Source organism: Rhododendron vialii, chromosome 1a, assembly GCF_030253575.1.
Source record: "Rhododendron vialii isolate Sample 1 chromosome 1a, ASM3025357v1".
NCBI classification, from domain to species: domain Eukaryota; kingdom Viridiplantae; phylum Streptophyta; class Magnoliopsida; order Ericales; family Ericaceae; genus Rhododendron; species Rhododendron vialii.
The window spans coordinates 44,314,829-44,455,711 of NC_080557.1; the positions used below are offsets into that span (position 1 = coordinate 44,314,829).

Consider the following 140,883-nt stretch of genomic DNA (forward strand, 5'->3'; position numbering starts at 1 on the left):
TTTTTTAAGCACACTTTACTAACTTTAGCAATCTTTTGATTTTAATTATTACATTGTGGATGCTCTAATTCATGACTCGCTATTCAAGTTTGTTCCAGCATTGACGGGAATGGCCATGTTTCCGCTAGCAAAAAGCGGAAAATTTTATGAGTTTTTTTCATCTTGTTCACACTAATTAATGAGTTTTTGTATTTTATCATCTTGTTCACATTAACAAAAAAGTTGTTAACAACAACAAAAAAAAATTGCTACAGTGGCTCTACTCACAAACTCATCTACAACTTATTTACTGCCGAAAACACCTTGATATTTTTTACCAACTTATTCAATACCGAAAACACCTAACAACTTGATTGCTGCAAATTTTTTCTCAAAACTTATTCTTCAATGGAAACGCCCCTAAGCCATATGCGGATGGCGACCAGGGAAAAAAGGAATATTTGGTGCAAATCGGTTAAAAACCTATGAAACTCAGTCCCCGTCACGCATAACTCTTCTCATTCATGGGTGATGGGTAAAAAATATATTGCACTCAGACCTCGGAGGAATTGTTTCATAGGGTCCCGAAACAGTGCAAACATCATTGTCTCGGCCGCGAATCATAACTCTGCGATCTCCAATGACTAGGACTCGAAATCGATCTCTCATCTTCTCAATCAAAATTACTGACTCCTCTATAATGGAGTAGAACAAGTTAGCTACTAAATTAGTACAATTGGACCAAGTCTACAACATTTAAAAGGACTTACTGCAATTGCTCGGTATGCAGACGTGGATCTTCACAAGAAAACATAATATTGCTGGCCATTGATGCCCTCGTCGGCATCGCATTAACCAAGTCAAGCCAAGGCATAACAGAACAACCACGAACAGTATCAACACCCTATGTAATTATCCTTCCTGGTGCAAATTCATCAATCAATCACATCGCTATCGCGTGTGAACACCATTACATCTGTGACATGTTATATTTGGTCTACACGGCGGTGATAATGTTTGGTTAGTCTTGGTATGCAATGTGCTAATGTTTGGTTAGTTTCCAGTCAAGTCTCGTCATCTCATGAGCTAATCGCACTGTCAATTAAGCAAACGCAAAACATTTGGCTTTAGGTGAGATTTGACTCGGGCACCGGAGACTCGACCACGTGAGGTGAGGCCACCAAAGACGTAACTCTGATACCATGTTAGATTTCTTGGAGAGAATTCCAACCTAAAACCAATTAGCTATAGGTGGAGTAACATCTAAATTTTATTAATCAAGTTTGAGTGGCTTAAATGAGCGGTATGGGATAAAGTCTGACAAGCTGGGATCTCGAAACAGTGCATGCAACATCTTTAGTCTTGGCCTTGAGTCAAAATTCTGCAATCACGAATGACTTGGACTCTACATCTCATCTTCTTAATCAAACGTACAAGTTACAACTCCTCTATAATGGAGGGTCTGCATTCAGTACCTCTGGTCTGTTGTATCATTGGTACGCTCCTCTATAATGGAGGGTGTGAAGGCCCAGGCCCACTTACGCAAAAATAAGCCAAGTTTGTCTTTGTTCAAATTTTTTCACAACAAAGCATGACGAGTTTTTATGTTTTGAAAGCTTTGCATAATGGTTTATCGTTAATGCTCAATGGACGATCCAGATTTTAACTGTCCCGTCAAGTCCAAATTAAGAACTGCAAAGGATTAAATTCCTTAAACTTCAATTTACACACAAAAATCTCACTCTATATATAGAAGTACATATATGAGGCCTCACCAATGGTAAAGTAAAAATGTGGATATGAAAGATAGTAGTACAATGATTACAAAATGTGGAACAGTAAGATAGTAGTACAATGATTACAAAATGTGGAACAGTATCGACACCCTATGTAATTATCTAACTCACCCTCAATGAATGAAATGAAATAGCCATTTATTCTTTGCCACTCGAAGGGTGTTGTTCAAAATGTAGTATTTTATGATATAGAATTGGTGATGATCTAACTACATTTGTCATGTCATCATTGTCATGAAAGACTCAGGACTTCAAAGATCAGAGTTTGAATTTGTCAATAATCAAATGCATACTATGTAGTAGTAAAATTTTAGCCATTGGCATCTTGAACATAAAATCTATTTTAATTCTTGAAATTTGAAAACTAAACAACTTTTTCTAATGGGTGATCATACACCTAAGTATTTTCCATCTTAGCAATCATGATTTCTTTAGAGTTAAGCCCACCACTTTAAATCTCCCAAAATTTTCTTCCCCAGTTGCCTGTGTTCAGTCCTGTACGTATGTGGCCTTGACAAATGCCTTTCTAGAAGGGTATATTTTGGATTTTTATTTCTCACTTCTTTGCCAATTTGGTAGCCCTTAAGCCTGGCCTCCCCGTTCTCCATTGCCTCCCAACTAATGCTTGTTTTTCATCATTTTCTTTTTCCAGTTTCTATTTTATTTCAAGAATTTACGTTCGCACCAAACATGTTATCTTGTTCAAAATTCCGAAAGACAAAGTATACGTAAACCATGTTTTCTATCTTTCGTTGCCAAATTAAGAACTCGTGTACGAAAGGCTGTAAATATAAGGGTCATGGCCGCTGCAAAGCCCTTGTGAATAATGAACATAATCTTTATTATATCGACTAATAGAATCTTTTGGTATACATTTTGTGACCTTATAAATAATCTATATATTTTTTGATTTTGTGGCCTTATAAATATTCTGATCAAATAATCAACAATGTTGTTCTGGACCTTCTGGTCAAGTGGTTATATATAGCTGATGTTCAAAGGATCACTACAGTCCAAAATGGGATTAGAAATTTTAAAGAAGTTGTTTTCAGCACGAGGAAATTCTTGCCATGGGACCAACGAGTCCTATATTTTTTGTCCGATCTTCTCTGTCCCGAAAATTCACGTGCCTCTGTGCCGAGGGGTTTTTGGAACTGTTAGATTGTGTGATTTTTTTTTTTTTATGTTGTAACTTCAACAGCTAGAAAATCCGTCGGCACAAAGGCACTGGGGTTTATCCTGCCTCCATATCCGGACACAAATGTATTTAGAACAGTTCGATATACGCGAGTAAGAAAGTCGTGTGCATCGGACGACTTCACACACGTATCTATAACACAAGTCGACACATTAAGTCTTGTTAGACTTTCTGAATAGTGGGAGGAGAGCCACGACTCGTTCAAATATACTCCACTAGCAGAGATGCGTCATGCTCGCAATAAAATTTCCAGTCTCCGTTCTTTAAATTCGACCTTGACATGCACCAGATACAAATTGTAAAACCATCTCTTTCAGAAAATCATACTATCACGTTTGGTCTGCTTCAGCAATAGTTCACTCGCCACGTGCAATGCGCATCCCTCTAAACTTAGCTTTGTTCACTCGGGTTCTCACTTCTCCATCTTTCTCTCAGCAAGGTTCTCGGTAAATTCTATCTTCAATTATTATCCAATCTCTCTATCTATCTCTCTTCACTCATTATCCCAAACACCTTCCTCAAAATCTACCCGTTCCGTTTTCAAGTTTTCAAATACTTAAATGCTTAATTAGCCTCTGGCAACCCCTTCAAAAGCCACAACCACAAGATCTCCCATCACTTCCCTCAACCTCTGTTTTTTGTTTTCGGTTGGAAAAGCATGGAAACAAAACGTGCGGATCGGGTCTGACAACGTTTGAATTCCATGATGTTCAATTATTCTTGCTATAAAAAATTGGTTTAGGGTTCACTATAGCATGTTTGTAACCCATCAAGTCTCCCTTGTTGCTATGGGCGGTAGTTGGTGCTGTTGCAATTTTTCCTAAAGAGAGTAATTGCCCATGGGGGGGGGGGGGGGGGGTTGTGTTTATTTGGTCAATTTTGCATGCTATTGTAGTATTGTGTCCAAAGTCCCTACGAAACCTTTTCCATCAACCTGAAAAACAAGGTCGGACCCTTGTGTCCCCTTTCCAAACCCGTTCATACCCCTGGGGGGGGGGGGGGGGGGGGGGTGCAATTTTTCCTAAAGAGAGTAATTGCCCATGGGTGGGTGGGGGTTGTGTTTATTTGGTCAATTTTGCATGCTATTGTAGTATTGTGTCCAAAGTCCCTACGAAACCTTTTCCATCAACCTGAAAAACAAGGTCGGACCCTTGTGTCCCCTTTCCAAACCCGTTCATACCCCTGGGGGGGGGTTTATTTGGTCAATTTTGCATGCTATTGTAGTATTGTGTCCAAAGTCCCTACGAAACCTTTTCCATCAACCTGAAAAACCCCTTGTGTCCCCTTTCCAAACCCGTTCATACATATCTTCTCTTGGTGTTTACGCCACACGCACACACACAAAAAAAAATTCAAGAAACTTAAAATGAGTGAGAACCCCACTCATGTTCACCGACTTTGTACATGTAGAATTTTTGGATTCAGTACCTCGGGTCCCTTTAAAATTTTGCTTTTGTTAATTTCACTTTGCTTGGCTGACCTTAATTAGCTACATTTTAGCTATACATGCACACACCTCACCCATGAGTCATGGCTTGCCCGTGTGAGGTACCACCCAAACCACATAACATTTCCCCCCATCACAACTATCAAATGGGTGTTGTTGATCTATTCATAAAAAAAAATATCTTTAATTTTGGATTGGAATTGTTGGGAGTTCGTCCGATGCATCGACCCACTACGTGCTCAAGACCTAATTTGTATGGGAGTAACAACAAAGAGTCCACCACATTATTTGGGCTCAATATACATTGAATGACCCATATCCACTTAAAAGACTAAGCCTTGTAAGTGGCGAGCCATCTAATTGTATATTAAGGTCCAACTCTTTTTCTGTTTATCTGATGTGGGACTCAACGTTCACACATGTTCTAACAGGAATATTACATTAATGTTGATGCCCCCACTATGATAATTTTCTAGACTCCGTAAATTTGGGACAAGATCACCCCAAGATGAATTCATCTCTCAAGATCACTCCAAACTCGATTAATTGGGTGGATTCCGCTCAGGCTCATAACATTGGTCCAAACTGTTTATCTCGCAAACATTACAGAAAAGAAAATTTCTTGTCTTGCTAAAAATAAGCTCGATGGGCATCAATAGATGTGTGATAATTGTTTTTTTATTTAATAAAAACAGACAGCTCAATTTCTAAATGTGTTTAACCATTCATTTTTATTATTCGAAAAAGACTCAAATACACATGTGTACAGGTTATACCGATCAATTTGATTTTGTGTGATCATATTTTTCTCAGCGGCGTCGACTAGATCAAAGATGAATGTTGCAAGTCTCGGGTAAGATAGACCCACAAAGCTGAGTTTGGAGTGGTCTTGAGAGATTGGATTCATTATTGATTTAGAAACTACTAAACCCAGCGTTATATACGAGAAATTTTTCGGTGCCGGAGTGCACGTGGGTATATCCACGTGGTATCCGTTTGGCACATTCGGGCCGTCCAATACAGGTGTGGAAGGCTCGGATTGAAACCCTCTCTCGCTTCTCACCTCAACACTTTCTCTCTCATTTTTCTCTCTCTAAATTTGAGCAGTCAAAAAACGCAATGGACGGCCCGGATGCGCCGAGCGGACGTGGCCCACCCGGCACTGAAAATTTTTCCATTATGTACCGTACTTGTTTATGTTTTATTGTTGTTGTTTTTCGTCGTTATATATACAGTGCTTGTTCTCTTCTTTCAACTTCAGAAGTTCAAAAGTTATCATCCAACTTCTACTTTAGCTCGGTGGTGAAAGAAAAAGCTTCCTACGAATCCGGCATAATAATTGAAGTTCCACTGATAATTTAAGCTGTGTTAGGCTAAATAAGTCAAGTGGTTTATTTTTTTTTGTCTTTATTCAAAAAAAATTCGCATTTGTTAGTTTTTCGTCTATTTTTTGGAGATTATTACTTTACCATGATGAGAAGAATCTAAAATGTAAAAAATTACAATTGAAACTTAATTTTTTTGAATAAAAACAAAAATAAGCCAATTTTTTTGTCTTTATTAAAAAAAATAGATTTCGATTGTAATTTTTTACTTTTTAGATTCCTCTTGTCATGAAGAAGCAATAATTCTCATAAAAATTGACAAAAAAACTAAAAAATACAAAAAAAAAATTGAATAAGGACCAAAAAATATGCCAAGTGACTTATTTAGCCGAACAACCCCTTAGCTCACAAATGTCTTCGGTCGTTATGTAATTTAGCTTATTCTACCTATAAACTGACAGTGACAAGTGTAGGTTGATCACCTTCGAGCTTAGGAGAGAGCATGCTCTTAAGCGTCAAGCACTTGATCACCAGGACAATCCCGTGGGTTAATGCATGCACTTTGTTGTTTATTCTCTTTGATCAGTGAAAGCCAATTCTTTGTCAGAATAGCTAGATTAGCACATTAAAAGAGGGATTGAATACCTGATCTCCTTTCTCGTTACACCTGAGTGCACCCATAATGCCGTTGAGTGGAACGCGTCTCCGCTAATTCACTTTTCAGTTTACAACATGTAATACGTCTTCTAGAAGATTGACAGAGAATTTTGAAAAACTGTCCGATTATTCACCTACTTATTACTACTCCACTAGATAGTGGAGTTCACTCGTTCAAATGAAACCATATATGCCATTTTCTTAATGGTTTATCGATTTTCACATTTTTTTTCTTTTAATCACACTTTCCTTTTTTATCCACTTGTGTTTCGAATTTGCAATATTAACCTTTTATTTGTATACTCTTTTAAACTTGGAGGGACTAATATTATAAATTCACATCACAAAAAACAAAAAGGAAGTATGGTTAAAAGAGAGAGAGAGAGAGAGAGAGAAGGGTGAAAATCACTACCCATCTTAATTTTCTTTTCAGAAATTGATTTTAACACTCCACTTTAGCAATTGTCACTCCACTTTTTTGTTTTTTTCCTATTTGAAATCACAATAATACCCTTTTATGTATGAGAAAGTGGATGAACACTAACAAAGAATAATTTGATAATTTCATATAGGATAAAGACAGAAAATTGGAGTGCCAATTGCTGAATGAAGAGCACCAAAATCACTCTCCTTTTCAAAACCAATGTATCTATCTATACTATATACTAAGCATGTATGACATGCAACATCCTCTCCTTCTTTTTAAGGGCGGAAAAAAAAAAATCCTACCAAAATCCGATTCAGTTTTCAACTATTTTTTTTGGGTAGTGATTTTGTCACACCCTTTTTTGATAATGCCACACCCTGCAAATGTATTTTTTGGTGCAAAAATACACTTACAGGATGTGACACTAACAAAAAATGGTGTGACAAAATCATTTCCTTTTTTTTGCATCTCGTTTTCTTTGTCAACCTTTTTTCCCTCAACGATTCCTTTATGAATTTGGATCAACAGGTCCTTGTTTCCGAACCCATACGCACCCCTGCCCCTACGGCCTACGTTGGCGAAATCCTACGTTTTCCGGCAAAAAAACAAACCAAATCGTACGTTGGGGACTATCCGGAGTCGGAGACTATGTTTTGCTTTGAGTCTCCACACTCGACCTTCTTTCTGCATACGGTATTTTATTAGTTTTCTCTTCGATTATTACTCTCATAGTCTCATTATGTATCTCTTTTCTTTTTTCAAAATGATAACAGGTGATATTATAGATTCAAGAAACAGTATATTAACTCCATTCCTAAATAAAGGATCAAGAAACCACGTAGGAGGATACTCGGTCCAACGACTATACCCAACTCCATTTAAACCCACTACTCCAAACAAATGGAGTACTACAGAAAACAATCAAAAACACCACACAGGGGTGATAAAAGCCCCACAAACGGGGAGAATCCCACACAGGGACACCGAAGAAGAGAACCAAAAAAAAAAGGAAAAAATCGGTAACGGAACCGGACGGGATCCGCCGTACTGAAGCAGACTTCGTTCATCCACCAACCTAGATCTCCCACTTGCGCGGAGGAGGACGCCTCCAGCGACCACGATCTGCAAGGCACTACCTCCAACAGCCATCAGATTATACGGCGAAAGAGGCAGATGGTAGTTGGAGAAGAGGAGGATAGGGGTGAAGGTGGAAGGAGAGAAAACCTTTGAAATCTAAAATCGGGAGATAAAAAAACCCTACAAGGAGGAGTAATCCCTCCCCTCCCGTTACCCATTGGGGGGTAAAACTCTCGTGGGAGGGAGAGGGAAAAGAGGCTCATTATCTATCTATCTTCACTCAATGTTTCAAAAACTTTTACTCCCTCCATCCAGATTTAATAGTCCTTTTTTGGAGTTTGTGTCAATTTTCAATCGATTATATCTTCTAATTTATTATAGATTCAAAGATATAACCCATTTTTTAGCCGGTTAAAATAGAATTAGAAATAATTAAATCCAGACGGAAGGAGTACTATAAAAGCCCAAATCAAACAAATCCAGTTTCTGGTCACAAAGTTAACTTTTTCCACAAAAGGCAAGTCAAAACTTGGGGCGTTCGTTGTTGGTTATCTATCTCATCTCAGTTGGCTGTAACTGGTGCACCAAACATACTAGTTACTACTACTTCTTCTACCACAAGAAGTTCTTCTTTTTCGTCCAACAACATTCATACCCATTCCGGAAAGGCTAAAAGGCTTTGCGTCTATGCATCATTTCAATTTTATCGAATGTCCACGAAGGAACAAAGGCTTTTGCGTCTTTGATCCCAAAAAAATCTGTAAATTAAAGGTCTCAAATTTTATAAAGTCTTAGTATAATAGGAACTAAAATAATGAGCCCATTCAATTAAAAAAACTAACCCGATTATAAATAAACCATAAGACCCCAATAATCTGGCAATTGATTTTTACACACTCCTTTCTTTAAAATCACACTCATTTTTGTCCTTTTATGAAGTGAATTTATGAAATAAACTTTTTATTCGTATATTACTTCATATTTAGGAGGTAAATTGTACATTCACATTACAAGAAGACAAAAAGAGAGTGTGGTTGTAAAAAAGAAGGGTGTGGAAATCACTTTCCATGATTTTTTGTTTAACATAATCATTGGAATGGGGATGCTGCTGAGCACCCCATTCCCGTTCTACACTGTATAGAGCAATTGATTCAGTCGTTCATCTCGTCACGGATGACTCGGATTGAATCCGAGCACATACAATTCTGAACCGTTCATTGCTCAGTTACCAACGATTGCCGAAATAAACGGTCGGATCAACCGCTCTACACGCACTCCTTAGGATGCTGCCGACAGAATCTCCCATTCCTCACTACCCATAGTTATTCCCTACTCCCTAGGAAAGGGTCTATCGTCAACATCGATCAACGGTACGTCATAGTTTGAAATTACTGTAAGATCTTGACCCTGAAAATTTAAGGCCCCAAACGACCCGCAAGGCTGCAACGCATGGCAATTTCGGAAGTTGGCTAAAGTTGACCCAATACATCCACAATATTATACTATTTTATGTTGAAAATGACACGTGTGTTGATCCATGTGTTTTGCATTTGACGTTGTAGAGCATTGTTTAATAGTACTAGTGTATCGAGATTTTGAGGAGATTTTTAATTGGGCAAAAAAGAGAGACGTGTGTGTTCTACCAACTAAAATAAATATTATAATATTTTTTAAATAATTATTTATTTTTAAAATTAAATGTTATATATTGTGACGGAGTGTTAATGGCAGGGGCTTAAATTTGAGGGTTTTGTTATTACAAGTGTTCAATTAAAATAAACTTAAGTTCATGTGTCTATGTGATATTTGGGTGAAAATTCAGGTGTCATTTTGAAATTTTCCCTTTCAAGAATGAAAAGTATGTTTACACCGACAAAGTAGGCACAAATTGATGTAGAACAAAAATGGAGAGTTTTTGTATTTTATTTTCTTTGTTTTAGAATAAGATTTTGGTTAGGAATATTTCCATTTAGGTTAGAATTATTAACTTTCCGTATTCGGTTTAATTTTGATTTTTGCCTTTATTAAAATTCTTGGTCTACAAGAATTAAGATTTTATTTTAATTAATTAGGAAATATGTTTTATTTAATGCCAATTGTTTTGGCATGATTTATTATTTCTTTTACAGTAGGATTTCTAGGGTTAGGGTCTTATAAAAAGGGTTGTAACCTATTCAATTATTGAACTTTTATAGCTTTTGATTAATAATATTACAGAGATTTTCTCTTTCTTTCTTGTGCGCAAGATTTGCTCGTTGCGACGAGTTGTTTATCTCGTTTGGATTAGTACGCTAACTAGTCTCTTCGTGAATTCCGCTGCGTCAAGTGGTATCAGAGCAAGGCTTTACCTGGCTCGATGGCACCAAACAAAGTTGAAGACACACCCATTGACGTTCGTCGTGGTGAAGTATTTAACAGGACTCGCACCAAGGGATTTGCCCATGGTCAATCTGTTAAACGCAAAGTTGATAGGAACCGCGTTGAGGGATTTGCCCGCAACCAACCTATTAATCAAAACGTCTCCAGAAGATATTCTTATTATCAACTTGATAGTGAGGATGAATCTGAAGACGAGTTATTTGAGGATTATTATGGATATCAGTCGAAAAAGCGACATTCAAGATTTGAAGGGTTTTACCGCACAGATGACGACTTTTCAACTTTTCAGGTACAACCAATAATTCCTAGTTTTAAAGGGTATTGCCATCCTGAGAATTTAATTTATTGGTTTCGTAAAGTTGATAAGTTTCTTGAGTATATGGAAATTCCGGAAGAAAAGGAAGTTAGATACGTGACTTGTAAATTACAAGGCTATGCTTCTAGATGGTGGAAGCAATTGCAATATAATCGGGAGCGCCAGTATAAACAACCAGTCAAGACATGGCTCAGGATGAGACGATTGATGAGTGATAGATTTCTTCAATCGCATCATGGTCAGATGTTATATGAAGAGTATCGAAGAAATCTTGAGTCCAAGCGATTGTCCCGAGATAATCTTGAGTTGTCTTATTCTTTTTCAAGTAATAAAAATTATACCGTTGCGGCTACTGAAAACTCGAGGGACACATCACTGAAACTGTTGGGTTCGGGTCACTCAAAGCGTCAACAAACCGATAAAAATCTTTCAATCTCAGATTCATCACGTTCCAGCTATTATGATGGATATGAGATCGTAGAAGAGGAAGGAGATCGAGTTGAACTAGAGGAGGTGATATTTGTTGAGCCCAACATCGAAGAAACAGTGGAGGTCGATGTTGAATGCAATCATTATGGGTACAATAAAACTGATGATAAAGAGAAAGTTGACCTTTATATTAGCAAAAAAGAGGAATGCAAGATTGAAGTTCATGATCAAGATGAAATTGGCATCAATACTTGTGTGCAAGAGAATATTGAAATTATTTCAGATGAGGCTGCGGAGGACCAAAATAATATTGCATTGGAGGCTTGTGCTTTTGGGCTTGATGAATCACCCGCAATAGAGTTGACTACAACACTACAAGAAAATATGGCTGTTGCTGAAATCCGATTTTCTAACAAAGAAGTGCCAACCAACTCTATAATAAATCAAAGTCTAGAGAATCAGCAACTTCAGCATAAGGTTCTAGTTGATTTTCTTGGAGTGCAGCAATTTAATTGGGTTCTCAACATTCATCTAGTGAATTTTGTCAACAAGTTAAAACATGCTGAGAAACAATCTTTGCAAATACACTTTTTCTTGAAGTTTTATTTCAAGTTAAGGAAGGAGTTGAAGTATTCTAAGTATCTGTTTCTTTGGCATGGAAGATGGCAGATTCCTAACGAGAACTCGAGGTCGAGTTCTTCTTTTGAAGAAAAGGAGACTGATGTAGGACAAAAATGGAGAGTTTTTGTATTTTATTTTCTTTGTTTTAGAATAAGATTTTGGTTAGGAATATTTCCATTTAGGTTAGAATTATTAACTTTCCGTATTCGGTTTAATTTTGATTTTTGCCTTTATTAAAATTCTTGGTCTACAAGAATTAAGATTTTATTTTAATTAATTAGGAAATATGTTTTATTTAATGCCAATTGTTTTGGCATGATTTATTATTTCTTTTACAGTAGGATTTCTAGGGTTAGGGTCTTATAAAAAGGGTTGTAACCTATTCAATTATTAAACTTTTATAGCTTTTGATTAATAATATTACAGAGATTTTCTCTTTCTTTCTTGTGCGCAAGATTTGCTCGTTGCGACGAGTTGTTTATCTCGTTTGGATTAGTACGCTAACTAGTCTCTTCGTGAATTCCGCTGCGTCACAAATCATGCATAGATTTAATGTGGGTTCACCTCGGGTTCTGCATAAATGGTCTGAACTGCAGTTCGCCCTACGAATTTTGAAAAAGTCATTACCGATATCTGATTTAGATGATTTTTTACATGAATCCATAAACATAAAAATAAAAATGAGGGGTTTGGATCGTCTTTCTGAGAACCGGGAATTGAAGGACCCCGAAAAATGGTAATGGCCAGTTTTTTTCTCTTTGGTTTGACGTTAAGGGGTGCCTAGGCCAGCTTATCGCACCTTGACTATTCTCCTCCCAGGTCCGATCGAACACAGTGCATCAACATCGGGACTAAGAAATTCACAAGAGATTTTTCTCTTGCGACATGGCCCAAAAAAAATTGCCAAATTTTAAACTCAAAATATCTGAAATTACAGCTCATCTATCTTGCCACTTAAGCCACCCTTCGGGTTTTGTTTATCTATCAGTCAAATGCAGTGGGAGGTCCATTTCAGGTTTGACTCACGAATATAAGCTAAGTCATCCTATGCTCAGTGTCCACACTGAATAATAGCTAGCTCGGAACAATTTTGTTGCAGTGAGCGATTATTGACCGAAATGGTCTCAACAATTTTAAAGGGTGTCACAAACAAATACAGTTAAGCGGCACATCCATGCCTAACTCTATTATTATGTGGTCGCTATCATAATTAACCGGCCTGGTCGATTCTTGGGGTCTAATGGTAAGAAACTAATTTTTTAGTCCTGAGTGGATGGTATGCCCTGTAACTGGACCCGGGAGGAAATTACTGGTTGTTTGCGAAAAAATTATTCTAACAGATTTTTAGATTCTAACTTCTAAAAATAATTTTAGAATGCTTGCCAGAAATTCTACAAAATTGATGTTTAGAATCTACAGATTCTGAGAACTGAAAAAGAGAGAAATTCTCAAAATTCCAAAAGCTGAGTTTGAGTAGCTTTTGATATTCTGTAACATAAATTCTCGAAAAAGAAATAAAATTCTCATAATCTCGTACCTGCAACAAACATGTTACTCATATTCCACTAAAATCCAGAATCTAAAATTTGTATCCAGCTATCGCAAACAAACCCTTAGTTTAGGACCTCAAGTGTAGACACCCCGTCGAACCCAATAGCTAGCCAGTGGGCTTTGAACGGTTGCCAACTACAATGGGTCTAAAATAAATAAATGAACAAAAATTATGAAAAAACCGACATAAATGGGTCGAGTTTAAACGTAATATATATAGCATCAATTCATATAACTATTGATGAATGAAATTATTTTTGTCTATAAAAAAAAATAGCATGATTCATTTTACATTTGTTCATATAATCATACTAGCGCATGTCCGTGCCTTCAGGCACGGCGCAATGTATTCTGAACCCAATCTAATTGTTAGGAATGCCTTGTATTCTTAGTCCCACATTGGTTAATTATGTTGTTCCTGTTTTTGTAGCCTATTATAAATATGGCTTTGGGGGGAACTTCTAAAGTATCTTTTGGGCTTTCATATTGTGGTCTTTCTAGAGTTACGGATTATAGCCGGCTCTTTGTATCTCTTCTTCACATTGGTTAGTGAATCTTCTCTCTCCTCGCCCGTAGACGTACCCATCTTGGGGAACCATGTATATCTTGTGTTTTTGTGATTTCTTGTTTAGTTTTCAATTTCTCGTTATTAGCTTGAATTCATAGTGTTCGTTACAACAAACTGGTATCAGAGCCTTAGGTTGCAAAAACTAGGGTTTCGTTTCCGATTATGGCTATGGCGGCTAAATTCGAGATTGCGAAGTTTGATAGGCAGAGCAGCAGTTTCAGTCTTTGGAGAGTAAAGATGAAGGCTCTGTTAACCCAACAAGGATTGCACAAGGCTTTGTTAGGCAAGACTAGTTCTGGAATCAAAAAGGAAGATTGGGATGATACGGATGCCAAAGCTCTGAGTTCTATTCAGTTGAGTCTGGCAGATGACGTTCTTCGCGAGGTGGAAGAAGAAACTTCAGCAGTAGGAATTTGGCTGAAGTTGGAAGACATATATATGACGAAGTCGCTCACCAACAGGTTATATCTCAAACAACGTCTTTATACGTTTCATATGCGAGAAGGTATACCTGTTAAAGATCATTTAGACGAATTCAACCGTATTATTATGGATCTGAAAAATATTGATAGTAAAATTGAGGATGAGGACCAAGCCCTAATTTTGCTATGTACTTTACCACTTTCGTATGAGCACTTTGTTACAACTCTATTGTATGGCAAAGACACGATATCCATGGAGGATGTTAAGGCCAGCCTATATTCGAAAGAATTGAGGAAAAAAGTGTCAGGTAAGGGTGATGCACATGCGGAGAGTTTGTTTGTTAGGGGAAGAACAACAGAAAGGGTGGAGCCAAGTAATAGGGGAAGATCCAGATCATCAGGTAAGAAGAAGGGAAAGTGCAATTATTGCAAGAAACCCGGGCACTGGAAAAGTGACTGTTTAAAACTCAAGGAGAAGGAAAAAGAAGACCAGAAAGGGGGTAAAGTAATTGCTGGAATTGCTGAAAGTTCAGATGAGTCAGATAATGTGTTATCAGTTACAGAGGGCGATTCTCGCTCTAATACCGAGTGGGTTCTAGATTCTGGATGTTCATACCATATGTGTCCGCATAGAGAGTGGTTTTCTACTTATGAGGCAGTCAATGGTGGTACAGTTTTGATGGGCAACAACATGGCCTGTAAGACTGTTGGTTCAGGAACGATTCAGCTTAGGATGCATGACGGTATTGTTAGGACTTTATCTGAGGTTCGACATGTTCCGGATTTGAAGAAAAATCTTATATCCCTGGGTGCTCTTGATTCTCATGGTTGCAAATTCCTCGGTGAATGTGGAGTTTTGAAAGTGTCAAGGGGTGCATTAGTACTGATGAAGGGTCAGAAGCGTGGTAACCTCTATACACTCCAGGGCAGTACAGTTATAGGTGCTGCAGCAACGGTTGCTTCATCCAAGGTTTCAGATTCAAACTTGACTCGTTTGTGGCATATGCGCCTTGGGCATATGAGCGAGAGGGGGATGACAGTTTTGAGCAAACAGGGTTTGCTATGTGGCCAGAAAATTGAGAAGCTGGATTTCTGTGAGCATTGTGTCTACGGCAAGCAGTGCAGGGTAAAATTCAGCACAGCTGTTCATCACACCAAAGGCATGGTGGATTATTTTCACTCGGATCTTTGGGGTCCCGCAAAGATAACTTCTAAATGTGGTTTTCGATATTTTATGAGTATTATCGATGATTTCTCTCGTAAAGTTTGGGTGTATATGTTGAAACATAAGAGTGACGCCTTTAATACATTCAAACAGTTTAAATATGGCTTTTGGGGGAACTTCTATAGTATCCATTTCACAGCCTCCCAATGTGCCTTTCCTGAACGCCCCATATAACGACTAACGACACTAACTGCATGTGAAATATCAGGACGAGTACATACCATAGCGTACACAAGGCTCCCAACTGCCCACGAATATGGAACCTGAGACATATACTTCTCCTCATCCTCCGACTGTGGTGACAACTCAGCTGAAAGTCGAAAGTGTGCTGCCAAAGGGGTACTGACTGGCTTCGAGTTCTGCATGGCAAAGCGCTCAAGCACTTTAAGAACATAAGACTTTTGATTCAAAAATAATTTGTCAGCTACTCGATCTCTGCAAATCTCCATACCCAAAATACGTTTTGCCGCACCCAAATCTTTCATCTCAAATTCACCACCTAACTGTTGTTTCAACCTGTTGATTTCTGACACACTCTTGGCAGCAATAAGCATATCATCAACATGCAACAATAGGTAAACAAATGAACCATCTGGAAGTTTTCGAAAATACACACAACTGTCATACTCACTTCTTGAATATGACTGGCTTAGCATAAATGTATCAAACCGCTTATACGACTGCCTAGGGGATTGTTTGAGGCCATACAAAGACCTACGAAGTAAACAAAAGTGATCCTCCTTACCAGAAACAACAAATCCCTCAGGCTGACGCATATAAATCTGTTCCTCAAGCTCGCCATGCAAAAACGCAGTTTTGACATCAAGTTGCTCTAACTCAAGATCATAACATGCAACAATAGCAAGTAAAGTGCGAATGGAACTATGTTTTACAACTGGTGAAAATACCTCATTGTAGTCAACACCTTCCTTCTGGCTGTATCCTTTCGCCACTAGCCGAGCTTTAAACCGAGTGTCTTCTACCTCTGGAATACCTGGTTTGCGCTTGAAGACCCATTTGCACCCAACAATCCTCTTCCCTTTCAGCGGTTCTACTAACTCCCATGTCTGATTCTTTTGAAGAGACTCAATCTCCTCATTCATAGCAACAAACCACTGTGCAGACTCAGCACTCAAAACAGCTTCTGTATAGCTTGAAGGCTCCTCATACTCAACTGTTTCAGCAACTGATAAAGCATAGGCCACCATCTCAGAATAAGCCGAATAGCTTTCAGGAGGCCGAATCTCCCTCCTTGGCCTATCTTTAGCAATAGTGCGTGGTTGCTCAACTAATGCATCAACCTTTGTGTCTGAACTCTTGAACTCCTCTCCAATTGGCTTCTCAATGTGCTTCTTCCCTGAGTCGGAAGATTCACCCAAAAACTCCACCTGCTTTGGAACACTATGTTCCTGAACTGTATCATCAACCTGCTTAGACCCCTTAATCAGATAATTTTCATCAAAAGTCACATCCCTATTGATCAAAAACTTCAAATCATTAGAGCACCATAACCTGTACCCTTTGACACCTGCTGCATAACCCAAGAAAATACACTTCTTGGCCCGTGGCTCCAGTTTACCTTCATTCACATGAGCGTAAGCTGGACACCCAAAAACACGCAACACAGAATAATCAGCCGGATGACCTGACCATACCTCAAACGGAGTCTTACACTCAATAGCAGTCGACGGAGACTTGTTCACCAAATAGCATGTTGTGGAAACGGCTTCAGCCCAAAATTCTTTGCCCAATCCAGAATTGGACAACATACAACGTGCCTTCTTCAAAAGAGTCCTGTTCATTCGTTCAGCCACACCATTCTGCTGAGGGGTTTTTCTCACAGTGTGATGCCTCACAATGCCCTCATCACTGCAGAACCTATCAAACTCGCCAAGACAAAACTCCATACCATTATCAGTTCTCAAACGTTTTATTTTCTTACCAGTCTGATTCTCAATCAAAGTTTTAAACTGTTTGAATGTATTAAAGGCACATTGGGAGGCTGTGAAATGGATACTACGGTATTTGTGCGGAACTGCAGGTGTTGGTTTATTATTTGGGGTTGCCAATTCTGGTGATCATGCTGTTGGTTATGTTGATTCGGATTTTGTCGGTGACCACGATAAGAGGAGATCTCTAACAGGTTATGTTTTTACTTTGTCCGGAAGTGCCATTAGTTAGAAAGCTACTTTACAGGCTACAGTCGCGCTGTCTACAACAGAAGCGGAGTATATGGCCATTGCTGAAGCTATGAAGGAGGCATTGTGGATGAGAGGTTTGCTTTCTGAGCTTGGTCTTGCATAGGGTGTGAGCTCAGTATTTTGTGATTCGCAGAGTGCTATACATTTGACTAAAAATCTAATGTATCATGAGAGGACCAAGCATATTGAGGCCAGGTATCATTTCGTTCGGGATATCATCTCACAGAAGCAAGTTGAGGTGAAGAAAGTGGGCACGGCAGATAACCCAGCAGATATGTTGACTAAACCGGTTCCGGTTGCCAAGTTCAAGCATTGCTTGGGCTTGCTTGGTATTTGGAGTTGATCGCCTCTCGGGGGCATTTGGCGAGTGAGAGGTTAGAAGGGGATAGCTATATTTGGTGATTTGGTTCAGTGGAATTCAAGTCAAGGTGAAGAATTGTTAGGAATGCCTTGTATTCTTAGTCCCACATTGGTTAATTATGTTGTTCCTGTTTTTGTAGCCTATTATAAATATGGCATTTGGGGGAACTTCTAAAGTATCTTTTGGGCTTTCATATTGTGGCCTTTCTAGAGTTACGGATTATAGCCGGCTCTTTGTATTTCTTCTTCACATTGGTTAGTGAATCCTCTCTCTCCTCGCCCGTGGACGTACCCATCTTGAGGAACCACGTATATCTTGTGTCTTTGTGATTTCTTGTTTAGTTTTCAATTTCTCGTTATTAGCTTGCATTCATAGCGTTCATTACAACATACATGACTACCCTTCTCGATTATTAACCACCTCTACCAGTGAACCCGACTTCTCCGGAAAGAAACTAAGGCTAAGTTTTCCTACGGGACTAAGGCCGAGTTTTCCCTTGTAGCCCCATAGGGAAACTGAGCTTAATACTTTCTAATCAATCAAGCAGTGATTCATCTCACACCCATGTACAATATAATTCGCCCAACAACCAAAGATAAGGAGAAAAAATGACAACTCGACCAACTCAACAGAAAACACACGGGTAAGGAAATTGTATTTTAGTAATCTTGCCATTTGTGCATTAGACTACTACCTGCAAACACACACGCACACAAAAAAAGAAAACCAATAAGTAAGCATCTTTCTTTAAACAAATATGATTCTAGAGTAAAAATCAACAAAGCATAAACCATTTTATCTAGCAAATTGTCAGTCCTAACCAATGACCTTCCCTACTATGACAACCCAGGTTAACCTAACTCCACTAACATAAAAAAATAATAATACTAACTTTAATTTACTTAGCCAATTAGATGCAGCAATGCTATAGCTTGGAGTAGAACCAAGCTAATTGTCATAGACTCGTTGAAGAAATGCAAATGCAACCTGTTCCATTTCCTTTTAAAGTTTCACTGCACATCGTTAGCCTGTTAGAACTTCCAACCCATGGAAGCTTAGTCATGAATATACCATCTTCCAAGAAAAATACCCAAATGTGAACAAAATTGAAGAAAATAAAAAAGGAAAACAACCAAACGTGTCGAGTACTCTCTGTAACTCCGTGAAAGTGGGCGGTGGAGCCCCCAAGATTAGTTAACCGGACAAATTGTATATGGGGGAGGAACTGGATTTCCAATCTAACGGCTGAAAATACATATTATATAGATATACTCTCGCTAAATGGCCCATGCAGAATTTTAAAGATCAAGTCCGACCCCAAGTAAAAATAACTGGCCCAATGATATAACACATACTCACACGTACATATTCGACTCTTTCAGTCACAGGATGCATATTAATTTCTCCATCTAGATATAACAAAGGAAGATACTATATCGACAAATATACTTTTGGAATGGAAAGCAATCATAAAACGTTAATTCAATAGTATAGGACGTATTCATGTCGCATCACTTTAGTATTCATAGATCATAGTTTCTGATATCCAAATTCATAGTTCTTCATGCTTACCATTCGTTGGGTCAATTTTCACATTTTGCTTTTCAACCGCTGCTTGAGCATCTTCATGTGACTCGACTCTTTCAAACATTGGAGACATTAATTTCTCCAACTAAATAGAAACAAAGGAGAATATTTAATTTTTTTATATCGGCTATTATCCAAATTCATAGGCAGGAAAATAAAATTTCATTTCAAACCCATTTTTTATTCATGTCGTCAAAATATTTCAATTATTTACCTTGTCAAAGCAAGACCACCAAACCTTCAAGTTAACTGGTGAACTACTATTATAAAATGATAATAGAAATAGTTACTTTTTCATATTTTTTATTGAAACAACTGGAAAAAAAATCATGTGCACCTATGTTCACAAACCATGCGGTCAAAATTCTTACCATGTGGTGCTCTGTCATTCAAGTTTATCTCCCTCAGTACTTGAGCGGTACGCTTCCTCGGTTGAACTTGAACATGCACTCCTATTAAAAAATACTTCATGTTAAATAAGACTTGATTAAAAATAAGTATTGGGTGGTGGATATTAGTACCTTCACGAATAAGTTTTTTGTTGTGTACGACTCCTAATCTAACACGGCGTACTTCTTTGGATGTTTTAGTATCGGTGTGACATATTGATAGTTTTCAAAAATCGATTGCATCGGAAAATATTAGGATTAACATTCTCACTATTCATCATGTGAACGGGACACCAAAAAAACGAAGATACTTACCCAAAAAAAACAAATGAAGAAGAATGGAACTGGAAATAGCAGCGTCGCCGCGGAATAAAGTAAAACCAACTAACCTAAAATTGTTGGTAGCGGTGGCGTCGGGTAAGTATCTTCGAAATGATGGGAACTACCAGCAGCATGCTTCCCAAGATGGGAACTATCTTCGAAATGAGGAGCGCTATGATCTCCAAATGCATTAACACAAAGCTTAGCAGCGGCGTCGGGTAATTAGGAAATGATTGGTATCTTCAAAATGGTTGGTAATTACTAATTAGGAAATGATCATTTACCAACCTAAAGTTGATTTGGTAAATCAAATTTAATGCAATTGAATCTTTCCTTTATTTTGTAATTAATTCGAAAGTTTTCCTAATGAATCTTTAATTCGAAAGTTTTCCTTTATTCTCTTTTTTTATTTCGGGTGTTTTGTTTATGAATGTAACAAAACTGTGCATAGCAGCGGCGTCGGGTAAATAGGAAATTATTATATTTCCTAAAGTTGATTTGGTAAATCAAATTTAATGTAAGAGCAGTGCCACCGTTCCCGACGATAAAGGGATCCCGATTAGATCCTGACGCCCCGCCGAGCCCACTCCTGCCACCGGACGGCCGATCTGAGCAACATATATATATACAAAACCATTGAGTGTTTGGATCGTGCACCTACACACATCAGATGCCGTTGATTCTCGCATAGGTCCACTTGTTTTTTTTTTATAGAATTTTTGGACCGCTCAGATCGACCGTCTGGTGGCCGAAGTGAGCCCGGTGGGGCGTCGGGATCCGATCGAGATCCCTTGGTCGGGAACCGTAGACTTTTCGTTAATGTAATTGAATCTTTCATTTATTTTGCTAATGAATCTTTCCTTCTTCTTCTTCTTTTTTTTTTATTCGGTATCAAATTTAATGTAAGAATAGTGCTACAGTTCCCGACGACCAAGGGATCCCAATCGGATCCCAACGCCCCGCTGGGCCCACTTCGGCCAGTGGACGGCCAATCCGAGCAACATATATATATACACACACACACAAAACCATTGAGTGTTTGGATCGTGCACCTACACATATCGGATGCCGTTGATTCTCGCGTAGGCCCATTTGTTTTTTTTTATAGAATTTTTGGACCGTTTGGATTGGCCGTTCGGTGGCCGGAGTGAGCCCGACGGGGCGTCGGGATCAGATCGAGATCCCATGGTCGGGAACCGTAGACTTTTCGTTAATGTAATTGAATCTTTCCTTTATTTTGCTAATGAATCTTTCCTTCTTCTTCTTTTTTTTTTTTAAATTCGGTATTGAATGTGATTGAATTGAATGTGTTGGCATTTTCTAATGAGTCTTTCCTTTTTTTCTGTAATTCGAAAGCGTAAAAGGATTTTGGTTAAAAGGATAACTTCAAAAGCATTTAAAAAGATTTTCAATCTAACGGCTGAAAATATGTACCATCCAATGGTGGAAAATATAAACCACCCTCTTATATTATATAGATTTGTTCGGAACGACGAAATTTGATTTTTGGAAAATTTTTAATTTTGCATCTCAGATGGGCAACCATTGTGGACCAAGAAATATCGCCTCAGAAAAAGCGATAAGTATGGGATGGCTGCCTGGCTCGTCTCTCGATATATGCAAGTCCACAAAAGCGTATTGTTAAATGTTATATAAGAGGGCAAATAGTATGTTCCAAACTAGGGGCGTAGATGATTCAGATTGGTCCGGTTCTCTAAAAAAATCAGTAACCGGATTATTTCAAACGATTCTAGAAAATTAGAAATCAGAATCTAACCAATATATGCATGGAACCTAATCAAAACTAAACCACAAGACCAGTCCGATTTTGGTCCGGTTCCGATCCTATCTAATAAACATCCAAACACTTATTCACAAAATATAAACTAATAAAATTCAAAAAATAGAAAAATAATCTGCTGGAATAGGAAAGGATTGAAGAAAATAAAAGCTTTTCTAACAAATGAGATTTTATCTCTAAATAAATTAAGTTTAGCAAGGAAAAAATCAACCTACCAAATTCAAATATATATTTAATTACACACATATTTATTTCTATATTAATCTTAGTTTTAAACGGTCCGGTTCAATTCTAACAACGGTTTATTAATTGAGAACCAGTAACCGAACCAAAATTAACGATTCTTATTTTTTTGAAACCATAACGTGACTGTAGAACCGTAAAATCGGACCAAATAGGATGATTCGGACCGATTTTACGATTTGGACGGTTTTCTTCAATATCCCTATTTCAAAGCATATGGAACGCAAGCAAATTTTGCAGTTTTTTTTAATTGTTCAATTACATTGAGCACGCGTACGTACAGTACTTGTCAAAGCATTCAAACTCTCTCTCAATTCAACTACTAGAGTTTTGTTCTGTTCAAAAAAACTAGTACTAGAGTTTTGTCAATCTAATTGGAGTAATAATAAAAATAGAATTTGGTCAAGATTTATTCTCCACCGTAACGAACAAAAAAAAAAAAAGGATTATTCCAAGTTTGTTGAGTAATCATAAAAAGGCTTGTTCGTTTTGGATTTTAAAGGAAGTTTGAGTGGGAAAAGATAGAAAATGTATTAGAGATCATACGCCGAAATTTTAAAGAACCCAATCGAAAAAGCCCATAGTGACTACTTATCAAAGAAGGAATATCAAAATAGAAATCTAAGTACAAGAGCGCAAGTAAACCAACTGGGGTTAGAACTCAGTTGATTAAAACTCTTGCATCTCACTAGGAGGTCAGAAACTTGAATCTGTCCACTTCCGTGTGAGTTTGTTTTCTTCCTTTCGTATTTGTCGAAATTATTTCTCTCCTTTTTATGGGACTTGTAATTGGGTATGGCTTAATGGCTTATCGTGAATGTGGAACTGTGTGAAATTGTCTCTCTCCGGAGTGCAAAGTGTACTTTACCCCATAAAGGGCAGCGACCTGACCTCACCCAATAATGCGGGCTGCCCTACTACTGGAGAGTGGGAGCCCTTCTCCCAGGATAAATTTTTGTGTGCCGGATTGGTGGTCCAAAAATATGTTAGGCGATTCAAATTAAAATACTCTCTCCTCTTGTTCCACCATTCTTTTTTCTTTTTTTCTCTCCAAATCCGAATTATCTAAAATCGAAATGGATGATTTGAATGCGCCGAGTGAACATCACCTGTTACCCACCCGACATTGAAAAATCTCCACTTCCCCAGGGACCAAAAAAAAAAAAAACTACCAAAAGCCGCCGTATACTTTTTCCTTTCCCTTTGCATTCTCCAACAAACTTTGTCTAACGAAAAATAGACAGTAATGATAGAAAAAAACAAGAGACTCTCAGTAATTAATTAGAAAAAACAGTCTTTGTAATAATGATAAAAAATTAGAACAAATAGACTCCAATAATGGTTTTTAAAAAAAAATAAACAGACTAAAGTCGTATCCTCAAATATAATACGATGTACTATCTCAAGCACAATGACGAAACTACCCCTCCAAACAACTATATAAGGAGTGCAGAGACATGCACACTCCACAACCTCAAGTCTCCAAAGGGAAACAAACGTCTAGGGAGAGAAAGTAGGAGAGAGAGAGAGGTTGTACAACGTTGGCCAAAATGGAGATCCTCACGGTGGTGAAGCTTTCCTTTTCCATAGCTTTGGTGGGTTTCGCGGCGGTGTTTCTGCGGTTGTACAAGTCGCTGGTGGCGGAGCCGGGGCGGCTCAGATCCAAGCTGAGGAATCAAGGGATCAGCGGGCCGCCGCCGAGTTTTTTGCTCGGGAATATCGGAGAGATCAAGAAAGCCAGAACTACAACTCCCGAGGAGCCGATCGAAGGCAACGAAAACTTCGTCCCTCCGACCACCCACGACTGCGCCACCGCTCTGTTTCCTTTCTTTAAGAAATGGAGGAATCTTTACGGTACTATTTACTAGTACTTCTTCACTTCTTCCATCCCATGCCAAAATGTTTCTTCCTCGGTTTTATTTTTTATTTTTTCAAATGAACTTTTATTCTTCAAAATAATATGAATTAAATCATCCATCCAATTCGCTGAAATTCGTCTTCCATGGATTAATCCATATCGGGAAGCCCCGCAATAGGAATTTTTGGTTGCCGTTGGTACTCCATTTCTGCAGCGGTTCAGGAAGAGCGCGTGAAGGGGGGCATGTTTCGTTAATAAGAACAAGGAAGTGATTTTATAAATTCCTATTTTAACTGATAATACTTTTATATATAATTAAACTTATTTGATAGATCTCAATAAATTTTATAAAGTATTATGAATTAAGTAGAATACATAAGCAATTTAAAACAACACGAACACTTCAATTCTAAAAGTGTTTTTTTTTTTTTTGGGAGGGTTTAAACAAACACGATACCACCAGTTTTAATTTTCTTAATCTTTTTGGTCATAATAAATTGGACGACAGACTATTAATCTGACCCATCAATTATGGGCCTGTTTGGAACCTATGGAAAGTGGAAGAAAAGAAAGGAAAATAAAAAAATTTCCTTAGGAGTTGTTTGGTTCCTATATAAGGGAAAGGAAAAGAAAATAGAAAGGAAAAAGAAAGGAAAGCTCTGGAGTATAGAGTATAGTATACGGCCGAGGAAAATGGAATAAATGCCTAATTTGAACAAGAGAACCATTTTCTTTCCATTTTCCTCTTAAAGACAAATAAGAGAAAACCATTTTCTTTCCTAATTTCTTTTCATCTTTCTACAATCAAACAAGAGAAAAGAATTTAATTTCTTCACATTTTCCCTCTCTTTTATTTTCCTTTCCTTTCCTTTCCACAAGCTCCAAACAGAGCCTATGCTTTCGTGACTTTAATCGTTAACTTTAAGTCAAGTTGCCAACTTTGATCGTTTTCTCGTTTTCTTATCCATCTGTGTGATTTGAGAAGATCCATTTCCTTTCTCATAACAAAAAACTAGGGGGAAAAAAAAAAAACGGAAAATTTCTAGGAAACTCCCTCCCTTTGAGAGAGTTTATCATGTCGGGCCGAAGGCTATCGGGGGGTAGAATTGAAAAGTCTAGTGATCAAGAATTAAACCAAAGAAAGCGAAAGAAAAATCAACACGTGTACGCTTACCCATTGGTCATTGTTAAGCAGTGAAGATGGGTTTTTTTTTTGGTAAGTAGTTTGATCATAAGTCAATTGGCCGTGAACTTATCCGTTCTGCTCGGTCACGGTACTGGCTCATGACCTTGCTCGTAAGGGCATGGAAGGGGATCTCGTGACTTTGTGGCCCGCAAAAGGAGAGGGGTTGAACCCTTCTTTTTTCTTTTGCATTATCAAACTGAGAATTTTTTTTATTGGCGAAAGTCTGTGTTGTCAGAAGTCTCTCTCTCCAGGCACCTAACTGCACTCCTGATGTTGTTGAGGCAAAAGACCTCCTGGCGTTATCAGACTGAGAATTAAACAAAGATTAATATTACTGCTAAACTGATTCCCTACTTTTTATTCATTGACAGGTCAAGTATTCATGTTTTCTCTGGGAAACATACAGATCCTGCATGTGAACCAACCTGATATGGTGAGAGAGATAACCACATGCACTTCATTGGATCTGGGTAAGCCTTCTTACCAACAAAAGGAGCGTGGTGCTTTGCTTGGTCAAGGCATTTTAACTTCAAATGGCACTATTTGGGCTCACCAGAGGAAAATTCTTGCTCCTGAGCTGTACATGGAGAAAGTAAAGGTACTGAAAATTTCAAGTCCTATTGTCATAATTGTCAAATGATACATGCACGTTGATTTGAAAACAATAGCTCGATATTCGATATTTCTTTATACGTAATTTTATTGAAATAGTGTAAGTTTCGACAAACTGGGAACGAGAAAATTTTGTACGATTTTGAAGAATAATCAGACTGCAACCAACCAGAACTAACATTTACTGGCGTCTCTATTTTGGAGTAACAAAATAAAGATCTGTCACATCATGCATTCTCTATTTTTTTCGGGTTATGTATCTATATGTTTTTATTAATTCATGTATCTTTCTGCAGGGAATGATGAACCTAATAACAGAGTCTGCAGATACAATGCTAGACTCATGGAAGAGTAGAATCGAGAGTGGAGGTGGAATTGCAGACATAAAAATCGACCAGGACATGAGAAGTTTCTCCGGAGATGTGATCTCCAGGGCTTGTTTTGGGAGCAACTTTTCCAAGGGAGAAGAGATTTTCAAGAGACTCAGAGCCCTTCAAGAATCTGCTTCCAAGAAAGTTTTGTCTTCTGGAATCCCCTTCATGAGGTACTACTATAAATTCAAAATGATTTTTATTTTTATTTTTTTCCAGCTTTGTTTCCCCTTCAAAATAATAATAATAATTGTGATTTAGCCCTCTGAAATTGAACTTTATTAATCATAATCTCTCCAAACTCGAATCAATTTTATGTCATTATTTGAGGAAATTTCTTCAGTGACGAAATACGATAAGTCATCTGATCTTCCACAACTCTCATATACGAAAACCCTAACGCATCGCCAAAAGTACACGGTTCTTCAATTTACATTTTACAGGGGTATTTTCGTATCGATTTGGGACACAAAAAAATAAATTTGTTTGTTTCTTTACGTGACAGGCACATTCCCACAAAGCACAACAGGGAATCATGGGCACTAGAGAAGGACGTCCGAACACTGATCCTACAAGTGGTGAAGGAGAGGACACAAGCCGGGTACGAGAAAGACCTCTTGCAAATGGTGCTTGAAGGTGCTAGAAACAGCGACTTGAGCCAAGACGCGATCGACCGGTTCATCGTTGATAACTGCAAGAACATTTACTTGGCCGGGTACGAGACCACTGCTGTCTCTGCCACGTGGTGCCTCATGTTGTTGGCTGCGAATCCCGAGTGGCAAGAGCGGGTTCGGGCTGAGGTTGTCGAAGTCTGCAAGGGCCAGATTCCGGATTCCGACATGGTTCGGAAGATGAAGCAGGTATAGATATATTTGGATTGATTTCAAAAAATAATTACTTATTTTAGTTAGTAAAACACACCCTAACTCTAATTTTTTACTTCGATTTGCAGCTGTCCATGGTGATCAACGAGTCGTTGCGCCTCTATCCTCCGGTGGCCGTGATATCGCGGGAGGCCCTAGTTGACATGAAATTCGGCAACATCCAAGTCCCCAAGGGCGTCAACCTGTGGACCTTGGTGGTGACCCTGCACACCGACCCGGAAATATGGGGACCCGATGCCCTCAAGTTCAAACCGGACCGGTTCGCCAACGGCATCACCGGCGCGTGCAAGTTGCCCCACTTGTACATGCCGTTCGGGGTCGGCCCCCGCGTGTGTCTTGGGCAGAACTTGGCCATGGTTGAACTGAAGGTGCTGATTGCTCTCATTGTGTCCAACTTCTCCTTCTCCCTCTCCCCCAAGTACGTCCACTCGCCGGCTCTCAATCTGGTCATCGAGCCCGGTCACGGAGTTAATCTGCTGGTGAAGAAGTTGTGAAGAAATTTGCGAAAACTACGACTAAGACTGTCTCGATCGTTTTGCTCTTTGTACTCTGTTAACCATATCTGGTTTACTGTTTACGAGTAGAGAAGCCTTTGCTTTTGAATGTATACGCCTAATACTGTTTTGTCTTGCCTTGAAACGGTGTACATTATTCACAAGTTAAATAAAAGGGTTCAAAGGTTTTTGTTAGTGGAAACACCCCGTTATTAGACCGTTTGTTTCCATTTACTCATTTCTTGTTGTTTGGTTGGGCGAAAACAGCGTAAAATGTTTTTCTAAGTAAAACATTTTGCCCTATATGACTGAAAATATCTTCCTTTCAAATTACCCGTAAGTCATTTTACGCCTGCTTTCTCTCTCACTTTCTTCACCCTACACTTTTGGAAATTAAACTCTGGAGAGGTTATTAACCTTGAATGAAGTGTATAGGCGGAGATCATTGGCTATCTTCCCCTTCCTTCCTTATCTTTTCTTATCATATTTCTCATGTTATGTTTGTGTACCAAATACTGAAAAATACTTTACACGAAAATTATTTGTTCCAAAATCATTTTACAAAATAAAATATTTTACGTCGAAACAAACGGAACCTAAACTATATCTCTGAGATGAAAATATCCAGGGGATCGGCTCACCTCAAGACTTCTATTTTTCAAATCCCACAAAACTTCAATCTTTTTGGCTCTACTGTGAACCCACGGTGGCGATTGATCAAAACTGTTCATACCGAACACTTTGAAGAAAATGATACCTGCGAAAAAAATCAGTGTAAAGTCCCACATCAGAACTTCAAGGGAAAATAATTAAAATGTTACCATATTAGATAACACCGACCAGCCACTATTAACCTGATATTAACTTTTTAAGTCGTGCAATTAGACTTAAGGGTTAGCAGGTCAACTACGTGAGTCGTTACAATCAACTCGAATGTCAGTGAGCTGAACGTAAGCCAAGGGAGGACCCCAACAATACCCATTTCCGTCTTGGCACAAACCGGCCGGCGCCAATATCTCTCAAACCCCTTTGATTTTTATTTATTTATTTATTTTTTTGAATAGATCATAAGAGATACATAAGATCAGAGCAAATCTTTACATAACACCGAATCTAAATCGGGCGGAATACAACTCATATGAAAAAGAATTTTTCTATGAAGACACCTCGACGCAATTCAATGAGCCGCTGAGTTATTTTTTCTATTGGTCCACACAAAACTCTATTGCTTTGCACCTGCCCATCTTTTAATATCCTTTACTGTTGTAGAAATCTGCCAACCCACCTGAGCCTTCGGATCATTGATGCTGTCGATAAGATTTTTGCAATCTGATTCGAAAATTACAGCAGAAACATCCATCGCTAAAGCTACAGCACATGCAATCCTTAATGCCCATGCTTCAATAGCCAATGCTGAACTGCTCTTTACACGACCACAACGCCAAAATTGAGCTAATCCACCACTATCCCTGACAATAATGCCAAAGGCAGCATAGCTGCGGGAAGATTGATACGCTCCATCACAATTAATTTTAAGAACACCAGGGGGGGGGGGGTTCCACCTACCCACTGGTGCAGCAACCGTAGGAGAATTCCTCACCTTTGCAAAAGTAGCCTGCAGGTAGTCAACGTTCGCCATATTTGCCTTGAAAATCACCTCTTCAGGATTTAGGACTTTTCCACTTAATACACCCCTTTGATAAGCTTCCTCAATTTGAACAGATTAACGACAGAGTCAACATTGCCCACCATTCAACAGGCCAGGTGACTGTTTTTTCCAAGTAGGTCAGTGTTGCAATCACTGTGTTAGCTAAGCCTACCTACCACTACCACTATTTCGTCTTTACGTGTGGGGCTCTGAGAAGACACTTGAAAAAGGAAACACACCACATGAGGCAAGATCCGATCTTCGGTGTCGAAGGATTTTTCGGCCGTTGAATTTAAAGTATTAAAAAAATCACACAATTCAACGGTCAAAAAATTTCTCGGCACAGACGCACACGAGTTTTCCGAACAGATGAGGTCTGACCCAAAACACACATAAGAAAATAAGAAAACCTTGTCTTCGAGGTAGCTTCACTACTGTCTTTACGTGAACCTTTTCTCTTCTTTTTTTCAGGTGGAAACTTAAAAGTAAAAGTCGTCCCTTCCAATTGGTCCCATTGGAAATTAATTAAAGTCTAGTCTTCATGGCGACCGAGCTGTTAGTCCAATTCCAACAACGAACAGAATGGGGCTTTGCTAATCCATATGTAGAAAGAAATTCCTGAATCTCTGATTGATTGGTTTAAATACTGGACTTCACTGCGTTAAAACCGGACTTGTTCAGTTTTTTCCTTTCTCACCAATCGTCAAAGAGGATCAAATCGAGGTTCTAAATACCATACTGTCTAGAATGCCAATTTTTCGACTAGTACAGCAGCTACCGGTAGTAAGATATCGGATACCGTTTCCGATTTGTTACTATTGGTGTTCTTTCCCACATCGAAGAATTTAATATAGCATATGCATCTATCAAAAGAAAAATAAATTAAAAAGCAGTCTTGTATTAATTAATTGATATTGACCGGTACTAGCAGATATTGACCGATACAGAAAGAGAAAAATAAATGGTAGCAGCGTAACAATAGCGGGAGTATAGAATTACACGTAGCGAGTTTCGAGCGTAGCGGCCGTAAATTTTTAGCGCAAGTGATCGAAGTTGTGACTAGTGAGGTGTGTATATCCTCGAACCGCACAAAAAATGGATTACAAGGCAATTGGTCAACAAGCATGCAAATTTTGGTATCACTTGCATATGAAGTGTAACAACATTGGATGAACAAAAATCCGATACGTAGGGGCGTTCCCATGTGCAAGTGTGCAACTTAACCGTTCTGGTTGAATTCTAAGGATCTTTCATTTGAGAATAAATTCTTTACACCGCCGGTGTAAACATTTGTTTCCTCCAAATCAATTGCATTGCGCCACGTCGCCATATTTTATTAATTGGGACCACTATTTTTCACGTGTCGCAATGCAATTGATTTGGAGGAAATAAATGTTTACACCGGCGGTGTAAAGAATTTATTCGCCTTTCATTTACCTGATCGCTACAAAACAAAACCTTTTTTGAACTCTTGAAACGGAACAAAAGAAATTTTTAGAGGTTAAATATTAAGGTGGTTAAATGAAAATGAGTCATAGTTGAAGGGGATTTAATGTAATTTTCCCTAAAAATAAATTATATGCCTCTCGTGGAAATGCTTTTCCCATGCGTGGGATTATCCATTTTTTAATGAATCCTTAGTAATGGAATTTGGATCCTCGTCTGCATTCACAGATTGCCTCATTTATTTCTGCCGCACAGCCCAAAAAGTGATCCGACAAAAGTCCTCGTTGGTTTTGAAATTTTATTTATAAGTAATGAGTGCAGAAAAAAATAAAATAATAATTGACAATAAAGATATAAAATGATTGAAAAGAAATATAAAGAAAAATAAAAATAATAATTAAAAATAATAATAATAAATAGTATAATTCAAAATAAAAAAATCCTTAAACGAACAGAGTCTAGTCCGATATAGAAACGTGACACAATCTTTTTAATGCTTTGCAGAGCGTGTAAAAGACAAATTAAAGGTGGAAAATTCCAAAAAAGTGGCCAAAGCATGTTATAATGCTTCCCTGTCACTTGGCATGGGTTTGCCAACATTATAGTCGCTCATTGCGGCCTTGTTTTGCCAAAAGCTGATTTTAACCCCAATCTTCTAAACTCATACGAGTATCTACCGAATTGGGAGAGGTGCTGTCAGTTGTGCACACTCGGACCGTTAATCTCGGCAATTAATGGTTGATATATATTTTTTAATTTTGGCCGGTCATAAATGACTTTCATGGTAAAAGTTTTTTTTTTAATTTGGACCATTGATTGCCGAAATCAATGGTTCCAGATGCACACAACATGGTGTTCTACACCGTTGCACAACATCTGTAACGCCTCGAATTTTGGGTACGTTAAATAAACATTTTATTGATAGAATCAAATGGAGTCTGGCTCTTATTACATCATAATTCTCATAAGAGTACTTTTAAACAAACAAGGAGGGAACTAGGGTTCCTAACTACTGCTCCGCTTCCTCCTCCATCCGGGCTAGCTCTTCGGCTCCAAAGGCCTCCAAGGTGTAAAGTTCACCCTGTTCAACTACAAAGTCTGACACATTATACCAGCGTCGCCACCGATATAATATGCCAGGGTCACCAAAAAGGCAACACCGTGAGCTACGAAAGCTCAATAGAAAAATTCTTACCCGCTAACCCATAACTTACAAACAACAGGTTATACTAAAACATCGATTTCCACATGATACGTGTATACACAGCTACAAAAGACAATATCAATAACACATCCGCAATCGTTATATAACTATCGTTGGTGTCCAAGATTCTTCGAGTTTCTCCTACGCAACTCATCGTAGACCGTGTCTCCATTTTCCGTTTCTCAAAAACCAAATCAAAAATTCCCAAAATCCGTTTGTTTAACACACCCAACCTCGGTTCCGCCGTTTCGGGTTCCCGAGTATCCTCACAATGGTTTCGCCGTCCCGGGTTCCCATTGGCACACAAAACTTGCATTGGCTCCTCTCCGCGGATAACCAAGCCATATTACCAATGAGGCTACCACGTCCGGCCGCATTGACAATCTTCACAATGGGCTACCAAGTCCGGCCACATTGTGGTTTTCACAATCCACGCAATGGGCTACCAAGTCCGGCCATATTACGAGTTTTCATACACACAACGGGCTACCAAGTCCGGCCACGTTGCAGTTTTCACAATCCACGGGATGGGCTACCACGTCCGGCCACATCGCGGGTTTTCATATACACAATGGACTACCAAGTCCGGCCACATTGCGGTTTCAAAACACATCTCATCATTATCCACACCCTAGGTGTCATATTTCTACTTTCTCGATTCTCGTGTTTCGTTACATGCAAAGACTCCGCGGTAAGACAAAAATAAGCATGAATCATTCTAACAAGATCATCCAATTCTATATTACTTATCACGCTTAATCACCACTTATAGCATAACGCCACATGTACGGACGCCCTTGAAGTGTATCACTTATGCTTTATTCAAAGCACAACGCCACATGTACGGATGCCTTTGGAGTGAAATCACTTATGCTTTATCACACCACAAATAATACAAGCAATTCATATACGCATTAATCATCTTAAAGATCAAAATACAAATACTTATAAACAACGATAAGTTCTATCAATTTAAAACAACAACGTTATACTTGAGTAAGTAAATAGGAAGTAAGTAAGGATTTTCTTACCGTTCTTCTAGGCGGTAGTAACGGCTTACGGACGGTAATCGGCGGTCGGACGGAGTAACTTCCTACGGTATGCTTCCGGTAGCTTCAAAAGAGAAAGATTTCTCTCAAAACCTAATCTTGACTAACACTACTCTACTTTATGGATCGAAGGGTGGTCGAGTGGCGGCTTAGGTTGAGTTTCTTGAAGAACTCAAGAACACTCAAGAACAAAGTAAGAACAAAAGAAAGAACAAAAAAAGAACACAATTTTTCTAGAGAGAGAAGTTGCTAGGTGAAGGTATGTGTTGAAATGCTTGGAATGGCTTGCTATTTATAGGCCAAGGCATGCCCTCTTCCTCTCTCCCAAGGCCGGCCCCCCTCTCTCTCTCTCTCTCCCTCAAATTTTGACACATGGCAAGCAATCTTGAAAGATCAAGGTCTAAATCCTAGGCTTGCATGGCTAAGATTTGTCCTTGAATGGATTATAGAAGATTTGGAGACAATGGTACAAGATTTTATTTTAAACAAAGCATAGAAGTACAATGGAGAGTTATGTTTGGTTAGGAAGAAGATTTACCCAAGGATTTAAAAGATGTAGGAAAGATCATGGAAGATCAAGGAAGGTACAACCAATCTTCTTCTTCTTCTCCTCTCTCTCTCTCTCTCTCTCTCTCTCTCTCCCCCCTAGTACACACACACACACACACACACACACACACACACATATATATATATATAAACAAGAAGAATAAGTAAAAAGTACCAAAGTACTAGATTTACCAAATCAAATACCCAATAAAGAATTTCAATAAGGCACATGTTCGATTTAAATAAATAAACTAGTGTACTAATGTACTCTAGGAATATCAACTCCCTATTAAACTAATCCAATTGAGTACAAAACCCCAATAGAAAATAATAAAAGAGTACTTTTAAGAATCTTAGGCCTTAAAGGCTACTAAGGCTAATAAATACTTTCATAATAAAATATTATATACTTTATCACATGGGGTTTAAGAAAAAGACTAATTTAATAAACCCATGTACTTGTTGGAAAGATTAAGCCTTTTACCCAATGGATAATAAATTCTTTAACTTTTATTGTCCAATGGACAAAAGTTAAAAGGAAACTTTTATATAATCAAAGTCCTTTAAAGCATGTGACAAAAGCCCTATATTTAAATATAGGTGTGGTACCAAGTACCTCAATTAAATAAAAAGGCTAGGATTCTCCCCATTAGTTTATAATAGAGTACAAGTACTAGTTTAATCAATAAAGTACTTTAGAAATCTAGGGTTTAGATATACCCCAATAGTTTAATGCATAAAATCACATGAAAAATCCATACTTGATTATTTTAAACAAACTTTGTACTTTGTTGGAAGATTTGGGCTATTACCCAATGGATAATAATTTCCCTAGCATGTAAAGACCAATGGATAAAAGAAATACAAGTACTTTTATGCTTAAAATAAGATTTGAAAAAACTATATGTACTTTTAGTCAAAAGCTTATTGTCCAATGGACAAAAAAATTACCCTAGCATTATGAACCAATGGGTAAAGGCAAAAGTTTCAAAAGGTCCAAAAGGTTTATCTAGTAATTAGGTGAGTTGGTTGCTCGATTCCTCCAACTAGTCGGTTAGAAACCAACTAAATTGATCAAGTAGGGTTTCTAGTCGAGAGTTAAACAATGACCAAAATTTAACTACAACGAAAATTAACAAGAATCATATAGTCACTCAAGAGAAAATAAGTAATTCAAATAAAATTCAAATATTGAACGAAATTTTTATTGACCAAAATTCAGGGGCGTTACAGCATCATCCCTATTATGGGTAGACAGTACTGCTTATTATAATTTGATCGCTGAAGATGGTTTGTTCTCTTGGGATCTCAAAATATCTATTCTTCTTTCTATGCACGGTCTCAAGTAAATTTATCTCTATTGATTACTCTAATTCTTCTATCTATTTTTTTTTCACTCATTACCTGAAAACCCTTGCTCAAAACTCATAGTATCAAAACAAACACGTTGTTTTAATACTTACACTGAAATGTAAAATTTGTACCGAGAAGGGTTAAAATGTATTTCATTTTATAGATGTTTCCGTGATTGGTTTGAACTTTGCGTATAGGGGATTGCTTTGATGACCAACTTACACGCACCTCTATTAATTGCTGAAAGACCAGTCACACCTTCTACTAACAAGGGGTCTTACTTAAAGCTGAAACAAAACTGTGTATAAACTGGATTCAAAAGCGATTACGAAATAAACAAATTAACCCTCTTACAAATCATGCATGTATGGCATTTTCTCATAAGGCAAAAATACCCTCTTACACGTTTTAATAATTACACTGAAATATAAAATTTGTACCGAGAAGGGTTAAAATGTATTTCATTTTATAGATGTTTCCGTGATTGGTTTGAACTTTGCATATATGGGATTGTTTTGATGATCAACTTACACGCGCACCTTGATTAATTCCTGAAAGACCAGTCACACTGTCTACTAACGAGGGGTCTTACTTAAAGCTGAAACAAAACTGTGTATAAACTGGATTCAAAAGCGATTACGAAATAAACAAGTTAACCCTCTTACAAATCATGCATGTATGGCATTTTCTCAGAGGCAAAAATACCCTCTTACACGTTGTTTTAATACTTACACTGAAATGTAAAATTTGTACCGAGAAGGGTTAAAATGTATTTCATTTTATAGATGTTTCCGTGATTGGTTTGAACTTTGCATATAGGGGATTGCTTTGATGACCAACTTACACGCACGTCGATTAATTCCTGAAAAACCAGTCACACCGTCTACTAACGAGGGGTCTTATTTAAAGCTGGAACAAAACTGTGTATAAACTGGATTCAAAAGCGATTACGAAATAAACAAGTTAACCCTCTTACAAATCATGCATGTATGACATTTTCTCAAAAGGCAAAAATGCCCTCTTACACGTTGTTTTAATACTTACACTAAAATGTAAAATTTAATTTGTACCGAGAAGGGCTAAAATGTATGTCATTTTATAGATGTTTCCGTGATTGGTTTGAACTTTGCATATATGGGATTGCTTTGATGACCAATTTACACGCACCTCGATTAATTCCTGAAAAACCAGTCACACCATCTACTAACGAGGGGTCTTATTTAAAGTTGAAACAAAATATTGTATAAACTGAATTAAGAAGCGATTACGAAATAAACAAGTTTAACCCTCTTACAAGTCATGCATGTATGGCATTTTCTCAGAAGGCAAAAATATCCTGGTATTGTTGTGGGGATGAGGTGGAAGTAAGTGAGACTCTCGACCTGATGACCCAACCTCGGTGCCCTAACCACTAGTTTGTTTGGCTGCTGTATGTGAGAGTCTCACAGTGAGATCAATGTCACGGTCTATTAAAAAGAGCTTGAAGTCGAGGCAAAAACTCGTATGAATTGATCAGATATGAAAATGAGTAGCACGAGCTTAGTTGGAGTCGAGGCAAAAACTCGTATGAATTGACCCAACATGAAAATGGGTAGCACACAAGTGAGAGTGAAATCTCAAACTAAAGACTTCTTGAAGCTCCCAATTGTCAATTAACAACCGAGACCAAAGGTTTTGTAATCCTCTGTAGTATTTGGTTTGTCTGTCTTCAAGTGAAACAGAGAACTAGTCATACAGCTCCTGAACTAAAGCTCTGGATCACTGTGCATGTCTGCAGTTCCTTATTTAAATTGAGTTCACGTTGTATCTTTTGCCTTCGGTATTTTTTATCAGAACTTATTTTTTGTAAATTTGTTGGGATTAATCGTTTGTCTTGACGAGAGGAATCAGAAAATAAAACATAAGTTCAACAAAAATTCAGGATAGACGAACAAAATACCGAAACGAAAAATACAGAAACTATTAGCGCGAACTCATGTTTTCTTGAAAACATGTGGTCATCTACACTTCCTGCTTGGCAAAGGACCAGACATTTTACTCATGGTTTTTCAGGGAATTGAAGTACAGCATGATCGAAGATTTACATTGCTTGAGTGAACTCAGATCAAGATATCTATTTTATGAGCTTCAACTACAAGAGCATTGAAGACAAAAAGCAATTCAAACTCATCATAACCAACCTTTAAAAGCTTCATCTACAAAGATTTAACGCTTAAAAAGCAATTCTAAATTCTCATTAGTCCGGAGTCCTCGGTAATCAGGCCGTGTGCGTCTAGTGTTCACTTCTTAACATCCGCAAACTCAATCTAAGGTGGATCGACCTTCAAGCATTACCCTCGTCAAGTTTACGTTACATCATATCCCAGAAAAATTCATATTCGTAAGAGAAAAACCAAGAAAGGGTAACGATCACGCATTATGCTTTGCAGAACCTGGTGGCAAGAAGGTTTCCCACCAGCCACTCTCATATTTTGGATACGGCGCCACCCATTTTTCTGGCTTCTCAAAATCTAGATCGACAGGATTATATGCCAATGCTTCTGCCAGGCTATCTGCTTCGAAGCTTTCTACTAGAACTCTATCCAGCCTTAACTTCATGAACCTGGTCCCTTCGGGGACATCCGATAAAATTGGAACTTCATGAACCTGTTCAGCCACATAATCATGCATCAACTTTCGTGCTTGCTAAAATAAGGTTACATACATTTAATCCTTTGTTTTGATCCTCGTGATCTTTTCCCTTCACAAATATCTCCATAAATCAATGATCTATACACAGCCAATGGATTCAGTTAAGTAAACTGGGACACTAGAAGCCTCTTTGCAAGAGTAAGTGATATAACGTCTTAAGTTTACAAGTGCATCTTTTTTCTTTTCAATAAGATGAACAGAGATGTGTATTCTCACAATCAGGAAACACAACAGGCATCTCACAAGGGTAAAACACACCACAGACCCCAGAAGAAGACAGACGAAGAAGAATTAGTGGATGCAATGGTCGATGAACTTTTCCTGAAATACCATAGTTTGTCTATATTTTAGCTACAATGCCCTTGCCCAGATTGCTTAACAGATGTTTGGTACATTTTCATTTTCCTTAGATACATTTTTTGCCTACTTTACGTGCTTTTAGTAAAATAAACAATAAGAAGTTAATCCGATACCGTTTCCTTTTTTTTACTATTAGTGTTATTTCCCACATCAAAGAATTTAATATATATAGCATATGCATCTATGAAAAGAAAAATAAATTTAAAAGCAATCCGGTATTAATTAACTAGTACTAACCGGTACCAGCCGGTATTGACCGATACAGAAAGAGAAAAATAAATGGTAGTAGCATAACAATAGCGGGAGTATAGAATTACACGTAGTGAGTTTCCAGTGTAGCGGCTGTAAATTTTTAGCGCAAGTGATCGTAGTCGTGACTAGTGAGGTGTACATGCATGTATATCCTCGAACCGCACAAAAAATGGATTACAAGGCAATTGGTCAACAAGCATGCAAATTTTGGTATCACTTGCATATGAAGTGTAACAACATCGAATGAACAAAAATAAGGATCTTTCATTCTTACCCGATCGCTACAAAACAAAACCTTTTTTGAACTCTTGAAACGGACCAAAAGAAATTTTTAGAGGTTATAAACATTAAGGTGGTTAAATGAAAATGAGTCATGGTTGAAGAGGGTTTAATGTAATTTTCACTAAAAATAAAGGGTGCCGCTATTCGCAACCCTTTATTTATTTTCTCCTATAGCCCACTACATTTCGGTAAATAGTTGTTGAAAATCATACATAACATTTCGGTAAATAGCTGGTGAAAACAAAATTATATGAAGTAACTACATGTCGAAAATATGTTCAATTTTCGGTAAACAACTGCGGAACATACATTTTCGGTAAAAAACTGTTGAAAAAAATATTGTATTTTGGTAATTGGATGCTGAAAATATATCTCAATATCGGTAACTAACTGTCGAGTACAATTGAAAATTTTTAACAGGCTATGAGAGAAAATAAAGAGCTGCAAATAGTAGCTCCCAAAATAAATTATAGTAGTGCCTCTCGTGGGAATGCTTTTCCCATGCGTGGGATTATCGATTTTTTTAAATGAATCCTAAAGTAATGGAATTTAGATACTCGTCTGCATTCACAGATTGCCTCATTTTATTTCTGCGGCACAGCCCAAAAAGTGTTCCGACAATATGTGATTTAATTAGTCCGAGATAGAAACGTGACACAATGTTTTTTCATTGCTTTCCAAAGCATGAAAAGGACAAAATAATGAACCTGGGTAGGTGTTATGCACACTCGGACTGTTGATTTAGGTCCGTTGATTGTCGAAATTAACGGTTCGGATGCGCACAATATTGTGCTGTGCACCCCTGCACAGCATCATTCTTACTATGGGTAGATGGTACTACTTATTATAATTTCATCTCTCTGTGTTCACGGTCTTTCTCTCTATTGATTACTCTAATCCTTGTATCTATTTATCTTCGCTCATTACCTAAAAACCCTCATTCAAAACTCACATCAAAACAACCATGTTTTCTAAATACACCGAAATGTACTAAAATTTGTACCAAGAAGGGTTAAAATGTATTTTACAGATGTTTCCATGATTGGTTTGAACTTTGCATACAGGGGATTGTTTCTATGACCAGTTTACACGTGGTTCGATTAATTATTGAAAGACCAGTCCCATCATCTACTAAGGAGGGATCTCATTTCAAGTCAAAACAAAGCTCTATATAAACTGAATTCATAAGAGATTACAAAAGAAACAAACCCTCTAAGGCTGGAAGCAACTACCAATGAGAGACACTTTGAGCATAACCCATCTCATAGCTTATCTTCTTCTTCTTATTTTTTTTTTCCCTCTTTTTTACGAACAAGATCAACCAGTGATATTAATACAAAAATAAAGTATAACGAAAACAGCAAAACAAAATACTACAACAACAACAACAAAACAAAAATAAAGAAAAGCCGCGTGAAACCAGACGCCGGAGCCAGACCCATCATCTCATAGCTTATCTTGAGCCCATTAACGTAGCAAGTAAGGGATTGGCTTTATCGTTCCGATCAAAAATAAAAAAAACAAGAGGTGTTTATCACCCAGTTACCACCGCCAGCAAAAAGTTCTTTAGAATTTCGGGATTAGCCAAAATCCGCTGTAATCGGCCCAGACACCCGATTATTTTAAAAAATATATCTTGAACCCTTTTTTCCCGAACTCATCTTGTAGCCATTTCAAACGTCAGTTTCTGGAAATAGTCAGTGGGCATTCGATTAAGGAATAGCTCAAATCAAGAACCCCACAACTTAATCGATTAATTCTAGGCCTTCGTCTTTTGTGACGTGACAGTAGATTCACTGACAAATCATGCATGTATAGCATTTCCTCAGAAGGCAAAAATATCCTGGCATTGTTGTGGGGATGAGGTGGAAGTAAGTGAGACTCTCGACCTGATGACCCAACCTCGGTGCCCTAACCACCAGTTTGGTTTGGCTGCGGTAAGTGAGACCAATGTTATGTCACGGTCCATTAACAAGAGCTTACTTGAAGTCGAGGCAAAAACTCATATAAATTGACCCGACATGGAAATTGGTAGCACGCGAGTGAGAGTGGAATCTCAAACTAAAGACTTCTTGAAGCTCCCAATCGTCAGTTGACTACCGAGAGCAAAGGTTTTGTAATCCTCTGTAGTATTTGGTTTGTCTGTCTTCAATTGAAACAGAGAACTAGTCAGAAAAGCTCTGGATCACTATGCAGAGCTCACGTTACATCTTTTGCCTTGGTATTTTTGACTAAAACTTACTTTTCATATTTTTGTTGAGATTAATCATTTGTCTTTACGAGAGGAATAGGAAAATAAAACATGAGTTCAACAAAAATTCAGAAAAGACGAACAAAATACAAAAACTATTAGCGCGAACTCATGTTTTCTTGAAAACATGTGGTCATCTCCACTTCCTGCTCGGCAAAGGACCAGACATTTTACTCTTGGTTTTTCAGGGAAAGTAAAGTATGGTCGAAGATTTACATTGCTTGAGTTAACTCAGATCAAGATATCTATTTTATGAGCTTCAACTACAAGAGCATTCAAGACAAAAATCAATTCCAACTCATCATAACCAACTTTTAAAAGCTTCATCAACAAAGATTCAACGCTTAAAAAGCAATTCTAAATTCTCATTAGTCCGCATAATCTCCTCAGTAATCTGGTTGTGTGCTTCTAGTATTCACTTCTTAACAACCGCTTACTCAATCTAAGGTGGATTGACCTTTACGCATTACCCTCGTCAAGTTTACATTACATCCCAGAAAATTCATCTTCGTAAGAGAAAAACCAAGAAAGGATAACAATCACGCATTATGCTTTGCAGAACATGGTGGCAAGAAGGTTTCCCACCAGCCACTCTCATATTTTGGATACGGTGCCACCCATTTTTCTGGCTTCTCAAAATCTAGATCGACAGGATTAGATGCCAATGCTTCTGCCAGACTATCTGCTTCGAAGCTTTCTGATAGAACTCTATCCAGCCTTAACTTCATGAACCTGTGCAGCCACATAATCATGCATCAACTTTCATGCTTGCTAAAATAAGGTTAAATACATTTAAGCCTTTGCTTTGATCCTCGTATCTTTTCCCTTCTCAAATATCTCCATAAATTCATGATCTAAACACAGCCAATGGATTCAGTTAAGTAAACTAGGACACTAGATCTTTGCAAGAGAAAGGGGTACAACGTCTAAGTTAACAAGTGCATCATCTTTTTTCTTTTCAACAAGACGAACAGAGATGTGTATTCTCACAATCAGGAAACACAACAGGCATTTCATAAGAGTAAAACACACCACAGACCCCGGAAGTAGACAGACGAAGAAGATTTAGTGGGTGCAATGCTCGATTAACTTTTCCTGAAATACCATAGTTTGTCTTTGTTAGCTACAATGCACTTGCCCAAACTGCTTAACAGATGTTTGGTACATTTTCATTTTCCTTGTTTACATTTTTTGCCTACTTTACATGCTTTTAGTAAAATAACCAATAAGAAGTTAAAATAACCCAACGTTTTTTATTCTTATATAAAAAATTAAATAATCGTAAAATTGTTTGGGATTTAGTATTGTTTTCCAAAAAAAAAAAATCAGGAACAGTGACACGCACTTTTCATTTTGTTTTACAGGATATGAGAGAATGAAAACAGAAACCGGAAAACAAAACCCAACATGCACTTTTCAATTTTCCTGGTCATCTGACTATGGGCCAATGCAGTCTATAGTGCCATACCCAGAATTTTTAAAAATCATCAAAATTTGTTTATACGGGAAGCAGACCCTTAACCTGCTAGTCCAACACGGGCAAAATATGAGGGAATCTGGGGAAATAGAGAATGAATAAACAACAAACTGAAGGGGAGTACTTACGTGATCCATGTACCATTGGTTGAAACAAGAGCAACAGCAGGTCTCTTCAGTCGCCCGGCAATTTTGGGAAATTTTTCCAGGAACTTGGGTTCAATCACAAGCCAGAAGTCCTGCTCTTTGTTTCGCTCTCCATAAAGTCGAAGCCGCTCAAACAACTGCTCCTGGAAGTGCTCCTCTTCATCCAGCATGAACTTTGCATTTGCTACCACAAAATAGTACTTGGTGCTCGTCTGTTGCTGCATCTCAAGACAAGCAAGGCACGTCAATTTGGCAATTCAGTAAACAATATATACATGAGAATTTTCATTTGTGCGCATGATACACTGCCTTCCAGAGGGCCCACGCACACTCTACAAGCTGAATGGTTCTACTTATATACTCAATAAGTTAGTTGACATCCCTTTCTAGAAGCGACATATTTTTAGTGTCATCAAGGCCTGGCCCAAAGAGGATAATATTGTTATGAACCTATGGTTTAGATGATTGATTGATATCAGAGCAGGACCTGCATTACATTGTCAGGGTCAAGTGGTATGAGCCATCTCTAAAGTCTGTACAAACCACCCTTGAGTCCCCCAAGTAGAAAAAAGTGTTGCATATAACTGAGGTCACAGCCGTCTTGGCAAAGCCGTTTATGAAAGCCTCGAGAGTTGAGACCCCAGTCTTAAAGGTGATATTAGTGTTATGATTCTGGTGGTGATATTATGAATTAGAGCAAGTCAGATGGGAAGATTTGGGCCACATTTTTTAGTTCTTTATTTTTGCACTCGATAACTACCAAGGGAAATGCTACTGACAACCCACGTTATCGCCAAAAACCACGACAGGCACAAGAAAATGCTCGAAATGGTTGAATTATGCTTTGACATGTGTAAAAGTGATTGGGAATGTGTAAAGAGCTAAGAAGCATGCCATTTCTATGGAGGAGCAGTGGGCATGTCAAGCACTAACACTCTTCGTACTCTCCACTCTCCGCGGAGGAGCAGTAGCGTGTCAAGCACTAACACTCTTCATACTCTCCACTCTCCGCATGTCCAACACTTCTGTCACAGGTGTCCTAATTAGAGACCTAGATCATATTATCAGACACTTCACTGACACTTCTGGAACTATTCATCTAATGTGACAAATCAACTCAGAATAACAATGTTCTGCATTCCATGGAATGCAATTTGTCCACTCTATATTTAGTTTGAAATATCTATAAGATGCATATCCACATGTCCATTTCAATATTTAGCAATCATTTCAAATCCTATAAAATGCATTTTTTATGTGAATGATATGTGAGTGACATACGATACCTAATTGTCCACTATTTTGTTGCATATCCACTGCTACCTTTAAAACAGCTTCATACGATGGAGCTTTAATTTGTAAAAACACTTTGAAAGAACCAGGTGTCTTTTCTTGCATATCCTGCATATTTCATTTAAACATCAACATGACAGCTCCTCCGTATCACATCATGTGTTTGTTTGTGTGCTATTTTCCTCCCATTACCAATGTTTAACATCTACAATGTGGCATTCATGAGAAGTGGATCAAACTGGAAATCAAGTTACACAGGAAACACAAACATTCATCCGCCTCACAGCATCAACAACTCGACGTAATATCCTGCCAACGGATGTCAATGAAACCAAATGGGTAATCAAAAAATTAAGCACATGTTTGGCTATTCAATCGTCATCACAATACAACTACTCAATCAACGTATATTACTGCTAAATTGGTCATTCAACTAGAAGTAATATCAGCAAATGAAAGGAAAATTTTTTTTCCGGTAAATGAAAGGGTAATTCATAACACTAATAGTCTAATAATACCATGAGAACTATAGAGAAAGCGGGATTTAAAAAACTGACCTTTTCGGCAGGGCCGGAGGAATCGACGGCGGCAACAGCTGTCTTGACGGAGGTTTCTGTTTCCCAGCTGCCGCCGCCGCCCGTGGCGGTGGTGGTGGAGATAATCCTCGGTTTGAGCAAATTTTGTGGCGATGAGGACCATAATGACACCGGTTGGGTTCGCTGGAGGCGCATTCGGCTGGTGTTTGTGGGCGAAATTACTCCCAAGGCGGCTAACGAGGTCGAATTTAGGGTTGCTGCTGAAGTTAACATTGCTACCCGTAGTAGAGAAAAGCAGTTGAAATTCTATTCCCCGGATTATACACGGCTTTGTTCAATGGCCGAGCCTCCTCGGGTGGTGAAGATAATGGGAAACGGATAGGATAGTGTCAGCAGATGGAAGTAGCGATACCCAAGACAGAGATGATTCTCTCTCTCTCTTAACTCTCCCTTCTCCCTCTCTCTATATTTTCTCGCTCAAGTCTAGACGACGAGAGTGGCACCAGAGGGAATCCGGAAACTGAACCACCAACCTTATCTATGGTTTTCTCTCTCCTTTATCTCATCAATGGTTAAATCCACTTTTCAGTTCGGGGGAAAATACTTTATAGGTACCATAATTTTGTCGAAATTATACCAACCTCCCCAACAGTTAGAAACTTTAGAACAAACAACTTTGGTTACTACATCTACATGCATAATTCGGTACACAACTGTGTCCGGAACCATTGATGCACATAAACCATATGCATCTAATAGTACCGGACATGGTTGTGTTCCTAGATTTTTGGGGCAGAAATTAGGAGTACAATAGAACAAATTAAATAGCATTGGGTTTGCCAATTTGGAACTGTAAACGAACTGAACTGCTTATAAGCAATTGTCAGCTCGACTAGTATAGTGATTGAGCAAAGCTCAAGTTTCTTTTAAAGCTCACGAAGTAAACGAGCCGAACTTAATACTTTAAAGCTCAACATCAATTCGAATCCGCTGGGGTCAGAGTCTCAACTCGAAAAAAGCTCGACTTGTTTACAAAATCAACCGAGCTCTACGCCAATTTTTTGACTCGTTTGCGACCCGTTTTACGGGTCACCCGCCACGAAAAGTACTCCTATCAAACGTAATGGTAAAGGCCTTGAAGGTGCTCGTGCCCTCTCTCTCCTCCTCCGCCTTCAGGAGCTTCAATTCACTCTGCTCCTCCGCTACCCTCCGCCACATCGCCGCCGCCGCAGTCACCAGCAACAACAAGTCCGCCTTGAATCATCATTCAGTCATCGCCAGAGCTTCGTCTACGTACACACGGTCCAAGGTAAGCACGCATCGAACAACTTCGGTTTCTTTCACCTCCTTTTGGGAAATTGTATCGATTTCCGTTGTATTGAGCATGGAAATGAACAGATGGAATCGGAGCATTATACGTTTGGACCGTACAAAATCTCTTTCAAGGAAGTGTTCTACTCCACTGATCTATCGTACGCCATGGTCAACCTCCGCCCTGTTTTGCCTGGTAAACCCTACTTACCTATACACAAAAACACATACTAAATCACTCTTTTTTTCTTTTTTTTTATTACATCTCTTATGATCGTACCTTTCGTTGACATTCCCGTAACCTTGCAAGTGGAGTGGTTGGCAACATGCACTCCCGTGCATTTGACTAGGATTCAAACCTTACTTACTTGGTTTTGGCCGAGCAAAAAAAACATTCCCGCGACCTTTTAGGGTTTTGCTATGCTATAATGGTTCTCTGTGAACATATATTTTGTATTGCGCTTTACGGTTTAAATTTGTAGTTTGACCTGTCAACTAGATGTATTCTAGTGTCATGTATGTATACAGTTCGGTGTGCAGGCCGCAGGGTAATATTTTAGGTACTCAAAAAAAAGTTCACACAGTAGTCCTCTATAGTCTCTGGAACTTATGAATGATTTGAACACTAGGATATCGAGAATGAAAACGAAAGGATAATCAATGTGAAGTTCATTTATATTTTTCTATGACCAACTTGTATCTGTGACTCATTTGATTTCAAGGCATATAGAGCAATTGTATTGTGTTATTACCTTCTTCTGTGTTCTAATTTTTATAATTATAGGTGTTGAGTCTGTACATTCAACTTAGTTGTCATTAAGTTTTTTGATGCATCTTTGATGTAGTGTAGCTGTTAACTTTTTCACTCATTTATTTGGGATAAGACATATTCCCTTGTTTTTTATTGTTTTCATTCATTTGTTTCAGTGATCTATTTAGTTGGGTTTAATTAATTTCTATTTTCTTCTGCAGGTCATATCCTTTTTTGGCTACATTTTAGAGTTGGATAGTTGGATGTTTGGTGGAAGTGACTTACTGAGGTCATTTGCGCGCACGCACACACATGTTTTTACTTCTGCATGAGCAAACAAGAAATAAAAGAAGTATTATCTGAAATAAGTTAAATACTATGTTTTCTTCTGATCCTTTGTCAAAGGCTTGCTTGCAAGATTGATGCTATGTAATGTATGTATTGATGGGCTCTTCAAATTCACTGCACCACAGTGAGTTCAAGTAGGTGTTTAAAGGGCGCATATCTGTTTACAATAGGAAATGCGCAAATGACATGACTTAGTGCTCAGGAAGTGATTATTGTGTTTGTATAATAGTAAATGTTGACTGCAATATGGCACCAAGGTAGTCAGAGCGTAAACTTTATTTTCTATACAGTTGATTCCCGGATGGAGTTATTCCAGCAATTTTGGGACTTTCATAGAATCCTTTGAGTGGAGTTTGATGTGTTACATTTGGTCTTTTGTTTCTTCCCCAAATAATCCATATGGGCAGCACCCCATTGGTACATATTTCTGGAGTATGTTTACTTATCCAGTTATCCCCCTTTTTTTGGGGATATGGTAGTAAGTACTTTTTCCAATTCTTCCCTGCATTAAGCATATAATGAAAGTTGAACTTGTTTGCGGTATGTGGGCATATGTATTAGCACTGTGCACTTTCATTCTGGTGGTCGTCATATTTTTACCTGTCTCTGACGTTCTGCTTAAGCCGTTGATTGAATACATTAGACGCAAAGATATGGCCTTAATCCATTTATGGATATTTTCAACTTTGAGCGGTTGGTTGACTTGACATTCTTTACATGTGCTTGTCTGCCCAAGGCGTGAAGTGAAGCGCTTTGCTGATCTCACTGCTGAGGAGACTAGTGATCTATGGCTTACTGCGCAGAAGATTGGTAAACGACTGGAGCAACACCACAAAGCATCGTCACTAACGTTTACTATCCAAGTAAGATGGTTGCAATTTACTATTTCAAAATGTTTAGCGAGTCTTTTTATTCGTCTCTTTGCTGTTTCTTTTTTTTTTTTTTTTTTTCTGTAAGCTCTTTGCTGTTTCTTGGATCTGTTGTTTTGAAGATGTGGTTTTTCCTCCCGAGCTTATTTTCCTCGATTAGGATATTAGAACTACAAACAAGAGGTTCTGTTACCTTCCTTCACCTCTCCCCTCCTTCCCTGCTAGTGGCAGTGTGACATAATTGCCTTTTTTGAACCAAAGCATGGCTTGAACATGACAAACAAAATTCAGATGTCCTGATTGAAAATTGTATTTGACCTATTGAGCTGTCTTAATTGTAAAGTTGCCCATGCGAAATTGTTCCTCATGCAAATGACTGTTCAGGCATATAGCTGCATCAGGATGGAACCATTTTGATTTCAAATGTAGTCAAATGGACCACTTTAGGTGATTTACAGCACTAATGTTACTCTTTACGAAGCAGATAGTCTTTTTTTTTTTGGTACTTCAGAAGTTGAAGCAGATAGTCTTTGCTTTATTGAGATAGTGTCATTTTGGGTACACTATTGGTTTTAGATAGTTTTTTCCTTGTGTTATGTTTATGCGATTACTTTGTCTTGAAAGTTAGAATTGTGAGTTATTTTCTATCATTTTACTTAGAGACTGCAATATCAGATTAACAAATTAGCAAATTTACTGTTGTTTAACCGACCACATGGCTTGTTTGGTATTGTGGTAAAATCTGTCTATCAAGATTGAAAATCAAAAGTGTGAGTGATCGGTTTCATATGATGCCGGAGGTTATGCCCCTAGGTTGACAGGGCCAACCTTGGCCGTTGGCTTTTGGAAATTAAGATGTGTCTGGGATTGAGAAGTCTATGGTATCATGTCTGAGTAGTCATCTTATTCTTATTACATCCTGCTCATTGGCCCTAGAATTCATATGCAAACTTCTTTATCATATTACCGTCTTCCCTTTCAAAGACTTCATATATGATTCAGAAATGGGAGCCATCGCCATGTGAAAATATATGAAAAACTAAAGGTTTCAAGGTTAGCATCTACATGCACATTGCTTGTGGCTTTTGCCTCCCTGTGATGAAACTGCCCTCAACTCAAGATTGGTAGGGAACTTTAAAAGGTAGTATGTTCATAGGTTATTGCCCTAGTAAATCCAATAATTTGGAAACTGTTATCCAGTTTGTGCTGCACCACAGCTGATCGCCATTGACCTGAATAACTGGCGCTGCATTATTTGTTTGCTTTGGAGTTCACTAACAAAGAGAATGCGGATTTTGGGGTCTCCTCTGGATATTTGAATTGATTCGTTTCATTTTTAGTTGTTGGTTACTGCAACTGCTGCTGCCATTTCTTCAATCCTGTATGATTTATGTCATATTGGTCTTAACTTCTTGATTTTTGCTGGCATCTTAGGATGGTCCCCAGGCTGGACAATCCGTCCCTCATGTTCATATCCATATACTTCCTCGTAAAGGTGGAGACTTTCAGGAAAATGATGAGATCTACGATGCTGTAAGACCTAATGCTTCCTTCAATTCTTGCATATCGGATAGTTTTCCGTGAACTGGAAATTCTTAAAAAAATTGACTTGATTGTCTGGCTTTTATTCACGATGTAGATTGATGGTAAGGAGAAGGAACTAAAGCAGAATCTTGACTTGGATAAGGAAAGGAAAGACAGGAGCTTCGAGGAGATGGCTGAAGAGGCAGAAGAATATAGAAGGCTTCTCTCATAGATATCTTAGTGTTGATTGGCGATGCGAAATGTAATTGACCGATGCATGTTGGCTAACACTATTGTTTAAATGATTATAATGATCCGATCAGATGCAATATATGCATCGCCGGAACATGACCTGCATCCGGGCGTTATTATTAATTGAAAATTTCTATTTTCTTTTCTTAAAAATATTACGGTGCAGTTGAATCTAAATTTCTGCTTGAATTAGTATGGGGAATGTAGATTCTTTGGACGACACTTTCTTTAGGATGTCATGCACGTTTTGCCAATGTTTTGAACATCTTGTTAACAAATTCCCACGGGCTGGATACCCAAAGTTAGATCCCTTTGACATAGCAGTAAACGTTGGATCAAAGATGATATTGGATGCACTGTAGCAATGCGTTAGCGGAATTAATTTTTGACAAGCAATGTTTTCTTGAAAGTTGACATCGTTTTGATAATGTTTTCTGGGAAGTTCACTACATAATGTTTTCTGGGAAGTTCACTACATCTCTCTCTCTCTCTCTCTCTCTCTCTCTCAGGCAGTGCAATGACGACGTCAATAGATGGTATTCAACAGTAAGTAAATTACTCAGTAACAGAGTTTCCCATTGCCAAATCGCATATAGTTCCCAGTTTAACATTTCATGAGAGTCTGTACTCAATTGAACACATTTCACGGATCAAGTAAGATTGTCATATCTCGGTCAGAGTAAAATTTTAACCTATGAATACTGGCCCATCTCCCAGTTCAGTAAAGTATAGTTCATGGATGGAAGTTTGAAACGCGGTGTTAGGATGCCAGTGGATGGTCCGAAACATATATTTGGCCCCCTCAGATAATAGGAGGGGGGTTGGGTGATGATGACTATACGGTAAAACTTAGGTTATATTTGGATCAATGATTTGGAAAAGGAAAAGACAAGTGAGACAGAAAAGTTTAAGATCTAACAGCTCACAAAGGTTAGATCTGCAACTTTTCCTTTCCCTCTTCTAAATACTTGATCCAAGTACAGCCTTAACGAAAATGTCAAAAAACAAGAACTTTCGTTCCAAAACCTAATGTAACGCATCTTCCGGATCCAATTCCACCCCTATCCTTTGTTTCACAAAGGCAGTGTGATGATCTAGGGGACACTTGCACTTCTTCCGTAACTCAATGAACCTGTTGACATCAAAATTCTGCCTCTTGATGAGCTTCCTCTGACGAGACAGAAAAAGCCTCTTCATGAAGTCTTGGTAAGTAGGGTCTCTTGACGTAAACATGAAATAGGCATAACCTATGACTATGCCGGTGGTGGTGGTGAAAAATGCAATAGGCTCCATAATATCCCACGAGAATTCCCAAAATGTCAGGCGGAAGAAGAGGCCAACCTGTACGATGGCTAACCCTAGCCCTGACCACAGGATACGTCTGACCTGCTTATGTGCCAGCATGTCAATTTTTTCTTTACTCTCCTGAAGCTGCCGCAGCTCGTCCCTCATGGGGTCATCATCAGGTGTGAGAGCAAGGGGCACTGCTCTTCTAACCAGATCCACCACCTGAATATGTTAAAGGAAAGAGAGAATGGAGATCAATTCAAGTATAACTGAAATAGAATGGCAAAACTGAAACTTCCTAGAATACAATCTATGTTGTAAGCCTCACGGCCCTCACTCAAATGCCAATTGACATCAGGTCAATAGCTCAAGATGACCAACAGAGCAAAGGAAATTCAAGTAGTTGAAATACTGATTGAACCACAGTACCACACCATCTATTGGCAAATATTTTATTTCAAGAGCCTAAGAGGTACAGATATCAGACAACAGATGGAGAGAGTAATTGTGGAAAGAGTAAAGCTACAAGAAGAAGTTGGATGGAAGAGGGAAAATAATCACATAATAATAAATTGGTAAGTAATTGAATATGGTAGTACAGAAATGGCATGTAGGGATGAGGAGTTATAACTGAAACAATGAAAGTCATTGTGCGAAATATACAGGTTCAGATACACCAATGATATTTTTCAGTCTGCTCTATCAATGGTACATGGTTTAAGCTCGTGTCATCATGTATTTGCTCACTACATGACTCACACTCCTAGTTATCTTCCCCTGAACTAGATGAAACAAATGGGGATTCTACGATTTGCTCTAAGCTTTTCTTGAATGGAGAAAAAGATAAGCAAGCAGTAGTCAGCTGCTCCATTACACATCATGTCTTGGTAGAACATCAATTTATATCACCGGAAAACCAACACAGATACAATATTACTATATTAGTGACTCAGCACATAGACAACAGCAAGAGCCTTATTTCACTACTCACTAGATTCATGTTAGGTAATACAGTTCTTCACCATCAAACCAATAGTACATGCAACAATATCCAATTCGGAAGCCAATCATCAAGTAACATTCATTATATTGACGTGATCATATGTCAATCCTTTGATAACGTTACAACTTCAAAATACAATCCACTAATCAATATGATGCAATGCATTCCAAAAACATCAAATTGAAACGAACTAAGCCAATACTATCGCTATGTATTCAAATCTACAAAGAAGCTTTGATGGTTCCATGGGGAAAAAAAAAAATTTAAAAATCAGTGAGTATCAAAAGAAAGCAACTCAGAAAATGCAGGATGAGCATGTCCAAAGTGTGCACCTAATAGAGAAAGGTTGATAAGATCTGCACTTCCTAATTTTGATTAGCTTCATTGAATTTTTATCATTAGATTTTCTTCTCTCTTTCTTTTGGTAACTACCATTAGATTTTCTTTATCCAGTTAGCTTCATTGAACTATTAACCTAAATTGTTAGGCAAGCATCCTTGTTCTCAAAACTAGAGCAGGAGAAAGAGCCTGTCATCAGTTATTTTCACCTTTTAGGCAATAAATGGTTCAATTGAATGAAGCTCAAACATGAATGGTCGTTTCCTTAGAATGCTCATTTCGATTTCTAAACAAAAGAATTTACATTATAAATGGAATCATCATCCACGTATCGAGATGAATGTCCATTCCATTGGGAGGCCAAGGAATGATTGATTTACAAATTCATTCCACCCAAACCAAACAAGATCTTAAGATTAACAGGAGAAATAGTAGAGGGGTACAGATAAAAAGCGGGAATCACCTTCCCTCTGCAGCCCCAAACAAAGACAAAGACCCCACAAATCCCAGATACATTCCCTGACTTCCTCAACTTTTCCCACTAAACACGAAAATTCCCCAACAAGCTCTCTCACTCACACACACACAAACACACAGACCAAAAAAAAGAAAAAAGAAGAAGCTAAGTTTTAATGATATAACAACCACCAAAAATTCACTGATAAGTACAGGTGCAAGATAGGCCGAGAGAACATGAAAAGGAAAGAGATCCAAGAGTTGTTCTTTTTCCAAAGGCACTCAACTGTTCTCGATATGTTCGTATAAAATAAGCTGTTTAAGATGAAAGAAGAGGTTGGACGCTCAAATCTCTTGGAGGCATAATTTTTTTTTTTTTTTTTTATCAGCCTCTACAAGGCATAATATTGAGAATACTCATTGAATGAGCAATTCAACAAGAGAGCTATGAACATCGAAATGCCGCTGAAAAGTCCACACACACACGGATGAATTTACCTTATCGGGATGAAGATAGACCTTATCTCTGAACAAAAGCACAACCCCAGCCTCATCCAGAATCCTCGCAAACGCCACCGCCTCGTCCCTCGATTTCGCAACCCCCAAGCTCTCGCACGCCTCCAGAAGCTCCGAATAGCAAATCACCTCCTTCCCCTCCGTCCCCAACAACTTCATCTTCAACGCCTCCACATTCACCAGTCTCATCAGCTTCTTCGCCTCCCCGTACGATATCCCCTCCTCTCCTCCTCCCCCTCCGCCTCCGCCTCCTCCACCGCCGGACGAGAATGGCGCCGCCGATTTGGCGGCGGAAAGGCAACCACAGGCTCCGAACGGAGTCCTGAACCCTAACGGCGGCTTCGGCCTGTAACGGACCGCAGCGGCCATGCTCTGCTTCAACAAAATACTACACGATGATCTCCACATCGTTGCAACTCCACCAACTCCCGTATCTATGTTTTGTGTGTGTATGTATTTGTGTGTTAGAATGCGTTTTCTCCCTCTATGTTTAGGACCATAACCTAGCCATTAACTGTCTTTGAGCGCCTCAGATCTCGTTTCCGTTGGAGAGAGAGATAGAGAGAGAGAGAGAGAGTTATGGGGTTGGGGAGAGAGAGAGAGTTATGGGGTGGGGCGAAAAAACAGGGCGGACCAAGAACAACAAAAAGGGCTATTGCTGCCATTGTTTATGTACTACTAGTACTGTTTAAACGGACACACGGGGTTTCCACAAAATAGACCGCGTAATGGGCCGCCAACCGTCACCATTCTGTGAGAATACCACGGAAACGGGCCCTGCCTGAAGATCGAAGAGCCGGACCGGGGGATGCGCCAGCAGCATTTTCTGCCGAGCGGATGCGAAGCGGCCGAGCGGGCCGTACACCTTAGTACGGATAACTCGGATCGAATCTGAGAACATACAAATTTGAGCTGTCCGTTGCTCAGTTAGGATTCGAGCCGTCGATTGCCGAGATGATTAGCCGCTCATTGCTTTGCTGGATGCCCCATTGCTTTCTCTGCTATGAGACACCAATGTATACTGCGTTTTGTGGGACCCACTTCGGAGTCCTGTACAAATGATCTGGGCCGTTCAATTTTTTATAAGAAAATTTTTCATGCTCCTTGCAGAAAATCAGCTTATCGGGATATCAGTAAACGCCTGTCGGTTTTTCCTCAATTTTATGTCATCAAATTGGCGCGTATAATCGATTAAGCCTTTACCGATATTTGACAGAGCTGATTTTTTTACAGCGATCCTTACAAAAATGTTTTAAACAAATAATGCGGCTCCAATTAAGACTCCGAAGTGAGTCCCATGAAATGCGGTTTACATGCGGTGTATATAATTCATCGGTCTTAGTTTATTTGTTCAATTTGGGAATCTAGTTTATTAAAGACACATAATAATAATAACAACAATTTAAAAAGTAGAACCTTTCCCAAATGTTCTTCAATTCAAATTGTACTTAACACTTCAAATCAATAAAAATGTAAGATGATATTTTTGTAGGACTTTTTTAGATTTAAAATAAAATGGACAAGTAATTTGGGACATTGAAAAGTTAAGACATGAACAAACCAAATAAGACGAAAGGAGTAATTTTCGAGGCCCTTTTTTTTATTTTGATATCCGTGGTAAAAGTTTAAAAAAAATTGTGCATAATTGACTACTTTGGTTATACTAGTGATTTTCAAAGAGAATTTTCCCAAGTTGAAATTCAGTAACTCTTAATTTCGCTCATTGGATCCGGCTCCTCTCTAATCCATATTTTGGACTAGAGAAAACAATCCTCATCGGAACCGTTCATTGGTACATTCTATGGTTCAAATTTTCTCATACGCTTTGACCGGTAAAAACACACTCTTACCGGTAAAAGAGTAAAAAATACATTCAAGCCGTCGATTGCAGCAAATGAACATCCCGACGAGGATTGTTTCCTCAGGTCCAAAACATGAACCAGAGAGGATTCATTCTCTAGCTCAATAATATCACAAGAAAGGGCATCACTTAATATTTTAGGTCTAGGCCCCTAAGAAAGAAAGGGCCTCACAATAAAAGTTAGGACCGCACCGCCCTGCGTGTGCTATGAGTTGTAAAATAGGGCAAATTTGTTACTAGTCTTCATCATCATCATGTAGAGTAAAATAGGTAACCTAGAGGCTAGAGAAGAGGAAGCTTCCCTCTGGGCATGTGAAGCTGTTCCAAATATATAACTACTCCTACCTTTTGCGGGATTAGTTTCCTTTTCGAAATGGCAACCAAATTGATTTTGTAGTAGTAAAATTGCATTTTAAGGTAAAGACGTACGGCTGTTAATGAGCCCAGTTGGGTTGAATGATGGACACCCTTTGCTTCAGTTTCATTTTAATTCCTGAAAATGTTATCAAATGTAGTATAATTTACTGTATTTATCTATTGAACTCGAAAAACATTAATAGAGTCAATTACAAGTTAGTATAAGTTTGTACAGTAAGTTTATTGAACCGAGTTCGAACCGAGCTAAGAAATCAACGAGCTTTTTACGCATGCTTTGACTTTGTTTGTTTACTTAACAAGTGAATCTAGGATGAACTTTCAATAATCGAAGCAAAAATCGAGAGCATAATTCATTGTTCACCAGGTAGTAGGCGAGGACACAAGGCCCTGATTGTGCCTTCAATTTAGGTCTTGTCCCGAACTTTTGAACCGTTCACTATTTAGAGCTAGACATGAACGACCCCATAAATCAATCAAGTGGCTGATTGAAGCTAACAATCTTGTTGTGGGCTCTTTAAATTGAATTTGTTGTTATTTTACTGAAGAAAAAACATGATATGTATACTGGGTTCTGTTCGATTTACTTGATTTTTTACGGAGTTATTGTATGCATCTAGGTCTACAAGTGAACAACTGGCCCTGTGAAGGTACCTTCCTCGGCTGATTTTTGTAAATCTTGTAGGTGAGGACAGAGTGCCCTGCAACGGCACAACAGGCTCCTGTGCCTTGGATTCAAGTCTCATTCCGAGCTCAAAAATATAATTTGAACTGTTAAGTGTTCAGAACTAGAGAAGAAGAACGACCCCGTAAACAAATAAGTCAATCGGGCATCAATAGCTTACTCATCAAATCAAATTATTAAGTTCGATTGACTTAATTTCCATGGGTATGATGTACGCATCAATGTCTACAAATGAGTGGCTTGGATCACATTTTTTAGCTATGACACAAGTAGGATGCCTAGACTTTATGAAAAGTTTGGTAGAAAAACTTTTTGAGGGTAAAACGTTAAAAACACAAAAGAGATCTATAAATTGAAGAAGCTGATTTAATTTTCAAAATGTTCCTAACACCTCCACTGATGCTGGTAAAACCCGTCACCAATCCATAAGCCAAATTTATGAATAAACCATCCAGGAAGGCACCTTCACAAAACAGCTTAATTTATGAATAAAGATAATTTTTAAATTTATCCTTTTTGGGGGTAAAATTTTTAAATACTCACAGTCCTTCCAAGAAAGGCATTTCAGGCAGCAGTACCTTTTACCAAGGGACATTCAATGTATCATGCCAAATGAAAAGGACCTCAAAGCATATTCATAGACATTACATCAAGAAAACCAATATTATTATTATTATTATTATTATTATTATAGTACTAAAGGGCAATATATATCTTTAAGGGTATAGACCCAATCATACCATTCAAGTTGGTGCCAAGCAAATTCAACCACCACATGACTAGGTACCACAAAAGGTAGGGCAAATGACCATTTCTCTCTTCACAAGAATTTGGCAGTGTTCTCATATAGTATGAGAGAAGACCTGGGAAACTAAAAGGGTCATTTATAACTATAATATGAACACTAGATGAAATGCATGGCCATCCTTTACTATAGCTACCACCTATCTTGTTTCGCCACACTACCTTTCGATCATTGCAATATTCTTCTGAAAACACCCTAAAACAAATGGTAATGGAGATGTACAATGAGCATCATAGGACTGGACAAGAGTTAATCCTTACTCGCGGTGTCTCGCCTTCGAGACAGTTTTCACCAAACCTTTGGTGATTTTCCAAAACCAAAACAGATTCATCACTGCCAGCATGGGAGGCACTACAAGCAAGCTGTAAAAGCCTAGGGGAAACACTTCCTTTACCTGAAGAAAAAAAAAATTACAACGAAACAAAGTCAATAATCGGTTCCCCGAGATACAAGTCTATCATCTTAGGCATTGTAGTAACGATACTTGCTACAACTGAATCTAACAGTTTAGTTATATATGCTGTCCTCCACAGACGACTCTCATTTGACCTCTAGGAAGAAAACTCTGAATTTAAGATGTTTTTCAAGCTTACATCCCCTAATCTGATGTTTGGATCTTGAATTCATCTAAGGGAAAAGAAATTACCACTGCGTACGTGCTATATATGGGTTAACTACTCAATAAGGGATTTCTATTGACAAATATAAAGTCATTTTCTTCTATTTTTCCCAACTGAACCAAAGAAGACAAGATTTCATCATTTTTTCCTATCTCACACCCGTTCCATTTTACTTTCCCTCCAAAATCCATGAACTGAAAGGATTTAATCAGCTCAAAAGTAAGTACTAAATGATTCACAAGTTCTCAGGGTATGCTTCTGCACCTCATGGTTCAAAAATCAAGATTCTACCCATAAGTCATGGTCAAAAAAAAATTACATGATGACATCTTTTGGATGACGTAAACGTTTATTGGAAAAACTAGCATCTTACAACATTTTATGTTTGTCACTCGTTTTTTGTAGTGGCCATCAATTTACCTGATAAAAATGGGTATACATGTGGTAAAAGAAGAAGATAAACAAAAGGATCCTCGCAACCTGAAAGCATCAGAAACTTGTCAGTTACCAACTAACCTAATATCATAGAAGCAGAGGAACAGTCATGTATAAACCACATGCCGTATCAGTTTTATTTAATGAATTCAACAACATAGTCAACGCACTACAAGCCTCCAGCTGAATGGAAAGTCTCTCTTTGAAGTTGAAACTTGTTGCAGTTGGTTCAAAAACAGGCAGCAAACAACAAACATTCTTCATAAGAACAACCAAACTCCTAAAGAGTCTAGCATGTATCCTCTTTCCTATTAAACGTATCACAGTTTTCAAAAACATGCCACAAACTATGAACAGTCTTCGTTAGTATTGCCGACAGCCTAAAGAGTTTACTTCACTAGCATGAATTGTCCTTCTTATTACACCTATCCTCTTTCCAACTATAACTAATTTCATACACGTAAAATTCCTTCAAATATAATTACATAAGGGGTTCAAAGCAGCCACTTTAAATTAGATAATATGACTACAAACATTTACTAGAACTAAACATATCAGTTTTTATGTCCTCATCAATTTACGTCCATTCAGATACCTCTGCGATCAGACAAGCTAAGCCAAGCCTCCTCAACAGATAAGGAATTTCGTCAGCAATTGAGATATTTTTTCGGATAGGGGAAAAATAATTCCAAATCAAGTACAAGGCCAAATTTGAGTTCAATACATATCTTTAAGTATATATTCTGAGTTAATATTTAATAAAAGTAATATCTTCAAGTATCCCATTTATATTATTTTTATTGTAGTTACAACAAGAAGGATGGACAAGTGTGGGAACTTCAGATCTGCCTCAATTTGGTTTTGAATTGAAGTTTCCCAAACCCTACCAGTGGGTGAGTATAGGCAGGCTCTGTCTCCATTTGTTAGCATTTCAGCATGCGACAGTATTCAACATTTAGCAAATACAAGTACAAAGAACCAAGAGTTTGAGGTTCAGTAGACATTACCAACCACATCAGGAACAATGCAACACCATTGAACGTGTAAAGTTTAGAATTCTTCTGACCAGCAACATCCAAATACCTGCATATGTACTCACAGCAATGAGCCAAGATTGTCAACAAAAGGTAAAATAGAGGAACCTCTATCATGTTCACTTACCATCTTAAATTGATGAAGGGAGTTGTGCTCTCGGTAAAGAGAACCATTAGTATATAAACCTGTGCTTGGCCGCTTACAAGGGAGAGGAAGATTGAGAACATAGATAGTCCATGGTGTAAAACCTATTACAAAATACAAACATAGTTCAGCAACCAGATAGTCACCCATTCCAAAACCATGGACACCAAAGTACTAAACCCCCAAACATGTAAGCAGCAAGGATATGCTATTTACTAGATTTCAATAGAAAAAACACGGATAGAAGTCAGTAAAACAATATCTTAACAGCAAACAGGATATCTCCGTAGTTCTGTACTTACGAACTCCAAACCACCCAAAGCTGGGAATTGCCAAACTATCATCGCCAGGTCTGATAAAAAATAGCCAAGGGATATCTGTAAACAATAAAGACAAGAGTCCATGAGGGATAGTATAGAAAAAGGATATAAAACAACCAAGACACTTGGTTATATCCTTCATTCCAGATTCATAGTTCCAATAGGAACAGAGCTTGGGTAGTTGACTGATGCACATTGTTCTAAGATCAAGATCCAATAGAGTTTTACATAGCAATAGAAAGTTAAAACTATCCAGTTTCGACAAGAATGATCAATAAATATCCCTTATATAGAACCAAGAGAAACAATGCTATTGTACCCTCCTTTCGAGCTTTTGCTATTCCCTTGTGTTTGTTTCGTTACGCTATAACAAATCACTTGTTACCATATGATACCACACACACATCAGTGCTTGCCAATAGTTAAACACCCAAGAGAAATAGGTCTAACTAATCTAACTATCCAAAGTCCTTTAATAGTAAGTGCCAGGATAATGTTGGTGGACTAAAAGAAAATCAACGATCTTATAATTAGTTCTTATTATAAAGTATAAACAATCAAAACATCTTTTGCTTCTCACTCAGCCGAAAGTAATTTCACAGTGGCTTCTGCAACAACATACCCCCAATGTGGTATCCGATAAAGTACACCTTCTATCGACAATTAGCTCGGCACGAGAACCCTCATCAAACAGATCTGACAACAGGAGGAGATAGAGAGAAGCAACTGCCACAACAAGGGCATGGAATGTAGAGAAACCCCTGAACAAAAAGAGCCGCTAGCATTTGAGTTGGCAAAACCACCGAAACATCTATGAACAATGATATCCTACAAAGTTGAATCAACATAGGAAAGCACATCACCTGTTATTCCATTCAATTCTTTCCGCATCGTTGAGTTTGGCATATCCATTAAAGAACAAAGGGCTAACTATACCTGTTAATTTGTAAACCTTCAAAAAGCAACATTCACCCTCTTTAAAAGGTATCAAAGTTGCTAAACAAAAGTATCATGCATTCCCATATTCATTCCCAGGGAATATACTTAAGTAAATAAACTAACCTCTGGAAGCAGAAACAAATATGGATAAAATGGCAAACATTCAATAAATGAAAAGACCTGATAAACTTGCTTTGCTGAACTTTTGCATGAAGCATATCTCCTTACAAAACGCTAATCAAAATGGGATGCGTTCCATATACAAGAGAATTTACCAAATGATACTTGGCACTTGCCAGCAATTCTTAAGATCGCTTAGCAAGTAAGAACATTATGCTCTGCATTCTCAGTCTGATTTTATTTTAGCAAACACCAAACTATTGAAAAATAACAAATTCCCAAAACTTTGTCCCTTTTCACAAACAAGGGAACAAAAATTCCCGGTCTCTTCCGTAATCTGTTTCTGCTTCCGTGCCTCCAATCATCACATTTTCCTTCTTTTCTACTAATCACTCTTATCATAACTCATAATTCATGCTGCAGCATCTATGTCAACAAAGAAAGCCAAGGTTCAACTTGAAAATATATCACCAAACAGATACCGACGTGAAAAATTCAACCCCTAAGAGCAGTAACACGCAATATGGGACCAGATTAAGCGAAAAACACTTACGGTTTGGCACATAAGAATGCCGGCAAAGACGGACAACAACCAGTTGAATTCTTTGCCCGGACTTTCATAGTGAAACGGAAAACTCGGCATAACGATTTCCATCAACAACTATCTCAGACCAAACTGCACAATAAGGTCACAAAGTTGAAAATCCGAGAAATCACCCAACAGACGAAGTAGGCAAGACGGTCAAAATCATCTATATACATACATATGCACAATGTTATCTACATGAATATATACGTATAGGTATGTATTGTGTACGTATAGAGGGGGACACTTTACCTTTTTCTGTGAAGAGAATCGGAACGACGAAAGACGACGGAATTCAGAGAGGAGACAGTAACGGCGGCAGCGAGGGGGTGTGGTTTTATTGCGGAGCAGAGAGGGAGAAGAAGGAACGAAATTGCGAGGTGAAGAATCTCCAGAGGGTTCTAGAATTGGACATGGCAATAGAGACGAATGGGAAGCAGAAGAAACGGGATTCGATTCTAGAGAGAGAGAGAGAGAGAGAGAGAGAGAAGGGTTTTCTGTTTTTTGAAAAAAAACAATTCTTTGTTTTTCCTGGATGGTTTTTGGATTCTTTTTTTTGGCGTCGGGAGAGTTTGGGACCCACCTCTGAGGCTGGCTAATGAACAAGTGGAGTAATAAAAAACAATTTAACTATTTTCGTTCTTTCGTCCATTTATTAAAATTAATTTAATTATTATCATTAGTATGTAGTCTTAGTGGAAACGCACCTTAGGACGGTTGATTTGTGAGTTTGCTCCCCACATAACTGATTAGGGTTCGATTATTGTGGTCAGACAGTAAGAAAGTAATTTATTGTGAACTCCTTAGTTCCGGTGTAGATAGCTTGTCTTTGATTGGACCGAATAGGAGATTAATCGAGGTGTGACTAAGCTGGCCCGAACACTCCTGACAAAAGAAAAAACAATACGTACAACAATTACATAAATGATAAATACATGTGGTCGCACACACTGATTGTATAGTGTTTGAGATCACCCCACATTTTATGCACGTGTTTGTATAAGGGTGCATTTTGAATACGGTTCTAGACTTTTTACAATTGAATCAAACTTTTCAACCGTCCAGTATTTTATTGTAAGAGACGATCTCTGACCGTCTCCAATTACAGTCGTCCAACAAGATCTAAAAATTCGAAGCCCTCCAGAAGTAGTACCTTGAAATTTGTGATCGTCGAGATGAAACAGTAATCCAAATTTGTAGAATTGCATGAAAGTCGACCAATCGGGTCCAATCTAATTATGGACGGACGTTATAGTTTGGCTTGGTAGGTGGGTTTAATTGAAGGGAAAACTGTTACTCCAAGTTAAATTTGGTTCAACTTTAATGTAGTTGGAGTAATTTTGAGATATTTAAAGGTGTGTTTAAAACTTAATGAGAAGAATAAAGAAAAATGAGGCTTATTTTCTATGAAAGAAAATACTTGTTTTTCCTGTTGAATTGTACGAGAGAACAGAAAAGGTAAAGCGAAAATTAAACTAATAAAGAAAATACTAAAGCATAACAATAATGCCACAAATAGGGGCTACCGGCCCTCTCCGACTATTTATCTTTTCCACATGTGTCGGGCCGACACACATGTAAAAAATGAGTGATCGGTAAGAATTTACGTAACATTAAAGTATTCAAGGCAAAAGACCAGAAAATGGAGTAAAGTTTGACTTTCTGTCGGACTCTCTCTGGCTAAAAACCAAACCAAGGACGATAGCAAAATTTTGGAAAACTTTTCTTCCCCTTCTTTTGTACTATCTTTCCTTTGAGGTCAAGATGCCATTGATTTTTGTGGAGGAAAATAAGGCAACAATCCGTTTCAAGACGACATTTTACTGGGAATGAAGAAGAGCAATAAGGAGCCCATTTTAATCCCAAAAGATCTTGAGCAACCGATACAAACACACTTTTAAAACATATTAGTAAATTCGGATACAATTGAGTTTGAAACCATTAGATACACATCGATTCACGAACATCTAAAGATTTTGGACACAGTATTATTCGAAGTTGTGTTTAAAAAAGTGATTCTAAACTTTTTGTCTCTCCAGAATCCGAAGGCGACAACGTTGGTTTGTGGAAGACATCATTCGTTCCTTAGAGACTTTGGATTAGACTAGTTTATTTCATATGAAAGTGTCGTTTAATCTCAAGTTTAAGCTACCAACTCTCTCTTTTTTCATACTCCATTTATTATCCATAGCTTTTGTTCATCCTTGCAAGAAATACTTCTTATAATAACCCACTCGATTTTTTTATTGTACGGAATGGGGATCCTGTTGATCTCAAAGGTCAGCATGTGTGCTGTCTCCAAAAAACGCCGACGTTTTGGTGCAATCATTTTATGTCATGTTTGGTACCCATTAAATGGGCGAAAAATTAATGGTGTTGGGATTTTTGTGAGACCCATTACAGGTCCTACAAAAATAATTCAAACCGCAAGTTATTCTTCAAATATTTTTTTATGAACTCTTGAAAAAAATTAGCATAATCCGATATTGGTAAGAACCGTTTCACAATTCGTAAGATCTTTCAGAAACCTATGAATTCTGAAACAGCTCTTACCGATATTAGATTGAGCTAAATTTTTTTGGGACACACACAAAGGTCAGCAAGATCCTCCAGTCCAGAAGAATCATAGTTTGTAGCAATAGAACACGCCACCCACAATTACCAATTATTAAGCAAAGTAAGAATATGCGCTCACGCAAACTCTTTGTTGGCTTAATCAAATAGGAATCAAATGAACTAGATGTCTAGATGGTATAAACGAGCTAAACGAATCAAGTAGGAGTATTAAATTGGTCAAACGTAGTAATTAAGCTTGAATATATTAAGCTTAGATTGTTTATCAAGTACGCCGATCTCTATTTATTAAAGGAAAATTCTAAAATTGAGCTGACAATAATAAATATGTGAATGTGTATTAAAAGGTGTATAAAGTATACAAGAATGCGTGTTTTTCTAGTCTTTTAGTGTATTTATCGTCAGCCCAGTGGGCTGACAATAGCAAGACCGTTTATTAAAAGCTCAACAAGTCAAACCGTAAGTTGATCAAGCTGTTGTTCGAAACTCTATCTGTTCATGCAACAAACTGATCGGTGCAAGCTTTTAACAAACAAACACAAGTTCAAACTCAAATAGCTTGATTCGTTCATCACCCCTGCCATTAGGGTTAAACAACTACAAGAACACCATGTTATCCCCAAGTTACGGACGGCCGACATAGGAAGAAATCTCTCGTTTCCGGTGGCCTTTTAGTGCTTATTATTCACCTCTTTCCATGTGCTGATTCTGGCATCATAATGCAGCAGCATAGGAGGCAAATCATCAAACATAGTATAAGGAAGAACAACAATTCATACCAAATCAAGTGGTAGTTGGCTAACCTCACAAAACAGGGCAAATTATTAAACATCTTTTTTCCATCACTAATGGCATGTCATATATGGTATTTATGTCAAAATAAGCCTCCTGTTAATGCAACCACGACAGATTATAACATACTCCACTTCCATTATGGCAAATTCTACAGCTCTAAAGGAAAAAATGAATAGAAACTCCAAACTGCAAAATCGACGAGTAGGGATGCTACAACTGCCACAGCAGCGCAAATAATGGCAACTCCGGATAAAAAGGTACAAAACTGGTTCTTTGATCTGTATCAGAAAGGGAAAAAAAAACAATAAACAAAATACCCCCGACTAAATGCAGAGTTTCTTGCATGGGTGAGCTCAAATGAAACCGAGGACAGCATCCGAGGCTTTTATACTATTCTCCTACAGCCAATCCAACCCCGAATTTGTAGTCTTTCTTCCGGTGATCTATCTGCAAGGCGAAATTCAGAAAACTTGCTAAGAAAACTCCGAAGTACAATCACCAGAATACCAAAAACTTCTGCTATCAATATCTCTGTGACTTTTACGAGGAATGCATTTTGCACAAATTATCTATATGCAAGAGTAAACACCATTTAACGAACCAATCTAGCGGACCAAGCATCCCTTCATGTAGACTAGCATCACTAGCTGAGGAGTGCAATTTTGTTCAAAAGGAGGAGGTGAACATTACCCTCCCTCTTATTGGTTGAAATGGTGTGAGTCCCACCCGTGCAATACACTTTTTGGTAAGCATGACATCACTTTGTGGTGGGATCCACACCATTTCAACCAATAGGAAAGAAGGTAATGTTCACCCTCTTTAAGTGGAGGGTGAACAAAACTCAACTCCCAGCTGAGCCATTATTTCTATTTATTTACCGAATACTGGAATACACAATCATGTAGTAACATCCATCCACAAATCTCCCATTGAAGAACCCTGAGTTCCCAAGAATCCGCATTGTATTTCCCACTTTTAAATATATAACCAGGACAATCTCCTTTCTAGATCATTGAATTTTTTTTTTCTTTTTTTTTTTTTTTTTGATAAGCAATCAAATGTATAGAAGAGCATAAACTGATTAAAGAGGATGCAAACGCATGTACAAGAGTGAGATTTAGCCAGTACATATGAAAAGCCCAACAACAAAGGGCTAGGCTAGGCTAGCTCAAAAGCTGAAAAACGAAAAAGCAAAAAACTACTAGAAATCAACCATGAAGGGAACCAACAATTTGATCCAACCTAGGAGATATGGACCATATTTTTCCAGCAGTACAGGATAGACCAAAAAAACTCCTCAATAAGGATTCTTTGGCTCCTTGGAAATTCCTATTACGCTCTCTCTAAATTAACCACATTAAACAGAAAGGAGCTAACAATCATGTCTAGTTGCAAGTGGAGTGGTAGCCAAGTGGTAGGCACAATGTACTATCGTGCATTTGAAGGGGTTCAAAGTTCAAACCTCACTACCTACTATACTAACAATGTTCGACTTTTTGCCGAGGGAAAAAAAAAAACATGTCTAGTCAATTGAAATGATTTAGGCGTAATAGGAAAGATGACCACCACCTCCACCCATGAACCCTGCCTGAACCTTGTTGGGGGCCCCGGAAGTGAGGCAGAAAATTAGAAAGAAACAGTCAGTGGGCACATAGGATTCTTACCTCTGCAGAAAGAATGAAGTTGAGACCCATACTCAATCGCTCCTCCAGAAAAGTGGACGTGCAGCCATTGGAGTCAACCTTCCCCCTAAGACGGCACTGTAACACACACGAAGTAAGTAAGAAGATAACAAGTCAGAACTGTTTGCTTCACCTCAAACTTTACACTGGGTATGCAAATCCAGCTGGATGTCATCAGCACAGGGGCGCGGATCTCAGACAGGGAACAGTCGAGGCGACAAAAGTAGTTAGGAGAAGAAGATGACGGAACTTTTGAGTTGGCTCTGACTGAATACACTAATTGTCATTTATGTACAAACTGTAATGTGGTAAATTAATTTTTTACATGTAGACTACTACACAGGTAACTATGTGGCACGGACGGTAGCAATACGCCATAGCAGAAGTTACCTGTCGCAATATATAATCATAACCAAAGCTTGCTATGGCTTCTTTTGACAAGTAGTTGTACGTGAAGTCTGATGCCAGAGATACCTGCATGGAGAAAAGCTGTTGGAAATGTGATATGATAACTAACCACTAGAAACCATAGGAATACCTCAACTGCCTTACCTTCTCAGACACCTTTTGAACATAGCTTAGAGCAACCACTCCAGTGCTGGCAACTTGCCCGGTAGCTACCTGCACGCGGAAATTGAATTTGGTTCCATCACATTAGGGCACACTCGTTTAAAGTAAATCAAAATCCTTTTTCTTTCCCCATGTCCATCATAATCAGCCATATATGAATGATTACTCCCCCTCCTAACCAACACTCCGACTGTTGGGAAAGATACGAAAGAGAGGAGGGATAACCAAAAGCCATCTCTTACTTTTTTAGAGCAATGCAAGCAAATAGATAAAATAAATACTCCCTCCGTCCCAAATTGTTTGTCCGGTCCGCAAAACGGAGACTCAAAAATAATGCATTTCTCTCAAGAAAAAATTCAAATTTTTTTCATAAATTAAAAGAACTCATCGATATCTTGTAAATTATTAAAAAATTAATTAATTTTTTTAGCAAAAATTATATTATTTTTACGCCCTTGTTTTGCGGACCGGACAAACATTATGGGACGGAGGGAGTATATTTCATGAAACATCAACAAAAAATTCAGAGAATACTACTTGAACTAACAGCAGATTATATCAGGTTAGGCACCAACTTTTACCAGAGGGTAAAGAGCCCAACAAACAAAATGAAATGAACATGATATACAGGCACTTCCAGCATAATTAAAACACAGAGTTTCTCGAGAAGAATGACCACAGGTGCATTACATTGTCCACTAACAAAAGACTCGTTGAGACTTTTGTAGGCAAAGCAAAACTTGCTGTTCTGTTATCGTAGAAACACTACTTCTATTCCTCAAGACCTTTAACAAATACAAATAAATATCCATTGATGGTACTGCAGGACAGGTTTGGGAGTACTGTCCTAAAATGAGACCAAATCTAATACAGGGCAGTGGTACATTGGGGAAGCAGCAAACAGCAATGGGCAGATACATCTACTTTTGAGACCAAAATTTTCATGTCGAATTTCCAGATCTATACATGTAACAAAATCGGTGAAACTCCAAGAACGGGAAAAAAAAAAGGGGGGGGGGGGGGTTTGGGGACTGTTCCTGAGGGTGATGAACAGTACCTAAGAATGGTGACAATGCTGGTTTTGGGTTTACTGCAAGTAGGAACCATGTTCTTACAAAGTAGACCCTGTGATCCACAACATTTCGGATCATACTAGGGACTTGTCTAACACAAGCCCGTTACAAGGTCTTGGGCAGTAAGTCAACCCCAAAAGCTGTAGCTCTTGAAGTAAGGGCGCCCTCAAGCTTACATACTACCCAATACATTACTTACATACCCATGCAGAGTGGGATTTCGCTTCACATAGCCGACATCCCATGTTCATAAGATGGAAGCTCTAGAGTTCGAAGGAAGAAAATAGACATGTAGGTTTCCCCGCTTGTCTACATCAGTTAGATGTAACTGCTCAAAATGCTGAGGATATTTTCATTGGCCCGCCCTAGCCCTTTTTTTTCTTCTGAATTAGGGCTTTTAGAATTACTTTTTTTTTCCGTATATTGTTTGGTAAGGGTGCAAGTTTTTGGCTCCTCAAAATACCAAGGAAAGAGATTGATGCAGCATGTCCTGCTGGATTGGGATTTGTGGCACGTGCTATCCTACTGGCTACTACCACTATTATTATTTATTCCCAATTACCCACAAATGCACATACGAGATAAGGGAAAAGTAAACAGAAAGGACTTCAAATGGCATGCTAGCCAGGCAGTAGGGCTGGATTACCATCTTATCTGTGTTGTATCGAGCTGCATAACCAATTCCAGACTTCCGATACTGACCAGCCCAGAATACTTCACCACCCAAAGACAAATGTGGGGTGACACTCTGCAAAGAAACAAACCAAAAAAAATAAAAAAACATTATTAAGATGAACTCAAGTCTACAGAACAATGACACCAGCTTCCCATTCTGAAAGTAAACTTGGGAGAAAGATGTGGAACGGGGGGGGGGGGGGGGGGGGGGGGGGGGGGGGGGGGTGTGGTGGAAGTAAGAAGAAACCATGCATTAGCCTAAAAAAATTTATGATAAGATGTCAACAGGGATTGCATTCGAGCAAGGATTGCAAAAAACACATCAATCTTGAAAGCCAAACGATGCCTATCACCAAAACAGCATTATAATCATAGCAGATAAATAAGGCCTGAAAATATATTTTGAAATGCAGATAGCATGCAGCAGAAATATCAGTCATTCTCATGTACCATTTTTCTTGTTGCCTAAAATAACTCCAAATGCTCCAATAGGTTAATGTCGACTACCACATATGAGAAGAATTCAAACATATTGCAGTACCGTTTGCCCACCAGCTTCATAGCCAAACATGCACACTAAATAATGACAATATATACAAGAAAGACCTTTAGAGCAGGGGAAGATGAAAGATCACAACAGTATGAGAATAATCTTCCAATATCTTCATCCCAACACTATAGTTTGAGGAAGCCCTATTAAAACTAAGTAGTCTTTGTTGTCTAGCTCTTCATCTTATGCTTCATTTGTTGGAACAGAAGACAACATTTCTGATCTCTATTTAATTATTTCCATTTTATATTGGCAGTGGCAGGATTGGAATTTGGAAATAACATGTTGAATAGATTAGAAGCATGCTGTAGTAATACTTCACTGAACTTGGGCTCCAACAAAGAACCTACATCCATATACAAGCTTGAACATCCTTCAGTCATACCACAAATAGTTGAGGCCGGGAAAAGCCAAATCATATTCCAAAAACTGTGTTTCCTTCGTACACGGATGGAAATTAATTCATGGTAAATCGAATGAATCGCTACATGCCTACATCCATCACCAGTCGGCCAGCTTTGAGAGAGAGAGGGGAGGGGGGAGAGAGAGAGAGTGGAACTGATTTGTACCTGTATATAATTGGCTCCAAATAAGGCACCGTTACCTAGTTGAAACTGAGTCCTATAGTCTTTACCCTATATGGATGAAAATGAATCAATTAGCAACAGCACCACAACCAAAAGAACCAAAACATGCTCAACAACGAAGAAGAGTTCCCCTGATAAGTAACAACACGGCAGAAGATTAGAAACAATATGGGACATACAACATGCCTACGCATGTAAAGGCACAAACAAGTAATCAAAAACTTGTTAACAAGTAGAAGCAATTGACCTTGTAATCAAAATTGGCCATGCCGTGTGACATATGCGGCTCGTTTGAAAGCTGGAAAAGAAACACAAAATGGTCACTCCGATAGCTTACGAAGACACAATAATCCCTTAGCACAAAAACCCAAAAATAGAGGAAAGCATCCAACATGTGGCGGTTTATTACTTGAGCATTGGCCTTCAGAATAAGATTTTCAGACAAATCACACTTCACTCTGGCATTCAGCCTCCCATCTGTCATTATTCTACCAAAAAGCATCAACTGCAGCCAACGTCAATTGCTCCAGGGTTAGATTGAATTCCTTAAGAATCAATCAACAATAATGCAGCAATATCAGTTGCATACCTTCGGGTCTATAAAGTTAGCACCGAACTCATAGTGAGAGGTGGGAATCTTAATGACCTCACCAGATTGAGAAGGAACTTCAGTAGGTCCCATTAACACACTAATGAGATTTGGATCAGCATGTAAAGAGGAATTAAAAAGGGTGGAGTAGCCAATAAACCACAAAGGAAAGTTTGAAAAAAATACACCTAACAAATAAAATGGAAATGCAGATCCACCTGTGACTGAGTGAAAACTTCTGATTGAGTCCTTTGGTAAAATCAAAGCGCAGCCCCTCGAATATTTCAGGCTTTAAGGACACTGCAAAACCAATTCATAAGAGAATAAACATCCACATATAAGGAATGGAAAACCCCTCATTCCCTCTTCCAACAAGATATTCTCTTATTAGTTAATTCACTGTAGTAATTGATAGTCATGACTCATGAGTATGAGACTACAACTGCACTTATTCAAGCTAAGAGAAGCCATTTACCTAGAAAAAACAAGAAGTCTGCTGAAGATTATGATGATATGATCTATTTCACTAAGCAACGCAATACTTCCAATTACGTCACTCTCTCTGTAATAAATGCAATCTCAACTCTCGCTTTTCACTTTGGAAGTGCGTTTCTTAGATCAGAAAGCAAAAACAATAGCAACTTTCCCTTTTTTTCATCTAGCTTTAAATTTGAGCATCAATATTATCTGGCATATCATATCTCATTTCATCTCGTAAAGCATCTCCACTCCTTACTTAAATGTTCACTCAACAGTCACTGGCAGCTCCATGTGTTGATGTGGGTGTTCAAGTGAACACCCTGAAACGACAACTTAAGTTGAGAAATTTAATTTTAGGCTTTGTTTGAACACTCAGTCATATAGAACGAACACACATCAATTCAGGTGATTCATAATTTCATAATTGAACACCTAATACATTAGCCCAAAACAAGGTATAGACTCTTAATGATAAAATTAGACAAATAGAGAAAAATTAATCTATTGATATCGGTATCGTTTTTCTGGCTTCTCTCTAAACGACAATCGATGCTATATCACCAAAAATAAGAACATATGCTCAAAAAGATCTGTGTAAACATATTCACCACAATTCTTCAAAAGAATGTTAGCAAATCTATCTGCAAGTTTATTCTTTTTTGGCTCAAAATATAAAAACGTGTTGAGGAAAATCTTATATATTTTTTTATCTTTTAATCGCGCTACTCAGACTAATATATGAATTTTGAGTATATATTACTAGTTGGTAGAGCTAGTAGAGTTAAGGTAATTATTGAACACCCTATTCAAAATTCCTAGTGCCGCCTCAACTAAAAAAAAAAGCTTTGACAAAGAAACACATAACACATATCTCCACTCATTGATCCAAATGTATATTCAAATGACATTTTACCCAAATCAATGGAAACAATCTTTCCCTCAAAATTTTCAAGGCCAGTTGGTGGCTAGCAAATTTGCCCCTATGCTGCCATTCATGAAGCATTTACTCATATCAACAAATGTGTCTTTTCCATTAGTGTGCTAGAGCCTAGAGCTCTCAAACTTCTACTCATATTGAATAAGAAATTGAGTTACGAGCTGGATTGTCTTACCATAATCTATAACCTCATATTCTAATTACGATACGTATAATACAACATAATGCATTAGGGGGGCCACTGTCTCATTGGTACTGAAAGCATATATTGCCCAAGGTTAGGAGTGTCTCCAGTACTCCCCCGCCCATGCCCCCAATGATTGGGGACTAGATGGGTTCTATCATTATATTGTTTTTTGTATAGTACAGTGTAATGCATGAATTACAGTAAGAAAACATAAAGCAGACATCCTTCTCGACCTTTCCATTCCAACCAGGGATTTGAATCCCATACCGTATCGCCCTGTACCAGCCGACACGTACTGTTTTAGAGCAAATCCAGTACCCTAGATCTGTTCTACCATTTCGGCTCACACCTACCGCCCGGTAACGAACTATTTTTAATTCTAAATAAATGCATACATGATGTTCAATTTTTTTTTTCATGTGGACCCATTAAACTAATTGCAATAAATCTGAAAGGGTACCCAGTATGTCAAACGTACTTGTACCGTACAAGAAGGGAAAACCAATACTCTAGCAGTCTAGCTGGTTACTGGTGCGGTAATGAGGACCATGATTCCAACTACCTACCATTAAATATAACCGAACAAGACTACGAAATAAGGAATCAAATACAGTAAACGAAATGGCTACAATCAGACAATACTAACTCATGGCTTCGCGGTGGATTTCTTCGTAGGGAATAGGGCAAGGCAGGTTCAGGTAATCAACTATCTCCGGCTGGATCACGGTCGGTTTCGCCGGTGGCATTGCGGCGGCTGGAGGCACGGCGGTGGCCATTCGTTCGGTTTTCCTTCGTTTCTAGGGTTCGGGACAACAACAGAGATCGAAGTTCGAAATCGAAGAACGAGGAGAAAGGGGAGGAAAGAAGAAATTGGTCTAGTGGGTCTTTGGGAGTTGGGAGCAGAATTGGAGAGAGAGAGAGAGAGAGAGAGGCCAAAACCCTCTCAGAATATCTAAACCCCTAGGGCCGGTTGACGAGTTAACTTTTTAACCAAGTCGTGAATTATAGGAGTAGTAGTACTGATATTAAAAAAATAAAATAAAAAAGCCTCTAGACTCCTTTGTTTTTTTTCCCATTTTTGGTTTGTGTATTTTGTATTTTTTTTTTAAATTTTGTTAGATTCACGTCATATTTATTCAAATTAATTATCCATCTCGATGGGAGGAGGATAAAAAGTAAAAAATTATTATCAAAAGCAAAAAAAAAATCACTAAACTTGAAAAAAATACTCCAAAATAGTTGTGGTTTTTTTTTGTTTAAAGCATTGTTTTATATGAAATTTTTTTCAACATTTTTTTTACACTCTTCTAATTCCTCGAATCAAAGCGAACGATTAGTTCCAAAAATTACAACGAAAAAGCTCAAAAACCAGTCTTAAGCACACAAGAAAATACGTATTCCTATGTACTTTTAATACAAATTCACTGATTCACACACTTCTTATTGTCAATCCTTTGGGCTGATTTTACAATTTTTGTAAACCCTTTAAATTCCCGTTTATACAAACTAATAATTCATAAAATAAAAAATAAAAAAACAATGTAAAACTAACAAATGTGAAAAAATAGACTAGAGACAAAAAGTAATCCGACATTTTTTTCGAGAATTTTTTGATTCGATTGTCAAGGGGTTCAGATCAACTCACGTGTACTTCAATTAATTTCATGCCCTCAATCCTCCAAGGCACGCTGTTGAGAATTCTGATTACCAAGGAACAAGTCTTAGGAGGAAATTGGGTGAAAAACTACGGATGCAGATGGCTTAAAGGGCACCATTCAGGTTCCGTTCCGGAAACCAAAATAAGTCCTTATTTTTTAAGAAGGTAATTTCAAGCTCAAAAATTATGATCTTATTGAAATCTAAAAATATGCAATATGAATCTTGTTTGGAAGATCTTGATGAGATCTTTTATACGATACAAAAAAATTTGAAAAATTATTTTTCATTTACTTTATTTTTGAGTTTGAAAATGTGAAATAAGCTGCTTATTTTTTAAGAAGGTTTCTGAAACGGGACCTCAGTATCCACGGGTCTCTTGTATCTTTCCAAGGCAACCAAAGAAAATAGAGTTATTTTCAAGAACACCGCTTCAACTATCGTTTTGTCAACATGACCCCTTCATGTTTAGAACTCATCAATCTTACCTCTTAATTTATCAAAACTCATCAACTACACCCCTCCCCTTATTTCAGTTAAAAACTTTGACGAAAACAAACAAAGACTAAGTTACCATTGGTCTTAGAAAGAAAAAGGGTTTGGGACATAAAAATTAAAAAAACACACGCCTCATCTCCATCTCCACACTCCAAAGTCCAAACCCAGATTTCAACAAATAACATTAAAAAAAAAAAATCAAACAGAGCATGAGGGTTCCAAAGGCAATGTTGCCATCAACCAGACCACCGGAGATGAGACCTCGAGAGAACTCCTCGGAGCCAGGCGACGACAGGTTCCGCCCCCATGGCAACTGGTTGAACCGCTCGGTGCTAGTTGACTTGCCAACCACGGGGAGCTCATGGTCGTTCGATTGGAAGATCTCGAGGCTCGTCGTGGAGCTGAAAGACAGATCCATGGCACCGGCCATCGTGCTCTTCTCTTTCCTTTTCTCTTTTCTTTCTCTTTCTCAGTTCTAATTTTCCTTTTCAGCTCCATATTTCCAATAAGCAGGTGCAAAGCAACACCGTCGCAGGCCTCCAAGTGGCTGGCGGTGTGTACTTGGGGCTTTTTAGTGCCCACCGAGCTAGGGTTTTTTTTATGTGATTCACACCAAATGGTTTACAGCTTGCGAGGAGGATACCAAGGAGAAGGGGTGCGGGCCTTTCTTATTTTTACCGGAGGAATGAGGGTGGGGCTGGGAAGAAGAATAAGATGGGTGGGGCAATGGAAGTAGGGGTGGCTGGTTTGGAAGGGTTTGGTGGGTTTCTATTTTTCTGGGTAGGAAAATGGGGAGATGGAGACGGGAGAGAACAATGAGAGAGGGCAGTAGATGAATTTTCCGCCCAAGGCAAGGGCATTTTAGGCTCAAATTTTGTTTTTCCATCCAACTTAGGTTAAAAGGTTAACATTTCTTAATAGAATTGGACGGAAGGGGTGTAGTTATGAGTTTTGATAGATGAGGAGGTGAGATTGATGACATGAGGAGGTCATGTTGACAAAACGTGATAATTGAAGAGTTGTCCTTGAAAATAACCCAAGAAAATACTAGCAGTGAACACAAATGAGGGAAAGGTGGAAACAGAACTAAAGGGAAAAAAGCATGTCCACACCTTCTTGCTTCTTATCACCTTTCTTCACTGTATTGTCACCTTCACAAGTTCACGACGACGCCCTAACGGGATTTCGGAAAATGAAATTCACTTAATTAGACAATCTGAATGACATCACTAATGAAGTACTGCGTCAAATTTTTCCGTTTTGATCCATAGCAGTCGAAGAGTTTCCTATCGCAGCCAATGTACTTCAGGGCTCGTGTGAATGCATTCATATCAGGATGAACCTTCAGGAAACTTCACAGCCTCAAACACAGCTGAAAAATCGAGATCTCCCAAACCCATGCTTCTGGCTTTCTTGAATGCCTGCATGCAGTCAACGTCCAGCATTAGTAATTCAGGGGCTGTTAAATTCAATTTAGATGGATTAATACCTCCCAGTAATTTAAAGTTGTACCAAAGGTTGTTGACATTAAAGAATTTACGAAACATTTAGAGGGTTTTTTCAAGTAAAAACTTGAAAAAGTTGGCCCAGAATGTAATAATTTTGATCGTAATTAACAATCATTCAAATTTAAACAGGTGGGACACAAAAGATCAACATGAGAGGTGCACATACACCACAAATATTTCTCGTTTTGCCAATCAAAAATAATAATTTGTCTCCGTGTTTCAAAATCTAGGTTGGCAGAACAAGTTAATATTTTAGTCTCCACCCCGACGACAGGGACTAGCTTTCGCTAAATTTACCTGAAGCCATACAATTTCCACTTTAACAATTTGCGTCTGCTTAGGAAAGAAGGGGAAAAGGAACAACTACCACCTACCCTCCAAATCAAGCTGCAGTGGATTCTCAACATAACCTCCATAGGAAGTTCATATTGACTTCTGGTATTCCAATAGTGCAGACCATAAACATTTTTCTCTCATGAGAATATGGTCTCATACATGGTTACGGAGGGACAAACAGCCTTACCTCATTGGAAGCAGCTGCCACTGGCATTGACACTGAGTTTTCATCACCAAGAGCAAGAGCCAATCTCATATCCTTCTGCTGATGTTTCAGAGGAAATGCAGGCGAGTAATTCTTCTGGATCATAGTAGGTCCTTTCATTTTGAACATGGGGTTCGAAATTGCACCCAGATCCTGCCAGAAAGCAAGACATCTAGAGTTAGGTACCCAAAAAAGGAAACAGAAGTCCGAAAAAAATATTGTTTTGTCTCACCAACACATCAAGAAGAGTTTGGGAGCTAAGTCCACTTTTGTCAGCCAGTATGAGTCCTTCAGAAAATGCATTCATCATACTGCAAAGGAGGAAACATGATTGTAATTGAAAAACTCCATGCTGTACACCGGCACCTTCCTAATTTCTGTCGAAATAGTGTGTGATTCTTGTATGAACTTGCTATGTATACTTCCTTGTGGACATCATTAAGATGCGGGTCTATGTACTCTGCCCTGCACATAAATAGCTTGCTATATGCAATTCTTGCATCCATGCTTATAATACCAATTAATTCCTCGTGGAAATTTTTGCTCTGCCATTGATATTACCAATCAGTTGTTTTAGTTGAAGCTAATCACTGGTCTCAGATTTTCCCCAGTCCAGATCAGATGTGGCTGAGTGTCAATATATTTAGACCATGATTATTACCTCCCCATAATCATGTTGACCACAAGTTTCATTTTTGCTCCATTTCCGACCTTCCCCAAGAAAAAAGATTTCTTCCCCATGACATCGAAAGCAGGAAGTGCTTCCTCGTACAAGGTCTGCAATTATAAAGAAATTGAATGGTTGAGTGATAATAGGACAACAAATACGATACTTTTGAATTCTAAGATTTGTGCTTGGGATAGTCTCTTTGCTATCATTATAAGCCTTATCTGACACTCACCCTTTCATTTGACAATTGCAGTCTCACTAGCATAACAACACGAAAAAAGTATGGCTGTGCTTAGGCTTCCTATAAACAAGAATAAAAGAGCCAGACAACTTAATGGTAGGAATAATCCTCGAAACAACGCAACTTTGGACCTTTACTAATTAGTGTCCATAAAGTTTACCTTCTCTCCTGCAGCGAGGATTACTAGTTGACCATCTTCAGCAGGCTTTTTGCTACCTGAAACTGGAGCTTCAAGGAAATAACCACCCTTTGATGTAATTGCCTGGATATATCAAAAGCAAGCGTGGCACTACTCCTTTAGAACATGGTAATTTCTCTAGGTAAATAAAGAAGTTACTCTCAACAAATCTACAGATTGCTTTTTTGAAAAATGAAGGAGAATTCCTCGGAGTCTTGTTCATCTATGGATGGACATTGTGTATTTGTTCACGCTCTTAACAAAAAATTTTGTTTTACATGGTGTTTTCAAATTATCAATGCATCTAGAACAACATGCAACGGCTTTTCTTTTCATCTCTTCATTTAAAAACAAGTTGTTTGGGTGTGTCTGCAGGTGTTGTGGGGAATTATTGGTGACAGAGGAGACACAGATAACTCCAATCGTATAATTAGAATTGTTCAAAGAAGAAAAACATAACTACACAGGGATCAAAAGTTTTTCCAAGAAAGGGTTCTGCCATAGAGTAACATGTTATGTCTCTCTAGCTCTCTTTCTCTTACTCCAACTCATTAGCTAGTGAAAGAAAGAGGTGAAATGAAAACAAAGTGGTAGCCCTGGCACGAATCAAACCTCACTAATTTTCGTAGAAGTGTCAGAGTCGACAGTTGACATGTCAATGTACCCTTTTCCAGGGCAAATTTGCTCCAGAGCGCCGTCTTTGTCGAAAACAACCTAGGCAATACAAAAATACCTGAGTTGGAATAGTTAGAATAATAGTTCTACAAGCACAAACTTGATTAAACTAACCGAAAGAGCTGCAGAAGGATCAGACAACATCGCAATTGTGTACTTGCACTTCTTGACTACTGCTGCAGGGGTTTCTGCCACTGATGCCCCATGCTCCACCAGCTCATCACACTGCAGTAAAAAAAAATCTTGTGTTGAACAGTTGAGCAGCATTCAAATAAGTGGTAACCTCTTTTAAGTTCATCAGAACATCCATCGGGATCCAAAAGTGAATAGACCCATTTCTCTTTGAATATTTTTTAGTATTTAACTTCGAAAGTTCCTTTAAACATTTAACTGGGCAAGAAAAAAATGATTTTGAAATGGGTACTAATCATATTCTGTGTCTCATAGCTAATTTTTATAATTCCATGTGTAATTCAATTCTTTCAATTGTCACTAATTTTTGTCGAACCTCCTGAAAGTAGCAAGCATACGTCAAATTTTGGGAAGAAGGTGACCGGATATCTAGTGAACCGACTTATTTGGGTCCATGACATTGCAAAGTAGAAACATCATCAAACGCAATTTGACTCTTTGAAAGCAAGTACACGAGACTGAAGCATATCAGTACTGGCTGTGAGGAAGAAAGCAATTACTAAAACAGAAACACAACCATGTAGAAGAGAGCATTGTGGCCACAGCATATCGAACAAGTGATTTAAGAGATGACATACAGGCAAACCACCAACAAATTTATAGAGATTCAATGATCACCTTTCAGTAAATAAGTTATCAAGTTTATCTGTTCAAGTAAAAGAGTAATTCAGTACAGAATTCGAGTGGTTTCATTGCACAATCATATCCATCAGGTTACCTAATGCATGAATGATACATATTTCTGACAAACAAATCAGACCTGAAAATTTTCTACCTTCGAGGGACTACTAGTAGAGAATTCAGATGCTCTGGTTGGCTATTGGCCGTAAGAACTTTAGATTGGAATCATCTATACCTTATCTATTTGATTATAGGTTCTTTTCATAACCGATATTTGCAGCAACAAGCTAGGTTTAGGACCCATGTGATTGGCTAGATAAGTCGGAAGGCTTACATATCCGCTGGACTACGACCAGGAAAGTTGTAGAAGGAATTTCCGCCATCTCGTATACAAAGAATACAACCAAGCTAACTGGTATAAAGCCTGACCTTGCTAATCCTCTCCCTCTCGGTTCAATGGGATTACTCATCCTATTTGATTATCTACTCCCTCGTGTTAGTGTGGGCAATCAAACATAACCTTGGAACTAAGAAATAGACAATTACTATATCATATCAAAAGGCAAAATTTCGAGATTAATCTTTTAGATTCGTGCTCAATTTCCCTCTCAGCCCAATAGGTTTCATCGGCTATATAGCATCAAAGTCAAATGGAAAATAAGTACGCAAAAACACAAACACAAACACAAACACAAACACAAACACATGAATACGTACATCTCGATGCAAATCATAAAGCCGGGGAGAGAGAGTACCCTAGAAAGAGTGCGGTTCCACACAGTGACCTTAAAGCCATGGCGAAGCAAGTTCATAGACATGGCCTTGCCCATTATTCCCAACCCTAAAAACCCAACCTCCCCCTCCATTTTCCCCCCCCTCTCTCTCTCTCTCTCTCTGTGTTCAATTTCAATGCGGGCACCCCAAATCCTCTGCTCCACTACAGTGTCCTCTAAATTATCCCCCGAATCTATCAATAAACTAGTGTTTAGTGCAATGCACAAACCCAAATGGGCCAAATCCTTTTCTATGGAGTATTTTTATACCACAGATTTAGGCTCTGTTCTAGAAATTTTTTTAAAAAATAAGTACTTATTTTGAAATTTTTCAAAAAAAAAATAAGAAGGGTTGTTCCAGAAAACTCAAATAAGCAGCTTATTTCACATTTTCAAACTCAAAAATAATGTAAATAAAAAATAATTTTTTAATTTTTTTTGCACCGTATTAAAAATCTCAATGAGATCTATCAAATAAGATCCATATTGATAGGAAAATTATTTGCGTAAACACATGATTTTTTAGCTTAAAATTGCCTTAACCAAAAAATAAGTATTTACTTCTTATTTTGTGGAACAAGCCTTATTATTGAACAAAAAATAAAAACTTATTCAAGTTCTGGAACGGGGCCTTATAATTGCAACTTCTTTTTCAACCTGACCTGTTGCGTGAGATGGGCTCAAGAAATTTATATTAAACGTTTGTCCTCCACACCCCTCCATAAGAATATAAGATGACATATTCGTATTTCACGGAAATTAAATAGGGATAAATATTTTAAACTTGTGGCTACTGGAGGGTTTATTCGATCATTTATTTTAAGGTTTCAAAATTGACAACGTGAACTAGTCCGGACTACCAAATATAGGTCCCGTTCCAGAAACCTTCTTAAAAAATAAGCAGCTTATTTCACATTTTTAAACTCAAAAATAATGTAAATAAAAAATAATTTTTTAATTTTTTTTACACCATATTAAAGATCTTGATGAGATATATTAAACAAGATCCATATTGGTAGGAAAATTATTTGTGTAAACACATTATTTTTGAGCTTGAAATTGCCTTCTTAAAAAATAAGTACTTGTTTTACGTTCCGGAACGGAGCCATAGTATTTTCCATGATGAAGATTGATAGAGTACATGAAACAATTCCATAAAAAGAAAATGAACGTCGGAACCGACCATTTTATTTTCAAAAATGCTACTTGCACAACCGTTGTGTTGGTTGTGTGTGTAATTCTGACCGTCCAGATGTATTTGGACGGTCTAGATTTAAAAAAAACTCTTCCATGGATAAGTTTAACTTTTATGAGGAAGAGTTTGAGCGAATCCTGACCATTCATTACAGCCATGGATGGCTAGAGATTGATTGTGTGTTGTGTTTTACACAACCGTTGTTTGTGTAGCACTTTTGTTTTATTTTCATGGAGATTTAAGATTTTCATGGAAAGTGTCATGTACTGTAACATTGTCGTTCCGGGATTATTGATCACACATGATCACACCATTAGTGTGTGATCTTGGATGGGTAATTTGGATAGACCGATGGGCCTATTCCACCCACTCGTTTCCTCGATTCGGAAACATCAGCCAATTTCTCTGACTTTTTTATACTGCTTTATTTCCCTAGCTGGGCGACCGACGTCGTTATATCATGGAGTAATCTGAGAAAAATAAACCAAATCTAAAAGGGAAAGTTTTCAATACATATTCTAGAAAATAATTTCTAAATCAGATTCGTCACAAACACCCTAACATTTATCGTTGTGATATGGGAAAGTACTCGGTACACTCTCATTAACGAATTTTCGTGGCTCATTTTACGAATTTTTTTGGCTCGTTTGTGGTTTTTATTTCATGAATTTTATTGGTTATTGTTATGAATTTTTACAGTAGTGTTTATCAGTTTATGAATTCTTGGGGTGTCGCTTTTGAATTTTGTAGTTAAAACGACGGAATGTGCACACTAATTTTAAGGGTTGTTTACCTAATGGTCCTAACCTTCTCCTCTTTTTGTTCCGATTTTATAAGGGGGAAAAATATGAGTACGTACATTCATGTACATGCATCACATCACATACAAACAAATTGAAAATTTGAGCACTTCATTTTTTTACAAGGTTCATATATCATAATTTTGCGAGGCATTTTTAGATACTAACACAAACATATTTTTTTAAAAAGATTGAGTTCTTTATATATAATTTAGACTATTTATATATTAAAAATATGTTTAAAAATTAAGCGCTCTAATTTTTAATCCGTGTAAAACGGTGTGAACATCTTATTTTTCTGATCATTTTATCCTAAAGGATCATAATTAACTTTTATCTTCAAGGCTATCATAATCAAATATCTGCTCTAAAGGATCCCAAATAAAAAAATAGATTTTTAATTATGATAGCCCTAGAGATAAAAATTAATCATGACTCTTTAGAATAATATGATCAGAAAAATAAGATCTTCATACCAATCCAAACAGATTGAAAATTCGAGCACTTAATTTTTTAAGAAGGTTTATATACTAAAAAATATGGTTAAAAAAATTAAGTGCTCTAATTTTTAATCTTTTGAAACCGGTGCGAAAATCTTATTTTTCTGATCATTTGATCCTAAAGAGTCATAGTTAATTTTTATTTCTAAGGCTCTCATAATCAAGTATCTGGTCTACAGGGTCCCAAACAGGCTTTACATGGCATTTTCCGTCCAAATTCATAATTTCTGTTATCTATTGGACTAAATAGGAAACGGTATGATAGTTGAGGGGATGAAATCGTCAAATTGATAGTTTAGAGAGAAAAAATGTGAATAGTTTAGGGGATAAAAAGGGGAAAAAAAACTCCATTTACAAAAATGAAGCAAATTGGATGTTTTAAATGCATTTACCAATATCGAATTGAGTTTTTTTTTTTATAGAGAACCTAAACAAATTATTTTGCACGAAAATAAGCGGCTCCGATCATTTCTTTGGGATCAAGACGAATCCAAAACCCGCATGTACATGGATGTATTACCTATAGCAATTAGCAAAGCTGAATTTTAGGGTGAGTTCTCCTAAACTTTAAAAAAAATTAAGTTGTTTTGTCCTTATTTGATTTTTTTTTTCCATTTGTTAGTTTTGCACCCAATTTTTGTGGATTATTGATTCGTCTTGACGAGAGGAATCGGAAAAGTAAATTTTTTTTCCCTTTTACCCAAATATTTTGAGAAATAACCACTTTTTAGCAAAATAAGTTGATATTTTGCTAAAAAATGGTTATTTTTCCAAAATCCTTGGGTAAAAGTATTTTTTTTTTCCCGATTCCCCTCGTCAAGACGAATTAATAATTCACAAAAGTTTTACGCAAAACTAACAAATGCGAACAAAATTCAAATAAGGACAAAACCAACTCAAATTTTTTTAAGCTTAGGATTTAAGGGGTGTTGACGCTAATTTTATCAAGGGGTGAACAACTCGAATGCAATATGGATGGAGATAAGATTTGAACCATTGAATTACCAAACAGACGGTATCCAAACCGCGCATCACGGTGCTGAACCCCCAATCCGAATGAGGTTCTGAGTTAGTTGCATAGAAAGCAACAATGACCGAATTTTTCAACACGGTGCAGGTAAGTAGTATACTCGTATCATTTAATGCACGAGGATAGGAAACCTTTTTGGTTTATGAGATTATCTTCCTACCTAGAATAGTTAAAGTATAATTTAAGTCTTTCTAATCTAAGAAAAAAAAATCTAACTAACTTTATAGCATCCAAAAAAAGGGAAATAAACGTCCAGTGTTAACTGTTTAACTACTCTGAACGTTTTAATAGGAGTACTCCATTACAAGAGGAAGCGGATCCTCTTTCTCTCCCCGCCTGTCCGACTCCTTCACGACGTCGTTTTGGACGGAAAATACGGCAACAAAATAACTTTACGATCATTTACTCCGTATTTGATTCTACGTCGTGAGGAAGTCGGACAGACAGAGTGGGACAGAGGATCCGTTGCCATTACGAGAAGCGTAATCGTCATTATCTGGTCCTTGAACAAAATATAACAAGAAAAATAATTTAGTACACACCCCGCCCTTCTTACGAATTTTTGGGACTCGTTTTATTTTGGGTATACGTCTGTACGGTACATCGTTTACGAATTTTGTGGCTACTTTTACGAAATTTTGTGGTGGTGTTTATAAATTTCGTTGTAAAAGAGATTGTGCAATGTCAAAGAAAAGACTCAATGTTATGAATTTATTGGGTTTTGTTTACGAATTTTTGTCGTGTTGCTAATGCATTTTTTTTTTTATGGCCCAACATAGAAGACGAATTTGTTGGTCTTTGATGACAACATTTTTGTGGTGATTTACGGATTTTTCTGCCTCAAAATACAAAAGTATTCACTGCAAAGTAAATTTTTATTGGTGTTTACCCTAACCTTGTCCGGTGAGATCATGACATTTATTGTCTTGTTTGGTTCACAACTTGGGAAAAAAAATTAACTCAAAAAATATTCATTATTTCTATTTTCAATTATTATTCTTATTTTTCTTCCATTTCTTCAATCATTATTCTCATATCTTTCTTTATTCATTACTCTTATTTTCAATTATTACCTTAATTTCTCTATCTACTCGTTACCTAAAAATCAAACTCAAAATTTGTTAAAATATCATCTAAACAAAGCATTAATATCTTTTAACTAGGAGTATGACAGATGTTAGAGTATCTCCATTGTAATAAACAATTGCGTGTGGATAAGTAAATTTAACAATAATACTCAAAAAATACTCCACATTAATAATAAGCAATGTTACAAGTCTTTTAGCAAAGTAACCAAATTCCACATATTTCATAACCAAACTTAACAACTTTTACCAATAACCAAACTCAAAACTTTGGAGAATGGCAAGAGGGTAATTTCACATATCAACTCACTTAAATAATTGCTAAAACTCAAAAACACCCTATATTGGAATTGTCTCATCAAGACAAATAATTTGATGTGATCGAGTGCGTGATTGGAACTCGTTTGTGATTGGACAAATGTACATTGTGTATTGTGAATTTTTTTTTTATTATGGATGCAAAAATAACCAATGTGGAAGTAGAGGTTGTTAAGTTTGATTATAAATTAAATGGATAATCAAATGCTGACGCGATATGTTTTAATTATTATTGCGTATGCTCTTTGTAATATATTTCCTAGAGTATACTAGTGCGGAGTATTATATTTTCCGTGGGACAGCGTTGCATATAATAATAAATTTCCATGGAAAGATTAAAGCAGCTTATTAATGCTTTCTGACAAAATAAATTAGAGCCCGTTCCAGAACACGAAAAAAGTTTTTATTTTTTAAGAAGGCAATTTCAAGCTCAAATATTATGGACTTATTGAAATTTAAAAATATGCAATATAGATCTTGTTTGAAAGAACTCATCGAGATCTTTTATACGATGCAAAAAAAAATTGAAATTTTTTTTTTCATTTACATTATTTTTGAGTTTGAAAATGTGAAATAAGCTGCTTATTTTTTAAGAAGGTTTCTGGAACGGGGCCTTAATGTTTTACTAGTTGGTTATGTAGGCCCCAGTAGTTTCAAATTTCTACAGAACCCTCCCCTGCGGTTTACACGTTTGAGACGTGAAGGATGGAATTGCCCACCTGTATTATCGTCAACAAAATTGCTATGGGTTACTGGGTACACCATTTGGTGTACACCAAATGTACACTGCCTTCTATAGAATTCACTTAGAGATCTCATCTAAATGATCGGAGCCGCTCAACTTTTTCAAAATATTTTTTTAAGTATCCTTGTAAAAAATAAACTCCATTGGATATCGGTAAATGCTTGATCGATTCTACGCCTGATTTGTTGATAGAAAATTGGGCGTAGAATTGATCAAGTCTTTACCGATATCTAACGGAGCTGAATTTTTACACCACTACTTAAAAAAATGTTTTAAAAATATTGAGCGGATCTGATCATTTGTGTGGGACCCTTAAGTGGATCCCATAGAAGGAGGTGTACACTTGATGTACACAAAATGGTGTACCCATAGCAGGTTACAAGCTGAAGCAAATACCATTGTCCAAAAAATTTGCTTTTTCATTAACAGGGAAAGGCATTCTAAAATTTTTGGTCATGTCGGTCGGTAAGTCGGTCATTCTCTGCGGTGGGTATATCGACATGAGATAATTGACATTTATGTCGTCTTGACGGCCAATGACAGGGGTGTATGCGGGTCGGGTTTGGCCCTGAACCCGACTAACATCATTTTTGGCTCCGAACCTGAATTAAACAAGTAGTAAGAACCGTCTGCGAGCTCGAATTTTTAACGTCGGGTCGGGTCCGGCCAAAACCGAACTAATCTATGTGAATTGGTCGGGTCGGGTAAAAAACACAGCACCCCGAACCGAAATCTAACTTTTAACAGAAAATGAACCAGTACCCGACCGAACCACATGTTCGGCCTTGCCCGAGACCCTTCGGGTCAGGTCGGGTTACAGGTTTTTTGCACACCTTTAACCAATGACATATTTTGATAATTAATACCCGTCAAAGACATTTTCAGCGTTAATAAATGTTCTTAGATTTTCATTGGTGGATATTAATTATCTAAAAAAGTCAAGGGCCGTTATTTTCCCTAGTAATAAATACCTTTCGTCAAATAATGTACTATTATATTTTGCGTGGGAGTGCGTTGCATATAATAATTTCCCATATATAGAAGGTTAAAGCAGCTTATTAATGTATTTATGACAAAATTAATGTTTTACGTGTCGGGAACGTGTGGTGTACGCTAAGCAAAATACGTTTAAGGGGAAAATGCATTTACTCCAATGAGATTTCACTAGTTGGTTATGTAGGCCCCAGTAGTTTCAAATTTCTACAGAACCCTCCCCTGCAGTTTACATGTTTGATGCGTGAAGGATGGAATTGCCCACTTGTATTATAGTCAAAATAGGAACATGCCATAATTGGTGCTATATAGTAGATACCTCCATGCTACCTACAATTGACTCATTAGCATCTCCGAACATGACTTTAAATCCAAACTGAAGTAGAAATAGTAACTTTTGACGTTTTCGCTTAGATCCAATTATGATGCCGATGGAGTGTCAAATCCATCGAGGATTTGGTTGCATACCATTTGTTTCACAATTTGACTGCTCGTGCTATATCTACTTTTGGCCTGGTGGAAGTAAAAAGAGAGAGGGTATTTTGATACGTTAAGTACGTGGAATTCGACATCAACGCTTGAGATAAAGGTTTTGTTTGTATCAAATGTTAGAGATGTCTCAAACATTTTCCAAAGGCTGATGTGATAATTTGATAGTTGCTTGACTACCATCATAATTGTCATCACAATTTAACAACCACTTCTTGTTATGCTGAATCTATTGTCCATAAAGTATTTATTAGTATTTTTATTTAACCTACAATTCAGCCAAATACAAACTACCATTAGAAAGCACTAAAACGAAATTAATAAAAACACAAAAACACTTGCACACCACTATCATCGCCGCCCCATCTGCCATTGCAAATCACTCATTACCTAGTTCAATACTATTACGATATAAGCAAAAACACCTTTTTCTTTCAAAATACTTATTGTCTAGTCGTCAAATCATTCACACTGGGTTCTGAAAAAGACACTGGCTGGGTAGAATCTTGCATGTTTTTCATACTGAAGAGGTCTATCTACCTAACCCCCAAAACTCAGAGGAGATTATTGTAATTTACCCATTCTGAACCCACGTATTCCAAAAATAAAACTTCAAATTCTTATTTATCCTTCTGTCTCTCCCAGTCCCCTGTTCCCCTGTACAAGGGGTTGTCTACCTGCCACATTTAAAAATTTGTAATTATATCTCTCTCTCTCTCTGCCACATTTAAAAATTTGTAAATTCTCTCTCTCTCTCTCTCTCTCTCTCTCTCTCTCTCTCTCTCTCTCCTGTCCTTCACCATTGCCGTTGATTCAGCTGCCAGTTGATTTTATCTTTCCTTTGTTCTCTTGCCATTGTTTCTCTCTCCTCTCCAGCTTTTTAGTTGAAAAGAAGGTACACAACATGCTTCTGAATATATTCAAGCACTAGTAAAACGCATAAAACTGACATTGAGAGAAAAAAAGATACGCATGCCTCCTTTCATATATTCCCTAAATTCCGTTCAAAGAGAATCTGAAGTGGCGTGAGATTGACAGGAGACACGCCCAAATTTTAGTCGGGTGGGTAGGTGTTAGAAGATAGAGAGTTGTAATAGAAGTGGTGGGTATAGGATTGAATTTTTTACCTTTTTTGGTGGGGATAGAAAATTTGAATGGCCGGCGGCGGGGAAGGCGAATCGACGACCACTTTGGAGTTCACTCCCACGTGGGTTGTTGCCTGTGTCTGCACTCTCATTGTCGGCATTTCCCTCGCCGTCGAACGCGCGATTCACTACACCGGCAAGGCATGCTCTCTTTCTCTCTCTCTCTCTAAACAAACATAAATATATATACATGTGCAGTTCTTTCTATCTCTTATCTCGTACCCATCTGATAATGAACATAGATTATTGCAGTATCTGAAGAAGAAGAGCCAAAAATCCCTCTTCGAAGCTCTCCAGAAAGTTAAAGAAGGTGCCATTCCCTTCTGAATTCTCCCCCCCCGCCCCCCCCACCCCTCTTTTTCAGGCCTTTTGGTGAGATTTTTGTACTTTTCTTTCCATTTCTCGCTTAAGTGCAAAAATGGTGAGATTTGTCGAGAAATTATTTTTATGCTTCTCTCCGAAGATCCTAAATGAGTTCTTTGGCAAGAATATCTCTCCCTTTGGATGGAGAGGTTTCATGAGAAGAAGAAAGGAAAGGGTTATAGTTTCTTGTGAAATCACTCATTTGGATTGAGCATTTTGGTGAGAAATGGAGAGAAAGAAATAAAAAAATAAAAAATAAAAAAACTTTTTTGATCCGCCCTTTCCCGTTTCTCACCAAATCTCACCATTTTTGGTGAGAATGGTGAGATTTGGTGAGAAAGGCTCCCCTTTCCCATCCTTTCTCACCATCATAGGGGAAACTTGTTTTGTTTCCCTTATCAAATCCCTCAATCCAAAGGGGCTGTTCGTTTCATTAAGTTTAGGGGATCCATCTTTGCTGGTTTTTGACGGAGTCATATATCTGCTTATAATCACGTGCATTTGCTTTTGTTCAATGTCTAATTAGCTTTGGTGATGTATGGATGGATGTGTGAATGGTTGCAGAGTTGATGCTTTTAGGGTTCATATCGCTACTTCTGACTGTATTCCAAAACCCTATAACCAAGATATGTGTAAACGAGGGGGTAATCCTTCACCTCCTTCCTTGTAAGTTGTCATCATCAGAATCAGAAAGCAAAGGGGAACCTTTTTCTAACAGTACCGAAATAACTTCCCATATTGGACGTTTGCTCGCGGAAGGATCGCAAGTGACTGGTTACTGTGCTGCTAAGGTGACCCAACTACCTTTCATCGTCCGTAAATGCGTACATGCGATGAATGTTAAAATTCATTTGTTTATGTAGTCCAAAGAACCTGCACAATAACACATATTCTGGTTTTATGGGAGCCATCATTGAGGGTTTCCATTTATAGATATCCATATCTGTAGTTTCTGCATATTTGCTTGTTTAATCTGTCTGTAGCAGTATATCTCCATGTCTGTACATATCAGTAGCAGTATAACCATTTATGGAAGCCATCATTTATGGTTTTCATATATAGATATCCATAATTGTAGCAGTATATCTCCATGTCTGTGCATAGTTGCTTTTTTAGTCTGTCTGTAGCTGTTTTTATCTGGGTAAAATTTACATCTGGTTGCCCTAATCACTGACAGATAAGGGTAAAAACGATTTAAGCAAAAAAAAATTGTATTTTCATTACTGTGGATTGCAAAGCTCAATACGCATTTGTAGGGCTTCAGAGAACTGTATTTATGTACGAGGCCTCCTTTGAATTCGCATTGACTGTAGCAATATATATATTTCATGTGCTGCAAATTTTAGGAATGTCATGATCTGTTGGAAGTGGGTTAACCTAATTGTTGGGGCCAAAGACACAACATGCGATTGGTGTTGGCAGTGTTGATGAGGAATTGTAGCAATATATATCATGTGCTGCAAATTTTAGGAATGTCATGATCTGTTTGGAAGTAGGTTAACGTAATTGTTGGGGCCAAAGTCAGCATGTAATTGGTGGTTGATGAGGAATGGTGCAGGAGGTGATTATGCTTGCTTTCGTTGCCTTTTCTTTTCCTTTGTTTGGCTTCTTTTTTTTTTTTTTGTGTGTGTGTGCTTGTTTTGGGGGGTGGAAGTAAATTTCCCAATCATGCCATGTCTTGAACCTAAAAACCATGGAAATTGACAATAACACAAAATTTAAAAGATGAAAACTTGTGAAGGTCAATCTTAAAGTTATACATGCAGAATTTTAGGGCGAATAATTAAATTTTGTGCTCATTTCTAAAAGGTTTTGTGACAATGTACTCAAAACACTTTCTTTTCTTGGTGATAAATTTTTTAGTTTGTGTGATCTAACTGTGCTTCATTTTCGTGCCCCCTCTACTCTGAATTCCTGAATCTGCCACTGCTGGTGGTGTTGTGTGGTGGTGAATGTTGATGGATCCTTCCAGAAAGATACAAAATTGAATTTGCGGAGTCAACATTGAATGGATTGTGTTGGGGAAGATCTTGCTGTTTGGCAGTTGAATAGAATTGTTAGAGGCGTGTCCAATAGTATTCCTAAAGCATTGTAGCGCATGTCTAGTTTTCTTTTTAATTGTATCATTCAGAGAGTAACGAGGAGCACATCGCTCATGTAGTACATGTAAGAAGTCTGTCAGGTGCCCTTGTCTGATTATAATTATTTTGCTCAAAGCCTTTAGTATTTAGTAACACCAGTTTGAATCTTGTATTGTCAGTGATGGTGTTGACAAGTCTTAATAGACTCTTGACTGCATGTCTACTAAGGTGCTAGAGTTGATGTGAAGCTGTGTAGCGAAGATGAGAACATTAGATTATAGCAATAGCTGGCACATGTAAGGTTGAAATCCTTGGAATGTTTACAAGTTTTGTGTTCGAAAATTATTCATTGATGTTCAACCTTCCCTCTGCAGCCTTTTCAGGCCTACTTTCTAATTCACTGCAATTTTGAATCATTACATTCCCATGTCCCAGCATCCTTTTTTGCATTTTTGTTTAACTGCATCAACCTTTTACCATGTGAGTTACAATGGGTAGTGGTATGCAATATCAGAAGAAAGCAATGACGTATCTTTTGGCCAATTAAACTACGTCTGATATAAACGTAGACCGAAAGGAAATGAATATGTTCTTTCCAAAGAATTCTCACATTCCCCAGGAATTGACTATTCCTGTGGTCAATTCCTGCTTTTAGGGGGTGGTTTGCTGCTTGCAGGGAAAGTGGGATGAGTCAGGGCTATCGGAAACTGGCTTGCGTTATCGTCTTAGATGCTTTGCTGACAGAGAATTATCCCTATTGTGTTGATGTCACAAATAGTTCTGACCTCATACCTAATACCTATGATGTGGATTGTGTTGGAACATGTTTATGGAGTATATTTTGTACTACACTACTTGGTGTTTTGTTCCACCATAAGTTGATTAAGTTCTTATTCAGACTGTTATCTTTGTTGCACATGAAGATCCTCAAGTTTAATTATTAAATTTGCATCCTTTTCTTTTGTTTTTCGTCCTACAGAATAAGGTCCAATTGGTGTCTGTTGAAGCATTGCATCATTTACATATATTTATCTTCGTGCTAGCCATTGTCCATGTCACCTTCAATGCTCTCACAGTTGTATTTGGAGGCGCAAAGGTGAGTATGTTATTTCTTTTTTCTTTTTTCCCAAGCTATGTTTGGTTATGACTTATCTACTTTTTTAAGCTTCTGCTGTAACTTTTTTGTTCATCATGACATAGATCCGTGAATGGAAACATTGGGAAGACTCCATTGCAAAAGAAAATTATGAAACAGAAAAAGGTGAGAGTTATCGTCCCGTTAAAGCTTACCTTAATTTACTTTTTCTCTGACCATTTTCATGAATTAGTAAGCCCATGCTATGCAAGTATGCAGTTAACATTATATTTGCTTTTCTCTTAAGAGTATGTCACTAAATGTTCAACATAATCAACATGGATTATAGATCAATGTAAGATAACCTAATTTAGCAATATAAGGTCTAGGTTTACAGATTCAAGTTGAAAACTTTTGGTAGTTATTTTGCTTCTGCTGTTGTTTTTAGAATTGTGGAAGAAATAAACCGTGAGAAAAGGAGGAAAGAAAATAAAAGGGAGTGAGTCATGATTTTGGCATAAGACAGTGAAGGTAGCCGATTGTTTGGAGTTTAACTGCTTTCATCCTGTGCCATATGTAAAACTTACTACCATCTTGTGCATAATACTTCTAATCTGCGCCCTTTATTGTGCAGTTTTGGGACCAAAGATCACTCATGTCCATCAACATGACTTCATCAAGGGTCGCTTTTGGGGTATTGGCAAAAATTCAGCTTTTTTGGGCTGGCTGGTAAGTTCTTACCTTCTCGTTCTATGATCGGTCGTCCACTTCGCAAAAAATTGTACTCCGTATCATTGTTTGACATCACTGCAGACCCTGTATCCCACAATTGCTTATAGTATGTTCGGTTTGAGAGATAGATACAGAAAATTTATTGCGGAGCGTGTGCAGGGGTTTTGAGACTCAAACCGGTTCCTCCTAATGTATTGGTTTCTCCTTTATACTTATTTTCTTAAATGGTAGAAGTTCAACGTGATATGACACATCCTGAGTTGGTTGAGGCTTGAACTCCACATGCAGTTAAGTTTTTTCTTTCAGTGTCTGGTCTAAAGGAATTAACGGGTTACACTTCAGCTGGTAACCCATCACCATACTCAGAAATTCCAGTTTTCCCCCAAGATTGATGAAGGTGGAAGTTGATCCTTGGATTGAACTACAGAGAGATGTACAGTGTGACTGACACCAATGAGGGAAAGACTTTCATTCACCAGCCTTTCTTACTGAGGCTTGTAGAGTCTAAATATAATTTTTTTTTGGTAAAAGAGATTTTATTACCAAAAAAGGAGACAAGATACAAAGGGAAACAAAGGGGCATACCCCTGACTACATCACAAAAAGCAGACCCAAACTACACAAAAAAAAAAAAAAAAAAAACAGAAACCTGGGCTATATGATCAAAGCAAAATTTTCCCAGAAATATTTCAGGCTTTACAAAGGTCTCGATTAACACTATTGCTGCCCTCTTTTTGCCAAGAACAGACTCTATACCGAACATCAAGAACAAGCTGCTCCATAGTGCCTTCAAGATTAGGGTGTTTGTTGCCAAAAATGCACTCATTCCTAGCCTTCCATATATAATACACAGAACCAGCCATGGCTAACTTGTACAGCGCTGAAGGAAAACCCTTTATCTTCAGATGATGGATTGCCCAGGCTATCTCCTGATCCCACTCTACTGGACCCGACGAACTCTCAAAGTTTTCAAGGATTCGGGACCAAATTTGGGATGAGAATGAACAAGTGAAGAATAAGTGCCCATGAGACTCAGCCACACTACCACACAGTACACACATAGGATCCACTACCAATCTCCAGGATAGGAGTCTATCCTTAGTTGAAAGCCTGCCCCAACATACTAGCCACATAATGAGAGCCCATCTGGGTATGTTTTGTTTGAACCAAACAATTGAAGCCCAAGGCACCTTTGGACTGGGAGTTCTCAGAGCCTCCCTAGCAGATTTGACAGAATATGTACCAGTAGAAGCAGAAACCCAAACTACAGATCCTCAATTGAGATGTTAGGCCTCAAGGTATGGGGAGTACTCCCCATGATCTGCATTATAGCCCTATTACGTTGCCTAGGCCAATGCCAATCCTCATTATGAATGATTGATGAAACTTTTGCAAGGAGGGAACTCCCAACATTCCTTACAATAGCCTCCCCAAACACCTTATAAAGAGGACTCTGTATGCCAGTTGTCCAACCAAAGAAAAGTTTTTCTCCCATTGCCAACCACGTACCTGATAAGATGAACAGGTCAGCATTGACCGTTTGTTGATGTTTTACAAAATTACGACCGTATGGTTTATATTTGCATGCTGAAACATGTAAAGATTCACTTGATATTCTGAACCATGTAAGTCGAGAAATGACAATGAATTTTGTCTTCAAAAAAGAAAAGGTTGGCATGGCATTATCTTTGCCCACAAGTTCAGAGCTGGGATAGAACTTCCTCCAATTGTCATCCGGTCATAGCTGAACAGGCAGACATGACAGACAATCTTAATTACAGCCCTTAAAGATGTCTGGGTCACCCTCTCGAGATCTGCTAAACTTTTGAGTCATGGTCACGAACCAAATCAATCTGGGGAACATTTCCCTTGCTCCAAATTTCTACAAGGATCCTTCACGAGCAGGACCCAGGCCCTTTAACACGATTAGCTTCAGGAGAGACTGAGATCAAGATCTTAACTTACCTTATTTCGGTTCACATCCAGTCCCACTCATTATCAATTCTTCGTCCCTGACCGTTTGGACCTCTTGAATCTTGAGTAACCTTTTTTTTGTCTCCTGTCCCATGTTAAGAATGCTTGAAAGCTTATTGAGTTTAGTTCAAGGAAACCTTAATAAATTAATGAGCTTCAACCTATGACTTAACTTGATGTCATGAAAGACTTGTGAATATATATTCTGTATCTAGAATATATATTCTGTATCTTCTTGTAATATGCTATTTTAGGACATGTATCGTAATCAAATCATAGCATAATCATAGGGTAATCATATCGTAATCATATCATATCGTAATCATAGGGTAATCATATCGTAATCAAATCTTGTAATCTTCCTTTCTTAGGCATAGCTTTACTCTATTTAAAGATGTACTCACCTCATTGTAATTCATTCAGAAATAATATCAGTATTTTCCGTCTCTGTTTCTCTGTTTCCTATCATGGTATCAAAGCCGATTCCGAAACCCTAACCTGTTTTCCAATCAGTCTTCTATCCTCAAATCTTTTTCCCTCTGTCAGCTACTATCGTTCCCTATCTCTCTGTTTTTCAGCAACTCAAATCACAAGAAATACCCACAGCAGCCGACACCCATCCCTCCCCAACCGCCGGTGATCTACCCACACTCCGACAACCTCCAGCAGCACTTGCAGGCACTGCAGTAGCTCCGGCAACCTCTGTTACAACTCCGACGAACCAGTCTAAGGCAGATTGGTACTCTGGTATTCTGTTTTCTTTTTTGACTGCGTTTCTCTGTTAGCATTATGTCTGGCGATAAAAATCAAGCTATTAGTGTTCGTTTGACCGGTAACAACTACTCCTATTGGACTCATGTGATGAAAAATTTTGTTGTTGGTAAAGAAATGTGGGGATATGTAGACGGTTCTACGCTACCTCCTTCTGATCCAAAAGACCCAGGGTATGCCACTGCCTTGGGAAAATGGAACACAGGGAATGCACAGATTTTGACTTGGTTTCACAACTCCGTAGAACCAAGTATTGGCATGAATTTTTCGAAATATAACACAGCAAAGAAAGTTTGGGATTATCTACAAGCTCTGTATCTTGAATCAAATTTTGCTAAACGATATGAGCTTGAAATGTCCATCCGAAACACCACCCAAAACAATAAATCGATTCAAGAATTTTATAACGAAATGACTACTTATTGGGATCAGTTAGCTCTCATGGAACCTTCAGATTTGCAGCTACTTGATAGTTATGTCAGATTTCGTGAGGAACTACGACTTGTTCAGTTTCTCATGGCCCTTCGGCCTCAGTTTGAGCCTCTTCGTGGGGCTATCTTGCATCGGTTTCCATTGCCCTCAGTAGATGGTGCTGTTCATGAGCTTATCGCTGAGGAAACGCGGTTCAAAGTGGCTAATCTTGCACCTCCCTCACAGTCTGTCTTTGCTGCTCCATTTGCTCCATCTGGCCAATATCCGACACATCACTTGCCCACTCCAGCATCTCATCCTGTCCAATTTGCGGCCAAGCCAAGGCCTCAAATTCCTGAAGATGAGTGTAACTATTGCCATCAGAAGGGTCATTGGAAGCATCAATGCCCTAACCGTCCCAAGCCAAAGGGACGAAATGTTACTCAGTCAACTGGTCCTCATGCCCCGCATCAGTCTCGGGCACCACAACAGCATTCTCGCCCTCCTGCAGCCTTGGCAGCACCGGCCTCCAGTAGTGCACCTCCAGAGTTTGATTATGAGCAATTTCAACAGTTTCAGGCTTACATGGAAGCCATTCGAGGGGGTTCCCCCCAAGCTTCTGCCATGATTACCACTCACTCAGGTTTGCGTGGTTCTCCCACCTCAGGTATCCAACCCACCACTTGGATCTTTGATTCTGGCTCTTCTCATCATATGACTCCTGATATGTCTCTTCTTAGTAATTGTGTGCCACCTGCTTTTCCTATTAGTATTGCCACAGCCAATGGTTCTCCCATGCATGTTGCTTCTATTGGCTCCATTCTATCTTCTACTGCACCTTCACTATCTATTCCTAATGTCTTTTATGTTCCTCAGTTGTCTTTGAGCCTACTTTCAATCAGCCAATTATCCGACTCTGGTTTTGATGTTGTTTTCTCTTCCTCTGGTTGTGTTGTGCAGGATCGGGATTCCAAGAAGCAGATTGGGGCAGGCCGTAGAGTTGGTGATCTCTATCTTTTGGAGCACTTGCATCTCCCAATAAAACCTTCTTCCACTGCTGCGTCATCTTTTTGTTTAGATCATAAGTCATCTCTATTTTATCTTTGGCATTCTAGATTAGGACATCTGTCTAGTGAACGTCTAAAACTTTTAGTTAAGTCAGGTCATTTGGGTCATATTTCAGTCAGTAATATTTCAGAATGCAGTGGTTGTAAGTTTGCAAAAATGTCAGCTTTACCTTTTAATAAAAGTACCTCTGTTTCTACTTCGCCTTTTCAGCTTGTTCACACTGATTTATGGGGCCCTTCTCCGGTTGCTACTAAAGGTGGTTTTGTCTATTATGTCTCTTTTGTGGATGATTTTAGTCGGTATACTTGGGTTTACTTAATGACACACAAATCTGAGTTCTTTACGATTTATAAGAATTTCCATGCCATGGTTCAAAATCAGTTTTCTACATCGGTTAAAATTCTTCGGTCTGACTTGGGTGGGGAATATTCACTTTCAGAGTTTCATAAATTCCTAGATTCGCTTGGGACTATCCACCAATCGTCTTGCACTGACACTCCTGCCCAAAATGGTAGAGCTGAAAGAAAACATCGTCACCTTCTTAATACTGCTCGGTCTCTACTCCTATCTTCCTCCGTCCCGTCCTGTTACTGGGGAGAAGCTGTTCTCACTGCAGCCTATCTCCTGAATCGGATGCCCACCCCTCTTCTTTCTGGTAGCTCTCCTTATGAGCGGCTTTATGGTCAGGTTCCTAATTACTCTCTTCTTCGAGTGTTTGGTTCTACCTGTTTTGTTCTCCTCCCCAAGAAAGACCGAACTAAGCTCAGCACCCGCTGTGTCTTAGGTGTGTTTTTAGGGTATGGCATTAATCAAAAAGGGTATCGGTGTTATGATCCTGTGACCAAAAAGCTTTATGTTTCAAGGCACGTTGTCTTCTTAGAGCGTCTTCCCTATTTTACTCTTCCACCTCGCACTGCTCCAGTAGCCAAAGAAGACTTGATCCATATTGACCCATTTCCTATGGATCTGGATGTGCCTCCCGAAGAGTACACCTCCACTCTTCAGGTATCTGATATTTCTACAGCCCCTTCAGCATCACCTCGTCGTGCTCCGATCACCCAGGTCTACACCCGTCGTCCAACTTCTACAGCTGCTCCCCAATCTGCCTCTGCGGATCCTGATCCGCCTGCCCGCCGGTATCCCGTCCGCGACAATCGTCAACCACCGGTAAAATATGGCTTTACTAATACTTGTTTCTCATCCTCTTATCAATCATTCATTTCCCGCATTCACACTTATTTTGAGCCTAGGTCCTATAAAGAAGCTTGCAATGATCCCAATTGGATGGATGCCATGCAAGCTGAACTTACTGCTCTTGCTCACAATCAAACTTGGGAGTTGGTTTCACTTCCGGATGGTAAGAATCTAATCGGTTGCAAATGGGTCTACAAGGTTAAGACTCATTCTGATGGTTCTTTAGAACGGTATAAAGCCCGCTTAGTTGCTAAAGGGTTTTCTCAGGAGTATGGGATTGATTATGAGGAAACTTTTGCCCCCGTTGCCAAAATGACCACTGTTCGCACCTTGATCTCAGTGGCCGCAGTGCACTAGTGGCCTCTTTCTCAGTTGGATGTAAAGAATGCTTTTCTCAATGGCAATCTCTCTGAAGAGGTTTATATGCGGCCTCCTCCTGGCTTCTCTCATCCTTCTGGTATGGTTTGTCGCTTGCGTCGTGCTCTCTATGGCTTGAAACAGTCCCCTCGCGCTTGGTATTCACGCTTCCAGGATGTTGTTCTTCAGATTGGCTTCACGCCCAGCATGCATGACTCTGCTCTATTTCTCCGTCGCACCTCTCATGGCCTGGTACTTCTCTTACTTTATGTTGATGACATGATCATCACTGGTTCTGATTCTACTGCTATTGCTGAAGTCAAAAGTCATCTCTTCCGTGAGTTCGAAATGAAAGACTTGGGCCCGCTACGTTATTTTCTTGGTATTGAAGTTGCTTCCTCTCCTCAGGGGTATCTTTTGGGACAGTCCAAGTATGTTACTGATATTCTTCACCGTGCTCGTCTCACGGATACGAAGACTGTTGATACTCCCCTTGAACTCCATGCCAAGTTCTCTGCCTCTGATGGTGTCCCCCTTGAGGATCCTACGGAATATCGCGAATTGGTGGGCTGCTTAGTTTATCTTACTGTTACTCGGCCAGATATTTCTTATGCAGTTCACATTGTTAGTCAGTTTGTCTTTGCCCCCCGGACTACGCATTGGGCTGCCCTCTTACGTATTCTCCGTTATCTTCGTGGTACCCTTCATCAGTGCCTTCTGATTTCTTCTACATCAAGCTTAACCCTCCATGCTTATGCTGATGCTGACTGGGCAGGTGATGTCAATGACCGCAAATCTACCTCTGGCCTCTGTGTTTTTCTAGGCGATTCTCTTATCTCTTGGAAAAGCAAAAAGCAATCTGTTGTTGCTCGCTCCACCGCGGAAGCTGAATATCGTGCCATGGCCCATGCTACCTCTGAAATCGTCTGGCTTCGCTGGCTTATTTCCGATATGGGGGTCTCTGTTACTACTCCTACACCTCTTTACTGCGACAATAAGAGTGCTATTCAGCTTGCCCACAACTCGGTCTTCCATGAGCGCACGAAACACATTGAGATTGATTGTCATTTCATACGTCAGCATCATCAGTCTGGCACCATTGCTTTACCCTTCGTCTCCTCCACATTGCAGCTGGCTGATTTCTTCACGAAGACCCATACCGCTGCTCGTTTCCGCTTTCTCCTTGACAAACTCTCGATGCTCTCTGCCCTCGCACCTTGAATTTGAGGGGGGGTGTGAATATATATTCTGTATCTAGAATATATATTCTGTATCTTCTTGTAATATGCTATTTTAGGACATGTATCGTAATCAAATCATAGCATAATCATAGGGTAATCATATCGTAATCATATCATAGCGTAATCATAGGGTAATCATATCGTAATCAAATCTTGTAATCTTCCTTTCTTAGGCATAGCTTTACTCTATTTAAAGATGTACTCACCTCATTGTAATTCATTCAGAAATAATATCAGTATTTTCCGTCTCTGTTTCTCTGTTTCCTATCAAGACTGTGCGTGAGGTTTAGTCGAGCCAATCTTGAGTCTCATCTGTCTTACTTGATAACCTTGTAAATAGGGGTTTTATGCAGGTTTTGCATGGCCATCTTCTGAATGATACTATCCCCATCTTTTCTTGGTTTGGGCCGCCCTGCCAGCTTTACATCATCCACATTTCAAACAATGGTTCTTAGTGAACAACAGCTGTTTTTTCTTAGTTGTTGAAAACAACCATATCCTTAGTGATGGGCTGAGTGGCTGTCTCAATTAAGATGGGTAGCTAACTAGCTATACAATCTGAAACCACCTTCATTGACATTGTCCTTACTTTTCTAATGTATGAGTCATTCTGGTAATTCCTTTTTTATGATGAACTTTTCAGCATTCCTTTTTCAAGCAATTTTATGGATCCGTCACCAAATCAGATTACGTGGCACTGAGACTTGGTTTCATCAGGGTAGGTAAATGGATGCTAAGTTCTTTGCTTTTAAACTTGTCTATTTTTTTCGATATTGTCGGTTCATAGTCATCAGTGTAGATGTTGACATTATTTCCCCTGCAGACACATTGCAGGGGAAACCCGAAGTTCAATTTTCACAAGTATATGATCCGTGCCCTGGAAGATGATTTTAAGAAAGTTGTTGGTGTCAGGCAAGTCATTGCTGAAATTAGCTTTGTAATTGCTAAAGCTCCCCATTGTTTCTTCTATTCTAACATCCAGTTTTGTTTTTCCCCCAATCATGTTGGTTAATGTTGCATTTGATTGGTTGCAGTTGGTATCTATGGATATTTGTTGTCATCTTTTTGTTGCTGAACATCAATGGTAGGTTACTAACATACTCTTTTGTGTTACTATGACATCCTTTAAATCGCAATGCTAAATGTTGTGGAGAGAATTAGTTTATTATCACTATGATATTAGTTCTGTTTGTGTTGCTAGTGGTTCACCCAAATTTTGAAGGTTTTTACCCATACGGCCATTGTATCTATAATATTTGTTCTCTCTTGTATACGTGTGTGTCTGTGCTCTTGTGTAGTCTGCAGCGACAAGATTCTGGACATAAATGTCGTTATATTCCAAATTATTGGATTCACCTGCACAAATTTCTGTTATTCGTTTTATGTTTTGTGTCATTGTATTTTTCTTTTTGGTCTTGCTGCCTGTTTATTTCATTAGGTAAATATGATGTATAATTGCTTTGTTTTGCAGGATGGCATACATATTTTTGGATAGCTTTCATCCCTTTCATTGTGAGTTGTCCTAGTATATAACCTGTGTTGTTCATGCACTTTTTCCATGATACGTAACTACATGATACACTGATTGGGAAGAAAGCCACTTTCAAGCCTAAGATATGGGAGTGAAATGGTGGTTGTACATCTTTGGATATTTTAATTTGGGTTTTTTGCATATTTATCAAAATGTGATAGATTTGATTGGAATACCTTCAAAGATGCATTCATGATAGTTTGGCTTATGCATTGTTTGTTCGGGATGCATTTTTTCTGTAATATTGACAATGACTGATAAAAAGTCAAACGTCTAATTCTATTTATATGAGTTGGAGCCATTTGTGTTACAACTTATGTTGCATTTCGTGATTCATTTATCATCTTTGATCTCTCGGCTTAATAAATTTCCATTATTCTCATTTTAGCTTCTGCTTGCTGTGGGCACTAAGCTGGAGCATGTAATCAGCCAGTTGGCTCATGAGGTTGCAGAGAAACATGTCGCCATAGAAGGGGACTTAGTTGTTACACCTTCAGATAATCACTTTTGGTTCCATCGGCCCCGCATTGTCCTTTACTTGATTCACTTCATACTATTCCAAAATGCTTTTGAAATAGCATTTTTCTTCTGGATATGGGTAAAGCTAATACGCGTTTGCTTCCTACCGTTATTTTAGCAGAAAAAATTGTAATTCAGCCGGATTTCATTATCATGTGCTTTCATCACCTGCAGGTTCAATATGGTTTTGACTCCTGCATCATGGGACAGGTCCATTTTATTGTCCCCAGGCTCGTTATAGGGTGAGAATTTGTCTTCCTATCTCCCTGGTTTTCTTTTCCGTGTATCTCTCTGTGAGATTTTATTTGGTGTACTATGGTAATGCCATTGTTCGTTATTTAGTCTACTTATTTACTGGTAGAATTATTAATAAACAAAATCATTGGGTCTTTCAGGGTAATAATTCAGGTTCTCTGCAGTTACAGCACCCTACCACTCTATGCCGTTGTGACACAGGTGTGTTCAATGGCAGTTTTAACCTAATATATCAGGACTCCTCGTTGATTGCAGAATCTGACCCCTAGTTACCTTTTATTTTTGGTTGTCATAAAATGAAGATGGGAAGTACTTTCAAGAAGTCAATATTTGAAGAGCATGTGCAAGTGGGTCTGGTTGATTGGGCTCAGAAAGTGAAGAAGAAGACCCAGATGAAGGCAGCAAATAATGGCTCCCGTGATGGAAATTCAAGTTCAACTGATGGCTCTACAGTAAGGATTCAGCTGGGAAGAGTTACCGGCAAGGAATCTGCACAGGGAGGAGATTCGGTCCACAACTAGAACTTGGGTAGAGAATTGAGCTCTCACCATGTTCAACTGAACAAATGTTTCAAACTTTGTTGAATCTTAAGTGATACTAAGTGTCTAAGTGATACGTTGGTGTATCTATTGCATGAGCTTATCAGAAAAAACCTTATATATGTCAGTGATTCGCAAATTTACCTAAGAAAGAACATGGCTTAGGTCTGGCATACCACACGATCGCGTGTCTGACATGGTGTCAGTGGCGGATCCAAAGAGGGACAAGGGGTCATGTTCCCCCCTGGTTTATTTTTTTGAAAAACACAGGATGCTTGGTATATAAGGGTGGAGGGAAGTGTGGTGGATCATGGGTTTTGAACTTTACACCTTGGGCTTGAGAGTCATTCTATTTATCTCACTAGCCATTACCACATTATTGCCATCGGTATTCGACTCTTAATTAATCTGTGATTCCATCTTGTTCTTTGAATGTTAGGGCTCGTTTGTGTCAGATTACTTTTGGGGAGGATTAGATAACAAGAATGGGGATAAATGGGATTATATGAATACTGGGATTAGTTGTACTGTGTTTGGTCAGAGTGGGATAAAGATAAAATAACTGGTATTTGCTAATTCCACATGTGGTGTACTAAATGAACAATAATCCACCCTTGTCTATTCTGCTGTGCAACAAACGCCGGACTAAGAAAAGATGGGGAACATGTGGGTCCACCCATTAGTCCAACCCCTTAATCCCCTCTCTTATGATGCAATCAAATACGTCCTTTGGGGTTTTGATTTCTACTTTGATTGGTAGGGGTTCCTTTAAATTTGTATGGTCATGCTTAGAAGGTTTTAGAGTACTACAAATTTACAGTATATGTTAGTACAAACTTCTGCACTTAATGATGAATGTTCAAATTTAATACCTTGTCATTATACGCAAAATAATAGAAGCGCGCGACAACTCTCCTGAACATGACCCAATCATACTTCTTGAAGACTGGTTTGAATCATGGCGTAACTCGAGCGCCATTGAGAGCACAGTGACAAAAGATAACAAAGAGTCTACTTCAATTTTTTCCCCTCCTGGTCAAAACAAGAATTGAAAAGAAAATATAATGGTATTTGCCCTTCGCATACAAGATGAAGGCGAAATCTCAAAGCTTTTTTAGACAATAAAAGAATCAAAATAAAAAGAGAATTTTCATTAGCTTTGATGAAGGAAGACCGGCAATCATTAGTCATTCCGTTAGATTTCATGATGCAGTGCGCGGAGACATCCAACGCTCAATTCTCTACTACTACAAACTGAAGCAGGTCCTGCGGATTGGGACCAAATCAGCCCATATTCTCATAAGCAAGACATAATAACAAGCATACCGATAAATACTGTTTCTGTTCTACCGCCTGTGCCCAACAGCACGTAACACCATAGTACAGTAGGTTAAAGTACTCCATATTACAACAGACCCTTCTTGATCATACAATCTAAAGTATTGCATAAGTCAAGAGACAAAAAGCTTGAAGGTCTCTCTTAGGTGGCAGAACTGGCATTTGCGTCATGATGCATTGCACGCCGAAGTTCACTCAAGAAATCCATCTGTGAACCCGAAGAAGATCCAGCAGCGACTCTGGGAGAATTAAACTGAATACAAGCACCCAACACCAAATTATATTTGTCACAGAGAGAGAGAGAGAGAGAGAGAGAGAGAGAGAGAGAGAGAGAGAGCAAAGGAATTTCTATTGTCACCTGATGAGGAAGTCTAAATTGTCCCCATGCGGATCCACCACTCCCAGTATACATCACGGGCCTGTCTTTAAAAAAGAAGAAAAACAAAAACACAAGTCAGAAATTATATCTGCGTTCCTATACCTGCAGTTTATGCTTGGAAAATGTATTTCGGGCATGCCTAGAGGTTGGGGGCATAGCAGAACCTTTTGTTTCCTCTCATAGTGGAGTAGGGTGAATTTCTTTTCTGCCTTGGAACATATATTTTGTTTCTTTTGCAGATAACCCACATGACAATAATAGCAACAGAATAAGGAAGAATAAAAGCCGGAATATGGTTTTCCTATCGAGAATCAGAAGCCTGGTTTTGAACATGATAGAATAAGGAAACATGCTAAGACAGCCCCCATCTCATGTCTAATTGGACTTCTACAAATGAGGCATCACTTCGATGATCCAAGTGTCGCATGTAGTTCAGGAAAAAGCTAGTGGACCCAAAGCATGCAGATTACATTACAACCTTTTCAAGTTGGCCGAACCAAGTGCAAAACAAATGTCCACAGTGAATTAAAGTGGTTACTGGAATTCTTTTGACCTGCAACTACTCTACATGGGTCAAGCCTGCTTTACTACTTGAAATTATACCAAATCGATTGAGATTGCAGTCAAGACATCAGAAGTTCAAAGCACAACACAAGGCATTAACACGAACATCAACTAAAGTAGAATCTAACAATATTGCATACAAGAATTTTAGAAATTTCAAAAGAAAAAAAGTGATTGATGTTAGACGCTTCAAAAGAACTAGTTAGTTTAGCTGACCGGTGTCAGATATGGTTCAACAGGGGTCCAATCCCACAACTTCATCTAAACAAAATTTCTCAAACTTTTTAACTACTAAGCAAATTTGTCTCTCCTGTTACCTACAAGGAGTAAGGGGTTACCGAGCAGATTCACGGGGAGGTCATGGATGTAAGACTACAACTCTATGGAGTACCTCCCTCCCAAATCTCATTCATCAGGGAAGCTAATAACGTTTGTCGACACCCAATAGAACTTCCAAGGCTAAGGTGTAAATGATACGACCCTTATTGTATAGTCAAAAAGACATCATGTATTCAAGGCATACCCAGTTCATCAATAGTCCACAAGTAGGTCCAATAATTGGTCTTTGCTACATTTGCCAAAAATTCGTGGGCTAATAATATCTATGTTAAATTACTACAGCTGAACATGGATTTCTTTTCTCTTTTCCCTGTTTGAACAAATCACACTTGATGATGGAAGCACACCAAGTATGCTTGAAATGCAAAACACGCTCCAGCTATGAAAGAAAAACTCGTACAGAAAACACATGGGAGTTGTTCCTGAATGAAATATCTAATGCACAAAAGACCAAACCAATAAGGAACAAGCTTTAGAATATTCCAGAACTCACAAGTGCTTTAACTCACCAGCAAAATCTGTTGTTGGATCATTAAATGCATTTATAGTAGCTGCCCAACCTGCATTATAAAGATTCAAAAGAGGAATGGTTATTCACACAAACTAAATTACCTCAATCTTATTGGGTTTTATTGCTTTTAAGTGATGGTGATTAGAACATGAATTGGTTTAATCCTTCCATCTCAAACCAACTTATGCCAATTTCAATATCAGGTTAAGTATAACATTTGCAGCCAAAGCAAGCTTACTGAAAGCACTTTTTTTCATACAAAATAGAGAAACATGGAACTTTCTTCACATCCATTACACAAAAGATTTAAGAGAATATGATCTTCACAACCTATGGTAGGATGGAAGTTTCTTCAGAAAATATACTTGCAATCAACTAAGATTTCTCACAACAAGTTTCTTCACACTACAAATTTTAGGCAGTCGCCATTAGCAGATCATATCTCTTTTTCATTTTTTTGTCAAAATACTATTATCCACTACATGACAAGTTGAATCCCTGCTCTTTCAACCATGCCAACACCAACTCTCTTGACCTATCCCTTTGCCAACGTGATACCACCACCATCCACCATACTCCCTCCACTTCAATTGCCACCCCATTGCTTTACAAGTACCACAGCCACCATACTTCTGATTTTGGATAAAAATTCAAGTCATTTTAATCAGACAAATCTACATATAGACAACATTTAGCATTGCAGGTCATCAAAGATTCAAAATGCTAGTTGCTGCTATATTGTTTGTTAAACTGAGGGCGGCAGTGTAATATCAAACACCTTGATGAATGTCTCCACAATTATCAAAAACGTCCAGAGTTAGGGTGATGAGGAATAACATGATCAGACTGCACTTAAAATGCAAACTTGACATTTAAATAGAGTGATCTAGATAAAATTGATACATGAAACTGAAGCCAAGTAACTGAGATAAAGGCACATTGAGTTCAGTTGAGTGGGACCATATCCCCGCTCATCAATATGTTGAAATGAATGATAAATAGAACTAGGAAGTTTGCAAAAAATTCAAAAAAGAGGGAGCTCTACTGAAAAATAAATATAACCAAGCACATAAGAGATCACGACATGAACTCATTTGAAATGAACGTCACCTAAGTTATTGTTGACAAAAGCTGGAGGCAGGATAAAAGTTCTATACAAGGATTTTAAAAGGTAAATTTGCAAGCAATCACCACTAACTAACAACAGCCATCCCAAAGCATCATGTGCTTTTATGTGTTAACCGGGTAGGGGTCCTCGGTTCCCCTATTTCGATACCGTATTCCAATTTCTAAGTTGACCCATCAACATTTATTGGGTTACTTTAGTATACAAAGGAAAACACATTAATTAGGAGATGAAAATAAAAGCTAGTGTAATGCAAACATACGTTCATTCAAAAGCTGAAAAGCGTCGCTCTTACAACACCCATGCAAGGATATCAGCCGCGGATGAAGATTCTCATTAACAACTGCTGCATCCCCATGATCAGTGAGGGGAACATGTTTTGAGGTAGCAACTTGATTCTTCTCTCCATCATTCACACTGTTGTTTATGCGCTCAAACCGATCTGGAAAATGAAGGGGACATGCTTCAGAGTTCAGACCATAAAAGATTGCACAACCCGTATTGCACATAATGGTTCCATACTTCCATTCCTTGACCATTGAGCCATGAATCACACATGAACTTGTATCCACATCCAAGAACAATATTGGGGGAATGACACTCAAACTACATCAAATCTATGAGTAGACAAGCACATCATAATGAACAGAATAGAGCAAACAAAATATCGTGTCTAGAAGCATTGGAATCCAATGTACTTTTAATTCCATTTTACTGATTATTTCATAGATTATCCGCAACTATAGATACATAAAGTAACATGTTTTCACGTACACACATAGCACAAGAGAAAAAGGAGCCAAATTTGCTCCAATTTGGAGGCCACATTCTAGGTATCAGTTTCAAATAGTTGATCAGCTAAAAGTGATGGCTGACAATGACATCTGAGTTATCCTATAAAGTCTGCTCCGATTCGGCTCACATTTGAGCTGTACTGCATTGCATCAAGTTGTGGTTTGCCGGGCTGGTTTTTATGCTGTGGAGATAAGTTGTTGGACTTAATTACGTATTTAAACATTTCAGTTTCCCTAATCACCTACCGATTGACAACAACAATGAAGTAACCTGAAGTTTTTCGCAGTTGATTTCAAACAGCATTAGACATTAATGAACAAAGTCGTTCATTTGCATTATACACTAATATCCATAAAGTTAATACCCTACCGAGATTAAAGTTATGATTACCTACCTCCTCCCGATTTTCGCCTGCCGAGCGAGCCTTTCCTGCATTTTACCAATTCACATCCCCGATCAAAATCAACTAATCCACCAATCGATCATCCAACACTGAAATCCAAATCATATAGACATACGTATATGTAGAGAGAGAGAGAGAGTAGTGGTGTTACCTCTGAAAAGGAGGAGCGTAGCGCTTGGTGGTGGTAATGTTGGCTGCGGAGGACGAGTCGCTAGGGTTTTCCATCTTATATAGTGCGCTCTCTCTCTCTCTCTCTCCAACAATACCACCACCACCACCACCTCAATCTATAAATATATATAAATGATAAATGAAATGCTCAGCTGGAGAGCATTTGGGGGAAAAATTCAGAGGCTTCGGAGCCCTCGATTAAACCCACTTATATCACCATCGATTCATTCTTCATTCTTCACCTTCTTCGAATTGTCAATAGACTCTCCTAGAGAGAGAGAGAGATTTTAGAGAGAGAAAGATAGACGCGCGATATTTTTTTTCTTGGCAGCCTGGCTGATGAGTAATGGAGCTACGCGCCTCCATGGCGCGTATACCACTTGCCAAGTTCGATATTGCTAGACCCAGATCAGAAGTGACTGTTGCCAAGGAAATGAAAATTCAAAAATATATTCAACAAACTTGTTCTGTTTTGATCACAAAAAATTTGTCAACTTGAGTGCTTTATACCTACTTGATTGAAATTTAGGTAATTTCTTCTCGTTGGATAATTTTATTTGCAATTTTATACATGCAGTTGTTATAGAGTTGAATGACGTTCAACGTAAAATTAGTACAGCAAAGTGAAACATGACATATCAAATATGTGTATTAAAATGCTTATAAGTGGGTTTGAATTTTCGCATGGTGAAATAAGATCCTAACTTGTTGTCATTCCCCCATTCGATCAATTCTTTTAGATTAAGGTCTATAAACTTGTAAAGCTTGTATTGCAATCTTTTGAAAAGAGAGATTTAAGGCATTGTTTGGAATTTAGGGGAAAAAAAAACAAAGAATGAAAAAATGATGCTCCTAAGAGATAACTGGGAGAAAAAATTAAACAGAAAAATAGAGAAAATATTGAACTTGTGTTTGTAATTTCCCCTTTCTTCTTTTTAAGAACCAAAACAATGAAAGATTTTCCAAAAAATGTTCCATTCCTTTCCACACACAGCCCTGAGTTTTTAGTCAAAAGAAACGAAAACAACAATAATACTATGAACACAATACCAACCGCAGCAGCCTACAAGGCATTGCATGATTGATAAGGGGATAACAACCACTTTGAAATTACTTTGCAACCACTAATCATGAAGTGTCATGTAAGCGGGCGTGATTGGTGTTATGGTGAAGTGTTGTGTCATTAGCATTATTGAAAAAAAAAATGCTACAATTTTTTAGAGAGATGTTGTATACATTATACTAAATGTCACGGGGCTGTTTTTCGCCTAGAAATCTGCCCGTGATGGCACCAAGTTTGCCAACAACTTGGTCTCAGCCAACTAGTGTTTACACACACACCCGATATGTTTGAACGTCTAGAAACACACTCAAGAGTTACAGGAACCGTCCCAACCTTTGTTAAGCACCAACTTACAAAGGAATACACTCAAGAACCTAGACAGAACAACCCTCTGCCTTAGGCTACGAAAATGCTTGCCTAAATAGGCTTACAATCCTAAAAACGTGGCCACTAAGTACATGAGATCATGGGGCCAACCCATGATCTTGCAGTTGACACCCCCAACTGCCCTAGGGCTGTGCTGGCACTGCCAAAATCTGCCAGCACACTGAACTGTGAAACTGCCCGGAGATAACTGCCGATAACTGCCTGTTTCTGCCTTGGACACCTGTCCCATGCGGCCAGCAACACATGCAGCCCGTTTCTGCCTTGGACACCTGTCCCACGTTCCCAGCAACATGTGCAGAAATGCTGTTAACCGTCAATAACCGTTTTGCCTGAGCCAACTCAAGTCTGCCTCTGTTTTGCCTGCGCCAACTCAAGGCTGCCGGGCCAATTTCGTGATTCAACCCCAGCTCCCAATACTTAGCCATTTTTCTCGATTGCCTTGTCCCACAAGCCTGCTTCCCGTTTAGCATCCCTGCCTCGATATCATCGGGCCATCATGTGCATCACGACTGCCACTTGCCTTAGGGACCAGTGCCGACACCAACCGACACCGTCGAGTCACCTTGTAAAGACATGCCTCCCTCATGTCTTTGTTTCCACCGGTTGGCTAGGGTGCAAGGTGCCACCGCTAGCCAAGCTTAGCAAGCCTTGGAAATCAAGGTGCTAACAAACCACCCCCACCAGAGGAAGCCGACGTCCTCGTCGATAAGGCCCGTAAGTACTCCAGCACTTGCTTCCCAGACTGCCACAAAGTCCCATCCGTTTCCCATGTAGCCTCCGAGTCTTGCCTATTTTTACACTTCGCCAAACAGGAGGTTCTCCCATTTGCCTCGCTCTGCCCTTTCGCCTTATCATCCAGAATCCCGTGCATCTGAACTGCGAGAGAAGCCCGTTGAGCTTGTTTTCTTCCAGCAACCACTAAGTTTGGAAAATTTTGCACTTGAATTGCCGATAGCCAGCCACACGTTCCTTCCCTTTCCCGCTTTCCCTTCTCTGCCTTGGAACAACAAGGTACAAAGCAGGGCCGTTTCTCATCAGCAATCAAAATCCCACCGAGATGTGGCATCACAGCCACTTTTGCAGCCACAAAGAACTCATTACCCAGTATAAATTCGAAGTCATCAAGCGGATACACCATCAAATCCACTTGCCCGTTCCAGTCCCCCCATCCTCAAAGCGACATTGCCCGTCATTCCATGCCCCACCTGTGCATTGGAATTTACTGTCTTGATCCGACTGAAACTTTCAACGACTTTCAATTCAAGCGACTGCACCACCCGTTCTGAAACAAAGTTGTGTGTGGCCCCCGTGTCCACCATGGCCAACACTTCCATTCCACAAAGCAACACTTTGACATACATCAAACCCGATCTTTGCGAGGTTACTGCCTTGTCTGCATGAATCACGTTGAGCAATTGCATAGGGTTGACCCGGACATGCACTTCCGAGTCTGAATCACCATCTTTCCCTTCATCCACGCAAATAGCATTCAGCTTTTCACGTTTTGGGCAATCCTTTGCTCAATGAGGCCCATCGCAAATGAAACAACCCTTGCTGAAATTCCCTTTGCCTTGCTGTTTGTCCTCCGCAACCGATTTAGATTTCTGACCCTTGTCTTTCTGACTCTTATCCCATTTCTTTGAACCAGATTTTGACGTGCTGGATTCAAAAGAATTGGATTCACCCGTCAGTTTGAAATCTGCCAACCCGTTGGCAACAGCAACAGCCGATGGCAAGTCCTTAATTCCCAGCCTTCGTAGTTCCAACTGTGCCCAATTCTGTAAACCCGACATAAAATTGAAAACCTTGTCCTCCTCCGACATGTTCTTGATATCCAACATCAAAGAACTGAATTCCTTCACATAATCTCGCACTGAACCCGTGTGCTTCAATTGTGTCAGCGACTCCCTTGCAAGCCACGAAGAATTGCAAGGTAGGAATTGATCCTTCAATTCCTTCTTCAGCGTATCCTACTGCTCGATCTTTGGACGCCCGCTGTTCTCACATCGAGTTCTCCACCAGAGTTTCGCATCGCCCATGAGAAACATCGTGGTGATTGTAACACGATCTGCCTCTGGAACACGAGCAGCAGAGAAGTACTGCTCCATATCCCACAGAAAGTTCTCCAACTCCTTGGCATTTCGGGCAACACTGAAAGCCTTCGGTTCAGGGACCTTTACACGAGTCTCGAATCCGTCTGAGCGACCAAGGAAGGCCCTCTTCACAACCAGCAATTCTGACTCCAAGTTAGAAATCCGCTCCTTCATGACATCTGAGAGTTTGTTCAAGTCCGCCAGCATCTCTGTAAACTTGGTTTCCGTCTGACCGACGTGTGTTTCGTGAGCCTTTTTCTGTGACTCGACCGAAGCCAACACGACGTCCAGGCGTTCAACCAAGCTAACGCCCTCATCAGAATCATCATCACCAACGAGCTTTTCCAACTATGTAATTCTGACCCGTACCGCCTCGAGTGCATCATTTGTAGCCACAACTCCAACCCGAAGTTCTGCAACTTTTGCTCGCAACCTGAGTTGCTCTGATACCAACTGTCACGGGGTTGTTTTTCGCCTATAAATCTGCCCGTGATGGCACCAAGTTTGCCAACAACTTGGTCTCAGCCAACTAGTGTTTGCACATACACCCGATATGTTTGAACGTCTAGAAACACACTCAAGAGTTACGGGAACCGTCCCAACCTTTATTAAGCAATAACTTACAAAGGAATACACTCAAGAACCTAGACAGAACAACCCTCTGCCTTAGGCTACGAAAATGCTTGCCTAAATAGGCTTACAATCCTAAAAACGTGGCCACTAAGTACATGAGATCATGGGGCCAACCCATGATCTTGCAGTTGACACCCCCAACTGCTCTAGGGCTGTGCTGGCACTGCCAGAATCTGTCAGCACACTGAACTGTGAAAAACTGCCTGGAGATAACTGCCGATAACTGCCCGTTTCTGCCTTGGACACCTGTCCCATGCTGCCAGCAACACATGCAGCCCGTTTCTGCCTTGGACACCTGTCCCACGTTCCCAACAACATGTGCAGAAATGCTGTTAACCGTCAATAACCGTTTTGCCTGAGCCAACTCAAGTCTGCCTCTGTTTTGCCCGAGCCAACTCAAGGCTGCCTGGCCAATTTCGTGATTCAACCCCAGCTCCCAATACTTAGCCGTTTTTCTCGATTGCCTTGTCCCACAAGCCTGCTTCCCGTTTAGCATCCCTGCCTCGATATCATCGGGCCATCATGTGCATCACGACTGCCACTTGCCTTAGGGACCAGTGCCGACATCAACCGACACCGTCGGGTCACCTTGTAAAGACATGCCTCCCTCATGCCTTTGTTTCCACCGGTTGGCTAGGGTGCAAGGTGCCACCGCTTGGCTTGCCACCGCTAGCCAAGCTTAGCAAGCCTTGGAAATCAAGGTGCTAACACTAAACCACTACACCATCCACTATATTTTTTGTGGAGCCCAATCAGGATTTCCCAAAAATACAAAAAAAAATCCAAAAAATTTAAAATAATGTTTGATGAGGTCCTGTATAAAATCAGATATCGGTAAATATTATTTCTAGGTTTGTATGTTTGAATCTGCGCAGTTGAGTATTTTCATTCCCATAAATCTAGAAATAATACTTACCGATACCTGTTAGAGCTGATTTTTTACAGGGCCCCTAAAAATATTATTTTAAAATTTATAGATATTTTTCTGTATTTTTTGTGGCACCCGAAATGAGACCCATAAAAAATTTAGTGGATGGTGTAGTGTAGTGTACCTAGAATTATTGAATATTTTACTACATCCGTCCCCATTTAATAGTCATTTTTTAAGTTTGTACAACTTTTCAATTGATTATATATTGTCTTATAAACTAATCGAGATCTATCAAACACAGCTTTGAGTGAATGAACGAGGGACTAACCATATTAGATACAAAATCCATTATCAATTTAAAGATACAACTAAATTTTTACCCGATTTAAGAATGAACGAGGGACTATTAAATGGGGATGAGAGAGTATCACAATTAGTCATGGGTACTGACTTGTTAAATGAAGAGTAATAGACGTACTCTGCAATAATTTCCCCCAAGTATTGGGGTAGATCCGTATAATTTCACCAAAAAATTGGATCTTTCTGTAATAAAAATGAGAACTGCTATGCGTATAGCATCTAGGGTACAACGTAGTTTTGTACCCGTTTTTGGTCTCACAAAGATGATAAGAACCGCTCATTTTGTTTAAGATATTTTGCGTAAGGTTCTTGAAAAAAATCAGCTCCATTTGTCTGTTATCAGTAAGGGCGTTTACGAAACATCAAACTTTGCTTTAAAATTTGGCCGCAAACTTTAATGTTTCGTAAACACCATTGCCAATAATGAACAAATAGAGCTGTTTTTTTTTCAGGAGCCTAAGCAAAATATTTTAAACAAAATAAGCCGTTCCGATTATCTTTGCAAGATTCAAAACGGGTACAAAATTGCGCTGTGCGCGCTGTCTGTACCCATCTTGCTGTACTCATATACTTTTAACCGCCGGGAGCGCGAAACGCACGAGAATGAACAAAAGTGATACACATACAAAAAAAAAAAAACAGTTGGGTAAAACATAACACACAATCAATCTCTAGTCGTCCATCCGTCCATTGCTGTAATAAATGGCCAGAATTCGCTCAAACTCTTCTCCATAAAAGTTAAAATTTTCCTTGGAAGAGCTTTTATAAAATCTAGACCGTCCAAATACATCTGGACAGTCAGAATTACGCACGCAATCAACACAATGTCTGTGCAAGTAGCATTTTTGGAGAATTAATCCCAATCGTACACCCCAATTCTCTCTCTCTCTCTCTCTCTCTCTATATATATATATCTTGGAGTAGTATATAGAGATCTATACTGATATAGCAAGGAGCTGAAAATCGGAGTTATGGCGGGAGACGAGGATGGAAGAACCCCTAGACGACCTTCTCTCAAAACCCTTCCGTTTTCACAATGGAAAGACAAGGTGCGTGTATTTTCTACCCAACCCAAGCTTATATAACATACACACATGGGTTGAGCCCTAATTGATAATCTCATTTAGCTTTTAAGTACCAATTGCAGACTGTTTTTGTACACAACCTTTGTAGTAATCTGAATTTGTAGTTTGCAGTTTACAAAGCCATGTTTCGGACCTTCTGTTTTGTGTCGTGTTGTATTTGGGGATTTTGGTTGATTCTCTGTGTTTTATGATTCGGTGTAGCTCAGGAAAAACTGCTACAAAAGAGTTCACGAGGATCGAGCCCGCTTGCTCTGGAAGTTTAGGTTACCCGGGGCTAAAGATCAATGTCTCCATGATAAGGTTATTTTCTTTAACTTTCAATTGTTTTCTACCTCTATATCCATACCGCCTAGATGTTTTTTTTCCTCTCCCTATGTGTGCACACGTTCTTGTATACAATCTTTTTACAGTCGTGTAGTAATCTGAATAATGACAACGATGTCTGGGGCCTTATCGCTAGGTACCTGAGGTCTCCAGCCCACATACACATATACGAGGTAATTAACGGGCTGAAGACGTGTCAATTTAAGGGCAAATGCATAGAGGTAGGGTCCACCCATTGATTTGGACCTCGTATATCTTACCTCTTCGAGAGAGTCCCGGGCCGTGGGATTAATATCGTTGTTTATTGATGGTTTCTCTTGATACTTCGAAACTGAAAACTGCGTAATGAAGCATCCCCTTCAGGAGAAAGAACGGATTTATTAGCTGTTACCTGTTGGTTGAATGTCTTAAGGTTTTAAACTAAAGAAACTAGAGTTTTCCTTTATGGTTGGTTCATGAATCTACGTGGTACTTCCCTATGGTTATGCCTTTTTACCTGCATGCAACAAACCCCTGACGACACATTACTTCCTAAGATTGTTACAGGTTCTTTCCTAAATTTCCATCTGTCCGTCTCTTGAAGTAGAAAGAAAAAGCTCCTTGTTAACACAAAAGAGGGAAAAGGAGAGAGAGCAAGCCTTTTTTGGCATAAGGTAAATAGATTATTGAAACAAAAAGGGACAGAATCAATGGGGCATACCCCTGAAATGGAGACAAACACCAACCTGATCCACACCACTCACAAGGCTAAACACACAGCCCGAGAAGCAAAACCATAAGCAAAAGCTAACAGAGCAAAACCAAACTCCTAGCTACTTCCTTAGACCAGACAAGAAAATAGAAGCAGAACACATTCAACAAGGATGTTACATGAAATGTTGGTGTGCATCTGATATCTTTGTATTCCGCCACGAGCTCATACAACTTCTCAGATCAGCAATTACTCTCTGAATTACCTCATCTGGTTTTGCCCACTTCCCTTGAATCACCATGAAATTGCGTTCCCTCCAGAGGTGATACAAGATGGCTGCAAGGGAAAGTTTGAAAAGAGAATGAATAACACCATCACCCCCTTTATTGGACACAGCCCAATCCATCTCCTGAACAAGGCTACCTGGAATTCTATCCACATTATTTTTTGCCATACACTGCTTCCAAACACAAGAGCAAGTCTTATTTCTTATTTGGAAGCAAAATTAATAATTAGCCAACTCTACACCATTTGCTGGCGCCTGCTGAAGACACGCCCTGTTATTTTTTGGTTGTAGGCATGGACCAACTCATGGTTGCTTACAAGAAATTTTGCAACTCCCCGTGGATGTAATCATGTAACTTTCCAGTATTTGTCCTGTCATTCTGTTTTCATTCATTCCAATGATATCAACCACACCTTTTGCCACAGCTGTGATTCCCAACTTACGAATAAGAATAAGAAACACCACCACAATCAACTTCGCCTAGATTCCTAATTCCTTCCGTTAATAACACTCATGTTACCATGATGTCCCTAAAAAAATCCATCATTTACAAATGCAGAAATTAAAAAATACCAAACCTTGATGAAACCCAAACCACATTCTAAATAATACTTGCACAACACAATAGAGGCAATTGCAAAACTTATAATTCTGAACTCAGAACTTTCCTTTTTTTCATTTTGTTAATCATCAATGCGAGTACATTGTAGAGAGGACATAATACAGGGAAAGCCCTCCTCTCATTTTTACAATACTAAACTCCCGTAGATTAATTAATCCATCCAGGTAAAAATGGTTGATTTGATACCCATTTCAATATCTTTCTGGGTGCAGGAGTTCATCAAAACAACTTTCCAAGACATAGTTGCTGATGAATTTAAAAAGATTAAAGACTCATCATTGGATGAGATCTCTGGAATGACAGTAGATGATGCACTATGGGAATATGATGGTCTTCATACAGCTTATCAAGGAGAATGTGAAGAGATATTATTAGAAATGCAGAGGATATTTTATGAGGATCTAAGAACTGAACCGGCTACCAGAGGTAAATTAGTAAATCATAGTTGCTTCTTTCAAAAGATTTGCTGTTACTATTTCCAATTAATGGGTTATAAATGGACTTCATTAGCATATTCCAGTCCCTACTCCCTCCACTGTTGTAAATGAATGATGGGGATGTTGCAACTCAAAATGACATTGGGAAATTATCTTCGACATGTGCAATTTCAAGCGAGTCTACGAATTTAAGTGTTATGTGCAATTTCAAGCGAGTTTACATATTTCAGAGTATTGTTTTACAAATTTTTTTGTGAACATGAAGTTAATTTCTGTTAAGATTCACAATACTTTATCTTTCTTGAGGGTTTGCATTTGATCAGATTGTTATCTTTTGAACTTACATGATTACTTTAGCTCGTTTCAGAAGAAGGAATCTATATAAAAAATTGGGAAGATGAAGAAGATGAGTACTTGGCCCGTGCAGTTTATGAGCATATGAAGTTGAGTGATGAGCAGGTATGATATCCGTACCAATGTACCATGTTAATTTGTACATATGAAGCTGTTCCTCCTAGACATGTTTGCATGAGCCTCATGCAAACTGTAGCTTATATGCGAAGACCTATTCTTGTGAGTTGTGACTTTATTGTGGTAATTTTTCCTAGTCTTTGATTTTATGGTTCAGGTAAGTAGCTTGCATTGTGTGGTATTTCCGTCATTTGCCTGTTAACTGGATGATTGTATTGCTTTTATCATGCTTCATGACTCTGCTTCTAAATGTACTGGACAGTTTGAACTTTGAAGTTTCAAGTTACTTTCACGTGATTTGCCATAATCTTTTTGAACCATTTTCATATCGAACAGAACTATTTCATAAAGTATATTATTGTTGACTCTTGTGGTGTTGGTATTAGGAGCACAAAGTGATGTGGTGCCCCATTTGCACGCGAGGACAACTGCAAGATAAACATTGTCTGATTTGTTGCACTCTTTGTGAATTTAAACTCAACCGAGATGATGAGGTATTGCTTTCTTACTTCAACTTATCTAATTCTTTTATGCATCCAAAGATGTCTCATTTGCTTTCGGGATCTTATTTTGTTACTTAGATTTATCAAATTATTATGTCCAATTCATTGAAGATTACATAATGTGTATAAAGTAGAAATGTCGCATCATGATATTGAATTAATCATGATGGTCGATTACTATTGTACTCTTAACAGCTACCATGCTGGTGGGAGATAGGTGGGGAGGACAGTTGTGAAGGTAGTGCCACACTGCCACTACTAAGTGTTTTCCTTTTTGTCCCTTGTCACCATTTCTACTAGTGCGGAAATAACAACTTTAAACCATAGTTAGCTGCTGTATCACACTTTTTGAATTGTGCATAGGCTTGGTGGTAACTTGATACCATACCATGATACCACTAGAAAAAGCTCTAGGGTTTAGATATTATATAAAAACTTTTTTTCCCTGTACGAATGTTTTTTTGTATTTTGAATTGAAGGGAACTAGGATCTGAACCCTAACCTCCAGGGCCAAGACAAACTCTGGTTACAAATTGCTCTGAGCTTTAAAGGGAATGGATTCTTGTGAACTTATGCTTTGCTTTTCTTCCATTAGGCTCTGTGCCACGTTGTTCTTCACACACGAGTCACTAAGTTATGAGTTGTGGAACAATATCATTAATCTCTCGGAGGGGGACAAGATGCTAAATGCCAGCATCCTAATTCAGAAAATTTGAACGACTCTATTTGCTATTGGTGAATAAATAATCAGTGAAAAGAAAATCAAATCCTGGTCACTTTTCTGTTGTGGAAAGTTGGAGTTCTGACAATTTCCATTGCTACGGCGTATCAGGTTACTATGGATTTGTTGGAGAATCGACTGGTGGAAGTTCACGCAGAACATCTTGATAGAGGATGCAGATTGAAACCAAAGTTCTGCATGAAGACTATAGGTCTTACTGCACTGTACATTGAGTGTCAAGGTTGCGGTACCTTTGAAGTTGTGATATAGTCCCTTTCGATTTGCATGCATGTCGAAAAGTACAGTTTTTTCTTTTATAAAAGTATAGCTGACATACACAAGCTTCTCGTGATCTTCCAACGTAGCTGCTTTCTTTCTCTCTTTTAAATCTTTTCCTTCTGTGTTTATTGGGGTGAGCAATTTTGTTTCTTAAGCTTTTTGTTATGGGTGGCTTGCCAGTGTAAGCTTGTATCTAACCCAACAAAGTAGACAAACTTTTGTAGCTCCAGTGAGATTTTTGTCAACGCTATTATGAAGCTTTCGAGAAATGCTGTGTCAGATGATCCCAGATTCTCATTTGTTAGTTCTATAAGTTTATCGTTTCCAATTTCAATGGAGGAATTTGCCTTTGGTGGATATGACATTGGTTGATTTGTTGTATCAGTAAAACCAGTTGAGAGGCTGAGGGGGAAACATCAGGAGAGTCATTGTTTACCCTTTGAAATTCTCTAATGCATTTTCTTTTCTTATTGTGCTGCTTTTGCCGATTAAAAAAACCGTCCATCAAGTCCCTTGTCTTGTATACACAAAGTAATTACCGACCCCTTCAGGTTCAAGCCAATAATTTCCCATAGGGTACATTTCTGACAATGATTTATTTATACTCTTCCAGATTGGCATATATTTTGGACCAAGATTTTCTGGGTTTAATGGTTTTGAATAAAATAAGAAGTAACCAATGACTAATGGTACACTTCTCAAGCCAATTTGTATTGCTTACTTGCGCGTGGATATCCACTTAACTGGAAAACAAACCTGGTTATTGCATTTTCATCAAAAGCAAGAAATATGAGGAGAAAAGAGGCAGACAATTAATTTCCTTGGCATTTGAAACTACATTCTGAAAAATAGAATACAATTATGCATCTGAAATACGAGAAGCCCACAAGGGGAAGGTGTCAGCTCAACTGCCCAACACAAATACACAGGCTCATTTTCTGCTGTTATAAATAAACATATTTTCGTAATTGTCCAACAAATCAACCCCTGCCCAAAAACGAAAGAAATGAACGGGGCAGGGACATGGAATATGATGAAATGAAAAAAAATTATCTCTGCAGATGAGATGGGATGTGCAAGTCCGAGTGAGGAGCACCAATGGTATACTCTACACCAAAGATCATTCCAACTTCCACATACTCGTATATCTGCAGCACTGACATTCAATTTACAGTAACAGGGGCGCCCTCTTACCATTCAGGCATCGCAGCGCCGATGGAAGTCTCCTTTATCAGCCCACATAATGCAAAACCCAACCGCAGTAGCAGCTGGAAGCAAAATGTGTCTGCTGGAATCTGGCAATAATGTACACTTTCCTTGAAGAGCTTCCTTGAAAGGATTACATGATAGAATTCAAAAGAGCTCCTCTGAATTAAACTTATTCCAAGCCTCCTATTATACAGCATCAAACTTAAAATGAGAACAAGCCCAGTAGCAAATAGGTTTCTAACAAATCCATAGAAAAAACCTTTCTTCACAAGAAACCTTCATTACGAAACTAAGACAATATAAACATTAGAGTAATACGACTTTAGAGACTGAAATAAGTAAAAAAAGAAAGGGATAAATGAAGTACAGTGATCTAGACAGACAGCAAATAATATATTTATCTAGGTCATCTGACCAAAAAAGAGCATCACATTGGTTATGAAGCAGCTGCATACTACCAGAATTTTGTAGGCATGGTTGAGTCATTCAGATTCACACTAGTCTCTCCATTCGTGGAGATACTTGTCATCCAGAAAAATAGAACACATTTTCTTTTTGGGTGCAAGAGAAATGGAACACAATCTTTGCCTGGTGATGATGAAGTGAACTGTCGAAGTACGCCAAGAATTTAACAGCGGAAAATACCATGAAGTAAACAGAAATGATATGCGATCTCACGGGACAAAAGATATCCTAAATTTCATATTGAATTTGACGGCTTCTTCAAATTGCCAATCAATAAAAGCCAATATGACCATGAGAAGACTAACTGACCAATACGACCTTGAGAAGGAACATTTAAAAAATTGCTCAGAGGATGGAACAATTACCTTAAGAAGGTCGAACACCTTCTCAGCAATATATTTTTGTTGAAGAGTGGCACCTTTCTGTTGCACCTTATCGGGATGGATGCACAAATTTGCTCTTCTATAAACCTTTTTGACCGAGGCACCAGTAATCAAATCAGTCAAAGAAACAGGCTGCCAGCCACATTCAGGCCATAGCACCTGATCATCATTCAGAGAATGTAAGATAATAGTTAGCACATTTACGGTGGCACAAACAGAAGTAACATAAGTTCTCCAAGTCTCACATTCATAAATATGCCATAGAAGTTATCAAAAGAATTTAAAGACTGAAATAAAGTGATGACTTAATATGAAAAGGAGATAAACATGACCCTAATTTTAGGTTTTCCAGTTAACATTTACAAACTCATAGGAGGAACTGAAATCCAAAAGTCATGCTTCAGAAAAAGAAAAAGAAAAAGTACCAATACCCTGAAACACTTTCTAAAGGGGCAAGATTTCAATGGAGTTTATTTTCCAAATTCTAAACAAACTCGTGAAGTTGACAAGAATCTCCAATCGGTCACATTTGGAAAATGATCCCCACGGAATTGGAAGCTAGGATGCCTTTGTCTCTTTACTTATTGTCTAAGTAACTAACCCTAAATATTCTCTTACCAGAAACCAGATTATGATACCAACCCAGTGACCAACATTTCAGCTACAGTCAACCAGAACTTCTAAAACTGTCAACTCGTCAGGGAAAAAATTGAAACAGAACTTGAACAAGGACCATTAAACAAGGAAGAAGTCCATGACATTATCAATTATTAGATTGTTAACCACCAACTCATCTAAAAGCTTAAGCTGTTAGAGAGAGCGGCAACTTTATTATTTATACCTTTAACACGCCTCCTCACGTGTAGCCAAGCTCTACTCCATAAGCGGGCTAAACACGTGTAAATATTTTAACTTTAGGTAGGCGGAGAGGTTCGAACACTCGATCTATTGCCTGATCTATTGCCTGCTCTAATACCATATTAGATTGTTAACCAACTCATCTAAAAGCTTAAGCTGTTAGAGAGAGGGGCAACTTTATTATTTATTCCTTTAACATCAATATAATGGATTGTTCTTATAAATACACTGAACTAAGGTCTTAAAGAAGAACATCCTATTGCTACTGGGATGCAAAATGAAGAATAGCAGACTGGGATTTTCAGTATGGACTCATTGCGCAGGGGCCTACTAAGAACTAAAAGTTGAATTGGTCTTTATTCATAGCTTTTTTAAATTGGTAAGCTGCTATCATATTTATTCACAACTTACCAGATTTAATATCTGGGGTACCATTGTATTTTCTTTTGGGTGACTAGGAAGTAAGAACTCCATTCGAAAGAGCAAACTTACAAAAGTCAAAGACAGCATACGTCCAAAAAAAAAAAACAAGATTCAGCTAAAGAGCGGAAACAAAAATCCTAGAAGGGATTCGCCAAAGGCTCCAAATCATACAATTGAGGGGAGTGTTTTCTAGGAAACCAGGTTTCTACTTTGGCACAACATCATGGCGAAAAACGTAGGAGCATCAAACACTTTACTAAGATAACTAGGTTTCTACTTTGGCACAGCATCGTGGCAATAAAGGTTGGAGCATCAGCATCTAACTCTTTACTAGGATAACCAGGTTTCAACTTCTTTCTCCACATTCTTTCTTTCATGTGAATATATATCGTATTCAGAAGAAGGCGTAATGGGGATGCCGCCCAGTTTCTAGGTTTCTATCCAATTGCCCTTACAATCCACGGAAGCTTACAACATTACTTATGGACGGAGAAATAACCCAACAAAGGTACCGTAAAGTAAAAAGAAACCAATGTGCATGTGCGGTTTGCAACTAAAAATGTGTGTCACGTATGACCACAAATAGTTCAAGGGAAGTATGTCCTTATATATGAGAAACAAAATTTCTGTTGTTTCGAACAACTTTAAGATAATTCTTTTCAAAGGTTCATTTGAAAAGGGGTAATGTAGTAAGTAATGGTCAACCTAATTCTCCAAATTTTGGCACCTAAATGTGATTTAAAAGGAAAGTGACACTCATCTAATAGGGTGGAGAGAGCATATCAAAAGCCCATTTGCATAAAATAATTAACAGACAACATTCACTGCGGAAACATGAAAAGAACTAGACCAACAACTTCCAAAGAGGAAACGAAGAAGCAGAAAGGAAAAAACATATATATAGCGGTAACAAGAAGTTAAGGAAAGGATTGAATTCAAAGCCCATAAAACCAACAAATGTTTGCAAAGAACGCAGACCGAAAAAAATTTAGCAATAACCAGACTGGCTTTAAATGTTGTGCAACAAAAGAACAAGATAATCAGACACACATATTGCATTGTTGATAGCAGTGCGCGCAAATTTCCCTCTTTCCCTGCAGCCCAGCGCTTGATCTCAATATCTAATGTTTCACCAATCCTCTGAAATCATGAGCAGCATAGGTGAAACAAAATAAGTTGATGTGGAGTAAAGTTCTAAAGTAGTGAAGAGAAAAACAAAACTAAAATACAATATTGTTTGGCATCCATATCAACTCTGAGGCTGATAAAAACTTGGGTTAAACTTGCTTTATCACGCAAGTCAATCACTCCCGAGAAGTCCCATATCTTGTTATTGCTTAACAATGGATGTCCGTGTGCATGCATACAAGAATGTGTGTCTGTGTACCAAACAATTACCACCACCACATTAACTACCACTTTTTCGAGTTCAGCAAAAGTAAAGAATTTTGGTAGAGAAAATGAGAACCATGGGGTATTGCCTAAGAAATTCATGGGATCAATAGAGAATGCAAACATACTTGTGTGTGTGCGTACGCATGTAGAGAGAGAGAGAGAGAGAGAGAGAGAGAGAGAGAGAGAGAGAGATGTTACTATTCATGCAACTGTATGGGTCAACTAGCAAGAAAGCAACAATTATGCACTAGAGAGGCCCAAGAGAGGTCAATATGTGAGTTTGTGTTTGCTAGATAAAATGAAACTTAAAGAGTGTAGTTAGCACACAAAACAGATAAAGTTACACAAAGGATATGCATGCTGCATAGAAACTGTTGGGGTGGCGGTGTGAATTGTAGAACTTAGAAGAGAAAATGAAACTAATGTTCTCTAAATATAAGTGGAGCGGAAAACCAAGGATCAGGGTCTTATTTGTTACGTGAAAGAGGGTCACTTTTAACTAAAGTTGGCTGAAATAGGAGGGAGGGGAACGGACAATGTACTCATATTACCCTGCTACTATCATGAAATTATGATTTGGAAGGAGCATTTGTTATAACTTGAAATTGGAGGCACAGTTAAGCTGAATCAAAATATGCATAAAGTAGATGCAGTCAATAAAGAGACCAAGACACATTTGGAAATCGCTTAGTTTCAAGCCACACTAATTTGGTATCAATTTGACTAATGTATAGGGATGTCTCTAGTTCTAATATAGTCTTGGTTATGCTTATTATAGGTCAATATGCTACTGGTCATATTTACAGTTCAGGAGTATCTCCATAATTCTAAATTATGAAACATGGGCCGTAGGGTCACCCATGGGTCGATTGTGTGTCCAGTTATTTATTTGGTTTATGATTGTGAGTACTGAGTACCCTTTCGTATCATATAGGTTTTGGAAATCTAACCAATTAGTAGTTTACTTTTTCATAGTTTTACCTGGTTTATGAAGTCTCCAAGTCCATATGAGCAATTTAATGCTTCTAATTTAATGTAATTGAATTTTATGAGAAATTTCAGAGCTTTTGAAGCTTCTTTCATGGATTGTGTGATGCAATGAAAACCTAGGTGTGATGCCTCTATAGGGAGTGAGTCCTAGAGCTTTCTTGTGTTTTTTTTCTATATTATTCTTTGTTTCTGTTTACAATCAGCCCCTGTTACTGTTACTGTTCACAGCACCAGGAGCAACCCTATTTCGGGTTTTTTTTCTCCTGTTTCGTTAAGCTCCAACCCTAAAGCTTCCATTCAATACAAAAATTCTAAACTTACTATATTGTCCTACATCAAAGATTCAAAAGTACTCACATGTCTTTCGTCTTGATCCCTCTGAGTTTGAAGGTCCCGCTGATTCTTTTCAGCCAGTGCTTTAGCCTGAACAATCAAATTGAACAATTAGATTCCGAGATGTAAACTGCAGGTAAAAAGGCACAGCTACAAAAGCCTGTAACAACGTAAAGACAGAGTATGAAAACAATGACTCCTCACATCAGAAAAAAAAATGAATCAGAAGGTCATGGTTGCAATAAGCAGGTTTAGCTTTTACCACATCTAGTTGAAGCATGAATTGCTTTGTAAAAAGCAGTAGCCACAGCGAAATGAGAACCATCTTGGAGATAGATAATACATACCGCACGCTCCTTGGTCCTTTGATGGCGTTCCAACCTTGCTCTTCTTCTTTCGTCACTTTCTCCATCGACATTCTGGAACTTTTCAGATGATGGAGCAGCTTTCACAAGCAAAATCATTCCAAAATCAGCAATCCGAGCGATAAGAAGTGAGAAGAGAAAAGTAACAAGAAAGGGTTACAGTTGCAAAACAAGATACTACCTCCAAAAATTTCAGTGAGGTCATCAACAATGTTAGTAGCTGAAGATGCTTTCCTCCCATTGGATGAGGCACCAACAGGTGATGTCTTTCTTGTCCCTTCTGGTCCTCCCTTATTCTGAAATCTAGGATCCGGCATGAAGTCCTGAAACTGCAGAACGGACAAAAAAACTTTGTTTGGTCGGTTTTTGAAACTTATATTTTGATAAATGTTCAAAGAAAAACTCAGTATTGAGAAAACATTGAAAGCGAAGTCAGAAGACAATGCTGACAAAATGTTCTGCAAAACTATATCAGAAAACTGCAAACAAACAGAGACAATGACAGCCTCCAGGACTGGGGAACAACTCAATCAATACTGCGATGGTACAGCTTAGGTACTCACAGGAGAACTTTCCCTTGGCCTTGGTGCACTGCCTGGTCGAGACACATTGAAGAAGGATTCAAGATCATCATCATTCTTTTGTTGGTCCATTCTTGCAGCAGCAGCCCTTTCTCTAGCCCCTGCAGCAGCCCTTTCTCTAGCCTCTGCAGCAGCCCTTTCTACAACAGCACGTTCTGCTCTACGTCGTGCTTCAGATTCAGCTCTAGCAGCAGCAGCTGCTGCTTTCTCCTTCAATTCTTTGTCCCTTGCTTCAACATTTGCCTTTTCCCTAGCATCTGCTGCCGCCTTTTCTGCCCTTTCTCTAGCCTCTACTGCTGCCCTTTCACGTGCTAGAGCTTGTACTTTATGAACTGCAATCCTTTCAGTTTTTAATCGAACTTCAGCAGCTGCTCTTTCTCTTGTCTCAGCAGCTGCTCTCTCACGAGCTTCCCTAGTAGCCCTTTCCACGGCTTGTTTGGCCTTCTCCCGCTCCCGCTCCCTCTCTATTTCTCTTGCTTTCTCTCTCTCCTTCTCAAGTCTCCTCCGCTCTCTCTCTTCCTCTTCCCTCAGTTGCCTTTCACGGTCTAGTCTCTCTGGGTTTCCTCTGTATTCGCTCTCCTGATCGTCTGGCATTGCCTGTTCGTCTTTTTGCAATTGCACAGCTTCTTTAGTTCTATAATTCTTTGCATATTCTTTGTCTCTTACTTCCTTTGCATGCCTGAATTTAGCCTCAGCTCTATCCATTGCTTCCTTCATCGCAGCTGCAGATGCAGCAGCACCAGAGGAATTTGTGTTTACTTCTTCACTCTCATCATCATTACTTCTTCCCGTACCAATGGCGAAGTCTTTGAGTTCATCTATTTGACACCCCACTGCGCTCTTCATGGAAGGACGAGTTGGCTTAGGACTTGGTGAGTATTGATTGAAAGGGGGGGCAAAAGAAGAAGAATCAGTACCCTTCTTTCTTGCAGTGGGAGTAGAAAAACCTGCTTCTGACTTCGAAGCCCTACCTGGTATAGGAGGAGGGGGTCGTGAAGGTGGCGGAGCACTTGTGGGTTTCGTAAAAAGAGGAACCTCTGATACAGTAATCCATATATCATCAGATGGTTCCATGCTTTCATGTGATTCTGGAAACATGCCTTCTACCTGGGAATTTTTCTCACTAGATGTAGAATATACACGAGAGGCTGAAGCAGTTTGACTAACAGACTTACGTGCATCTGTCGAAACACTTGGCACATCAAACACATTAGATTCTTGAAAATTGTTGGTATACATCTTTTGTGAGCGTCTCCCAGAGTCCTTGAAAGATGATTTCCCAATTGTTTCAGTACTAGAAGATGTCTGTGATCTACCTATATTTGATCCCGTCCTTGAAGGGCTTCCATCCTTCACATTGTTTTCTATCCCAGACGAAGTTGCAGGAAAAGATTTTCCAAACCCATCGAGGGGATCTATATCATCAAATGCCCCTCCACTGACTTTTGTGTTCCCAGAATCACTGGGCTTACTGATCTCTTCAAGTGGATCGGCAAACAGCCGTGGAGATGAAACTGCGGGGGTTGAATTCGATACTAAAACAACGAAGGGATCTTCCTTCACAGCAGAAGCCGGTCTGGTTGCATTAAAAGTTGTTTTCTGTACCCGGGTAGCCTCTGAAAGTGGCCTGTGCAAGAAACATGCAGCTGAGCTACTAAGCAACATATGTTAACCCTTCATTCCAGCCAATGAGCAACAACAAATATGAAGCAAATAATATATTGGACTGAATCTTTTCTCATCGAGCAGTTTTGTCAAAGGATGAAAAAGGGAGGGGGGCGCTAGGCAACCTCCACATCCGCCACTAAGTTGCTTTCTCCACTACGTTCATTAGGGCCTGTTTGGAACTTGTGGAAAAGAAAGGAAAGGAAAGTGCAGAGGAAATTTTATTTTTTGTTTTGTTATTTTTCTTCTTGTTTCCTCTTAAACCAAACAAGGGGAAATTATTTTCCCTACCTTTCTTTTCTTTTCTCTTCCATAGGTTCCAAACAAACCCTTAAATGGGAAAGGAGGGTATTTTTGCACGTTCGTGTTTAAGCGGAGTATTTTCAGGTGGTAACTGCTATGCCCTACCTCTTCACCAGTTCCTTGCCAGGTTGGATACCCCTCCCGCAGCCAGTCCCAACAACAAATCTGAAATATTGCGAGTTGGGAGATCTAGCTTACCCTTAAACACAACCGACCTTCCTCCAAGTAGTCAGGATGTATTCACTTTGTTTGGTTTAGATTTTAGAAAGTTATTTTGGATGTAATGAGTGGAGAGAGATAGAGGGAGATTTATTGGAAACTATGCCGAGAGTAAAAAGTTACTCTAAAAAATGGGAACCAAGCGGAGTGATTACTATTTTGTGTCTTCATGAGTAGCAGTAAGGACACTTCAATTCGTCACACGAAAAACCTATTAAATTTTGAATTTATGTAAAACCCCATCAAAACCCCTCTCCACCCTTTTACTCAAACTTACAGTGAGCGGATAGAGTTCAACTCAAAATTGTACTCAAATCAAGACAAGCCCGTTTCCTTAACTCATTTATTTTCAACAATAAAATACATATATTCAAAATTCAACCCAAACTTGACACTGCTGGTATTCTGGTAACTTTCTACTCAAATTTGACTTTATGCGGTGGAGTACTATATAAACCATATACAATTATCTTCAACACTCAGAATCTACTCAAATTTATTAGAAGTATACGTTAGGATTGGATATGGTAGTGGTATGTTTCCCAAATTTCTTTCCACATAATGTTTGTTACATTGGCACGAATCACAGAATTCCTTTTCGTAACAAATTCTCACTACTAGTATCTGTTTATGAGCACAGTAGCACACACAGATTATGTGCATGTATATACAATCATTCGCCTAAATTGGGAAATAGCACAAAACTTACCAATTGTTGATAGTGGTAATAGGTGTTAGTACTAAGTGACTACAATTGCATATTAAGGGCATGTATTTCCTAAGCTGCCTTTTGGAAAAAATGCTCCGAAAGACCAGCTTAGACCCTAAGATAATGGTATTGCAACTTAATTTCGGCCTTCACCTCATAGTAGACTAACATACCAAAAATTATACAGTAGCAAATCAAACTAGTCTGAAATAGTAACTAACAATTGTCTCTCTGAATATTCAATCTACTGCCCGTATCTCACAGATGATGCACTAAACTGCTACTTACTATACCCATTTGAGCATAATAACGGCATGGAATTGTAGGGCATATAAACGAACCAAACCGCTCAAGTTTGGGTTCGTGTTCACTCGTTAAAAGCTCATTTGAGATCGGTTTTCAAACTCGTCGAGCTTTCGAACCAAGCTCAAACTAGCAGCTGCTCGGCTAGTTCCACATATGATCTCTAACAAATTCAATTGACAATTATCCAAGCTACTAGAGTTTGGCTCATGACTGGCTCAATTAATGCTCGTTTGACATCAATTCATCTCATGAACAAGGCAAGCTTTTTAAAGCCCGTTAAATTTCCAAACTAAGCCCGTTAAATAATTACCTGTTGCTTCCAAACCCAGGTAGCAAATCATCAAACCCTCCAGAACTCCTACCGTTCTTAGTCTCAGACTTCTTATTAGTCCGCCCTAAATTTCCAATAAGATCATCAAACGCACCACTCTGTTTCTGACCCTGACTCTTACTCCGATTCCGAGGCGAAGAAATGCCGGCGGCGAACACGTCATCCTCGTACCTGGCAGAAGACGACGTCGGTTTGCTCTTCAACCCAGGCAACCCGTCGAAAATATCCTCGTCGTAAACGGGCTTGTCGTATACCGGCGGCGACGACGTCGGTTTGCTCCTCGAATCGTTCGCTCCCCTCGAAGTCGAATTGAAAATCGAATCGTAGTCGAAGTCCGACAACGGCGACCCCGATTTACCGTTATATTTCGGGGGCCCACCGAACACGTCGCTGAATCGATCTGAGCCGCCCGATCTTACGCCGGTGGAGTTGGATTTGGAAGAGTGGGCCATGGGAGCCGCTTTGCCTTGGGGTCCAAAGCCGTATTCTTTTGCCAACATGCCAAATTCATCCATTGATTGCTCCTTTTCAAATTATTGAAATTTGAATTTGGAATCGGATCTAGGCGAATTGCCCTGTATGGTAGGGCAATTAGGGAAATCAGATCTAGTTAAATCATCGGTGGAGAACAAGGGCGTTGTTTGGGGATAATTGAATGGTTGTGGTTGTGGTGATTGACGAGGACGAAATTGGGAGCTTCAGTGCCGGTACGGCTCGTCAATTGTATATGTGTATGCATAGGATAATGAACAGAGAGAGAGAGAGAGAGAGAGGTCGCCGGAGGTTTAGCTGCCTACTGATTCTCTCTCTATATTCGTTTTTTTTTTCTGTCCCTCTCTTCTTTGGTCTTCTTCCTTCCTTCCTTCCCTCTCTCTCTTTGTCTCTCTCTCATGGCTCCCCGATTTCTTTTGCTGTTTGATTATGATTTATTTCAGTAAGGTCCTCGTACTATGGTGATTTTCCATGTAGGGTACTATGAAGTTTGATTTTTTTTTTTTGTTGATCCGCATGAAGTTTGATTTTTAGTTTTAGGAATTTCTGAGCAATTTCATTACAATGGGGTACAACAATTTTCGAATGTCGCAGTCAGTGTATTTTATTAGATTTTCCAAGATTCTTATAGAAAGTAACGTATTTTTGAAATCATGTTCCTGGAAAGCTTGTAGATGTACAATTAATTCTTAAATCAAGGTTGTCAAGGGCGGAGTTATCATAGATCAAGTGGAGTCACTTGACTGTTCTATCTCGAGGTGTCGAATCGGTTGTGTCGTGCTGGCTTAGCTCATTTATTCTCGTGCCAAGTGTGCTTCGTGTCGGGCCAACTTAATAACTGTGCCGTGCCGTGCCATATTTTTTCAGAATATCCTCGGCCCAGCCACGACCCAAGACCCATCACAATCCGTGTCGTGTTGTGTCGTGCCGTGCCGATTTCTATACCCGTGCACAATTGAGCCTTGTGAAGCTAAAAAATACTTCTAAAGATTTGTCATTCCTTTTTTAAAAATTGATAATTACAACTAAAATTTAAACACATTTAATTCAAAAAATACAAAATATTTTATTATTAATTAAATTTTGTAATACAATGAAGGTAGATATAAATAAGAAATACATCCCAACTAGATTGACACTTATACAACTATCAATCATATATATTCCTTAAAATAAAAACAAAAAAAATACAAAATGAATACAATATTTTTCCACTAATTGAAATTTTGACTCATTACTCATTTGAGTCATTAGAGCATCTCCAGCCTTTACCCATATTTTTTCTCAAATTTGAGTCAAATTTTGAATAAAAACCCATTTTGGGTAGACACATCTCCAACTATCAAACCCAAATTTTACACATCTCTCTCTTTCTCTCTCTCTATAACTAGCCGTTGGAGAAATGGGAAGGCAAAAATTGTCTCAGATTTGGGCAAAAAAATGGGTAAAATCCAAAATGGGGAAGGGTTTGGGTCAAAGATTGGAGAGAGATTTTTATGATTTTTTTTTCATTTTTAAATTTGAGTCTTAAAATGGGTTAAGGTTGGAGATACTCTTATCTATATCTAAGTTCGAAAAAGTATTCGTTTGATATCGTCCACTTTTGAGTTTTGAAGTCCAAGACGTCCCAATGTGATTTCCATTTTGACAACATCAGATCCGATCTATGGCTATGGAGGCATTGAAGGTGATCCAACGGTTGGTGTTTGAGCTGCACAACTTCCTGTTCTTTATTGCCTGTATGACGCTAAACGTGCCGTGTTGTGCTGACCTGGCCCGTTAATCCAACACCTCTACTTCTACCTATTCAAATACTACCAATAAAGACGCGAAGAAAAAACAAAGAAAGGCGGAGTTATCATGGGTCAAGTGGGGTCACTTGACCCTTCCGCCTATTCAAATACTAATAGCGAGACGCGGAGAAAAAACAAAGAAAGGCGGAGCTATCGTAGGTCAAGTGGGGCCACTTGACCCTTCTACATGTTCAAACACTAACATTTCATACGCTGAGGAAAAACAAAGAAAATTAGTAACTTCGTAACTGCAAAATCAAATTGCATGATTCTTTCATGAATTATTTTCCTTATATGTAGATAATACATGCTCTATTTAACGCTTCTTTGCAAACCCTAAAATTCATACCTCTCTTTGACAGCAGCGCCGCCCCGAGTAATTTCAACTCAATCTCTAGTTGAAGCTGCCAAATGAAGGAAACTGTCGTAGGCAATTCATCAAACACCTCATGCCCTCCAAGCCCAATCCGTCTCTCAACGTGATTCTGTTCCTTCCTCTGGCACAGATGAATCTCCGTTTACAGAGGAAGTGGGATTGACAAGGTTAAAGATCACGAGATAATATTTCGAATTGAGAAGCACGGAAGTTAGTTCGGACACCGTGAATTATAAGAACTTCTTGCAGCAATATTTTCTTTCAGTGGATGAAACCAAAGGGAATCAACCCTATTCGTATTAAGTTTAAGGCTATGTTTGGATCCTAAATATACTTGTTCGCAGTATGTAAAATATTCAGCCAAAAGCTGTTATTGTATAAAGAGCGAGGTATTTAATTCAGCAGGCGAATCTGTCTTCAGATTTGTTTTTGTTTGTGTAGCTTGTATCTTTGGAGAAATAAGCTCACGTCAGGAACCATGTGGCATAAGGCATAAGTTCTCCTCCGTACTTCAACCACCATCTATATTTCGCCAAAATTTTATTTTATAAGTCCATCTTAAGTCCACAACGATAATTTGAGAACATGTCTAAAATAATTGCTTATCTGTCAATATCTCATTAAGTTGTACTATATTTTTATAGATGCATTTAAATACGCAAACTACAACAATTTATATGGCAGCTTATGCGAATTGAGAGTCTACGGGAAGTATCAACGAATGGGGTATGCCAAGCCGGCACTGACTTTTCAGAGCCTAAAGCGAAAATTAAATATTGGTGCCTTCTTGCTAGACTATAATGAAGGGTACCAAAATAGAGAAGCCCTAAAAATTCAAAAAAATTTGGGGTCTCAAGCAGCGGTCTTTGGCTTTAGCAGAGGCTTTAGCTCAGGGTTGACTTTGGAGATATGGAGGAGAGTTGATCCCCTTGCATCGTTTGCAACTCAAATACTCCCCAGTAGAGTTGAGGAGCTTTGTATTAAAATGAAAGTGCAAGTATGGTACTCGTATTGCACATCACATCATTATTTGTAGGGATCCCACTACTTTATGTCGATCTAAGTCACATAATGCGCGGGTGAGTGCGAGTACAAGAGTCTAAGCGTGAAAGTGTCTTTCAAAAATCTCTCGAACAATTAAAATTCGTGAATTAGCGTCTTTGAAAGCTCGAATGCAAAGCGAAAATTGAGTGAGGAGCGCATGGCAGAATTATGTAAGGTCGGGACCGAAGTAGAAACTTAGGTCATGGCTAAATGTTGACTGTTTAAATGCGGGAAATGGACTGTTTTTCCCCACAAAATAATACTTCAAGTTATGAATTCCTATATATGCCAGTGTGCTTGAACTCAAATTAATCACACATCTATAGAGAGAGAGAGAGAGAGAGAGAGAGAGAGAGAGAGAGAGAGAGAGAGAGAGAGAGAGAGAGAGAGAGGATGAGTTCAGATGAAAGAATGGAGGAGTGCAACTCAAATTAATCACACATCTATAGAGAGAGAGAGAGAGAGAGAGGATGAGTTCAGATGAAAGAATGGAGGAGTGCCTTGGATGGGCAGCCAGAGATCCATCTGGATTTCTTTCCCCTTATAAGTTCAGCCGAAGGTAAGTGATCGTGTCGTTTCCGTATCAAAAATAATTAATAAAACAGAATAATTACTACTACCTAAAAGATAGCGGTAAGTACTCCAAGTTTTGTCCTCAGGGTCCTCAGGGATTACGAAGGCTAAATTGCAGTTGTTCTAATTAATTTCTAACTTAATTCAGAAAGAGATTTGGTTGTTTGATTTCTAAAATATTTAAAGCTGAATAAAAATAAGCAATAAAAAGTGAGAATTTATGAGAGAAAAGATTTGGGTTTCAAATCCACTCGATCTGTTGTAACAATCTCTATACGATGATAAAGGTCTATTATTTGAATCAATCCAGATATCGTTAGGGTTCGCGGGCCCTCACGGTATCGCCAAAAGATTTCTATGAATTACCGAATAGCATGGGGTATCGCCGCCTAGCACGAACCGTCTTACTAGTACGATCCGTCTCTATGGCACGGATCGTCTAATAGCACGACGCGTCTTACGGAGCATAACCCATCTTACCCAGCTATCACAGAACAATTAAGAACTGTTGCATGAACGTGCATAAAAATCTAGAAAATTATACACAAAATTTGATAGAGAAAATTAATACCGCAAATAAATCCTTATATCATACAACCATGATTCGAATAATAAAACACTAAATCAAAATATAAACATTATTACTCAGAGATCGAGTTTCATCTATACCTTAGAAACGAGTTTAGCCGAACATCGGAGAGGAGAACATCGCGCTGATCTTTCTGTTGATTGTTGTGACTGACTGCCGCGGTACTTTTGCGCAGCCCACTGTTCTTTTCTCCAGTGATACGTGCGCCAAAAAGTCCTCTCTTTTTGTTACTGTAGCCGACTTCCTCCTGCCTTTCTTTCTTTTCTCTTCCCGAAGGCCTGATGCCCCTTATGCTTGTAATCTCCCTTTTATAAGTAGTACTGATGCCGCCCCCTCCTTTAATTTTAAAAACCCTAATAAGATATTATAATAATATCATGGGCCATTCCTTGGTCAAAGCAGTGCAAGTCCAATTTCTCATTTAAATGTCCAATTCCTTGGCCAATTAACTTCGGTTAATTCCAGTGCCAAACTCCTAACTTTGTATTGCGATTCAGCCCTTCGGACATCGTTTAATATTTCAACTTTACGCTTTTTTTTTGACAAACCTTTCAAATACCTACAACAAAAATAAAAGCATAAATCTCCAAGTAATATTATAAAAATAAACTTAGTAAGGATAGATTAGGGGACGCGTATATAAACATTTACGCGTCTATCAGTAAGCAAGCTCCATTGTAGTAGTAGAAATTAGCAGATCAATGAATGAGATTTTTTTTTGTTACAACTCAAGCGTCTAGAACAGCTTACGCGCATCTCAACTAACTTCGGGACCAATCCCACCGTCTATTGGTGAGGGCTCGTAATGCAAAAAACACAAAGCTTTGTATACACCAGGTTAATAGCAATTTCGAACGTGTATGAGACCTTAGGAGGCCTCGAGCACGAGGCCAATCCCTAAGTTATTTAATGAAGAGAATTGATGATATATATATATATATATATATATATAGCAGTTCAAAACTTTCATCGATATTTGATGTTTAAATTCTAATTATAGTTTATTGTACTATTAGTTTTTAGGGAAAAAAACCGATATGGTCCCTGTAGTTAAGTGTTTGTATCAATTTGGTCTCTGTAGTTGTAATTGGCTCGATTTACACTATGCACTTTCTATTTTGTTCCAATTTGGTCCAATTGCTAACTACCGTTAGTCCGCCGTTAGTCCTTTTAATAGCAAAATCAAGTAGCCTTCTTTTTTTGGGGTTAAAATAGTAATTCTCTCATTCTCCTATTACCCTAATTTGTTTCTCCTATTACGCTAATTTGTTTCCCGCTGGATTTGGACTTCTCATTTTGAAGCAGACGATTTTGGAGGCAGAAGAACATCCAACACCTTGGCTAACTTCAAGAGATAGAAGAACCAGATATGGCTTGCTGCAGATTCGATGGAAACATGGCAGAATATGGTGAGTTTTTTGACTAATAGACAATGGAAAAATGTTCTGCTCAAATACTTTGTTTTTCAATGGAAACATGGCAGAATATGGTGCGTTTTTGGACTAATAAACAATGGAAAAATGTTCTGATCAAAAACTTTGTTTTGCTTTTATGGCACAAAATTTCAGTGGTTCTATTTTATTATGTCCACGTCTTTAGTAATTATCAATATTATATGCATAGAATATGTATATAATGGTCAATATCATGTCGTGACTTTTGGGTCAATATCATTTTGTGACTTTTGATCTATATCATGTTGTGACTTTTGGACATGGTTCTATTTGCATTTTTAGTATTATGCAGAAAAATAAAGCATCTCGGTATTTGTCCACAAGTTGAACAGGTAGACAATTTATGTTGCCTCATGGTTGATAATGAAAATGCTGAATAGGTGGGCAACTTTTTTCAGAAAACTATAACCAAATTTCTTCTCAAGTGTCTCATTATCAATGGAGAATGGAAGAATGAGCTGTGTTTTAGTTCAAAGGTATATTAGGGCAAGAGGGGAATGAGAGAATTACTGTTTTAACACTAAAAAAGGAGGCCATTTGATTTTTCTGTTAAAAAGACTAACGGCGGACTAACGGCAGTTAGTAATTGGACCAAGTTAAAACAAAATGGAAAGTACAGAGTGTAAATCAAGCCAATTACAACTATAGGGATCAATTTGACACAAACACTTAACTACAGGGACCATTTGAGTTTTTCCCCCTAGTTTTTATCCATCTTAGCAAACCCAGCCCCAAATAGTGCCATTCCATGATATACCATGATATAGATGAACTGTGTGTATATTTTAGTAGAGTGTGTGTATATATATACGGGGTGGTTTAATGAACAACTATTTAGACACCTAAAAAAATACCTTATAGTTTCCGATCAAATTTTGATGATCCGAGCCACTCAATGTGATCAGAACATGATTTTAAGAGTATTCGCGAGAAATCAACAAAAAAAAAAAGGGAAATTTTTATAAATGGTCCCTCTAGTTTTCATGAATTTTCATTTTCGTCCCTCTAGTATCAATTGTGTTACTTTTAGTCCTATAATTTGCATTCTGTCTCAATTTCGTCCCTCTCACTTACGGCGTTAATGAAACAAACGGAATTGGAGGACAAAATTGTCATTTCTCCTCACAGAGGGACTAAATTGAGATTTCATGCAAACTAGAGGGACTATTTCTATAATTTTGTTTTTTACTTTTGTTTTTGTAAATAAATTTAAAATACATCATATATAATATATTTCTCATCTCATTTTATAGTGAATAATAAAATATATGTTGAAATTTTGTAAAGTTTTTATTATATACATCACAAAAAATATGAGAAAATTCAAAAAACAACCCTTATGTTAATTGTCTTGGTCTTGTATTTTTTTTTCAATTGAATTTTCGCTATCGTTATTTTTTTTGTCATATGATTAAAAAGAAAAAGTTGTTCAGTAGTATTTAGAAATTTTGTAATTGTGTTTAATTAAGCAATGAAACACTATTAAATATTAAGAGATCAAATACATTAAAATATGGGTATAAGTGTATTTATTTTTGGACTTACTCATAAGATCACTCATATAACAAATAAACACGGATTTTAAACATTTTTTTATTGGGTGAAAAAATAAGAAGATTATAAGAACATGATACAAAGACATTAGCTAAGGGGTTGATTTGTGCATTTTCTAATATTTTTGTAATGTGTAATGAAATATAAATTTTTCAATATAGTTTGATTACCCAATAAAAAATAATTCAGTTGTCAAATACATTTCTTATGGTCTTTTTTATTTTATTTGCAAAAAACAAAAGTAAAATGTAAAATTTTAAAAATAATCCCTCTGGTTTGCAAAAAATTTCAATTTGGTCCTTCTGTGAGAGAAAATGACAATTTTGCCCTTCAATTCCGTTTGTTTCATGGACGGCGTCAGGGAGAAGGACGAAATTGAGATGGAATGAAAACTATAGGGTTAAAAATGATACAATTAATAGTAGAGGGACGAAAATGAAAACTCGTGCAAACTAGAGGGACCATTTTTAAAAATTTCCCAAAAAAAAAAGACCGAAAAGGGCTTGATTTGAGCAGTTTTTAGTTTAGATACACACACACACACACACACACACACACAGAGTCCGGATCTCCTAAGGGATCCTGCACGGCCTTACCGTGTGGGACTCCCCTTTTCCGATCGAATTGCGACGATCCGAGCCGCTCAAAGTGTGCAGAACGTGATTTTAAGGGTACCCGTGAGAAATCAACAAAAAAAATGATCGAAAATGACTTGATTCGAACAGTTTTTTACTGAGCAGTAGGTTAGTCCATAGGGAGTTTCAGAAGCTATCCATAGCCTGAATCCCAAACGCACATGACGGGGATAGCCATAAATCCCAAATGCCTACGACGGAGCTCGAACTCTGGCCTCCCGCATGGAAAGGACTAGGAGATGTCATTTGAGCTAGAGCCCATTGATGTGTGTGTATGTTAGTAGTGTATACCAATTATGTATAGTTAACAGTACTTTTAGGAAGATGAACATTACAATTTACAGGGTAGTTGGAAGTGATGATGTTTCAGTGAAGATCACACACTGTGGAGTCTGCTATGCTGATGTTGCATGGACCAGGGATATACTTGGAGGGCTTGGAGGATCCAAGTACCCCCCAGTGCCTGGGTATGTGGAGTTTTTCTCTTTCCTTTTTTTCTCCTTCTTCCCTTCTTCATGTCTGAAAATATTTGTGTTCGTCTTTTGTGAAGTTTTTTTTTTTTTTTTAATGTATGTTGTTGCAAATTTGATCCAACACACGCAATCGCAAGAAGAATAAATCAAGCAAGAACACGAAAGAACGACACTTTAGTTTTCTCTGTGTATCGAATGAAAGAAGTGTACAAATTGCATTGACTGATGTGTAGGGATGGCAACGGAGCGAGCGGAGGCGGATATTGCAATATTCGAATCCGAATCCGAACCCTCCACCCGCCCTCCGAATCCACCCCGAACTCCGAACGGATTATATTTTTGTCCTCCATCCCCGCTCCGAACAGAGAATGGATATCCGATCGGATATCCAAATCCGAATTTGGGAGAAAAAAAAACAAATCGGAACTCGATAAAAAAAAACTTAGATTGAAAAAATAAATAAAAATAAAACTAACATGGAGAGGGAGTCTCGCTGCCGCGTTCATGAGGAGAGATTGCCGCATCTCTCTGTTGCCGGAGGGTTTTTTTTTAAGAGAGAGGGAGGGGGGTTGGGGAGGAGAGAGAGAAGGGGGAGAAGTCATGGGTGAGGAGTATTGTGTAAAGTGAAGTTGATTGGGTAGGAGACTGACTATTGACTAACCCTAAAAATAAGAGGTATTTATATAGTCGAATATTCGGAGGTGGATCGAATATCGGATTTGGGGCGGATCGGATATCGGATTTGGGGCGGATCGGATCGCAGGCAGACTTACCTCCGAATCCGATCCAATCTCCGAATTTTTTTTGAAAAATAAATCCGAATCCGCCCCAATATTCGAAAAATCTTCAAAAAATTCGATCCGTTCGGGACGGATAACGAATCGAATACGGACGGATCGGCCGAGATGGCCATCCCTAATGTGTGCAACATTAATTTATGCAATAGGATTAAGTGATTAACATTGCAAATTACCATAATACCCTTTTCTTACGAGGGTACAATCTAACTTAGAAGGAACAAAGAAAACAAAGATGGCAAGGATAGTTCTGTCATCACGCGTTAATGGTGTTATTACGTGTTCATGTTAGTCCAAAATCACGTAGGGGCGTTACATATTTATGAACTAGTAATTGTCTGTGCCTAAAGGCACTGCGCAGTGCTTTCTAAACATAGTCTAAATGAAGTATCAAACCTTATTTTTTTGAAGTTTTTTGTGTGGATACAATGGTTCTTTTTAATGATATCTCAGATGAGGTGAGTTCCGGATATGCGTATGGTCCCACCTTATGCGAGAGGAGTATTACAAATAACTGTGAATTAGAAAAAATTTCCTTCTCTCAACAAAACCTACACTTCCCAAAAAATTTCATTTTAAGAATAAGGTTCAAACATGGTCCATTTAACCAAATTCATAAAATAGTCTAACATAATAAATGTTACCAAATCTGTTTAATTCCATTAGTTGCATTCAGGGATAGCATCAAAGATATTAAGAATGTATAATCAGACGAGATTCTAACTTAAATTCAATTTTTTGAACGTTCACTCACTCAAAAGTGACACTCCTATCGCACTTGTTTTCTTAACTAATCTAGAAAAATAGAAAAGCAAATTAGTTCCAAGATTACATATAACCAAGTAATTAAGGAGTAGAGTTTGAAACTCTGTCTACCCAAAAGGCTCTAACAAAAAACCTGCAATTTTTATTCCCAGACAGTTCATGAAGCTCCAGATCATCTAAACCAACAGCTTAAGTTATATTGAACAATAATTTTGTTCTTGCTTCGTCGCAACCTAACCTTTTAGAAAGGTTAACACCCCAAGCGTAGGGCTAGGTCGTTGAAAGCATAATAACCAGTAAGACCGGATCGTTCCCACAGAGAAATCTTCTTTAGCGAATTTGGAATAGAAGTTGCTTAAAGATTGCGGCGTTCAAGCGGCCAACTTTGGAGTTTTGATTCGATTGACGAAATTAAACTTGAAAATAAACTAGGTTAAGATGGTCGAGTCAAAGGGATCGATTACTCACGACTTAGCCGTCAAACGGTTCCTTCATCTAACTCATGAGTGGACCGAAACCGTCCGGATTCCACTAGAAGAATTAAAAGCTTAAGACTGCTAATAACTTAATTTAAAGCTCTAATTCAAATTGAACTCATTTAACGCAAGTGAGAGACGAAAAAAGATCGTTCGCATGCGTAGGATTATCAAGCTCGTAGCACAAGGCAATAAACTTCATTGATCAAAGAAGCCACTAACCCCATGATCAAAACTAGAAATCATGAGTTTAATTCATTCAAAACCTTGAAATTAAGCTAAAGTTAAGAGAAACCATTTAAACGACTAATCCACAGGGTGAACCTCACCCCATGACCTAACCTTTAAACTACTCACTCATAATAAAAAGACTAGAAAGCATGCTAAGAACTGAAAACATGATTAACCGATAGAATTGAAAACAAACTTGATTTATATAGAGATCCAACTTAAAGCTACAACATTAACACACGAGAATTAATCATCCAACCACTACTTACTTGAGTTGTTGAGGAATTGAATGCAAAAGCTTGAAAGCAATAACTAAGGAGCTCTTAGAACAAAAAAGACTTAAAGTGTAAAAGAGTACATAATGGCCAATAATGGCTTACAAAACTATTTATAGGCCTTACAAATCAGCCATATAATGGACCAAAATGTCCCTAAAATATCCCAAAAACATGCCAAAAGTGAAAACTTTCTATTAATAGAAGGTTGAAATGTTCAGCACAAAAAAGCTGGTCGAAGGGCATTGGTACCAATACCTAAAAAATGAGGTATTGGTACCAACTCAACTGTTTTCTAATTCGGCATGATGGTACCAATACCTAAAAAATGAGGTATTGGTACCTCTGTGCCAATACCTAAAAAATGAGGTATTGGTACCTCTGTGTGAAAACTGCAGAACAGGTTCAGCTGGGGCTATCATGCCTTGGCGTGACCCGACGGCTTTCCAATGCTTCATTACATGATCAACGGGACTTGGCGGAGATGTTCCTTGTGGCCTTGGTCTCTTGGATACCCTCGAAACCATCCTTGATGCGTTTGCCTTGCTTCATGAGCTGCGGCTCACTCCATGTCGTATTTGACTACCGGCCGTTCCCCAAAGCTTCTTATAGCACCGTTTAGGCTCCGATAGCGATGAAATGAGTGCCGTCGAGCACTTGAGCACTTGGTTACATCCCGGAACGTCTCTTGGCGTTCAAAACCGCCTTATTAACACGTTTTTTCTGAAATACACAAAAAAATACCTTACGTGCATTATGGGATAAAAACGACTACTTAAACATAAAAAAGCTACAAATTAGAGGATTAAAATCCCAAGATTATACAATCTTGGGTGCTAATCAGTTCTCTTACCTATTAGTTA

At 38.5% G+C, this 140,883-nt stretch overlaps 11 protein-coding genes and 1 long non-coding RNA gene across 23 annotated transcripts; 5 read left to right on the forward strand and 7 right to left on the reverse strand.

The window, feature by feature from the left end:
• Positions 1-23,788: 23,788 nt before the first annotated feature.
• On the forward strand, positions 23,789-27,927 carry LOC131319228 (cytochrome P450 714C2-like). The gene is made up of 5 exons (XM_058349392.1): positions 23,789-24,174; positions 25,736-25,962; positions 26,273-26,520; positions 26,853-27,207; positions 27,300-27,927. The coding sequence occupies exons 1-5, from the start codon at positions 23,871-23,873 to the stop codon at positions 27,723-27,725; spliced, it is 1,560 nt and encodes a 519-aa protein (XP_058205375.1). The 5' UTR covers positions 23,789-23,870; the 3' UTR covers positions 27,726-27,927.
• A 13,157-nt stretch (positions 27,928-41,084) lies between these two features.
• Positions 41,085-44,837, reverse strand: LOC131319236 (uncharacterized). Of its 2 annotated transcripts, none has more exons than XM_058349404.1 (3): positions 44,284-44,837; positions 42,416-42,651; positions 41,085-41,542 (listed from the first exon to the last, which is right to left on the reverse strand). In XM_058349404.1, exons 1-3 carry the CDS (start codon positions 44,533-44,535, stop codon positions 41,350-41,352), a joined length of 681 nt encoding a protein of 226 aa, XP_058205387.1. In that variant the 5' UTR covers positions 44,536-44,837; the 3' UTR covers positions 41,085-41,349. The 2 variants fall into 2 exon arrangements, with proteins under 2 accessions (XP_058205387.1, XP_058205395.1); XM_058349412.1 differs by having other exon boundaries at positions 42,416-42,645; positions 44,284-44,830.
• A 501-nt stretch (positions 44,838-45,338) lies between these two features.
• Positions 45,339-49,470, forward strand: LOC131319250 (bifunctional bis(5'-adenosyl)-triphosphatase/adenylylsulfatase FHIT). The gene is made up of 5 exons (XM_058349424.1): positions 45,339-45,571; positions 45,661-45,771; positions 47,389-47,535; positions 48,976-49,074; positions 49,181-49,470. Exons 1-5 carry the CDS (start codon positions 45,386-45,388, stop codon positions 49,295-49,297), a joined length of 660 nt encoding a protein of 219 aa, XP_058205407.1. The 5' UTR covers positions 45,339-45,385; the 3' UTR covers positions 49,298-49,470.
• Positions 49,471-49,872: 402 nt separating this feature from the next.
• Positions 49,873-53,707, reverse strand: LOC131319257 (calcium uniporter protein 5, mitochondrial-like). 2 transcript variants are annotated; one of them, XM_058349443.1, is made up of 3 exons: positions 52,901-53,706; positions 50,344-50,826; positions 49,873-50,272 (listed from the first exon to the last, which is right to left on the reverse strand). In XM_058349443.1, exons 1-2 carry the CDS (start codon positions 53,324-53,326, stop codon positions 50,344-50,346), a joined length of 909 nt encoding a protein of 302 aa, XP_058205426.1. In that variant the 5' UTR covers positions 53,327-53,706; the 3' UTR covers positions 49,873-50,272. The 2 variants fall into 2 exon arrangements, with proteins under 2 accessions (XP_058205426.1, XP_058205418.1); XM_058349435.1 differs by having other exon boundaries at positions 49,873-50,826; positions 52,901-53,707.
• A 2,928-nt stretch (positions 53,708-56,635) lies between these two features.
• Positions 56,636-61,125, reverse strand: LOC131319268 (uncharacterized). The gene is made up of 9 exons (XM_058349456.1): positions 61,096-61,125; positions 60,811-60,933; positions 60,062-60,150; positions 59,821-59,959; positions 59,181-59,255; positions 58,861-58,982; positions 58,707-58,782; positions 57,685-57,744; positions 56,636-57,038 (listed from the first exon to the last, which is right to left on the reverse strand). Exons 2-9 carry the CDS (start codon positions 60,910-60,912, stop codon positions 56,901-56,903), a joined length of 801 nt encoding a protein of 266 aa, XP_058205439.1. The 5' UTR covers positions 60,913-60,933; positions 61,096-61,125; the 3' UTR covers positions 56,636-56,900.
• A 3,113-nt stretch (positions 61,126-64,238) lies between these two features.
• LOC131319279 (mitochondrial import receptor subunit TOM40-1-like) lies at positions 64,239-72,519 on the reverse strand. Its single transcript, XM_058349466.1, has 11 exons — positions 72,189-72,519; positions 70,157-70,238; positions 69,939-70,038; positions 69,759-69,854; positions 69,597-69,647; positions 69,332-69,397; positions 68,184-68,285; positions 66,447-66,515; positions 66,285-66,368; positions 65,877-65,972; positions 64,239-64,659 (listed from the first exon to the last, which is right to left on the reverse strand). The coding sequence occupies exons 1-11, from the start codon at positions 72,316-72,318 to the stop codon at positions 64,603-64,605; spliced, it is 933 nt and encodes a 310-aa protein (XP_058205449.1). The 5' UTR covers positions 72,319-72,519; the 3' UTR covers positions 64,239-64,602.
• Positions 70,246-72,401, forward strand: LOC131319287 (uncharacterized). Its single transcript, XR_009197937.1, has 2 exons — positions 70,246-70,723; positions 71,502-72,401. It is a non-coding gene; the product is annotated as an uncharacterized LOC131319287 (long non-coding RNA).
• A 2,264-nt stretch (positions 72,520-74,783) lies between the features above and the next one.
• On the reverse strand, positions 74,784-79,327 carry LOC131319293 (glyoxylate/succinic semialdehyde reductase 1). The gene is made up of 8 exons (XM_058349484.1): positions 79,078-79,327; positions 77,624-77,734; positions 77,447-77,548; positions 76,817-76,918; positions 76,407-76,522; positions 75,978-76,056; positions 75,728-75,898; positions 74,784-75,117 (listed from the first exon to the last, which is right to left on the reverse strand). Exons 1-8 carry the CDS (start codon positions 79,186-79,188, stop codon positions 75,028-75,030), a joined length of 882 nt encoding a protein of 293 aa, XP_058205467.1. The 5' UTR covers positions 79,189-79,327; the 3' UTR covers positions 74,784-75,027.
• Positions 79,328-86,911: 7,584 nt separating this feature from the next.
• On the forward strand, positions 86,912-101,628 carry LOC131319315 (MLO-like protein 1). 3 transcript variants are annotated; one of them, XM_058349521.1, is made up of 14 exons: positions 86,912-87,536; positions 87,648-87,705; positions 88,323-88,549; positions 90,819-90,935; positions 91,040-91,100; positions 91,549-91,643; positions 99,306-99,380; positions 99,486-99,574; positions 99,697-99,746; positions 100,134-100,174; positions 100,582-100,791; positions 100,887-100,954; positions 101,108-101,168; positions 101,270-101,628. In XM_058349521.1, the coding sequence occupies exons 1-14, from the start codon at positions 87,405-87,407 to the stop codon at positions 101,486-101,488; spliced, it is 1,503 nt and encodes a 500-aa protein (XP_058205504.1). In that variant the 5' UTR covers positions 86,912-87,404; the 3' UTR covers positions 101,489-101,628. The 3 variants fall into 3 exon arrangements, with proteins under 3 accessions (XP_058205504.1, XP_058205519.1, XP_058205510.1); XM_058349536.1 differs by having other exon boundaries at positions 87,401-87,536; positions 87,638-87,705; XM_058349527.1 differs by lacking the exons at positions 86,912-87,536; positions 87,648-87,705; positions 88,323-88,549 and adding an exon at positions 88,678-89,319.
• Positions 101,629-102,664: 1,036 nt separating this feature from the next.
• On the reverse strand, positions 102,665-107,445 carry LOC131319355 (uncharacterized). Of its 5 annotated transcripts, none has more exons than XM_058349581.1 (6): positions 107,113-107,443; positions 106,953-106,987; positions 106,026-106,205; positions 104,620-104,686; positions 103,203-103,263; positions 102,665-103,097 (listed from the first exon to the last, which is right to left on the reverse strand). In XM_058349581.1, exons 1-6 carry the CDS (start codon positions 107,184-107,186, stop codon positions 102,987-102,989), a joined length of 528 nt encoding a protein of 175 aa, XP_058205564.1. In that variant the 5' UTR covers positions 107,187-107,443; the 3' UTR covers positions 102,665-102,986. The 5 variants fall into 5 exon arrangements, 4 of the variants coding, with proteins under 4 accessions (XP_058205564.1, XP_058205572.1, XP_058205556.1 ...); XM_058349589.1 differs by having other exon boundaries at positions 103,203-103,267; positions 104,636-104,686; positions 107,113-107,441; XR_009197954.1 differs by having other exon boundaries at positions 103,022-103,097; positions 104,636-104,686; positions 107,113-107,440.
• Positions 107,446-113,431: 5,986 nt separating this feature from the next.
• LOC131319344 (uncharacterized) lies at positions 113,432-118,227 on the forward strand. 2 transcript variants are annotated; one of them, XM_058349555.1, is made up of 6 exons: positions 113,432-113,588; positions 113,826-113,924; positions 115,760-115,973; positions 116,352-116,443; positions 116,842-116,949; positions 117,791-118,227. In XM_058349555.1, exons 1-6 carry the CDS (start codon positions 113,511-113,513, stop codon positions 117,947-117,949), a joined length of 750 nt encoding a protein of 249 aa, XP_058205538.1. In that variant the 5' UTR covers positions 113,432-113,510; the 3' UTR covers positions 117,950-118,227. The 2 variants fall into 2 exon arrangements, with proteins under 2 accessions (XP_058205538.1, XP_058205548.1); XM_058349565.1 differs by having other exon boundaries at positions 113,437-113,588; positions 113,831-113,924.
• A 521-nt stretch (positions 118,228-118,748) lies between these two features.
• Positions 118,749-129,388, reverse strand: LOC131319302 (auxilin-related protein 2-like). 3 transcript variants are annotated; one of them, XM_058349504.1, is made up of 8 exons: positions 128,473-129,388; positions 124,943-126,587; positions 124,561-124,708; positions 124,362-124,459; positions 124,039-124,104; positions 122,347-122,436; positions 119,998-120,174; positions 118,749-119,350 (listed from the first exon to the last, which is right to left on the reverse strand). In XM_058349504.1, exons 1-8 carry the CDS (start codon positions 129,006-129,008, stop codon positions 119,312-119,314), a joined length of 2,799 nt encoding a protein of 932 aa, XP_058205487.1. In that variant the 5' UTR covers positions 129,009-129,388; the 3' UTR covers positions 118,749-119,311. The 3 variants fall into 3 exon arrangements, with proteins under 3 accessions (XP_058205487.1, XP_058205478.1, XP_058205496.1); XM_058349495.1 differs by having other exon boundaries at positions 122,275-122,436; XM_058349513.1 differs by lacking the exon at positions 122,347-122,436.
• Between the last annotated feature and the right edge of the window lie 11,495 nt (positions 129,389-140,883).

What these genes read in the sequence shown, in the direction of transcription:
- LOC131319250 (XM_058349424.1), top strand. Translation starts at nt 45,386, where the DNA reads ATGGTAAAGGCCTTGAAGGTGCTCGTGCCCTCTCTCTCCTCCTCCGCC. An exon ending in TCCGCCCTGTTTTGCCTGGT is followed by an intron (nt 45,772 to 47,388) that starts AAACCCTACTTA and finishes TGACATTCTTTA; the next exon opens with CATGTGCTTGTCTGCCCAAG. An exon ending in CACTAACGTTTACTATCCAA is followed by an intron (nt 47,536 to 48,975) that starts GTAAGATGGTTG and finishes CTGGCATCTTAG; the next exon opens with GATGGTCCCCAGGCTGGACA.
- LOC131319344 (XM_058349555.1), top strand. Translation starts at nt 113,511, where the DNA reads ATGGCGGGAGACGAGGATGGAAGAACCCCTAGACGACCTTCTCTCAAA. An exon ending in ATCAATGTCTCCATGATAAG is followed by an intron (nt 113,925 to 115,759) that starts GTTATTTTCTTT and finishes TTCTGGGTGCAG; the next exon opens with GAGTTCATCAAAACAACTTT. An exon ending in AACTGAACCGGCTACCAGAG is followed by an intron (nt 115,974 to 116,351) that starts GTAAATTAGTAA and finishes AGCTCGTTTCAG; the next exon opens with AAGAAGGAATCTATATAAAA.
- LOC131319355 (XM_058349573.1), bottom strand. Translation starts at nt 107,186, where the DNA reads ATGGAAAACCCTAGCGACTCGTCCTCCGCAGCCAACATTACCACCACC. An exon ending in TACGCTCCTCCTTTTCAGAG is followed by an intron (nt 106,988 to 107,112) that starts GTAACACCACTA and finishes GGTAAAATGCAG; the next exon opens with GAAAGGCTCGCTCGGCAGGC. An exon ending in CAGGCGAAAATCGGGAGGAG is followed by an intron (nt 106,206 to 106,952) that starts GTAGGTAATCAT and finishes TTCATTTTCCAG; the next exon opens with ATCGGTTTGAGCGCATAAAC.
- LOC131319293 (XM_058349484.1), bottom strand. Translation starts at nt 79,188, where the DNA reads ATGGAGGGGGAGGTTGGGTTTTTAGGGTTGGGAATAATGGGCAAGGCC. An exon ending in TCCTCGCTGCAGGAGAGAAG is followed by an intron (nt 76,523 to 76,816) that starts GTAAACTTTATG and finishes TTATAATTGCAG; the next exon opens with ACCTTGTACGAGGAAGCACT. An exon ending in AAACTCTTCTTGATGTGTTG is followed by an intron (nt 75,899 to 75,977) that starts GTGAGACAAAAC and finishes GCTTTCTGGCAG; the next exon opens with GATCTGGGTGCAATTTCGAA.
- LOC131319302 (XM_058349495.1), bottom strand. Translation starts at nt 129,008, where the DNA reads ATGGATGAATTTGGCATGTTGGCAAAAGAATACGGCTTTGGACCCCAA. An exon ending in CCTGGGTTTGGAAGCAACAG is followed by an intron (nt 126,588 to 128,472) that starts GTAATTATTTAA and finishes TTTCTTGCACAG; the next exon opens with GCCACTTTCAGAGGCTACCC. An exon ending in TTATTGCTAAATTTTTTTCG is followed by an intron (nt 120,175 to 122,274) that starts GTCTGCGTTCTT and finishes AATGATGATCAG; the next exon opens with GTGCTATGGCCTGAATGTGG.
- LOC131319257 (XM_058349435.1), bottom strand. Translation starts at nt 53,326, where the DNA reads ATGTGGAGATCATCGTGTAGTATTTTGTTGAAGCAGAGCATGGCCGCT. An exon ending in TCTATCTTCATCCCGATAAG is followed by an intron (nt 50,827 to 52,900) that starts GTAAATTCATCC and finishes TAACATATTCAG; the next exon opens with GTGGTGGATCTGGTTAGAAG.
- LOC131319279 (XM_058349466.1), bottom strand. Translation starts at nt 72,318, where the DNA reads ATGGCCACCGCCGTGCCTCCAGCCGCCGCAATGCCACCGGCGAAACCG. An exon ending in GATACAACACAGATAAGATG is followed by an intron (nt 66,516 to 68,183) that starts GTAATCCAGCCC and finishes TTCCGCGTGCAG; the next exon opens with GTAGCTACCGGGCAAGTTGC. An exon ending in ATGATTATATATTGCGACAG is followed by an intron (nt 65,973 to 66,284) that starts GTAACTTCTGCT and finishes TGTGTGTTACAG; the next exon opens with TGCCGTCTTAGGGGGAAGGT.
- LOC131319228 (XM_058349392.1), top strand. Translation starts at nt 23,871, where the DNA reads ATGGAGATCCTCACGGTGGTGAAGCTTTCCTTTTCCATAGCTTTGGTG. An exon ending in GAAATGGAGGAATCTTTACG is followed by an intron (nt 24,175 to 25,735) that starts GTACTATTTACT and finishes ATTCATTGACAG; the next exon opens with GTCAAGTATTCATGTTTTCT. An exon ending in TCTGGAATCCCCTTCATGAG is followed by an intron (nt 26,521 to 26,852) that starts GTACTACTATAA and finishes TTTACGTGACAG; the next exon opens with GCACATTCCCACAAAGCACA.
- LOC131319315 (XM_058349521.1), top strand. Translation starts at nt 87,405, where the DNA reads ATGGCCGGCGGCGGGGAAGGCGAATCGACGACCACTTTGGAGTTCACT. An exon ending in TAGCTTTCATCCCTTTCATT is followed by an intron (nt 100,175 to 100,581) that starts GTGAGTTGTCCT and finishes TTCTCATTTTAG; the next exon opens with CTTCTGCTTGCTGTGGGCAC. An exon ending in CATTTTTCTTCTGGATATGG is followed by an intron (nt 100,792 to 100,886) that starts GTAAAGCTAATA and finishes CATCACCTGCAG; the next exon opens with GTTCAATATGGTTTTGACTC.
- LOC131319236 (XM_058349404.1), bottom strand. Translation starts at nt 44,535, where the DNA reads ATGTTAACTTCAGCAGCAACCCTAAATTCGACCTCGTTAGCCGCCTTG. An exon ending in CCTCCGGCCCTGCCGAAAAG is followed by an intron (nt 42,652 to 44,283) that starts GTCAGTTTTTTA and finishes CTTGAGATGCAG; the next exon opens with CAACAGACGAGCACCAAGTA. An exon ending in ACCAATGGTACATGGATCAC is followed by an intron (nt 41,543 to 42,415) that starts GTAAGTACTCCC and finishes GTGGCTGCACAG; the next exon opens with GTTCATGAAGTTAAGGCTGG.
- LOC131319268 (XM_058349456.1), bottom strand. Translation starts at nt 60,912, where the DNA reads ATGGAAATCGTTATGCCGAGTTTTCCGTTTCACTATGAAAGTCCGGGC. An exon ending in CCCTTCATCAATTTAAGATG is followed by an intron (nt 58,783 to 58,860) that starts GTAAGTGAACAT and finishes GTACATATGCAG; the next exon opens with GTATTTGGATGTTGCTGGTC. An exon ending in TGTATACCCATTTTTATCAG is followed by an intron (nt 57,039 to 57,684) that starts GTAAATTGATGG and finishes TTTTTTCTTCAG; the next exon opens with GTAAAGGAAGTGTTTCCCCT.